The 122,578-nt window shown below is 53.8% G+C and overlaps 2 protein-coding genes across 2 annotated transcripts; one reads left to right on the top strand and one right to left on the bottom strand.

Annotated features, from left to right (window-relative positions):
* The first annotated feature begins 7,115 nt into the window (after positions 1-7,115).
* Positions 7,116-18,007, top strand: Ldlrad2 (low density lipoprotein receptor class A domain containing 2). Its single transcript, XM_074081063.1, is given in 6 exon segments — positions 7,116-7,271; positions 9,119-9,535; positions 13,124-13,255; positions 17,127-17,282; positions 17,407-17,597; positions 17,599-18,007. Coding segments are annotated over 6 exon segments (1,101 nt in total). The 5' UTR covers positions 7,116-7,189; the 3' UTR covers positions 17,722-18,007.
* On the bottom strand, positions 18,001-117,187 carry Hspg2 (heparan sulfate proteoglycan 2). The gene is made up of 99 exons (XM_074079620.1): positions 117,178-117,187; positions 116,334-116,794; positions 83,084-83,219; positions 82,561-82,605; positions 77,220-77,329; positions 77,037-77,095; positions 76,617-76,777; positions 75,519-75,569; positions 74,988-75,116; positions 74,473-74,727; positions 74,272-74,391; positions 71,403-71,534; positions 71,106-71,250; positions 70,861-71,012; positions 70,626-70,775; positions 67,937-68,100; positions 67,274-67,453; positions 66,995-67,191; positions 66,744-66,891; positions 66,420-66,547; positions 66,042-66,128; positions 65,893-65,951; positions 65,640-65,707; positions 64,668-64,829; positions 64,383-64,559; positions 64,018-64,197; positions 63,779-63,897; positions 63,138-63,249; positions 62,907-63,020; positions 62,693-62,820; positions 62,283-62,369; positions 61,756-61,805; positions 61,400-61,494; positions 61,052-61,192; positions 60,499-60,690; positions 55,648-55,740; positions 55,250-55,330; positions 54,820-55,050; positions 52,788-52,901; positions 51,277-51,404; positions 51,067-51,153; positions 49,470-49,528; positions 49,129-49,296; positions 48,886-48,996; positions 46,359-46,459; positions 46,093-46,273; positions 44,730-44,855; positions 44,450-44,602; positions 44,218-44,360; positions 43,829-43,964; positions 43,595-43,749; positions 43,209-43,359; positions 42,368-42,513; positions 42,138-42,273; positions 41,529-41,680; positions 41,276-41,411; positions 41,034-41,185; positions 40,112-40,247; positions 39,770-39,921; positions 39,217-39,355; positions 38,967-39,118; positions 38,301-38,436; positions 38,034-38,185; positions 37,688-37,826; positions 36,940-37,091; positions 36,598-36,745; positions 35,453-35,598; positions 34,939-35,080; positions 34,407-34,558; positions 33,886-34,027; positions 33,624-33,764; positions 33,202-33,336; positions 32,784-32,965; positions 32,162-32,357; positions 31,831-32,010; positions 31,298-31,558; positions 29,944-30,148; positions 29,324-29,421; positions 28,681-28,947; positions 27,221-27,330; positions 26,940-27,087; positions 26,741-26,857; positions 26,041-26,152; positions 25,186-25,330; positions 25,001-25,100; positions 24,762-24,871; positions 24,544-24,652; positions 23,953-24,051; positions 23,366-23,587; positions 22,844-23,088; positions 22,319-22,490; positions 22,107-22,229; positions 21,947-22,003; positions 20,530-20,605; positions 20,354-20,432; positions 20,127-20,197; positions 19,878-19,961; positions 19,260-19,363; positions 18,001-19,134 (listed from the first exon to the last, which is right to left on the bottom strand). The coding sequence occupies exons 1-99, from the start codon at positions 117,185-117,187 to the stop codon at positions 18,962-18,964; spliced, it is 13,653 nt and encodes a 4,550-aa protein (XP_073935721.1). The 3' UTR covers positions 18,001-18,961.
* Positions 117,188-122,578: the final 5,391 nt, after the last annotated feature.

Below are 122,578 nucleotides of genomic sequence, written 5' to 3'. Positions count from 1 at the left end.
ACCTGTAGTCTTAGCTACTTGGTTACTACTGAGTCAGGAGTTTAAAAGTCACCCTGGGAAAAATAGTGAGACCCCATCTATAAAATAAATAAATATAAATATATCCTTTTTTACATGTGTACATATAATCACAAACATACAGGACTAGGAGTGTAGCTCAATGGTAGAGTGCGTGTACATGGTCCTGGGTTCAATCCCCAGAACAATAAAAAAAGGTGTATAAATATACACACACAGAGGATGCAATCCCGTGCTGTTAAGGTCACCATCCTGGTCTTTCACCAAGATTATTGCAAAAGTATCCTAACTGATCTCCCAGCTTTCACTCCTATTTCTTTAAAGACTTTTCTTGGCATGTAAGCCACATGTTTCATTCAAAACCTCCAAAGGAGGGCAAGGGGGAGAAATGACCCAAGCATTGTATGCACATATGAATAATAAAAAAAAATTTAAAAAAAAAAAAAAAAAAACCTCCAAAGTAGCTGGGTGAGGTGTTACATGCCTGTAATCCCAGAATTTGCAGCAGGAAGATCTCCTGCTCAAGTCTAGTTTAGGCTTCATTATGAGACCCTGTCTCAAAAAAAAATGATAAGAGAGTCTACATTCTTTTTTCCACACTAAGTTTTGGAAATCTGGTGTGGTTTTGTACGTACAGCTCATCTCAATTCCAACCAGTCCATTAGCATGGGTTACCCCAATGAACAGCTCAGCGAACCTTTGGCCTCCTCATCTGCTACCCAGTCTGACCTGTGACCTTCTTGCTCTTCCATACCTGCTTTTATCAAGGTTATCAGGCCCAGTGGTCATCTCTATCCCCAGCTCTGTGCAGTTACCAGCAGATACAGCCACTCCAGCCATCTTAAGACATCCTGCTTGCCTGGCTTCCGAGCAGTACCTCTTCTGGTCCTCTTCCTTCTTCAGTGTCTTCCCCGCCCCCTCCTGTACCGACTTTCTAAATGCTGGAGTTTTTCTTGCCTTTGTCCTTTGTATCAGACAATGCAAAAAGAGAGGACTGGGGTGGGGCTCAGTGATGGAGTGATTGCCCAGCATGTGCCACATAAGGAGACCCTGTCTCTGAAAAAGAAAAAAGAAAAAAAGAACCCTTTCAGAGAGAGAAAGAGAGAGAGAGAGAGAGAGAGAGAGAGAGAGAGAGAGAGAGAGAGAGATGTGTTATTGTCACTACATTTTGGCCTACCTTGCACTTTGACTAAAACCTAAATTCTTTCCATGACCTGTTGGGCTGTAGCAGGCAAAAAAAAAAAAAAAAAAAATGAGTATGTCCTAGCTCCTGGAGCCACTGAATATGTTACTTCGGTACAAAAGGGACTTTGGAGGTGAGATCAATATAAGAATATTGAGTTGGGCACTGGTGACTCACACCTGTAACCCTAGCTACTCAGGAGGCAGAGATCAGAAAGATCATGGTTCAAAGGCAGGCCAGGCAAATAGTTCAAGAGACCCTATCTTGAAAAAACTCATCACAAAAAAAAGGGCTGGTGCAGTGGCTCAAGGTGTAGGCCCTGAGTTCAAACCCAGGTAACATAAAAATAAAGTTATTGTTTTGTTTTATTGTTTAGCATGTGCTATTTTAGGAATACCTCTTCCCCTTAATCATTTAATTAACTATCTGCCTGTGCCCTAATGTCTGTTGTTTTGGGATGCACAGCTAGCTAGTATTTTGATCAACAGAATTTTTTTCTTCTTTTTTATTTTGGCAGTACTTGGTTTTGACCTCATGCTTGCTAGGCAGGTGCTCTACTATTTGAGTCAGGCTCCCACCTCTTTTTGCTTCAGTTATTTTTGGATAGGGTCCCTAGTTTTTGCTCTGGCCAGCCTTAGACCTACAATCCTATTGACAACTCCCATGGAGCTAGGATGACAGGTGCATCTACCACACCTGGTTTCTTTGTTGTGATGGAGTCTCCCTACCTTTTTGCCCATGCTGGCCCCCAACTGCAATCCTCTCAAGTAGTTAGAATTACAGGCATAAATCACACCACCACACCTGGCCTCTTTTTTTTTTTCTTTGCGGTACTTTGAACTCAGGGCCTACACCTTGAAGCTCTCCGCCAACCCTTTTTTGTGATGGGTTTTTTCGAGATAGGGTCTCGTGAACTATTTTCCTGGGCTGGCTTTGAACCATGATCCTCCTGATCTCTGCCTCCTGAATAGCTAGGATTACAGGTGTGAGCCACCAGTGCCTGGCTTTTAAAAAAAAGAAAAAGTTCTCATCATGCAGCTCAGACTGGCCTCAAACTCCTGATCCTCCTGTATCTGCCTCCTGAGTGCTGGGGTTACAGGTATACACCACCACTCAACAGAACTTTTTTTTTCTGCACTGGGGCTTGAACTCAGAGTCTCATGCTTGATAGGCAGGGGTTCATACTACTTGAGCCACTCTGCCAGCCCTTTTGTGTAATGAGTTTTTGAGATAGGGTCTCAAGAACTATTGGCCTGGGTCTGGCTATGAACCTGGATCCCCCTGATCTCTGCCTCCTAAGTAGCTAGGATTACAGGTGAGAGCCACTGGCGCCAGGCAGTATCTTGGGTCTTATCTAGGGGCCACAGACGTCCTCTGCATCTGCAATGCAAGGAATGTCACCAGTACCCTTTATGTAGTGGGCTGGTTTTCTGGATCAGACAGTTCTCTGTTCAGGAGGCAAAAATGGTGCTGTGCCTGGTAATGCAGAGTCCTGAGTTTGAGTGGCTGGTCAGCACATCCATGACTGGCGTCACCATTTCACCCTTGAATTCTTATTGTGTGATTCTAACAAGCTCTGCCAACATACGATACTGAGAAACTCTGCTCACTCATTGCCATGGAAAGAGTACTGACTCCGAGTTCAAATCCTGACTCTGCCATTTCGGTACGTTGCTGGGTAAAGGCAGACAAGGTGGGTTCTCAGCAGCCTCCTGGGCTTTGCGTGTGCTTCTCTGTCAGGAGCATTGCTGACCTCCTCCTGCCCAGGCTAGGTTCTCGTTCCACTTCAGATCTCAGCCGGACAACCCCACCTCTGGGAAGCCAGACTGCTCCCACTTCCTGGTTATGTAACATCGCGATGCTTAGCATCTTTGTGTCTCAGTTTCTCATCTGTAAGGTAGGGTTCTTGCCACCTCATTTCACTCTTGTGAGGAATAAATGTGACAAGAAATGCACACAATCCCCACCACAGAGTAAGCATTCAGTAAATCATGATTAATTTATAGTTTTTTTTTATTTGGTGGCACTGGGGTTGGAACTCAGGGCCTCATGCTTGCTAGGCAGGCACTCCACCACTTGAGCCATTCTGTCAGCTCAATATAGTTTTGTTATTAATGTTAATTAATATTTGTTAATTTAGTAATCATATCTATTTAGTATTCCATGGCCTCTCCACTCCAGACAAGGCTGGGTTCCACCCTCTCTGTTTCCATAGCCCTCATTCTTTTTGCTTTCTTTTTTCTTTCTGGTGCTGCTGGGGTGCCTGGCTACCTCCCAGCTGGCCCTTGTTTTTAAAATACCAAGTTGTACTTTTGTTTGGTATGTTTTCTGGGCTCTGATCTGCCTCCAGGCAGAGGTGTGTCCTTCGCCTCTGTGCTCCAACTCCTCGAGGGCCAGGTACGTTAGGACTCAGAGTCCAAGTGGGAGGACACAGCCACTTGGCACTGCGCAGAAGTGGCAGTCCCAGCTCTGTGTCCTAGTTCCTGGGTGTCCTGAACAAGTTCGTACTCTGGCTGGATTGCTGCTTCCTCCTCTCTCTATACAAAGTAGCGACTATACTTCACTACTACTATTATTTTCGCCATGCTGAGGACTGAGTCCACAGCCTTGCGCACGCTCAGCAGGCACTCTGAGTGCCATCACACCTGCCTTACAGCATTGCCGAAGCACCGGTGTCCAAAGCCTTAGGCTTGGACTCAGTCAGTGTCAAGCAATGGTTCCTTACTAGTGACATAAATTATCACGTCTGTCACATGAAAGAATGTGACAGAGATGTGCCATCCTCCGTGTAGATTCAGAGTCTCAGAAAGATGGCCCAGTCTAGCAGTCCTATTGTACAATAATAAGGGCACACGTGACAGAGGCAGGTGTCCTTCCCTACAGTGACCATAAGTGAAGAGACGGAGACCTGGGTCCCCAGGTACAGAGGTTTGTGTTTTGTTTTTGTTTGGTTGTTTTTTTTTTGTTGTTGTTGTTGGTTTTACAGTGTTGGGGATGGAACCCTGGGCTTTACCCATGCCAAGTGAGCCCTCTGCCTCTGTGCACTTTTGTTTTTTAACTTTTATTTTGAGACAAGGTCTTGCTAAGTTGCCCAGGCTGGTTTTGAACTTAGAATCACCTGCCACTCGAGTAGCTGGGATCACTGGCATGCCCCACCTTTGGTTTCCTGATAGAGTGGCCACCGTCCTGGATTTCTAAGCTGAAGTGGCCTGCAGCCTCCCAGTGCTGTAACTGGCGCTCATGTGTCCCTCATTCTTTGACTGCCTCCTACAGGGCGTTTTTCTCCAGAAGCACTGGTACCAGTGGAATTCCTGAGAAGGGTTAACACTGGGAGCAGAAAACCTCTTCTCTTTTCGTGGTCAGTCCCTGAAAACCTCACTCCATCTCAGAGCTTACACGCCACCCATGTGCAGACCACTCCCCAAATGGTATCCCCAGTCTATGACCTCTTCTCTGAACCCCAGACTCAAAATCCATCCTGTGTGTGTCCTCTCCCTCCACTGGGTGTCTAACAGGCATCCCAGTGGGAATGTGTCCAGAACTGAACTCCTCTTCCTGCCCCAGTCCTGCTCCTCCAATGTCTCCCCACCACTTTAACACACCCCCGTCTTCCCAGAGGCCTGGCAGAAAGCCTGGCACCATTCTTGCTCCTCTCTGCCCTTCACACCCATGTCCAAGCCATCAGTAACTTGTTGACTGTACTTCCAAAATATGCATGGAATCTGCCTGGTGTCAGTGACTCATGCCTATAATCCTAGCTACTTAGGAGGCAAAGATCAGGAGGATCAAGGTTCGAAGCCAGCCCTGGTTTCAAGATCCTACCTTGAAAAACTCACCACCAAAAAAAGGACTGGCAGAGTGGCTCAAACAGTAAGAGTGCCTGCCAAGCAAGTGTGAGGCCCTGAGTTCACACCCTGGGGTGCCAAAAAAAAATTATATATATATATGTTTGGAATCTGACTACTACTTACTACCCTGCTCCAGGCTACGATCATCTCCAGCCTTATCCAAACAGACTCCTATCCGGTCCTGCAGCATCTGGCTTTGCCCACTGATTCTCATCTCCTTTGGAGAAAAAGCCAAAGTCCTTATAGTGACCACTAAGGCCTTCAATGATCTGACTCATGTATCATTCTTGCCATAACTCATTCACTACATCCCAGCATTCTGGTGCCAAACATTCTCCTGCCCCAGGGCCTTTGCACTTGTTATCTCCTCTGCCTGGAATGTTCTTCCTCCAAATAACCATCTGGCTGGCTCCCTCTCTTTGCTCATGTCTTTACTCAAAAGACACTCTAAGCAAGCAAGGCTTTCTCTAGCCATCCTATTAAACTTTCAACATTCCTCATACGTCATGTCTGCCGACCTTGCTTTATATTTTTTCCCTCTAGTATTTATCAGTAGTCAACATATCATACATTTTACTCATTTATCCCTTACTGTGAAATTTCTCTAATGCCTGCAATAGAGGTTTAATGATATTTGAAAAGTGAATTTATACTTTTTTTGGGGGGCAGTACTGGGTGGGGTTTGAACACAGGGCCTACACCTTGAGCCACTCCACCACCCCTTTTTTGTGACGGTTTTTTTCAAGATAAGGTCTCTTGAGTCATGCTCCCAGCCTGAAAAATATCAGTTTATATATTAAAGTTCTATGTAAGATACTTTTAGGAAAAAAAAAAACTAACTCTTTCACTAAGAACTGGTATCCAAGCTCTCCAGTAGTTTTGGTTTTTTGGTTTTTGGGGTTTTTTTTGGTGGGACTGGGGTTTAAACTCAGCTTCAAACTCACAAAGCAGGTGCTCTACCTCTGGAGCCACATCTCCAGCCCTCCAGTAGTTTCTGCACAGTGAGAAACACAGAGAGGGAGCATTTGCTCAATGGCACACATTCTCTCGTTCTTCCCTGGCTGCCTGCTCTGTGCCATGAACTGCAATGATACAGGGTTCAGAAGTCACCCAGACCCTCACAGCATGGAATCTTAGTGGGACCACTGGACAATACATATACGAAATAAACAAGCCTGGTGCTGGTGGCTCACGCCTGTAATCCTAGCTACTCAGGAGGCAGAGATCAGGAGGACCATGGTTCAAAGCCAGCTCGGGCAAATAGTTCTTGAGATCCTATCTTGAAAGAACCCTTAACAAAAAAAGGCTGGTAGAGTGGCTCAAGGTGTAGACCCTGAGTTCAAACTCCAGAACCACAAAAAAAAAAAAAAAAAAAGAAAGAAGCAAAATAATTCCAGAGGGGTTGGAGATGTGGCTCAGTGGTAAGAGGTCCTGGGTTTCATTCCCACACCATAAAAAAATTTACTCTAAAGAGCTCTCCAAGATGATAAATTCTGGGAGATGTGACTGAGTGACAGGAAGGACAGGAGGGAAAGCATTCATTCAGATTGACAGGTGGTCAGGGAAGAGGGGCCTGAGGAGGGGACACATGACCTAAGGGCCTGGACAAAGCCTTCCACAGTCAGCTGTGGGAGGAGAGCACTCAGGCAGAGGATCCAGAAGTGCAAAAGCCCTGGCGCGGGAGCACTTGGTTGGTAATTGAGTGGACTCCTGGTCCCCTGTGTCACCACTTGCTGCTTCTCCAGGCCCTCAGAGAGGTTCCTTTGACGTCCCAGGCAGGCCTTCTTTCAGCTCAGTGCCTGAGATGCACATACCTAGGAAGGCAGCAGCGGGAGTCCCTGTCCTAAAAGCCTTGTGGCTAAACCGGATCTGAGCTTCCTGGTCCCTGTAGGGAGGGGGTGAGCACACATCCTCTCTGCCTTCTCCAGCCCTGGCCCCAAATCTCCATGGCAACCCTAGACACAATTCTGTCCCAAAGGAGGACCTGGGAGGGGAGAGACCAGAAGAGTGGTGAGCTTGCCTCCCCTGCTCCTTGGGTCTGCTTCTCTGCTAGCTGGCCAGGCCCCCATACCCAGTCTCCCAAGACCCCAAACTAGAGATTCTGCAGGTCCGCCCTGGTGCTGGGCACAGTGGAGCCTGGATGGCAGCTTGTCTCCTGCAGCTGCCTCTAAGGCTGCTCCTGCTGGGGATGGCTGCCCTGACCACATCTGCCGTGGATACAGGTGAGTATGTTGGCACCCCAAGATGTGTCCCCTCCCCCAGACTGCTTCCCCAATCAGCACTCTCCCTGATGGGCTGGGACCCCTTGCGTGGGGAGGCTGAGAAACCCTGGGCCTAGTTTTACTTGGTACCCCGAAATCCACCTGAAACCTTTCTAGAAAGTGAGAGCTTCAGAGCATCCAGAACCAGGTCACCTGGGTCTAGGGGTGGGCAGGGCAGCCCTCCAGTCTGGAAATGCAAACTGTGTGGGCTTTGGAATCAGACAACCGATGTTCAGACACTCACTCTGCCACTTCCTCTATTTCTACCCCAACATCAGTTTCAACTAAGTCTTCTTCAGTAAAGGAGCTGGGAGGTGGAGCTCAGCTGCAGAGCAAGCTGGCTCAGATTTGCAAGACTGCAAAGTGGGCTCCATCCCCAGCCCTGCAGAGGAAAAGAAAAAACTACAGTAAAAAGAGAATTATAAATAGGCCCTCGACCCCCAGGGATGAGGGATGATGATCATTGAGAACATGAGACAGACTGTGCATGACGCTGTGACAGTGCCTGGCACATTACAGGTGCCCAGTCTACTCTAGGTGCCACCCCCATCCCTGCACCTCCAGGGTAGGCTCTGGCTTTAGTAGACCTGCACAAATATGGAAAAATGCTTCTGCATTCTTGGCCCCAGTGAAGGATTATCCTGACTGGTCCTCAAGTACCCACTGGTGCCCCTGCCTTGCACCAGAAAACTCACCTCCTCCTCTGTCTGTCCTTAACAAAAACCAGAGGTGAGCACTTATGTGCCATCTCACTTCATTCTCACAACAACCCTGGAGCAATGAGGGTATTTTGTGCTGTAAGAAACATACATCCAAGTACATGGGGCTTAAACCATAGAACATTTATTATCTTACCTAAGAAGAGTGGCTGCAGGTGATTCCAGAGATGGTTAATTCAGCAGCTCAACCATATCATGACCTTGACCTTGCAAAATAGCTGCTGCAGCTCCAGACATCACACTGTCAGTCAAAAGCTTTCAGAAGCAGGAAGAAAAGGGGGATCCTCATTACATAGCTCTCCATCTTTTTTTTGATCAGGGTAGAAAATCATTCTCCAAGAACTCTCAGCAGACCTCTCCTTAAGTCTCATTAGCCACAAACAGGTCACATACCAATCCCCAAATCTTTAGCAAGAAGCAGGGAATGGCTGTTAGGTGGGCAAGCACCCAAAGGTGTCCACCCCATCCTTGCATGAAAAGTAGAGGGTCTCTGTCACTTGGCTAACATGCATGAAACGTGGAGCACTGTGGGAAGCCCCGTACGTGGCTGTGTCCACAATCCTGCAGTCCTGGACATGCTCTGAAAAGAAACTTCTTTCTTTTTTTTTTTTGGTGGTCTGGGGTTTGAACTCAGGGCCTCATGGTTGCTTGGGAGGCGCTCCGCCACTTGAGCCTCTCTGCCAGCCCCAGTTTGCTCTTATTTATTAGCAACTAGACTGGGAGGAGGTCATCTCTTTTTTGGGTGTCGGGGACGGAGCCCAGGGCCTGGCTGGTGCCAGACATGGCTTCCCCACAGGGCTCCACCCTGGCCTGCTTATTGCCCTCCCTTCAGTTGCTGGACCTGGGGTCAGTGCTGGCACACCTCTCTGGAGGCTGTGTCACCTGCGGCTTCCCCTTGCAGCGGGCGCATCATTTATTGTGCTTGTTATCTGTCCGTCTAAAAATCTGGAAAATTCTTCAACATCCGAGGGCTTTTGAATTAATTCACTTAATCCCCTTAACAATCCTGAGCTTGTTTAATCACCCCCCTTTTACCGACGAGGAAACTGAGGCTCAGAGCGGGTGACCCGGCGCGTGCTTGTCGTGCAGCCGAGCTGGTGGCCGCGTGCGGCGGGACGTGGCGCGGGGACGCGCTGCTGCTGCGCTCCCACGCCGCCTCGCGCAGCTTCTACTTCGTGACTCCGGACACGGACTGCGGGCTGTGGGCGCGGGCGGCAGCCCCAGGCGACAGGATCCGCTTCCAGTTCCGCTTCTTCCTGGTCTACAGCCTGGAGCCCGCCAACGCCTCCTCCTCCGCGCCGCCCGCCCAGCCCTGCGCCCCCGGCTCCTTCCTGCAGTTCTACGAGGGCCCGCCGGGGGCGCCCCGTCCCCTGGGGGCTCCGCTCTGCGGCCTGACCATCCCCGCCCCGGTCACATCCTCCGGACCCTTCCTAGGCCTGCGCCTGGTCACCAGAGGCCGCCAGCCCCGAGTGGACTTCGTGGGAGAAGTCACTTCTTTCCGGCTGGGTGGGTGTGTGGTCTGAAGGCCAGGATGGGGCCACAATGGGGGCGGGGGCGGGGAAGGGACACCACCGTGGGCACAGGAAAGTGGAGGGCTGCATTCCTAACAGGGAAGGACGATGGCAGGGGTGAGGGGGCGGTGACACAGTAAGGGAGGTTCTAGACCCGAAGAGCCAGTCCTACAGATCTGGGTTCCACGGAAGCGTGTACCAGACTGCTGTCCTCCCAGCCCCGGGCACACCCACCCACGCACACCCCCCCCCCCAGCTCCCATAGGCCTCACACTAGCATTTGCACTCACAGGTCACACCAAAACTCACACACCTTGCACAGTCACACCTCCCACACATACCCACGCATACCCACCCGTCACACTCCTCACACCACAGACACCCACACAGTCCACATCACACACACTTCATGAACCAGCTGCCACCTTGCATGCTTACACACAACTCACACATTCATGTTTACACACTGGCTAGAGGTTTGCAGAACGAGAAGGCCAGAGCTGGGCATGGTGGTGTCTGCCTATAATCCCAAGAAGCAGAGGCAGGAAGATCATGAGTTCCAGGTTAGAGTTGGCACCCACAAAGTTATCAAAACCAAATGCAAACAAAAGGGCATTGTTGGGAGGAGCAGGCATGGTGGGAGTGGTAGAGCACTTTCTAGCATGCTCAAGGTCCTAGGTTCAATTCCAAGTAGGTGGGGGCAGGGGGAACCCAGTGAAGCACGGACAGGGACCTCTTGGACCTGAAACTGACCCGTTTCTTAAGCTTTGCCTTTGGCCCCATGCACCTGGACCTTACAGCAGCTCTGCCTGCAGCACTTTCTCCTCCCATCTGTACGTGGGGACATAGGCAGCTAGTGCCCAAGGCCTCCTGCTCGTGAGGACAGCCGCTTGGCTTTCATGCTGGACTATGTCCTGCATCTCCAACCCAGGTCAAGGCTTGAGCCCCAGCAGGTTCCCTGGGACATTTGGTGACATTCCAAAAGAAGCCATCTACCAGTGGTGAGCAGGTGAGCTCCCAAAGCCCCAAGGATTCCAGAACTACAGGGAACTTGAGTGACATTTTTGGCCAAACATTTAGACTAGAGAATTGCACAGGATGGTGAGCACTCCTTGGCAAGGACATGGGGGCCTTGGAGGCCCAACACAGGCTCCCTGACCTTGACACGCCAGGCCCTGGACAGCTCCTCACCGTGGAGCTGGTCAGAACTGCCCTCTCCTACTGCTGTCTTGTTACTCTCCCTAGCCAAGCCTTGCCTTCCTTCCTCCCCAGAATTGTGCAGGGCCTGAATTGTGGATTTTAGACTCCCTTCCCTGGTAGAGTCTCTGGGCTTTAGGAGAAGCAATTTACAACATGCCACGGGGCCATGACTCAGGTTCTCGGGTCCCCCTTCCCTGTCCTGGAGGCTATAGCTCGCCACCGCTCCTATTATGTTGTTTTTCAAACAGCTCTCGCTAGCTGATCAAAAAACCATGGCCTGCCTCCCTCCCTCTCTGCCTCTCTTCCTTTCTCTTTCTCCCTCCCTTCCTTTCTGTGGCTTTGCCCTCCTGCTCTCAGCTAGGAGGCTAGGAACATTGCAGCTGCTCTGTGTGTAGCAGGATTGACTCTTAATAGAAGGTGGCAGTGGCCTAACCCTACGAGGTCTCTGGCTTCCTGATTGGTTTTGTCATCAGAATGACGAATTGCCCTTTTCATGTCCTCCGGCCACAGTCTCAATTACTCACACCTACAGGCACCCCTGCCTGACTCACTACATTGGCTCACAGTCTGACTTCTCATACTTCACCACGCTACTGTGGATTTTCTCTCTCAAAGACTCCACTCTTCCACCTGTGCACCTTCTTGAGCTCATTCACTTTCATTTGTAAACAAAAGAAACCAAACTCAAGTTTTGGGGAAGCCAAAGGAGAATTCGGGGAGGCTCTAGTAACTGGGATATGAAGATGCTGGTTCAGGTATAGCTGGATCCAGGAGTTCAAGCAATGTCACCTGGGCCCCAGGCCTGTTCTCTTTCTCTGTCTTTGCACTGTGTTGGTCTGTTTGGTTTCCACCTCAGGCAGCTCCTCATTTTATGTTACAGCAAAATGACCCTGAAGCTCCAAGCCCACACAGCGTGACATAGTGAAAAGGCTTCTTCTCCCACAGCTCTAGCAAAGGCGCTCAGTCTGTTAGTCCTATGTGTCATGTGTCCATTCCTGTGGCCGGGAACTTGAATGTTCTGACTGGCCAGGCCTGAGTCCCATGGCCACAGCTGAGCCATGTTGTGGTCAGTCCCATGTGAGCTAGCTTTTGTCCACAGCATGGGATCCTGGGTTAGCCAACCTGTCTGCCAGACCCTGTGCACTGAGTTGTATCATTATCTCATCTGTGTGTACAGTCATTCATTAATGAACTTAGCTGAGCATCTGCTAGGCACCCTGTGCTCCTAGGTTTTGGGGATACAGCAGTAAACAAAAGAGAGGTCCCTGCACTCTCAAAGCCGAACTTCTGATGGGGGAGAGAGGCTATAAACAAAGAATCAGGACTCTATTCTGTGGAGGTGTAAGTGCCGCAGAGAACCCCCCACTCTAAAGGGGATAGGACACTGGGGAAGGTGGCATGCTGTTCGGGGGGTGGGAAGATGGAGAAGGCAACACAGAGTGGAGATCTGAAGGGAATGAGCCATGCAGGCCTCCAGGGAGGAGAATTCAGATGGAGTTGATGGCAGGCGGAAGGGCAAGGAGCAAGGGTTAGTTGGTAGTGCTCAGATTCATGGATGGACACACGCATGCACACACACATGCACACGCACAGACCCACATCAAACCACTGTGTGCTGCCCTGTTTATTTATGAGCATGGACTGCAGACCAGTGGGCTTCCAGCTGATACAAGCTATGTGGCCCTGGGCACCTAACCTTGTGTTTCGGTTTTTTGTTTTGTTTTTTTTTTTGTGGTGGCACTGAGGTTTGAACTCAGGGCTTCACACTTGCTAGGCAGGCACTCTACCACTTGAGCCACTTCACCAGCCCAGCCCTTTTTGGTGATGGGTTTTTTTAAGATAGAGTCTCACAAACCATGTGCCTGGGCTGGCTTCAAACCATCATCCTCCTGATGTCTGCCTCTTGAGTAGCTGGGATTACAGGCATGAGCCTCCAGCGCCTGGCTATAATCATGGTAGATTTTTTTCTATGTCTTTTTTTTTTTTCTTTTTCTTTTTCTTTTTGGCAGCACTGGGGTTTGAACTCAGGGCCTCACACTTGCAAGGCAGGCTTCTTACCTCTTGAGCCACTTGGCCAGCCCATGCTTCAGTCTTTTTATATAAAATAGGGTTAATAACAGTATTTACTTCATAGAGTTGTCATAAAGACTACGCGAACAGGAGGTAAAATGTTTAGAACCATGCCTGGCACAGAAGAACTTGACAGTTTTAGCCATCATGCCACCATCACCCTCACGGCCACTGTCATCAGCATGTTCGCCATCACTGTTGTCATCATCCTCATCATCCATGACCATGGTCATCCACCCCTTTAGGCCATGCTTCTATAGTTAGCAGGATCTGATTGAGGATCCTCACCCCAGGCTTCTCCTTCCCACCCCAGGGCCTTGTGGCACCTACTTCCGCTGTCGGAATGGCAGGTGCATCCCTCTGAACTTGGTGTGTGATCGCTGGGGCATGGACAACTGTGGCGACAGCAGTGACCAGAGCCCCTGGCCACCAGCCAACTGCAGAGGTAAGTGAGAGTTGTGCCCTGGACCCTGCCGAACAGCTAGGAGGAAAGCCAGGCCCCTACTCCCTTCTCCCAGCACAGGGCTCAGGGGAGGAAGCACAGCAGGAGGGGTGCAAGGGGCAGGAGTGGGAGTCACAGTCCACCGAGGCCCAGGGCCTGAGCAGGCGGGACTGGAAGGCTGTTCCTGAGAGCTGGTTCAGGACTGGAGGTGGAGCTCAAGTGGTAGACAGCTCGGGAGCACCTGAGAGATGGTTCAGTGGAGGCAACTCCCTAAGTAGGATCTGGCCCAGGGGCCTAGGACATCAGAAGGAGAAATGCTTTGTTTAACTGGGTCTGGGGGCCTCGGCCCTGGCTGATTGATGTCTGAGGGCCCCAGTACCACCCTCAAGACAAAACAAAAACCACCAATCCAGTCCCACCTTTTACAGATGGAGAAACTGAGGTCTAGAAAAGAGATGACTTGCTCAAGGTCATAAAGTCAGAGTGACACGAGAAGGAATGACCTCTGTGGACATTGGGAACCAGAACAGAACACCCAGGGATAACCTTTCTGGGGATCTGGAGATGTGAGTCAGGGCTGCCATGGATGGTTGCATAGGTTGTTCATTGCAAAAAAGCTGAAGTGAAACCCACTTCCCAGGACCCCACACTTACCTCTCTTTGTCACTTTTCAGGCTTCTTTGTAGGTTTCTGGGTATTTGCCTAAAACTTTGTACTTTGGGCCCTGAGGCCCAGTTCCTGTGTCCCATCTCTTCTATCTGGGCTCAGTCCTCTGCTGTCTTACTTATATCTTATCCCCAGCTAACTCATGTTTGAGTTCCAGACACATTCCTCCTCCTCGCTGCACATGTCCTCGTGAGTATCAGGTGGCATGACTTTAACTTGCCCCTGACTGCACTCCTGGTTCATGGGCCCTGACCTCATGCTGTCCCCACCAGGGCAGCTGCAGTGGCAACTTCATGGTCCACTTACTCCAGCCCCAACCATCCAGTCACCCTTTACACCTTTCTTACTTGTAACCCTGGGCCAGAGCTGATCTTTCTAATACCCATCTCCTACAGCACAGTCTTCCATAGAAGCCCACAGGAGCCTTATTTTTCTTTTCTCCTTAATAAAGTTAATTTTTTTAGAGCAGCTTATTTTTTTGGTGGCACTGGGGTTTGAACTCAGGGACTTGAGCTTGCTAGGCAGGTGCTCTACTTGAGCCACACCCTCAGCCCTTTTTTGCTTTAGTTCTTTCGGAGGTGGAGTCTTATGTTTTTTCTCTGACAGTTCTGGAGTTTGATCCTCCTATTTGTGCTTCCTGTGTAGCTGGGATGGCAGGTGTGCACCTCCATGCCCAGCTATTGCTTGAAATGGGGGGATCTCACTGATTTTTTGCCCGGGCTGGTGTTGGACTGCAAACCTCACCATCTCTGCCTCCCAAGTAGCTGGGATTAGACATAATCCATTGCACCCAGCTCCAGCAGTTTTAGATTTACAGAAAATTGAGAAGGTAGTTCAGACATTTCTCACATCCTGACACTCAGTTTCGTCTATGGTTACTATCTTCATTCACACGAGGCATTTGTTTTGGTTAATGGAACAGTACTGACCCAGTTATTAATTAAAGTCCATCATCTATTCTGAGTTCCCTAGGTTTTTTTTAACCTAATATTCTTCCTGTCTCAGGACCCATGTAACAGTTACTTGTTACTTCTCTTAGGCTCCTCTTGCTCTGCCACTTACTCAGCAGCTCCCTGTTCTGATGACCTTGACGGTTTTGCCCAGTCCTGCTCAGATGCTTTGTAAGGCTGTCCCGTCACTGGAACTTGGTGGGTGTTTTTCTCATGGTCAGACTGGAGTTACGGGTTAGTGGGAGGAAGACCACAGAGGCAAGTTGCTCTTTTTATCACATCAGGTCAGAGTTATACCACAGACATGAGGACCATCGATGATGCTGACCTTGACCCAGCTGAGGTCATGTTTGTCAGATTTCTCCATAGGTACTCTCCGCCTCATTTCTCCGTGCTGTACTCTTTGGGGTCACTAGGTGCAGCCCATGCTTGAGTAGGAAGTTATGCTTCCCTACGTTAGAGTGTTTTAAACATAAATCAGACCATGTCACTCCTGCACTCAAACCCCTCCTCGGCTGTTTCCTCCTCTCGCTTGGCTAAAGCAAGGCCTCCCAGAAGCCCACACCCTTGGCATGACCTGGTTCTTCCCCTCTCACCTGTCTTGCCTCCCTGTGTGAATCCTACCCCTCTGCAAGGCCCTGCCCCTCCACACTGGGCCCTGCTCCTCTCATATGCCCTCAGCCCCTCTGCAATGCCCCCCCTCTACCCCACACCCACCACGCACAACACCTCCCACGCTCCAGCCTTTGCACTAGCTCCTTTGCCACCTGGAAGGCTCTTCTTTAGAGACCTGCGCAGTCATTTGCCTCCTGGAGTGGAAGGGCCTCCTCAGGTGTCTGCTTACCTCTCACTCTTGCAAATGTGGCAACCCCGTGACCAGCAACAGATGAATGCATAAATGAAATGTGGTCTGTTTATAGGACGGAGTATTAGTCACCCTTACAAAGGATGGACATTCTAGCTAGGCACCAGTGGCTCATGCCTGTAATCCTGGCTACTTGGGAGGCTGAGTGATGGAGGATCGAGGTTTGAGGCAAGCCTGGATAAACAGTTTGTGTGGCTCAAGTGGTAGATCTTGCTGGGCACTGGTGGCTCATGCCTGTAATGCTAGCTACTCAGGAGGCAGAGATCAGGAGGATTGTGGTTTGAGGCCAGCCAGGGCAAATAGTTCGAGAGACCCTATCTCAAAAAATTGGACCAGTGGAGTGGCTTAAGGGGAAGGCCCTGAGTTCAAGCCCCATTACTGCAAAAAAAAAAAAAAAAAAAAAAAAAAAAAAGGTACAGCTCCCGCTTTGCAAGCATGAAGCCCTGAGTTCGCATCCCATCCCACTAAAAAAAAAAAATGTTCTGATGCCTGCTGTGGATCAGTCAGTACTAAGTGAAACCAGTCATGCACAAAAGGACAAATACTGCATGACTGCACTGAATTGAGGAACCTAGAGTGGCCAGGCTCATCAAGTCAGAAGCAGAGCTATGGTCGCCAGGGGCTTGGGGCAGTGGCGGGGTGTTTACTGGATGTAAGAGAAGATGAACAGAATTCGAGCTGGATGAGACCGATGGTCGCATGACAGTGGAAGTGGACTTACGCCACTGAACTGTGCGCTTTAAAGTGGCTCAAATGGTGAGGAAAACAATTATGTGTTTTCCTACAATTACAAAAATAGCACCCCAGCCATCATGCCTGCTCCCTTCCCCTGCTTCATTTTTTTCCATGGCACCTGCCCCACTGTACATACAGAATGTGCATTGCGTCTCCCCACACAAACTGCCGGTTGCAAGGACATTTTTGTCTATTTGGCCCAGTTCGTAAAGCCATGTACTGAGTATGGTACATGCTGGAGAAATGAGTCAAATAAGCAGAAGTGCAACCCCTCTGTGCCTCAGTTTCTTTATCTGTGAAACAGGGGTAAGCCTAAGCTTGCAGACTTGTTACAAATGGAAAATACTGTCAGTAAAGGTCCAGCACCCAGCATGGTGCTTGGTGCACAGAAAATGGTCAACATGTGTGTGTCCAACCCCTTTCCTGTGAAGCAGCTCCGTTATAAACCCCAGGATCTGAAGCTAGACTGGTGAACTTATGTCCTCTCCTCACTTCCAGCTGTGTGACTTTGGTGAGAGATTCAACCTCTCTGTGCCTTACTTCCCTTATGTGCAAAATGGAAATACTATAGTGACAAACTCAGAGAGGTCTTGTGTGGACTGAATGAAACACAGAGACTCAGAGAGGAGCTCTGTGTTTCTGATGCTGCCTACTGCAGGTCCCTCTCCACTGCCCAATCAGACGGGGAGCACAGATGACGACACCTCTGAGCCCCTGACTCCCTCCCCAACTCTGGAGACTACTGGCTCTCTCCAGACAGCAGCTCAGAGGAGTCTCCCAGCAGGCTGGGACACTGCCCAACAGAATTTGGAAGGTAGATGGCTCTTAGTGACAACTTGCTCCTACTCTTTCACTGAAATCATACTTGTCCCTGTCCAGGAGATGGGGTCGGGGCAGCAGGCCCAGGATGAGGCTGAGTGGACTCTTTCCTCCTGCAGAGTCTCAGTTCCGGGGGATGGCGCTGGCCTCCTCACTGCTCCTGGCCTCCGCTGGCCTCCTCATGGGCCTCCTTTGGTGCTGCTGCTCCCCCAGTCGGCCGGTCTGGAAACCTTGGGCCATTAGCCTCAGCCTCAAATGTGGTGCAGCCTGTAACATCTGCTATCTGTGTCCTGCCCGGGTTGCCCCTGGTAGGGCTGTGGCCTAGCCAGCCCGCCTCCCAGCACCAAGGAGATATCCCTAAAGAGGTGTGGTTAACAACAGATGGAGTAGGCTCTAAACTTAGTTACCTGGCTGACCTCAGCCAGGTCACTTAGCTCTGAGCTTCATTTCTGTCCCTCTGGGAAATGGGCTGAGTTCTGCATCCCTGGTTGTGGTAAGGGTTATAGGAGGTAGAGGACACATAAAAATCAATCCTGCAGCTGGGGAGGTGGGGGTGGCACCCTGCTGGACCAGGCAAAAGCATGAACACCGTGCCCAGGCAGGTTTTGGGGCCTTGTTTGATCACCAAAGCTGCCTTACTTCACTCCTAGATTTTAGCGACCCTACTTCAGCCCACCCTTAGGTGCCTTTGTCAAAGACACAGGAGGCCCCTGGCGGGGATAGCACCGTTTATTAAGAAAAATCAAGACAAAGACCACAGGAGGATCCTTCTAGGACCCAAGGCCAGGTAGCCCCATACCACAGGCTGGGGCCGCTCACCCAGGATCCTCAGGTTCCCAGATGGGTGGGGCTGTCATCTCCCCTCCTCTCACCCTGTCAGGGGGGGTCTCGGCTTCCCCCACCAAAGCACGGGTCTTCTGGCTCCTTTCCCCCAAGTCCTGGGCCTTCACCTCCAGAGAAGTGGGGGGATGGTGTGGCCTGGCGTGGCGGGGACCCCATTGCTGGGCTCTGCCTTAGCAGCTCTGGGTATTGGTGGGGGCTTCCCTTGTAGCCCTTGAGGGCAGGGCCCTGGGCCATGAGTGGGGGTGGTGGGAATGCAGGCTGGGTGGAAGGGGAGGCTGCCAGGGGCAGGGGGCCCTTGGCTAGGTGAAGGGAGAGGGGCTGGGCCATAGCTGGTGGGGGAAGGGTGAGCTGCCTTTACAGTGGGCACTGGTGACTTCCCAGTATAGGGGGTGGCCAAGGCCACTGTGATGCCCCCTTTTTCAGGTAGCTGGCAAGGCACCAGGTGGTAAGCTGGGGCTGGCTCTCACAGGAATGAGGACTGCCCTTGGCTGCAACAATGGGCAGCCCAGCTGTACTTTGGGGGGTTCCATTGGAGTGGGGGGATGGCAGTACTGAACCCATCCAGCCACTGTGCCTGACTCCAAGTCCACATGGCCTTCTGAGGCCATCTATGCCTATCCCACTGGCTCTGCCCATCAGCCTAGGCTTTGCCCGTGTAGTTGTATGTGTGTGGGAGGCGGCATGCCCACCCTCCAGTCCAGCCCAGGGCGGTAGCAGCAAGCGTGGCATTGCCTCAGTTTCTTACAAAAATTCATAATAATATTAATAATAATATACTTGACGTTGTTGGGCTGGGCGCTGCCCGGGAGTCCGTGTGGGGCAGGCAGGTGTCTATGAGGGGCAGGGGCGTGTGTTGGCCCCTGCCTGGGCCTGGTGCTGCAGGTCCAGGGGTTGTGGAGGTGGGGCGCCAGGCCTGGCTGAGTGCAGCACCAGGTTCTTAATACAGCCTGTGATGCCTGAGGAGAACCTGCCTCCAGTCAATGCAGCCACGTCGGGGGCTCCACCTGTGGATGGGAGCGAGAAGGCATTGGCTCCAGGAGCCCAGGAGGCCAGACCCACCAGGGGGCTCCAGCTCTGTAGGACAATCACTCCTGTCCCGGCCCACATGGAGGCTCAGCTCAGGACTCACCGACATAGACACTGTCCTTGGTGTTGACTGCCACGTTGGGACCTGGGGACTTGCCACTGATCAGCTCTTCACCATCGACCTGGATGGAGCCTCTCCGGCCCTCTCTACAGTGAAACTGGGTCAGGTCCCTCACCCCAAATTCCCACACTCCTCAGAACCTCTTTTGGCATTGATTCCAACAGACAAGTCTCCCCTCTACTGGGTACTTTTTCTTTCCCTACTGGGTAAGAGATCTAGCCCTGCAAACCCAGCCTCCCAGCACTGCCCTATGACCCCTGGGTTTCTTTCATCCCAGGGGTCCCCTATACTACAGTGGAGCTCATTTGTTTTATTTTATTTTGAGACAGGATCTTACTGTGTAGCCTTGGCTGGTCTTGCACTTGAGATCCTCCTGCCTCAGCCTCCCCAGTGCTGGGATTACATGTGTGTTATACCACACTCAGTCCCAGTGGAATTCTGTATGGCTTGGAGTTCTCGGTCCCTGGCAAGCTCTCCCCACACATGAGCTCACATTCCATCTGTCTGTGCTCAATGCCTCCTCCCTGCCCATGGTGGAGTTGTCCTGTCCCCTTGCAGAACTTACAGCCCTTTTCACTAGTGTTGGCTGGGTTCCCTTACCGCAGTGCTATCAATCGATGCCATTCGCCATCATTGATGGGGTCCTCAGAAATAAGGCGGGCCTCCCCGCTGCCCAGCTGGTAGCTACAGGAACACAGGCCCGTGAAGGTGTGAGTGGGGGGCAGGACTGGAGGTGCATGGTGGGGGTGCGGGTAGGGGTGGTGTGTGGCTGAGGTGCTGGGAGAGGTGCTGGCAGTTTCCCATGGGAGAAGCCAGGGAAGCGGGGTGGGGGGAAGGGGCAGGACTCACCTGAAGACCAGGTGGCCATCCTGCAGCCCTAGGCTGATGAAGTCCTTGCTATGACCAGCCTCTGCCACCTCCTGCCAGGGAAACACAGGGTCTCTAGTATCCCCTACTGTACAGCTGAAGCCCCTGAGGGCTGCAGCCTTGGCCTTGCTCTCCCCACTGCCCTGGCCGCCAGGAGGCCAGTCTCCCACCCCAGGAATCCTGAGACCCTGGGCTGGATGCCCACTCACCACACCCTGCCAGAGCAGGAGGCCACTGGCAGTGTTGGTCCGAACCTCCAACTCAATGGTCTCGGGTACTTCAGGCAGGCTATGGGGAGCAGTGGGTGAGGGAACATAAGTCCCAGACTCCTGTCTTCCCCACCCCAGGCTCACAGACTCTTCCAACCAACACCTGCCCATCTTACCTCCTGGCGAAGATGCCACCAGGAAGGGCTAGGAAGCCGTTGTCATGAAAATAGGCTCCATATTGCCCAGGGGCATCTGCGGGAGAGTGGGGGTTGGTGAGTCACCTGCTGCTTGCATCAAGTGTCAGTCCCAAGTCAGTTCCTGACCCCCCTGTTCATTCCACTTTTGGGGGCTCTGAACTGTGGTTCCTGATACTCGTAAGGACACCAACAGAGTTCAGGGGGCTGTGAACTTGAACTTGGTCATCATATCTCTATTTTCACTCACTTTCTCACTGACATTTGGCGGTCCCTTCAATTACAGATCTAGTCAGTGAACCAACCAAAGTAGTAGTAACAGGTCCTAGGGCAGTAATTGCAAATATTTCCAAAAATTGTTTATGTTCATGAATTGTTTGGAAATTGTATTAGCGATTAAGACCACCACTCAATCTTGTTATTTAAATGTTAATAAACAAGGCCATGTATTTAGAATCTAAAAAATATTTTAGTAAGTCTAACTGGTTTCTTCTGAAATCCTGTATGTCTTATGCCTGCCATAACATGACTGTGTCATGTTCTGTCTGGCTTTGTCTCTGCAAGGCCTACAAATCCCTGAGACTGCTCCATCCTGAGCACACTGGGGCAGTTGGTAACCTCAGTCCATGGCAATCAGTGGCTCAGAGCTTGTGGTTTTTTTTGGTGGCACTGGGGTTTGAACTCATGGCTTTTTGCTTGCTAGGCAGGAGCTCTATTGCTTAAGTCATTCCCCCATCCCTGTTCTCTCCATCTTACAGGTGAGAAGATGGGCTTAGGGTAGTTAATGACCAAAAATGTGAAACCAGGACTGCATCCTGGGCTTTCTGCTCCGTCGTCATAGGGGGTGTGGTTACACCATCCCAGCCTACCTGCTCATACACCCCACAGGCCAACACTGGCCACAAAACCAGGGAACACTCTACCGAAGGATTAGGATAACTGCTGACATTTACCAAGCAGCTACTATGTATCTGTGCACAGAACTTAATATCTAGCTACAAACACCACTTCATTTAATTGAACCCTTGTAACAACCCTAGGAGAAGATAGAAGATTCACAAAACCTAACCTTCTGCACCCTCTCTGTATCACACATTTTCTAAATTTTCAATGTAGTAAACAATTTTACTGTTATACACAGACTTTTATCCAAAGTCTTGTGGAAAGATACTATATGAGTAACATTTCAAACATAAGCAAACTGAGGCACAGAGCAGCTAAGTTACTCACCTGACGTCACAAAGCTAGTGATGTGCCCATGTGAAGAATTCACAGGGGCCTGTTTCACTTAGAGGCAGGAATTAAGGATGTAGGTAACTGGAAAAGGAGGCTGAGACACTGAGGTCAAGGCGCAGACAAGGTTACCTGGCTGGCCTGGCTGGCCACAGCGAGTACGTACCATTGCCTCCACTGCCTTCAAGGTGCCAATCAGATTCCCCTGTGCCATGTCTGGAGCCTGTGGGGAAGAGTGGGGGCTGGTTGGTATGTACAAACACCTGGGTAGTATGTCTGGTCCCAAGGCCCCAACAGGGAGGTGGAGAGGAGCCAGAGCCAGGTACCTTGTTGGCAGCGTGGGCCAGAAAAACCAGGGAGACAGAGGCAGCGGGTGCCCTGGCAGGTGCCCCCATGCAGACAGGGCTCTTGGAGCTGGCAGGGATTCTCCTCATGCTCACAGAGATCTCCTGCGTGCCAGGGCAGAGGTGGGTGGGCAGGCAGGAATTGGCAGTGCCACCAACCACCTTGGCCTCCTACCCCAGGCGGGCACTCATACCTTTGAAGCCATCCTTACACAGGCACTGGAACTCATATTCACCTGTGGGCATGCATGTGGCACCATTCCGACAGGGCTGGCGCTCACATGGGGAGCTGTCATAGCACTGCCCAATACCCTGGCTGCCCAGGAAGCTGTAGGTGAGGTCCAGCCGCTTGCCATTCACAGACACCTGTGGGCACAGAGACACTGAGGGACTAATGGGGTGCAGGAGGCTGAGATGCACGTGTGGCAGCCAACAGCAGCATGCAGCGGAGGGTGGCTGGGAACCAAGGCCTAAGTGGTGCTGTGGAACCCTCCGTGAGGGATGTCAAGTGCTGACTGTGTGCCAGGAATGCCCTGCCCTCTGTGTAATCAGTCATCAGTACAACCCTCAAAGCAGGTGCTGTTATCCCCATTTTATGGATGAGGAAAACTAAGGCTCAGAGGGGAAGGGTATGGTCCCAGGGCTCCCAGCGAGTGGCAGGTGGGCTCAGTTTGTACCCTTCCCTTCCCTCCCACTGGTCCTCTGGGGCTGCTCCTCACCTCGCCCACACAGCCGCGGAAGTGGGCGCTGACATTGGTGGCTGGGGACAGCTGTACAGAAGGCTCCACACCGCCCAGGTAGAGCAGGGTGTGCAGGTTGAGGCCCTGGCTCTTGCCTGGTGAGGAGCGCAGCACAGGGCGCCCCCCATCCACCTGCAGGCTGCCATCCTTGTTGAGGCGCTCTGCAGACACGCGGTGCCAGCGGCCCAGGGCCACTGGCTGGGGGCTTCGCAGGACAGCCAGCCCTGGGAAGAACATCAGGCAGGGCTGGGCACTGGAGAAGGTGACCTGGTCCTGCCCTCCCCAGAGACTTGAGCAGAGGGAGAACTTCCCACACAGCCTTTGGGTCCCCATGAGGATTGCATGAATAAGGGTTTGCTTAATGTCACACACACAGAGGACCGTGAAGGGACAGGGATATTGGGTTCTCAGCTTATTCTTTCATGCCTCAACTGGGCATAGAGAGCCAAGGAGGGTACAGAGCTTAGCATTCAGCACCTGCATCTGGCACCCAGTGCTTACCTGAGCCCAACTCATAGCGGAACTCCACATGGCCGCCAGCCATCGCGAGGGACACAAAGTCCTCCACAGGCCCACTCTTCCCCCCACTGAACAGCAAGATCCCATCGGGTGCCAGTGGCTTGAACTCGACATCCAGGCGGAGCTCGTGGTGTGTGTTGGTGAGGGCAGGCAGTGCCAGGTAGGAGCCAGAGCCCGACATGGATGGGGTGGTGACTGTCACACCTATAGCAACCACAGCTCAGCCAAGGTTGGTGGGGCTGGTGGGATCCCAGGTAGGACCCAGCTATTCAGGTTGCCCCTGGGAACTTAGCCCACCTCACTCCCCATCCCAGAGCCCAAAGAGCAGCTGGGCAGCAACTGTTGTGCCCAGGAGCCCTTGGTCCTAGTTCTGCCGGTCAGGCTTCAAGGACCCCTAGGATCCTCTTTGGGGGCCTCACATAAGGGACTCAGTTTGGATAGGAGTGTGGCCAGACGATTTTGAGATTTTCTAGCTCAGGAAAATTTTTATCGCTGGGCCTGCCATGGCATCAGAGAGCCCTGCCCAGCTCTCGCTGAGACCCCGGGATTTGACACCTGACTCTACTCACCTTCTTCACACCTCATTCCAGAGCGGCCCAGGTGGCAGCGGCAGGTGTAGCCTCTACCGTCAGGCCGGTTCACACAGGTGGCGTCAGGCCCACAGGCCTCTGGGGGCACAGAGGCCAGTGAGGAGGACACTGAGGTGACTCAGGCAGGAGAGGGGGACTCTGGTGCCTAAACCTTGCCCATCACTCCTTGGGGGCCTTGACTCTTAGGGCCAGGCCAGCCTGGGAGGACTGCCTAGGAGGCAGTGTGTGTGTGTCCAGAAAAGGCCAGGACTGTGGGGCATGAAGGGGTGACCATGGGTGTGAGGCACACAGCCCACACAGTCCCAGGGCCTTCAGTACTGTTATCCACATCATCCCCAACCCACTCCACAGGCTGCAGCGTGGGGGCGCTGACCTGCGTCTTGAACTTGGGCAATAGAGGAGGGTGATGGGCACCTGGGTAACAGGATGGGATGGTGGTAGGGACCTAGGGAGCGGTGACTGGGCTAGGGAGAGAGCCTGGGGGACTGCTGTGGGAGGAGTCTCAAGCACTCAGGTAAGAGGGTGGGTGGCCGTAAAGAGGCACACAGCTGGCAGAGGTGGGGTACACACCTGGGTGGCAGTGCAGGGCCTGCGAGTGCTCACAGCGGCTCCCAGTGAAGCCAGCTGGACAGATGCACATGTAGCTGCTGCTGTCCGAGTCATGGCACTGGCCCCCATTCTGCAAAGCAGCCCCAGAAGTCATGCTATGGCTAGCTTACCCCTCCCCCCATCCCACAGGGGCCAGCCTTGGCTCAGGGCAGCCAGGCAGTATGTGGGTGTGGGGCCACCTGGCAGGGCCGGTCCCGGCAGGTGGGGCAGTGGGAGATGCCATGTGCTGTGAGGTTGAGGTCATGGAAGACTGTCTCCTCGCCCTGGATTCGCAGCTCCCGGACACAGCCTGGGGGGCGGGCAGGTGGAATGAGTGAGGGCAGGGGTGCAGGGAGCCTGCCTGCCCCAACCCACACCCGGAAGTGCCCTCCCCAGCTCCCAGAAGAGCCTTGGCCCTGGTTGGTGGGGAGGGGCTCACCCACAAAACCGCTGCTCAGCCCTGACTTGGGGATGGCACCATAGTCAGGGTAGCCACCTAGGTACAGCTCCTCATTCAGGTCCAGGCCCTGGAACTTGCCCTGGCAAGGTGGGGAAGTTAGCATTCAGACAGACTGGGCAGGTGTGAGCTGGGGACTGGGAATAGGGGCTGGGGCCAGGTCTCACCTGGGAGGTCCCGTTCACGGGGGCCAGGTTGCCCACAATCAGGGAGCCCTGGGTGAGGCTGCGCAGCAGGGTCACAGTGTGGAACTGGCCCAAGGCCAGTGGTGTGGGGTGGCGGATTGTGGCCATGCCAGAGCCTGCGTCAAACCTACTCCATGGGATACGGAGGGCAGGAGAGCCAGGATGAGGGGTTTGTAGGAAGGGCTTCAGTGGGCGCTCCAGAGAGGGCGACTATTTCCTGTACTTAGGCTCTGGGATGCTCTGTTCTAGTTCCTGTCCCTGCCTTGTCCTCCCCCGTCACCTGGCCCAGCCAGCCCACTCTGACCCCTTTCCCCAGTCTCCTATCCCCACCCTGTTCCTGGGAGTTTCTCCAGAGCAGCCCTTGGGAGTGGGGGGCGGCTCCTTAGCTTCAGGGCCCTGCAGAGCACCCGGCTCCACTGCACCTCAGGGCAGCCCCCTCTGTAATGACCTCACTTCCTGTATTTATAGCTTGTCTCCCCAACTGGAGTAATAGTCCCCAAGGGCAGAACTCAATCTCTGTGTATGCCTGGATCATTGGCTGGCTCATGGTGGCTGTTCAGCAAGTTACTGCTAGACGAGTGAGTGAGTGAATGAACGAATGAGTGAATCCTGGCTTGCAGCAGTCCCACGTCTTCAGTTGCTCCCTCCTCTACCCGATGGGCACATTGTGTCTACACCAGCAAATTTGGTGGTCACTGAGGGTAACAACCACATTTCTTCCCTTCAGAATCACCTCCTCTATATAACTCAGCCAGGCCAGGGAATGCCCCACTAAAGCTCTGTGTCCAGTCTCCCAGCCTGTCCTTCCCCTTGCAGGCAGGGCTTGAAAGGTCTCACCGGAACTCAGGCCTTCCACCCACGAGGCCGAAGGAGATGAAGTCAGGCTGCCTGTTGGCCAGGTTGGTGGGGCTCCCTGGGATCTGCTTCTGTCCATTGTACAGCAGCATCCCTGAGGGGCACAGCTGTGTGAGGGGCCTCTCCTCAAGCCACAGGTTCCCTGTCACCCTGCCTCTGAATTACCCAAGCTCTGAGACTTTCCACTCTGACCCTCCCTTTGGCACACTCATATGGTCAGGAATTGCTCACAATCTCAGGCTCAATGGCCTAAGCAGAAAGGCCTGGCTGACAGTTCTGGGACAGAACCTGAACTTGCTTCATGCACCCTCCGTGGTCTGCCTGAAGGAGGCGAGGGAGGCAGAGACTCACCCGAGTAGAGGAGGAGGCCTGGAGAGTGAGAGTCAGAGACCCGCAAGAGATATGAGAGAGAGAGAGAGAGAGAGAGAGAGAGGAGGAAAGGGTGAGAGATGGCAGAAGGAGGGAGAAGGGGGCAGAGCGGGATAGAAAGATGGGACAGGAGGGCTGGACACATGGCAGAGGGACCATGGGGATGCCAGGATGTCACAGAGGTGGGATGGCAAAGCGAGGAGGTAGGAGAGGGCCCAGTGTGGGAGGTCCACAACCTGAGGGAGGCCAGGTGTTAAATGGCAGGTATGCCACAAGATTTCCCTTCCTAAACCAGCACCCCTCTCCTGCTCACCATCGGCTGAGTCAGGCCGGAAGGTGACCTTGATCTCAAACTTCCTGTAGGCATCCTTGATGGTAGGCAGTGGCAGGAAAGAGTGGGGTGTCTGGGTGAAGTAGGGAATCACCCGCTCTGTTGGCAGACAGCACTGTTAGAGAGGAGGCCCACCGGGGACTGGGAGGGACACTGCCAGCTGAGGGTGGTGTCATCTTACCTGGCACCTGCAGATGGGCAAAGGCTTTGACCTTGCCCTGCCGGTTGGTAGCAGTACATACATAGGTGCCTGCATCCTGGGGCCGGACCGAGGGCAGCATCAACATGTTGTTCTCTAAGCGACTGTTGGGTGGCAGGTCACCATCCAGCTGCAAACATCGGCACTGAGGGCCTGGCCTCGGCCATGCCTCCCACCTCTGTTTCAGGCCCACCTTCCAATGCTGGCATTTTACTCTGTGCCAGGTCCTGGAGGCACATCCACTGGCCCTGCCCACCATTTACCTTGCTCCAGGTGATGTCTGGAGTGGGGTAGCCTGACGCCATGCAGGGGAAGACGGCTGCAGAGCCAGCAGGCACACGGACCTCCGGGGGGGTTGAGATTTGGGGCAAGGCTGAGAGGGGATGAGACACAGGCTATCAGTGTGAGGACAGCCACCATCTGTGTGCCCAGCTTGTGCCCTGGCTTATCTACTCCTCATGCTTCCTCTTAGGGAGGCATCATCATGGTACAGAGGACAGAGTCAGGGCTCGGGGACACATGCATTTCACTGTCACCTAAGACTCCTTTCACTGCACCTGGGCAGAATACTGTGCAGCCTTTTCAGGACCTGAGAATGGGGCATTAAGACAGGATAAAGTGCTGGGCACGGGTGGCTTATACCTGTAATCCTAGCTACTCAGGAGGCAGAGATCAGGAGGATCGTGGTTCAAAGTCATCCAGGGCAAATAATTCCCAAGACTCTACCTTGAAAAAAACCTATCACAAAAAAGGGCTGGTGGAGTGGGCTCAAGGTGTAGGCCCAGAGTTCAAACCCAAGTACTGCAAAAAAAAAAAAAAAAAAAAGACAGGATAGGTGAGTGAGTTTGGGGACAAGTCACAAGGTGTAGGGTAAGAAGGAATTGCCTTAAAAGAAAACAGTTGTTATGTCTGTCTGTCTTTTACCTATAACCCTTTGTCCTTGTTTTACTTTCTATGATGCCTGTTTTTGTTTTTTTGGTGTGGTGCAGGGATTTCAACTCAGGAGCTTGAGCTTGCTTTGCTAGGCAAGTATTCTATTTGAGTCACTCCTTTTTTAGTTTTTTGGATTTTTTTTTTTGGCAGCACTGGGGTTTGAACTCAGGACCTCACACTTGCTAGGCAGGCACTCTAACTGCTTGAGCCACTCTGCCAGCTGCTTGAGCCACTCTGCCAGCCCCTACCCCAGCCCTTTTTGCTTTAGATATTTTTGTTTGGGCTGGCCTGGACCCTGATCCTACTATTATTGCCTCCTGTGTAGCTGGGATCACAAGCATGCACTGTTATGCCTGGCTTATTGGCTGACCTGAGGTCTTGCAAACTTTTTGCCTGGGTTGTCCTTGAACCATGATCCTCTGACCTCCACCTCCCTCTTATCTGGGATAACAATCGTGAGCCACCACACCTGGATTCATGATGGCTGTTTTCTGTTATGTCTGCCATTGGACTGGGCTGCACTTCTCCCCTATCAGAGAAGGCACTCCCTGTGCTGAGGACTACAGATCTTTTTCCCTCCTGACACCCCATGGTCCCACTCTGCAGCCTGCCCCAGGTGAACATTCTCTCTCACCCTCTGCTGCCACCATTTGCTAGAAAACCTGGTTCCTAAATATACAATGCAGAACATCCAAAGGCAGTGAGAAAGAAGAGTGAGGCAGGGGAGGGGGAGATGGCAGTACAAGAATCCCTGTCTGGCTTCCAGTCCCCTCCCCCTAATGGCCTTCACCTTGTACCAGCAGCAGCACATGGGACTGGGTGGTGCCAGCAGCATTGGTGGCCGTGCAGCGGTACTGCCCTGCATCGGCCATCTCCACGTGGGCGATTCTGACAATGCTTCCACTCTGCACAATGCCAGGCCTCATGCGGCCCCCAACTTTGCTCCATGTCACCTGAGGCTTGGGATCCCCTAGCGCCAGACACTCGAACTCGACAGCGTGGCCAACCACCACAGTCTGCACAGATGTGCGGATGTTGATGAGCACGGAGGGCAGAGCTAGGGGAGGATGATGGCAGAGTGTCAGCCTGGCCAGGAGGCTGCAGACTGCCTAGAGCCCTGGGCACTGTCCATCGCCTGACTCTCCTTTTCAGTTTCACTCGCAAACCTCCTTGTGTGTTTTTCTGTTTATTCGTGTACTCATTCAAGTGTTCACCCATTCATTCTTCACTGCTCTGCTGAGCATCCACTCATACACCCATCTCCCTTCTTCTTTCTTGCAGTATTTATCAAGACCCCCTGCTATACTAGGCACACACAGGTAAAATAGAATAACCGTCTTTGCCCTTGTACATTTAGGGCACTTCTGGAGAGCAGATTTGGAGCCCTGCACCCCATTCCCTGCTCTTAGCAGAGTCCTGAAGCCACTTCTTACCTTGGACAACTAGCCGGGCACTGGCCTGGGCCTGTCCCCAAGGACCATGGGCCTGGCAAATGTATGTCCCTTGGCAGCTCTGGTCCAAGTTCTGGATTCTGTAAAGAGGAAAGAATGATGTCAGGGAGAAAAACTTATTGTGAAGGCTTTGTAGTTGTGTGAGAGTTAAAACCACAGATCAGCACACGGCCAGCTTCCAGCAACCTACAGGCAGGCAGGGTGGGGGGTATCACATCCATTTTAACAAAGACCTTCTGTGCTAGAGCTCATTGTCACACTGGCCAAAGTCGCACAGTTACCCAGTTGCGCAGCTTAGCTCTGGGTTCATTTGCTAGTATCTGGCTCCAGAGTTGTTCTTGTTCCTCCTCTCATAACCACAGGAGCACAGGCCACTGTTTCCTGAAGCTGTGAACACCAGGCATAAGCTGAGTGCGTTAGACAATCACATTTCAGTTTTACGCAACCCATCGGAGAGCCAAGAAAACGGAGGCTCAGAGAGGTCAGGTGACTTGTCCACAGAGATGGCTTCAGGTTGGCTCCTTAGACAGGTGATGTAACTCAGTTACACATGAGCCTTGGGCCTGGGTGCCTGAGTCCATTCCTGGCTCACTGCCACTCACCGGAGTACCCCATCCTGTATGCTGTGGCCAGGGGGCAGCTGACCTCCCTCCTTGAGCCAGCGGAGCTGGGTTCCCTGATCACTGGGCACAGCACAGTGGAACTCCACGCTGGCCCCAGTGCTCTTGGTCTCCAGCTGTGGAGTGACGTGCACGGAGGGTACGGATCCTGCCTGGACCGAGGTACCTGGGACAGAGCTGGAAGAGTCTGAGGAGACACAAATGAGGTTATGCAGTTTGGTTTTGTTTTTGAGTCAGGAGGATCTCACTATGTTGCCCAGGCTGGGTTTGAACTCCTGGGCTCAAGTGATCGTCCTGCCTCAGCCTCACAACTCAGTAGCTGGGACTATGTATGTGTGCCACCACGTCTGGATTCTTAAGGTTCTGCATGCAAGTGTGTGTTCATGTCCCTGATGCCCCCTCAGGCATCCAGGAAAACTTCACCCCCACATTCTCTGGTGGCCTCTCTGGCCAGGGAACAAAGGTGTCTCACAGAGGCCTAAGGGTTGCTGGGTTCTGCCTCCTGGCTCTGGGCCCTTAAGTGGGGAGCACAGACCACGACAAGAGTGCAAGGACAGGAAAGACTGTTTTGACTGCAATTGAAAATGAGAGATTCCATGGGCATGGCCATGTGAAGATGCCCATGTGTGCTGGGACAGGTGGGTGGGTGCAGAGGTATGTCACTGTGTACTGAGTGCCCCATAAGCCGTGAGCTTTACAGCTGTGTATCTTTCTAACTCAGCTTGTGTGGAGACATTTTCTCTCCATTTACAGATGAAACTGAGACTCAAGGCTAGATGATGTGGTCAAAGTTGTAGACCTGTTCTGGAGTCCACCTCTTGACCCGTGAGCTACATACTTCACTGCTTCTAGAATTTGGGGTGCAGATGCCCTCATGTGGCTTTGTAGGAGGCCATGGAGATGCTAGGTTCTTCAGAGATTCACTGGAGCCCGGGGCATGCTAGGGTTGGGCTTCACTCACTTATGATTGTCAGTGTCAAGTATTTACCCGACCTGGGATGGACAAGCCCAGAGCTGCTGGGATGACTGGGTTCAGGCACCGTTCTAAGCATCCTTGTCCTCTAGCAGGTGAGGCAGGCTGGGCAATTTATGCAAACAGTGGCTTCCTTTGCTAGTGGAAGGTCAGGCAGGGAAGGAAGTGGCAATGAGAGCTACAGGGCTGGGGACAGTGGTGTCCTCCCAGGCTGCCCCAGGCCTTGGAGGGCACTGCGAGTGGGTAATGGAAGGAGGCCCTAGTACCCCAAGTGCAGGTCCCCAAGTGTTCATGGTGTGGTCATCAAAGGGCCTAAAGGAAAGCTGACCCCCTTTCTGCCCACCCTGGGCCCTGGCTGCTTACCTTCCACAAGCACACGGGCAAAAGCCTCAGCCGAGCCCACTTTGTTGGTGACTTGGCAGCGGTAGGTGCCAGAGTCCTCCGGGCCTGTGGGCTCCAAATATAGCAGCTCATTTCTAGCAGTGGCTCTCACAGGGAGGCTTCCACCACTGCGGCCCCACTGGAAGTTCAGCGGAGGTGTGCCGTGAGCCAGGCACTGCAGCTGCACTGGCTCCCCTACCCGCACTGAGGCACGCTCTGGGACTATGGTGGCATATGGTGGACCTGGGAGAGAGGGCACAGAAGTCAGGTGGGGAGGGTGGGTCAGGATAGTAGCAAGTATTTAGTCCAGGTGACCGGACAAAGGACTAAGGAAGCCCAGAGGACTGGGGACGAAGAGCACAAAGGGCCCAGGAGGGGACGTGGGTGGCAGCAAGCATAAGTTCTGAGATCCTCTGGATGAGGCTTCTGGGGCTCTGCTGGGGAGGAGCCTGGTGGAGGGACACAGACAGCCATGCAACACAAAGGGAAGCCCAAGGACAGGACAGGTGCCGTACTCTCCACGTGCAGGACGACAGTGGCTTCGGCATGCCCGATAGGGCTGCTGGCATTACAGATGTACTGGCCCGAGTCCTGCTGGGCCACCCGGGGGATGATCAGTGTGTTGCCTTCCAGCCGGTGCTGCCAGGGCAGTGGGGAGCGCAGCTTGGACCAGTGGATGGTGGGCGCGGGGCTGCCTGTGGGGTAGAACACTGCACTGTCCCTCCATTGGAACCACTAAATGGGTGCTTCCCAGGCATGACATCATCTTCAGACCTCATGTGTCTACAATTCAGGGCCTTGGGCACCACTGCTCTGCCAGCCCTGTGGGCCCACCCCTGCCTATACCTGTGGCAGAGCAGCGCAGTGTGGCTGTGTGTCCAGCTTCCAAGGTAAGCTCAGCTTCTTCAATCTGAACCTGGGGGGCCCCTGGGGCCACAGTGCCTGTGTCCACGATCACCTCCACCTGCTTCTGTGCTGTGCCCAGGGCATTCTGGGCTAGGCACACATAGGTCCCAGCATCTGATGGTTTCGCTGATGAAATCTAGAAGAAAGCAGGGAGGGGGAAGTCATAGGGGTATGGTGGGGGGCCTTTGACCTGAACCCCTTCCCTTTGTTTTTAGCTCCCCTCATGACATCCCATTAGTCCTTCCATCCCCCTGGTTATCAACCCACCCACCTACCCTTCTACCCATTTTTAATTCCTTTTCCTTTTTGATTTGTTAAGGCAGGGTCTTGCTATGTATCCCAGGCTGGCCTAAATCTTATTGCCTCAGCCTCCTGAGTGCCGGGATTACATACATACACACAGCTTTCTTTCTTTTTCCTCTTTCCTATCTTCCAATCTACTCACCATCACATTCCCCATCCCTTCTTTCCTCTCTCCATCCACTCATCACACCCTCTTCCAGGCTCAAGACAAGTCCTGGCTGGGGCCTCAGACCCAGAGTTGGAGAGGCCCTGACCTCACCTTCAGCACTGTGTGGCTGTCCATGAGCCCATATGTCCGTGGCTCCATCTTGGCAAGAGTTCCAACTCGGGTCCAGCGGGGTGAGGAGCGGGGCTCCCCCGCACTGACGCACTCCAGGGCGATGTCCTTTCCCATTTTCACCCTCACAGGGCCCTCAGGGAGCACAGATAGTGTAGGGGGTCCTGCCCAGAGGAATGACAATCACTGACCCACACACAGGGCTGCCGGTCACGCGCATGTCACAGCCCCCAGCTGAATACCAGCTGGGTGGGCACTTGTCTTCTCACCCTCTGATGTCTTAGAGACAGAGGCTGCCCAAGAGGAAGGCAGTGGCCAAAAGGGATTTAAACCTGGAGGATTTGACTGAGAAGCGGGGCTGGAAACAGGGAAGCAGAGACTTGGGTTGATGCCCACTCACCGTGCACACTAAGGTTCACGACACTCTGGGCCACACCATAAGCATTGGAGGCCACGCAGCGGTAGGCCCCATGGTTACTGGGCCGAGTGCTCACGATGGTGATGATGGAGCCGTTGGGGCTGATATGGACATTGTCTGTGGGGTGGCATTGAGGGAGTGGAGGTCAAGGAGGGTAACCTGGCCTCTCTCCTACCTCTGCACTGCTAGATGGTGAACCCCTAGGACCTGGATATGTGACATTAAGTCACAGTGGCAGAAGGTAGGAGTCCTTGGAGTCTCCTGGTGAGGCTCCCTCACCAGATAGATGAGTTTGTGCCTTACCCAGGGCCTCACATGAATTTGGTGTAATCAGCCTTCCGCCCCAATACTCATACCTGGTGGCCCCCACACCTGCCTCCAGCCTGCACTGCCTGGCAGCTCACCCTCTAGCTCTTGGTTCCGGGTCTTCCACTCAAGGTTGATGGGGGTTGCCCCTTCATGAATAAGGCATTTGAAGCTTGCATCTTGGCCCTGCTGCACGGTGCTGCTGGGTGGATCGATGGAGATAACAGGGCTCCGGAGGCCTGCAGGCCAAGGGAGCAGAGGGCCAGGCTCAGTGGGAATGGGCTGGTTCCACTCAGAGAGGCCCTTCCCGGGTTCCAGCGTCCTCCCCTTCCCCCTGCTCATGGCATCCCCCACACTCACGGTAGGAAGACCCTGCACTGGGTGGGATTGTGACTGTGAATGAGGCCTCCTGTACAGGGCCCGAGCTGCCCACCACGCGGCACACGTACTCGCCAGAGTCAGCAGGGGAGACGTGGTGAAGCCGCAGCTGGGAGCCATGGGTCTGTCGGAGGGAGGAGGGGAAGTCATCAGGTCAGAGTGCTTGAGACAGGGCAAGTCCCCAAGTGAGGCTGTGCTAGTACTTGGCTTTTTGGGGGGTCTCGGGAACTTGGGCTCCAGCTGGTGGGGCTAGAGGGAGCTCCAGTCACAGAATATTAGAAGTCCAACCCGCTTCTTTATAGAAGAGTAAACCAGTGATTTGACAGCAGATCTTGGAGGGAAAAGCACAGGTCTCTTAGCAACAAGCCTAAGGAGCTCTCTCTGATAGGTGACTTGTCCCTGTGTCCTGGAGCAGGCTGGAATTTGCATGAGGCTTGCGAGAAGTTTGAAACTACAGGGGGGACCTTGCCTGTCCTGGGCTTTTCCCCACCTGGGCCCTATACCTGATGCCTGGCGGGCAGGCTGCCTCCACGCTTGTGCCATGTGACCTGGGCGTGGGCCTGTCCTGGCACCACGCAATTCAGATCCAGCGTCTGCCCCTCAGCCACATGGGAGGAGGAGGCCTCAATGTAGACGGGCCGGGCCAGTCCTGGGGCTGTGGGCACAGAGGTGGGGAAGAGGCAAGGCTCCTGAGGTGGTGCTCAAGGCCAGCAGTCCTCTTGGAGGTGAATGACATGGTTGGGCTACATTGACTTAAGGTCTCCCCTCCCTGGGACTGAGATGTGCTAAGACCTAGGGCAGAGCTCTCCTGGTTGAGGAAAGGGCTAGATGACTATCAGGGTCCAGGGATCAGGGACCCAGACTCAGCTGATTGGAGGCTGACCAGTGGTGTCTGGGACAAAACTCAAGTGGGGTTGGTCCTTTGCCACAGAAAACCCCACTCCCAGGCAACAAGAACCTGCCCAGAGAGCAGGGAGCAGCAAGGTCAGGGAGGACCCCAAGATCTGGCCTTGCCTACAATCCCTTGCCACTCACCAGGAATGGGGCCTGGGCTGGAGGCCTCAATTGTGACCAGGACAGAAGCCTCCAGGGTGCCTGAGCTGCCAGTCACTTGGCATGAATACTCGCCGGAGTCAGGCGGGGACACATGGTTCAGCCTCAGCAGGGGGCCGTGGACCTGCAGGGTAGAGAGCGTGTGAGGAGGGAGGGCTGGAAGATGCTCCCACCTGTGGCACCCGTGGCCCCGGTGGCGGGTAGGCACATGCTATCCAGGCCTCTCTCAGGCCTTAGACAACATGGAGTATAGGTTTGTTACATTCCTTCTGAGAGGAGGAAGTCAAGGTCTTAAGGAAACGCTGTTCTCCATTTTGCACCAAGGTGCTGTGTGGTGGTGGTGGCCCTGCCATGCCCGGTGTGCTTACCACTCCAGTGATGTGCTATGACATGACAACCCCCCACTCTCTAGGGCCACCCTCTATTCAGGGTTGGGTTTGGGAGGGACTGCTGGGCTGGGAAAGGAGGATGCATCTGCCTTTTCCAGGCCCTGTACCTGGTGATGGGCGGGGAGGCTGCCCCCACGCTTGTGCCATGTGACCTGGGCATGGGCCTGCCCGGGTACCACACAGTTCAGATCCAGTGTCTGCCCTTCGGCCACTCGAGAAGAAGAGGTCTCAATGCGGATGGGTGGGGCTCCACCTGGGAGTAGGTCACAGCAAGGGTCAGTGGGCTGGGCCCCCCACCCAGTACGTCAGCCCCTCTCCTAGGTGCCCTGATGTGCAGACCAGAGGCCACTGGGGAGCGGCTTCTCTCCCTTCCCATTCAGGCCTGGAGTGCTGGGCCACCTGTGGATGGAGGGTCCTGAGCCCTGGTCCCCGGGGTGCTGGGAGCTGCCTGGGAACATAGGTCACTAACACTTCCCAAATTTCAGTATGGATTTGCTAAGAATCCAGACTGCCCAGGTTCAAATCCTAGGTATGCTATTTATTGGTTGCATAATCGTCAGAAAGCTACTTTCTGGGTCTCAGTTTCCCCATCTGTAAAAGGGAGAGAATAATTATCCTACCTGCAAGGGCTCTGGGAGGATGAAAAGAGTTAACGTGTAACTAGAATAGGGAGCCCCTGGGGAGTTGTTAACTCTGTAATCCGTGCTCTATCATGATGCATGCCACAGCGTGGGGCCCCCAGGGCTGTAATTCCTGCATGTTTTCCTTTTAATTGATCCACTTCAGAAAACCCTAAGTACATAGCCCCATCACAGCAATGACTTTCGTGACATCATGACAGGTTTGATAACATATGTTTGGTCCTAATATACTGCTATGACCAATGAGGAGGTAATATTGAGACACACTGTAACACACCAGAGGTTCATGTCTAGGCTCTAAGGAACTAGAGGAATTGTCTATAGTTAGACAACAGAGGGGAAGCACTTACAGTGACACATGGAGAGGCAAAGTCCCCTGTGCAACATCTCAGAGTAGGGACAGGGAAGCTGGGACTCAAGTCCACAGATACCAGACTCTCAGGCCTGTGAGAGGGACAGGAACTACCCCACAGGGTCTGACCCCTCCACCCTGGGATAGCAAGAGTGGGTGGGAGGCAGGCTAGGATCAAAGGGGTCACTGTCTCCAGGTACCAAAAAACACTTCCTTCTCTTCCTCTTTCAACTTCCCAGCTCCATGCAGGGACCCTCACCAGGTACATGTACAGCACTGGAGCCAGAAGCCTCGATGGTGACCAGGACTGAAGCCTCCAGGGGGCCAGAACTGCCGAGCACGCGGCATACATATTCACCTGAGTCAGCTGGGGACACCCGGTACAACCGTAGCCTTGAGCCGTGGGCCTAAGCATGGGCAGGACACAGAGATAGAAGAGCAGTGTAAGATGCAAACCAGGAGCCCTTGAAGGCTTGGGGCCAGGGTCTAACCTCTGACCCAGGTGGGCACAGCTCCCCTCTGGGGGTCCCAGGCCTCCTTCCTGGGCAGAGCTACCCAGAGCCCCTGGTGGCAGCCCTCACATCTCCTGCCCACCCCATACCTGATGGTGAGTGGGCAGGCTACCCCCACGCTTGTGCCATGTGACCTGGGCATGGGCCTGCCCAGGGACCACGCAGTTCAGATCCAGGGTCTGCCCTTCAGCCACGTGTGAAGATGATGACTCGATTCTGATAGGCACAGCTCCGACAGGGGCTGGGGACACAGGGGCAGGTCACAGTTTGGCCATAGTCAGATTTGGGAATGGAGTTGTGGGATCCTCACCATGGTAAATCCAATGTCCCGGGGATAGTCCTGGTGGACACTTATTAAGCACTGAGAGTATGCCAGGTACTGTTCTGAGTGCCTTAGGAGTACAAAGACATTTGACCTTCACAAATTCATACACTTCGTATGGTGATGAAAACGTCCCTTTCTCTGCACCATGCAAGACAGTGCCACTTAGCACATGAGCTCTTGAGCTCTCGAACACTTGAAAGGTTAGAGATGGAATTTTAAGCCTTACTTAATTTAAATTGCCAGGCATAGCTAGTGGACACCGTATTAGTGAAGGTAGGTGAGGTGGGAATGATCAGTGCCTCCGTTTTATTGACAAGAAGACTGAGCTCAGGAGAGAAGAGTCACTTCTCATTCTCTTACTGGCACAGGCAGGATTTGAACTCAGGCACACTTTGCAGAGCCCTCTCCCTGACTCCCAGAAAGGTCTGAGGGCTCTAACCCAAGGGCTCCTTCGCCCAGAGGACGCCGTAACCTGTGTCCCCATTGCTTTCCTGGAACAAGGTCAGACTCACTGGAGGGGTTGCTGGAGCTGGGAGAGACAGAGACCACGATGGAGGCCTCCTGGGCATCGATGTTGTTATTGGCCCGGCACACGTACTCCCCCGAGTCAGCCACAGACATCTGGTGTAGCCGCAGGCGGGAGCCATGGGTCTGAGGGCAAATGAGGAGGGACAGGGAGTGAGAGAGGTGGGTGGCTGGCTCAGGCCTCCCTTGTCAGGCCTGTGGAGGCTGCCTTCTGTCGGCCAAAGGCCCAGTCTGCTGGGGTGTCCAGGGCATGAGGAGGAGCCTAGGACCGCCCCTGTGTTGCCCATTCTGGGAGGCCAGGGGTTCACCCCACCACCATGCTCTACTCAGTACCTGGTGTCTGGAAGGAAGGCTGCCCCCACGCTTGTACCACGTGATGGTAGCCTGGGTCTGTCCAGCAACCACACAGTTCAGATCCAAGGTTTGTCCTTCCACCACTGTGGGGGATGATGACTCAATCTTGATTGGTGGGGAGACACTGGGCACTGGGGACAGAGGGGGAGGGACAATACAGCCAAAGTTAGACAACAGTGATGGTGTGGGGAACCTTGGTCTCCCCCTGCACCCACTTGTCTTATCCCTTGCCCTCCTCACTCTCACCGTGGGAGGAGCCACTGCCCTGGATGGTGACAATGAGTGAAGTCTCCTGGGAACCGGCACCGTTACTGACATGACACACGTACTCGCCGGAGTCTGCTGGAGTCACCTGAGGGATCCTCAGCCGGGAGCCCACAATCTGGAGGAAGCAGGTGGCAGTGTGTGTGGGGGGGTGGCACCTCCATCTTGGGAGCCTTGCCCCTTAGCTGGTGTTGGGTGCCCCTGGTGGGCTCAGTGCTTTCTTGAGACTTGGTGTGGCACATGGCCTGCCTCTGGGCCCGCTTAGATGGAGCCTCGAGTCTATTCCCACATGCCACCCCCTCCAGACCACTGCTGACCCCCCCCACCCTGCACTGTGTCCCTGCTGTCACACTGTGTCATCATTTAGCATATTTACCATCCTTTAGACCACAAGCTGCCTGAGAAAAGACACCTGTCTTACTTCACTAGGACAGCAGTGCCAGACACAGGATACAGCCTGTGCAGCTTCTCAGGGATAATTAGTAGGTACGTGGACCCAGCTGAGATCAGCAGGATGTATCTGTGTCCTCAGTGCCAGTCCAAGACTATCTAGCAAGGATGCTGTTGCTTGTCGAATGACTGAATGAGGACAGAGCGAGGTACTGAGCATCTCCCTGGACTTCCTGCCAGTGCCAGTGCCCTCCGTACCTGATGCCGGCTCGGTAAGCTGCCTCCACGCTTATACCAGGTGATGGTATGGGGGGCGTGGCTGGCAACCAGGCAGTTGAGGTCCAGGGTGTGCCCATTGGCCAGTGAGGCTGAGGAAGACTCAATACGGACAGGATACACCACACTCTGGGCTGGGGGGTAAGACAGAAGGCAGGGCATGGGTGCTGCTGAAGATGGCGCTGGCCCCTAGCAGCACCCCCAACATTTCCATGATCCCTGAGAGACTCACTGTGTGTGGGACTGAGGCGCTGCTGGATTTTGACGAGGACCGAGGCTTCCTGGGTGCCTGAGCCACTGGCCACACGGCACACATATTCCCCGGAGTCAGCTGGAGTCACCTGGGGCAGCCGCAGCCTTGACCCATGCACCTGGGAGAGGCAGGATGGAGGTGGCAGTTTCAGAGCTGGGTACCGGGGTTCACAGCCAGGCTCCTGCTCCCTCCCTGGTCCTGTCTGGCCCAGCCAGCTCTTCCAGGGAGAAACTCCATTTATAACCCTTCAATCTTCCTGCCCCAGAGTTGGGACAGTACTGAACCTGCCACCTGACCCATGCCAGGCACTGCTGAGACCTGGCACTAGCATTTGCTGACATGCTACAGGATAGATGAAGTAGGCAGTATGAGTCCATTTGACAGACAACATTAAAGATCAGAGAAGTGAAGTGACAGGCCTAAGGTCACACAGCAGGCAAGTGGCAGAGAAGTGCCTGAATTCAAAGTCTATGCTCTGCATTCTGCAGTTATGAGGGTCCTTCAGGCCTCTCCTTCATTCTCCACCTCCTACCTGGTGCTGGGCGGGAAGGCTGCCCCCACGCTTGTGCCATGTGACCTGGGCATGAGCCTGTCCGTAAACAAGGCAGTTCAGATCCAGGGTCTGCCCTTCAGCCACATGAGAGGAAGATGACTCTATCCGGACTGGAGGGGTGACACCAAGTGCTGGCAACAAAGGACAGAGGGTCAGCCTGGACTGAAGGTGGGTGTGAGTGGGGACAGGGGACACTGTTCTCATGGGAAGTGCAGACTGTGGCCTTCTGGTCCTGCCATGGCTGGAGTGGGGAGCTTTCCCGGGGTGATCCAGCCTTGCCTGCTCCCCCCCCCCCCCCGCCACCAATCCTGTGCTACTCACCAGGCACAGAGCCTGCAGGCACAATGGTGACCAGGACAGAAGTCTCCAGAGGCCCGGAGCTGCCCTCCACCCGGCACACATACTCGCCCGAGTCAGCAGGGGACACCTGGTGTAGCCTTAGCAGGGAGCCGTGGGTCTGGCCAGAAGGATAGTGAGGTCAGAGGGAGCTCTCCCAAGACCCAGTGCCTGAACCTGCAACTGGCTGCACTCAGCAATCCGGGGCCTGGCTGTCAGCTTGGGATTGCTTTCCCTGTCCTGCTCAGCAGTAGGAAAGGGGGTCTTGTTCCAAGAGTGGGGGGTGGCATAGAAGGGGCCCTGAGAACCACACTGCGCCAATGTGGGGCACACACTCTAAGGTCTGAAATCAAGGTGCACCTCCAATGGCTACTCAGTCAGTTATAAGTGGACGCATTTTCCCCTTAGGTGCAGGAAATCAACTGTGTAGCCAGCAACTGGCAGGCTCCTAAATTCTACAAAACACAGCATGACAGAGATGTACTATGACACCAGTAACATCTCCTAGCACTGCCTACGAGCCTCAGTTCCGGGTAGTATTACCTTTTATTTTTTGGCAATATTCGGGATTGAACTCAGGGCCTTATGATTGCTAAGCAAGCACTCTTCCACTTGAGCCATACCCCACTACTGTAGATATATTATTTAACTTTATAGGTAGGGACTGCTATTATCATTTTATAGATGCAGAAACTAGGCACAAGTAATTTGCCTGAGGTCACAAGCTACTGAGTGGAAATAGGGATTTCCACCTAGGCTGGTCAGGCCAAAGTCTTGGGTTCTAACCCTGCTCTGTGCACCATCCAGTGGGGTCTAAGGCCTCCCTTTTCTCAGAGGAGCCTTCAGCCCTCCCCACCACCTGGGGATCCCCCATTCTTCTTGGATCCTCCATCTTCCTACCCCATACCTGGTGCCGGGCAGGCAGGCTGCCCCCGCGTTTGTGCCACGTGACCTGGGAATGGGCTTGTCCTGGCACCACACAGTTCAGATCCAGGGTCTGCCCCTCAGCCACATGGGAGGAAGAGGACTCGATGCGGATGGGTTGGGTGCCACCAGGGGCTACAGGATAGAAAGTCACGGTCATCCAGTTCTCTAAAGCCACCCCAACCTCTACTCCTCCATCCAGACCCAGCCTGGTGCCCCACTCACGGTAAACGAAGTTGGCTCCCTGGGTGCTGGTCACTGTGACTGTGATGGAGGCCTCCAGGCCGTTGCTGGCTCTACAGACATATTCTCCTGCGTCCACTGGGGAGGCTTGGAAGATGTACAGGCGGGGGCCTCGGACCTGGGCAGCCATGGGAAGGACATAAGAGAGTCTCCCAGAGTCTGACCCCTAGCTGGGAGCTGGTACCCCCACAACCCTCCACTCACGGCCCCTCCCACATTCCAGGTGCCCCAGTACCTGGTGCCGGGCGGGAAGGCTACCTCCACGTTTGTACCACGTGACCTGTGGGTGGGCCTGTCTTGCCACCACACAATTGAGATCCAGGGTCTGCCCCTCGGCCACTGTGGAGGATGAAGACTCGATTCTGACAGGTGGGATGGGTCCTGGGGCTGTGGGGACAATGAGGAGGGTAGTGGATGCTCCCAGAAGAGGACACCTGAGACTGGCTCAGACTCGAGATCTGACGCCAGACCTGTGTCTTGGGAAGAGGGTGGGAGAGCAGGGCTTTTTGATTTGAAGCCCTCACTCAGCTCAGTAACTGGAGGAGGACCAGGGTGGGGGCGGAGCCTGGTGGCAGGAAGTAAGAAATGAGAGTGAGGTAGTAAGGCCTGGAGAGAGAGTGGAGAGTGGACGAGGAGGCAGAAGCAGAAACCGGGGAGCACCATGACCAATGACAATGTGGTGAGGAGATGGCAGGTCACTTGGACAAGCGATCTGTTTGGACAGGACCCTGTGGCCAGTGCCAGGGTAGCCTCCTAACCTCAGCAGACAGCAGAAGTCATTTGTGCCTTAGCCTGGAAGGCTCTAGGCGTCCTCCAGCTTTCCACGTCACTGGGGGCCACTCACCAGGAATGGAGTCCGAGGGCTCAATAGTGACCAGGACAGAGGTCTCCATGTGCTCTGAGCCAAGGACCACATGGCACACGTACTCGCCCGAGTCGGCAGGGGACACCTGGTGCAGTCGCAGTAGGGAGCCATGGGTCTGTGCACAAACAGGTTGGGGGCAGTTAGCAGAGGGCTGGAAGAATCCCCACCCAATCCCTCCAGCAGACTGGTGGCTCTGGGGGCTGTTGTACCTGGTGCCGGGCAGGGAGGCTGCCCCCACGCTTGCGCCATGTCACCTGGGCCTGTCCGGGCACCACACAATTCAGATCCAGGGTCTGCCCCTCGGCCACATTGGAAGAGGAGGACTCAATGCGGATGGGCTGGGTGCTGCCAGTGGCTGGGCACAAAGGGACTGGTCAGAGGCCTGGGCTTGAGACTCACCTGTAGCCTTGGGCAGAGGGCCATGGGTGCCTTCAAGGGCAACCATGCCCTAGCTGGGGAGAGCTGGTGTGAGGTCTTTCTGGACTATAACACACACCTCTGCCTCCACATGGCCAGCTGAGTGAGCCTCCTTCTGTCCCCACCCCTCACTCAGGACTCCAGGCCGATCTGCCCATTGCGCCCTATTGGTGACAAGATGTAGGAAGCCCGAGCCCTTCCTTGTCAGTTTTCAGCACTTTCTATGGGCCCTGGCTTATCTGACCATATCATCATATAGCAGGTATTTAAATCACACACAAGTGTAGATAATCTACAAATGGTGTAGTCTTTCTTTTAGAGATGAGGAAACTGAGGTCCTAAAAGGTAAAGGAACTATTCTGATCAAGGGCAGAGTTGGGATTTGAACCCTGGTCAGCCTAACTCCCAGCTCAGTGTTCAACCCTATAAATGCTGTTTGCTGACAAATTCTGAAATGGAGCAAGCTGGACCCACATTATCCCAGCCCATGGCTTCCTGAGCCAGCAGTGAAGGGACATAACCTGTCGGGGATGCCCCTCTGTCCTGATGCTACTGAAGAGATCACAGGCATCTTTCCCTGAAATGGGGAGAGCCCAGGGCTCGGCCCTGGCCTGGCTGCACCTGGCTCCTCACCTGGGGTGTGGCTGGGGCTAGAGTGGGAGCTGTGGAGGACAGAGACAATGATGGAAGCCTCCTTGGGACCCGAGTCACTCTCCACTCGACACACATATTCTCCAGAATCAGCTGGGGAGGCCTGGGGGAGCCGCAGCAGGGAGCCGTGGACCTGGGGGCAGGGGCCAAAGTATGTGAAGATGAGGACAGGGCTGTAGTCTGCTCCCTTTGGGCACTGGTGATTCAGTCATCAAACTCCCAGGCTCTGTCTGAGCCACATGTGCTGGGAGCTGGGGGGAAGGGAATCAGTCCTGGCTGTCTGCTGGGAGTGCCCCCATGTGTACAGTCCACCCCCGGACAGAGCCCCTGCCCCCCAGGTCCCTGCCACAGGCTGAGGACCCTCCTACCTGGGCATGGGGAGGCAGGCTTCCCCCTCTCTTGTACCATGTGATCTGGGTGTGGGCCAACCCTGTCACTGCACAGTTGAGATCGAGTGTCTGTCCTTCAGTCACTGATGGCGAGGAGGACTCAATTCGGACTGGCGGTGTGCTGGCACCTGAGGCTGTGGTCACAGGAGTATAAGCAGACCCCAGGGACCTGGGTTCATCCTTCCCACACCCTTGGCCCGGGAGGCCCTGTACCTGACAGGACAACCACTTGGATGCGCGCCTGGGCGGTGCCTGTGGGACTGGTGGCCACGCAGAGGTAGAAGCCAGCGTCAGCAGGTGTGATGGCCGGGATGAGCAGAGTGGCAATGTCTGTGCGCTCCGATCGGGCCTGCCACATGGCAAGAAGGCTCAGCCACCCAACAGGCAGATTGCCAGGACAAATTAGGGTGGGAGGTGGGAGGGTGGGAGGAGAGGGCAAACAGGGAAGGGGCAGGGACAGATCCAGGCCAGTGAGGCCCCAAGAACCACAGAACCAGGCAGTGAAGAGGCAGATTGGGTGACCCCTGAAGTCAGGGCCAGAGAGGAGAGGGAGTGGAGGGCCAGCGGGCAGGTGCTGGGCTCTGCTGAGCCTGGGAGCTCACCTGTGGGGGCAGGCTGCCTCCTTCCTTCCTCCATGTGATGCTGGCACCAGGCACGCCTGCGGCCCTGCAGTACAGCCTGACTGTGCGCCCCTCATGCACCTGTGTCCTCTCAGGGCTCACCTGGACCCTGGGTCCATTGCCCCCTGTAAACAGAGCCCCATGAGATACCTCACTGGGCTAACCGCAGGCTCCAGCCCCTGCCCTAGGCCCCAACCTAGCCTGGTTCTCTCACCATGCACCTGCAGCAAGGCCCTGGCCACGTGCTGTCCAGCACTGCTGTGGGCTCTGCACAGGTACTGGCCCTGATCCGAGGGCTCAACAGCTGGCAGGCGCAGGATGCCCCCGTGGATCTGAGCCTTCTGAGGGAGCTGGCCGCCAGGGCCCCCTGGCGTGGAGACATGAGTTTAGTACCACTGGGTTGGCCCTGTTCTTAGCCCCATATACTATTTCTGCCCCTGCCCTCCAGATCCAGAAGAGCTGGGCCCTGAATGTCACTGCAGTCCTGGTCTCACCTGTCCACTCAAGGGTGGGAGAGGGGTTCCCTGTGGCACTGCAGCGGAACTCAGCCAGTTGCCCAGGCTGCACTGTGAGCTGTGGTGGGTGGATGGAGACCACAGGAGCAGTCAAGGTACCCGAGGCTGGTGAGGGAGGAGAAAGGAGATATAGTCAGGGTAAGGAGCTGTCTGCCCCACGGAAACGGCCTCCTCACCACTCTAGCCTTGCACGGTCATCTGTCCATGCAGGAGCCAGAGGGAGCTTTTAAATCATCATGGGACCTCGCTACTTCTCTCCTTAACACTGCACATGCTCCCTATTGCTTTTTTTCTTTTTTTTTGAAGGCAGCAGAGAAAGGAGGTTTATGACACGGCTCGGGACATGCGTGGGAAGAGGCAGAGTGAGCACTCAGCCCGTCTTCAGCCATCTTTGAGATATAGACATGAGCTACAGGTTTAAGTAGACAAAGAACTGGGGGCAGGGGACAAAGGTGTGCACAGTTAAACAGTCCAGTCACAGGTGTGCTCTGGTTGACCATTATATTACTTTCTTTCTTTCTTTTTGTGGTACTGGGGATTGAACTCAGGGCCTCATGCATGTGAGGCAAACACTAAACCACTGAGCTCCAGCCCTCCCTATTGCTTTCTAATAAAATGCAAACTCTCTGCTCTGACCACTGACATACCAGGTGCTCACTTTTGCTTGTACCTTTAAGTTCTCACCTACCCTGTCTCCTGCAGCTCCAGCCAGGTTGGCCTTGTTGCCCCTCAAACACATCAATATACTTTCCTCAGGGCCTTTGCACAAGCAGCCTCTTCTGCTGAGAATGTATGCACCTTTCTGACTGGCTCAACCCCATCTTCTCCTTCAGGTCCCAGCTTGGATTCATTCCTCAGAGAAGCCCTTCCTGACCAGCCCATCCACAGGACCTGTGTTTGTTCCTCTCACTTTTTTTTTTTTTGCGGTACTGGGGTTTGAACTCGGGGGCTCACACTTGCTAGGCAGGTGCTCTACCACTTGAGTCAGGCCTCCAACCCTGGTCTAGAACTTCTGATCTTTCAGCCTCAACTTCCCAGTTGCTGGGATTATAGGTATGACCCTCCCCCGTACTTCCTGCTTTTTCCTCCCTCTGGCTCTTCCCACCCCAGCACACATCACCATGTGCAAGTATCTTGTTTGCTCATTTGTTCCTTTGCTATGGTCTCCTCAACTAGGACATATACTTCAGGAGGGTTGAGACCCTGTTTGTCCTACGTCCCTGCTTCTTCAGAGCTCGGACTAGGACTTGGCACATGTGGTGCTCAGAACTGACCTGTTGCCTTACAAGTGGTGCACAGACGTGGTGGGCAGAGGAGGGTCAGGTGTAGCAGTGAGGCATACCTTGCACATGCAGTGTGGCTGTGCCCTGGTCCATGGCGAACATATTGGAGCCGGTGCACACGTAGGTGCCTGCATCACTCAGCTGCACATTGCGAATGGTCAGGATGCCGTTGAAGTCCATGGCTCTGGAGGGCAGCTTCCCATTGTGTAGGCGAGTCCACACCAGAGTGTAAGCTGGGGACTGCGGGGCAAGGGGATGAGCTGAGGAGCTGCGTGGGTGTAGAGACCCGGGAGACGGACTCCCCTAACCCTCCCTGCACGCCCACCTTGCTCTTGGCCGTGCAGATGAAGGTGACGTCAGCTCCGGGGCGTACACTCTGGCTCCGCTGTTCCTCCACTGTCACTGTGATGGGCTTGCTGGGGGCCTCTGTGGGATGGGAAGCCCCCCTTGAGTCGGGCTGACCAGGTCCCTGTCCTTTGGCCAGTTTCTTTCTCAGTCACTAACTGTGGACACCTCTTCTCTTCCTGGTGCAGCTTAGATATGTGCCATTGTACCCTGGGTGCCTCCCACACCCATCCTGGCTGGAACGCAACACCCGTGTCCTTCCTGCTGGTGCCAGTCAGCACATGCCATGCCTGGTATGGCTGGAGAACAGCACCCCATGCACCCCACTCATAAGCCCACTGGCTCCAGTTCATGACCACAGGCCACAAATGAGCTCTTAACACTTCACACTTCACTGCAACTGGGTTCTCTGTCTGGTTCAAGTTTCTATCCTCCCAAACAAGTATTTGACACCTCCTCCCATCTCCCCCCAACTTCCCGCCCACCCTCCCACTTTCACAGCTCAGGGCTGTGTTTCATTGAGGAAACAGAAGCTACCAGCTGGGCATGTTTATATCCTCCCCCAGAGCTATCCGGCTTCCTCCTTTCTGGACCTGAAGTATGGGACCTTGCTCCTGCCCACCCCACTTCTGAGAGCCGATAGCCTCCAGAGGACTTTACTTTCTCTCCCTCAGAATCATTCTGAGGATCAATCTGCTCCACAGACCAATGTGTTCTGGAATTTTCTATTTCTGAAAACACCCCATGACCCTCTGCTCTTCCACCTACTGGCCCCATTGCTTAGTCTATCTCAAACCAAGACTCTTTTGAGACAGGGACTTACTAGGTAGCCCAGGCTGGCCTTGAACTTGTGATCCTCCTGCCTCAGCCTCCTTAGTGCTAGGATTACAAGCATGTACCACCACACTCAGCTCACTGCTAAGACTTTGTAGTTTTCTATAATCGCTGCCTTCCCACCCATTTTTGCCTCACTGCAATCTGGTTTCCACCTCCCACCCCTCAGTGACAATCAATCTTGTCAAAGACTGACTTCCAAAGTCATCTCTGTCTGTATCATAATTCCCGTGGCAGCTGGGGTTGACCTGCTCTCCCAGAAGCCCTTTTCCTTCTCACTTCCTGGATGCCCCCTCTCCCTGGCTTCCTCCCATCTCTCTGGGGAGAGGTTTTTTTTTTTTTTTTTTTTTTTTTTGTCTTTTCTTTTTTTTTTTTGGTGCTGGGATCGAACCCAGGGCCTCACGCATGCTAGGCAAGCGCTGTACCACCGAGCTACATCCCAGCCCCCTCCCATCTCTCTGGCTGCTCCCTCCAGCTTTTCCTGCCCTTCCTCTTCAACTTGACACATGTTTTACTTAGAGCTCCCTGGAGCTCTGTCCTGGGTTCTGTCCTGCAGTTACACTACCCCTAAGCAGTTTTATATTGCATGGTAGCTTTAAACACCATTTTTATACCAGAAGCTCCCCAATCCATTCTCTGGGGTGCATAACAAACCTTCTTTGGGATTCTCCCCAAACACCTCCAGCTTGTTGAAACCAAACCTGTGATTCTCTCTGACCTGTTAGCAGTATGGGCTGCTGGCTCCCCTCCATGTCCCTTCACCTATTCACAACAATGCCCCCTGCCTAACTTTTACCATCTGCTGGTTTCTTTGTACAAGGCATTTCTTGGGCCACTGGAGCCCATTGTGCATGCCCATAGGGTGAGACAGAAGTTCAGGGAAACTTCTTCAGGCTCCTGGGACAGGCCTCAGTCAATGATGACAAGGAGCCGGCACACACAGACCCCAGCTCCCTGCATGCAAGGTAGGGTGACTCTGAGGCTCCCAGTTTCCTTGGCCACACTAAGCAAAATCTGCTCACAGTGGTAATTTGCTGGACAATGCCCCTTTCTTAAATATACTGTCTTCCCTGGCTCACTTTCCCTCCTGGAACTTTCTCTTGGGGGGGGGGAGGGATTTGAACTCAGGACCTCCAACCACTTGAGCCCCACCTCCAGCCCTTTTTGCTTTCAGTCTTTTAGATAGGGTCATATGCTTTTCCCTGGGCCAGCCTTGGGCCCCAGTCTTCCTACCTCTGCCTCCTGAGTAGTGGGGATTACACTGGCTTGTGTTGAAATGGGGTCTCATTAACTTTTTGCCCAAGCTGTTCTTGAATTTGATCCTCCTGATCTCTATCTTGTGGGTAGCTGAGATAACATGTTAGCCACCATACCCACCCTCCACTCCCTGAGTTTCTTGCACACAAATCCTGTCTTAGACTCTGCTCTAGGGAGTCCAGATGAAGACATCTTCCAACTGAAGACTTCCTCATGTCAGTAAATAGCACTCTAGAACGCAGACCCCTGCCAGCCACCTTTTCTCTCACCTTCACTGACCATAATCGAGTCTTGCCAATTCTGCTTCCAGCAACCATCGTCCTCCCCCACAGCAGAAGAATGGGCCCTTGACCTGGAGCTATAGGGCAGTAGAGCCTTGGCCAGGCCATGGTGGGGACAGAGGAGCAGGGACTCACCGGTGACCAGCAGCTCTGCCCGGCTGGTGCTCGTATGGTGGTGGTTCCGGCAGGTGCAGATGTAGACACCAGCATCAGAGGGCTGGACACTGGGGAAGTGGAGCTCGGAGCCTGGTGGGCAGGGGAGGGTGGCTTGTCACTGCTAATGCTCCTTCTCTAGGCTCACATAGGGACAGGACCTGAGTAGGGCAGGGACAGGTCCACGCCTCTCCTCTTACTGGGTGACCATGGGGCCATGGGTACCTTGATGTCGCTGCTGGGTGCTGCTGGGCACGGGCCGTCCATCCTCTCGGGACCAGTAGAAGTAGTGCGGTGGGCTCCCACTGACCTGGCACCGCAGGGAGTGGGGGCCACCTTGGGGTACTACGCTCCGAGCAGGATGGACCTGCACCACCAGAGGGGCTTGATCTGCTGGGGTCGGGGGAGGAGAGGCCACTCAGGTGGGAGAGCCCCAGCAAACTGCAGTGCCTCAGTTATCTCTGTTCTCCAAAAGATGGGGAGCCCCACCCTCAGCCCTGTATCCCCAAACTCCCTAGGCTCCCCACCTCACCCATTTCCTTTATCCTGGGTCATGGCCCACTTACCCTGAGGCAGGCACCGGCCTCCTTGCACATTGGGGTTACCCACGTAACCTGGGGCGCACCTGTCAGGAAGAACAAGGACCAGCTCTGTCAAGCCACAGGAAGGCAGTTCCTTAACAGTAAACTTGGGGAACCAGAAGTTTGGCCAGCCGCCCACTGTAAGGTGAGGAGGCTCAGGTTCTGGAAGGGCTTTGGGGACCAAAAAGGCCCCAACACAAGGCCTCAGTAAGTTGAGAAAGAGGAGTGTACAGGAGCACTAGCAGGCTGGTTAATGAGGGAGGTATAAGGTTTGTTAGGGAGCTACTGTGTGCCAGGCACCATCCCAGGTGCTGGAAACACAACAGTGAACATGGCCAAGTCCCTGACCTTGTAGAAATCACTAGCTGGGAACCAGTATGGAAGCTCTAGGTACAACGAGAGTGAAGGAAGCTATTCAAGGCTGTGAAAACAGAGCTCTGAGATCATGGAGAGGACGGAGAGGATGGGACTTCTGAACCGTTGTAGCCCCTCCAAGTAGTCCTTGCAGAGAAGCCATCATGGTTTATAAATATATATTCGCAAGATTATCTCTTCCCTGGATTGTCTGCTGTTACAGGAGGCAGACTCCAGAAGGGCTGAGACAGAATCTGTTTTGTTCACCAATTTATCCTCAATGCCTTAGCACACAGCATGGCACATAGTAGATGTGTAATAAAAATGTAAGCCGGGCATGGTGGCAGCACTTGAGAGGCTGAGGCAGGGGGATAGAGGTTCCAGGCCAGCCTGGGCTACATAGCAAGACTGTGTCTCAAAAGATGCAAAGCATGCCACATTTGGTGGCTCAAGCCTGTAATCCTAGCTTCTTGGTAGACAGATCACCAGTTGCAGGCTAGTCCAGGCAAAAAAATTCATGAGACCCCATCTCAACAAATAGTTGAGTCTGGTGGTACATGCCTGTCATCCAGCTATGCAGAAATAGGAGGATCTCTACCCAGGCCAACTTAGGCAAAAATGTAAGACCCTATTAGGAAAATAACTAAAGCAAAAAGGGCTGGAGGCATGGCTCAAGTGGGAAAGTAACTAGCAAGCAGGAAGCCCTGAGTTCCAACCCCAGTACTGAAAGAAAAAAAAAAAAAGCAGGAGTTAACCAGGAAGTGGGCGGTGGGGGTTGGGGGGTAAAAAAATATTCCATGAAGTGCAACAGCACATGAAAGAGCTGAACATCGAGAATTCAAAAGTTCAGGGTTGGAGGTGTGGCTCAAGTGGTAGAGCCTGCCTAGTAAGGGCAAGACCCCAAGTTCAAACCCCAGTATGGCCAAAAAGAAAGGAAAATGTGGAACAGAATCGCCTAGTAAGGGCAAGGCCCTGAGTTCAAACCCCAGTATGGCCAAAAAGAAAAGAAAATGTGGAACAGAACTGAGAACGTTTTGTCCAACTAGGGTGGAGCACTGGGTGTCAGAAATGGGATGAGATATGCTGGCCGTAGCCAGTGTGAGTCTGGAGTTTGGGACAGGGAGGGGCATGGTCCTAGTAGACACTTTTGAGCACCAACACCCAGGGCTCTCACCTAGGAGTCAGTCCACCATTTGCCCAGCTCCCTTCCCCTCCCCTCTGTACTTACTGCTCACAGTACTGGCCAGCATAGCCGGGTTCACAGGCTGTGCAGCGGTACCCACTGGCTCCCAAGCTCTCACAAGTGCGGGAGAACCTGAGGGGTGAGGCAAAGGTGAGGCCACTGGAAGTCCACTCCCCACCCTGCTCCAAAATCCAAGGCAGTGCCCTCCACCCCCCACCAGGAATTCGTCCTTGGGCCTTGAGCAAGGACACCTACATGTTTTCTGGGTTGGTCAACGGGCAAGCACAGGGCTGGCAGTCCTCAGGTGTCCCGGCAGTGGCATCGCCATAGTAGCCAGGTGCACACAGTTCACAGAACTCACCAGCAGTATTGTGCTGGCATTGCTGCAGGGCACAAGAGTGTCAGATAAGAGTCACCAGGAAAGATTTACTAAATGCCTTTCAATTTGGCAATCCCTTGATCTAGAAATTCAGTCCATTAACTTTTTTTTTTGTGTGTGGTTCTGGGGTTTGAACACAGGCCTCATGCTTCCTAGGCATAGGAACCTCCAGCCCTTTTTGCTTTAGGTTTTTTTCAGATAGCGTCCTGCATTTTTGCCAGGGGCTGGCCTCAGACAGTGATCCTCCTACCTGTGCCTCCCATGTAGCTGGGGTGACAGGTGTGAGCTACCATGCTTGGGTTATTGACTGAGATGTGGGTCTTGCTAATTTTTTTGCCACGGCTGGCCTCCAATCATGAGTAGTTGGGATTACAGGTAGGAGCCACTATGCCTGGCATTTGTGAACTTGTAGAAACAATCATGGAAGGTTACAGAGGCTTAGTTAAAAGGATATTCATCTTAGTGGTGTTGAAATAAAACTGAACATCCATAAATAAGGGAACACGATAAATTAATAGTAACACACCCAACTAGCTCTCAAAAAGGATGATGATGATTTTGTTTCTTATACTTTTCTATCCAAAAACTTGTAACATCAAAGGCTACTTGGAGACAGAGCTTGGAAAATACATGCTTTGTTAGCAAAATGTGTCTGGGTCATAATTCTGCACTAACACAGTACACTTAGCTTGTGGCTCTGCCAACCACCTGTGTTCTGGCCATCTGTGTTGCAGTGCTATACACACCGCTCTGGAAAGTCCTGGTACACACAGCATGTAAGGACAGGGAAAAATGATAGTGATCAGTTAAGAAAACAAAGTCAATGACTAACCACGAGGATCCTGTGTTTATTTGTAAAATGAAAAGTGTATGAAAAAGCACAAACATTTACACAAGGCCCTAGGTTTGATGAAGGAGGAGGAACATAAATATTTGTCCAGAAGAGCAGAAGAGTTCCTCACTCTGAGGTTGACAGCGAACCCTACAGTGGTAGGATGATGGAGGATTTTAACTTTCCTTTCGGCTTATCCCTATGGTCTGAGGGGCACAGCCCAGTGGTAGAACACTATCACTAGCATGCATGAGGACCTGGGTTCAATCCCAGCAACACACACATACACACAATTACCCCCCAAAAAAAGCAATAAAAAAATCTGTTTTCCAACTCTCCATAGACAGCATGTGCCACTTTGGTGACAAGAAATTGTAAGAGCCAAACAAAGCTTTCTTTACAAAGAAGGATAATGTCATTCCATAGCTCTGGTCTCCCCTAAGTAACCCGATCTGCTGTCCCAGGTGCTGTACCCCGTAACCTTGCCTCTGAACTTAGGCCTGCCTTACCACGTATCCCCTCACCACCCCATACTTGGCCCTGCTTGCAACTCACCGAGCAGGCCCCGGTCTCCGGGTGGCACAGGTCTGAGTGACCATTGCATTCACATAGCTCACAGTGGCCGAGGTAGAGCCCGCTCCCAGTGCGCGTGTAGCCAGGGGCGCAGTCCTGGGGGATAGAGGAGGGTTGGTTTCCTTCCCAACAGCGTCCCACCCAGGCCGGCAGACCCAGGCCTCTTCTCCTTCCTGCTCCCTTCCGTGTCTACACTGCTCCCTCTGGCTTTGGAGACGACATCCTGGGCCCAGCCTTCACCCTGTATCCCTTTTCAATAGCTCTCCGCCCCTATTTTCATCTTTGCTCTCTTGCCACTCCAGAGAGGGGGTGGTTCTGCCCCATCCTGCCTGGTACCCCCAGCCAGCCCAAACACAGTGAAACAGTTTATTTATATATATATTTTTTCGGTGAGACTTGAGTTTGAACTCAGGGCTTTGCAATCGCAAAGCAGGTGCTCTACAGCCTGAGTTACACCTCTAATCCATTTTGCTTTAGTTATTTTGGAGATGAGGCCTCATGAACTATTTGCCCTGGCTGGCCTCCAACTGCAATCCTCCTGATCTCAGTCTCCCAAGTAGCTAGGATTACAGGCGGGAGCCACTAGCACCCAGCTCAGTAGTTTATCCTTAACAGGGATCCTTTCCCCATCCAGGGCTTTGTTCCTAGAGGTTCTTCTGGTAGGGAAGGTGTTTATTGAAAAACTTCACAGCCAAATGGAAAAGTTGACTGAGGAGACCTAGGTGGGGAAGGAGCCCTTGTAGACCCTCATATCTGTGCTCACTCAACAGTGAAAGAGGCTGTGCACGGCCCCAAGGGTGTTTTTCCCACACTGAAGACAAGCGATCACAGGTCACAAATGACTGTCCATTGATCCTTCTGTGAAACCTCCTGGGCCTCCCCACACTTCAAAGGGAAGCTTATGAAGCTCTTCTGCTCTGCTGCAGAAATGTACACGTGACTGTGTTTCTCTCGGAATCCCTCCTGCCAAATGTGGCAAACTCGGTAACTTCAAAGAACACCAAGTTCTACATTTGAATTTGAAAATGGTTGTGGTGACAGAAAGGTGCACAGGTGTGAAACTGCAGAGATGTGCATTTCCCACAGCAGAAGCCTGAAGTGGGGGGGCCTTGCTGTGCCTATGCTTGACCCCTCTGAAACCCACCTGGCATTTTAGCCCTACCCTCTACAGTGGTTCCTCCTTCTTGATCAGTATTTATTCATCAAACTGGGTGATGAATTCATCACCACAATCAGGGTGAACTCCTCCCCTCCTAAAGCTCACAGCTCCAGCCAAACTCTACAAAAGCTCTTAGGTGCTGTCAGAGTGGCCTGGCCACCCTCTGTTCCACCCGGCTGCCTCCCTCCACACAGGCTCTGCACTTCCATCTCTTTTCCTGCCCCATCTCACTGACGCCTAGCAGATGAATTTTCCTGGGCTAAGCTCTGATTGTGGGACTCCCTTAGCAGGGAGGTCTTCCCTACCCTAGGCCTTTTCTAGACCCACTGGACTCCAGGCCTTGCTGGCTTTCCAGGGGTGATCCCATTGCAGGCGAGTCTCCACACATTCCTCCTTCTGAGCTGATCTTCCCTCCTGCCTGCAGCGCTACCTGCTCCTGTTCTTCACCTTGGCAGAGTTCTCCTGCTCAGCTCTGGGCTGGAGTCGGCTGTGTTTGTGTGGGTCTCCCTGTCTCCAGCGGGCACCCCAAGGACACAGGCTGGGTCCTGGCCTCTGAAGACAGAGGCCCAGGCTTGATGCAGTATGGCCCAGTGGCGAGGACACACTGGGCTTTGGAGTTCATCAGACTTGGGTCCAAATTAGTTTGGGCTGCGTCTTTGGGTGAGCCGCTCCTTGCTACTTGCCTCCCTTTTATCGGGGAAAGAAGATAACTACAGGTGTCTCAGGGCTTCTGAGAGGATAACTGTGATGAGTAACAGGAGTACAGGGGTCATCCAGCTCTGACAGCAATCACGGGCCATGACAATGCCTTCGGGTTAGCTTGCTGCTACTTGCGGTCACATGTCACACACTCACCTGGCAGGACAAACCAACATAGCCTGGGGGGCAGCGGCATTCCTCCACCTCGAATGCCTGGGGTCCATGGGAGGGCCCTGGCTGGGCAACTTCCAGGCTGACAGCACTGATGCTGGCTGCCCTTGGCACTGAGGAGAATGTGGCCCGGACCAGGAACTCATCCAGGTCAGCCAGCGCCATAAGCAGGTGCTCTCGGGTGGCCGGCTGCCCGTCGGGCCGGTGCCAGAATTCCTATGTGGGGGAATGGCAAGAATGGTTGGGGCACTGTACTCTGTATGCAGCTCCTGCAGCCTCCAACTCCTCCGCCTTCTAGCACTGACCAAGGGCTGCGAGAGGAGGACAGGGTGGGAGAGGTAGGGGGAGTAGCATGAAAGCCAGGCTCCGGGTCAGGGTAGAGGGTGGGCAGGGTCAGACACGCATGGGCCCTCACCTCTCGGAAGATGATCTCATAGTTCTTCCTCTCACGGCCCTGTGGTGCTGGCTGGGATGCCACCAGCATGATATTGTTGCCCTGGAGAGAAACCAGTGGGATTGGGAGGGGAGTTGAGGAGTTCTTAGGGGGCAGGGGGTCTCCACCGGTCTTAGGCTTTCTGAACCACTCAGCTTCCCATCTCTCTTCTCTCCCAAGCTCGTGTCTCCATAGGAGTCAGGCGCCTGGTCACTGCCCCCTACACCCAGCTGCAGGGCCTCAGACTGGGTAGTGTCCATCCAAACAGCAAGAGGCCTGTGTCAGGTTGGCTGTGTGCTGGACTTAAGGGATAGACCCAGTAAAACAGCATTACTTCCATCTTCCCTTCTGCCTGCCTGCCACAGAGTCCAAGTGCTCACCGTGATCTGAACCTCAGGGTCCAAGAGCGGGCTACCCTGTGGCCCCGTCATGTAGGACAGGGTGTAGCGAAGCTTCCCACCATAAGCTGCCACCTGCAGAAAGGGAAGTGTGTGGTCACAGGCTGCCTCTGCCCTCCTCTGGAGGCAGTGGGTTGCGGGGGGAAGGGAGGGGGCATACAGGTGAGGGGTGGAGCCTTTCAAGGCCTTTCAGCACCTGTGTCACACCCTCTCCCCCAAGAAGCCAGTGCTTGGCTTGTGGTTGCCTGGGAAACAGTTCCTATCTCAGTCCCTTCCCAGCCTCACACATGGTGGCAACCTAAGTGGCCTCTTTTTTGGTTTTATGGGGTGCACTGTTTCTCATTGCCTGATCAAACTCCAGGTCCCTTTTCACACACAGGAATTTCTCATCAAGCAGATAAAGGTGATGACAGTGGTCACCAGGCTGGGAAGGTTCAAATGTTCTCAGCCCCAAGAAGGGCTGTTGTGGCCTCAGAGGCCTTGCCCCCTGGGCAGGTGGTTTGTATCTGTCCAGAATCCATTCCCTCTTCAAACAATGCCCTGTTCTTCTTTAAATCATGCCTTCTTCTCTCCATGCAGGTCACATGTTTTCAGGGGCCTGCCCCTTTTCCTCCCCAGTGGACAGCAGTCTGTACAGCTCCAAATCAGGGTATAAGATGGGGTAGGACTGGACACAGTGTTGCCATCCCATCAGGATGAACCAGTGAACCTGGCACTCATTTTTCTACTGGGACAGAGAAATTCCCTTCTCTAGTCAAATGAGAAGCTGGAGAATGACCCACTGAGATAAAGCCTTAATGAGCCTCTGGATCTCGCCATGCCTGACACCAGATGTCCTTAAACTCTGAGGCTGCATGAACCAATAGCTTTGTTGCAGACAAGCCAGCTGGACTTGGATTTCGGTTGGCACAACCAGAAGTGTCCTTATGCTTGCTGCAGGGTGCTGTTATGCAGGTTGCCAAGGCCCCAGCTCTGTCCACTGGACGTTCCTTTCTCTCCTTGGCCACCAAGGCAGTCAGCTCAATACCACAACATCAGGCCTACCCCACTGGTCCATGGCTATGTTCGTCCAGCTGGTGAGGATTTCTCAACACCTGCAGACTGCTTGCTGGGTCTTAGGCTACGAAGACCGCAGGGCTGTTTTCCAGTAGCTCAGGGAATGGTAAGAAGTCAGGGACAAAACTAAATAACAACTCAAACAAGTGGTTTCCTGTTTGCTCGGGATGCCAGCAAGTTCAAAGCTATGTCCAGGGGCAGCTTTCTAGGAAGTTACAGTGATTAATGGGGGAACTCCACAGTCTGAAAGACCTGGGCTCAGATTCCAGCTGTACCAGCTGTATATCCTTGGATAAGTCACTTAACCTCTCTGAGCCCTACTTTCCTTACATGGAAATAGAAGAGTAAAAACAGCACTTTGCAGAACATCATGAGGATTACGTAACTCAGGATACGTGCAATAATGCACTCAGCAGTGTCTCGAACACACGTCAACGCCTGACAGCTCTTCACGCTTCCCACCCCACCCTTGGCTCCTGTCTTGCCTGCCTCTGAATGCTGTCTTAACTGTATTATGTATACTCTGAAGATCTCACTCTATTGTTCAGGAAACACCATGGAAGCAGTATCAATAGGAATAGCAATGTCAGTGATATTAATTACAATGCCTAGGATAAGGTTGATCTGATAAGAGAGAGCTCTGGAAGGCAAGGGCCTCTTCGGGCTGTGCGTAAGTGCGTAACACAGCACAGCACTCAGCAAGTACTTAATGAATACTTCTTGGGGGAATGAATACACTACCAAGCACAGGGAAAGGAAGGATCATGCCTCTGACAGTTCAAGATTCTCTGCTCCCCCAAACCTCCCAACTGCTTGTTACCTTGTCCCCCAGGAAGGCTCGGGGCAGCTGCCAATAATAGAGGTTTCCAGGAAGCAGAGAGAAGCTCTTGTAGGAGAGAGAGAACTAGGACAGAAGGGCAGATGGTGAGAGTTGAGGGCAGAGGCATCCTGACAGGGGACACAGACACTGCAAGGAGATCCAGAGGGCTCAAAGTCATAGAAAACCACCCCCCATCCCAGCTGGGATCCTGCTGTGCCCTTTGGGCAACTTATTTCCCCCTCTGGATGGGGCACTCCAAATGTCTTCTCCAGGTGTTGTCTGGTCACTGTCTCCCTATGTCTGGTGTGTTCTTCTTGTGGACCCCAAGATTTACGTGGCACACCAGTAACCATCAAAAAATTTAATGGCTCTTTAAGTGTATTAAAAAAATGTATAACTAAGTAGCCAGGCATGGTGACACATGCCTGAAATCCCAGCACTCAGGAGGCTAGGAGAATCCTGAGGTCCAGGTCAGTCTGGACTATATAATGAGACCCTATCAAAAAAATTGAAAAAGAAAGACAAACTGTAATTGAGTTGGTACCTAATTGATTTAAAGGGACTTTTTTTTTTTGGTGGTGGTATTTGGGTTTGAACTCAGGGCTTCGTGCTTATAAAGCAAGTACTCTACTGCTTGAGCCACACCTCCAGCCCTTAAAGGGACATTTGAACTCAATAATTATCCTTGCAGTGCCAGAAATAATGAAACTGGTTCAGAAATGACAAGTCTAGAAAATGTGGTGGGTGGGGATCCCTTGGTGGGCACCTTGGAACATACCTGAGAGTTTGATGGGGAAGACAGAGAAGGAAAGGAGGAGGAAGAGGAGGAGGAGGAGGAGGGATCTGCTTGTAGAGTGGCTGCAGGTTGGGCGTGGGGAGGCAACCTGCGGGGAGGGGGCTGAGGGTGGGCAGCAAAGCTGGCGAGGAGCTGCCAGATCTCAGCATCCATCCGCATTTGGGCCTCATCCACCTGGGGGACCAGAAGAGGAAGGATAGAGAAAAGGAGCAGAGAGGGAAAGAAGGATGCCCATGAGGCTCTGCCCTGCCCCAGGCTGTGCCAAGTCTAGCTACTCCCATGTGTCACCCATGCACCGGTACTGATACCCACACTCTATCCTGTACTCTCTGCCCTTTTGCTCCTAGGAGCTAGGCACACGTGTCCTGGGGTGGGCAGGTGACCGTGGCTGGGACAGCTGGGGAGAAGACCTGCAGAGGGTGCCCAGCAGAAAGGTCAGACAGCTCTGGCAGCCAAGGCCAGCAGTGCTGGAAGCCGCCCAAGGGCCATGTGGGTGGTGGGAAGTGGGGAGCTGCTCCTTGGGCCTGACTCTCCATGTGCCCATGGCACCAGCCCAAGCCATTCATGGCTCTGGAGTGCTGTGGAATACTGGAGTGGACAGGGCATCAGACTGGGTCTGGACCAACACGGGGGAAAAATGGCCAAGGAGGGCCAAGGTCTTGTCAAGGCTTGTTCCCTGGGGCCCAGGCACAGCCTGCCCTGGCCGGGCACTGGGTTACCTGTGATGACCTCTTTGCCTGGCCCCTGCCTTCTGAGGGTCCCAGGATCCTCCCAGCAGTCACAGCTGCCCGCCATTGCTCCTCTGAGAGGGACGTGCGGTTCTGATGGGGTAGAGGCCACAGCAGCTCAGCCATCAGGGCCCAGAGCTGAAGCCACAGGCATGGGTCTGTTCCCATGGCCACAGTGGCAGAAAGGCCACACACTGACTAGGGAGAAAAAGGTATACTCCCTTCTTGGGGCTGGCACACAGAGTGATTCCAGGCTGCTGAAGGGGGTGGTAATCTGTACACATATAGGGCTAATGACAGTTGCTTGGGGGAAACTGAGGGGCCACATACAATCATGAGGACCAGCACTGTTAGTTTCCCAGCCACCTTAGCCACCGTCCTGACCTTAGAAGGCTGGTATCAGGACCAGACCACATTGCTGGTGAGCAGTGCATGCCCCTCCTGGCCCTCATGCTGGTGGCATACAGGGCCAGGCACACGTGCCCACACAGGCACCACATATGGCCTGAGCTCATGCAGACCAGCCTTGTCCCAGGTATAGGCATTTCCCACACAGGGCACATCCCCTTCACACGGCTCAGCAAGGGCCTACCTGATGAGCCTGGCGCATCCGTGCAAAGTGCGTCTCCCTCTGGGGTGCGGGAAGTACCAGGAGAGGAGACAGAGAAAGGTCTGAGAGCCCAGCAAGGGCAGCACAGAGGCCAGGAAAGAAGGAAATGAGCAGGAAGAAGGGACCAGAAGGCAGCTGGCTGTGAGAGGGTTGGGCACCTGGCTCCGTTCAAGGATCAGCCTCAGAGCTCCCTCTCCACAGTGTTCCAGAGGTACAGCTGCTCCAGCTCTGGCTTTAGCTAGGAAGGAAGCTAAACCCCACTTCCTGTGGGTGCCACCAGGAGGCTGGGACCACTTGAGGAACACATGTGGGCAATCTGCCCTAGAGTCTACCCCTAAGGCCCTGCCACCTTGCCTACAGTCCGTGTTTCAGAGTAGAAAAGAGAGTCCCAGCACCAACTAGTGGGGTATTTTAAGGACGGCTTCTGAGTTGGGTGTGAATCCTGCCATTGCCACCTACTAGCTGTGGGACTTTAGGTAAGGTTCCTAACCTCTCTCACCTTGATTTCCTTTATTATATAACAGGACAGTGGTGGCATCTGGACCATAGAGTCACAGTTTATGCACAAGTGCTTGGAACAATGACAAGCACATAGTAATTGCTCAGTAACTGGGACCTACGATAAGAATCACCATGCCTAGCACCCATCCCAGGGCCTGCAGCAGAGAGTGAGCTTGGAGAGAGGAGATGACTGAAATGAAAACTGCCTCGCTGTGCTTGCATCTTGAGGACTGGCCCAAGACCTGCTTATGGACAGCGGAGTGAAGATTGTGGTCACTAGCTGACACTCAGGAAGGATTTGTGGTCCCCACGTGGGTCCCACCTTGTCTCCCTGGTATGGCTCCGGCAGCTGCCAGTAGAAGGACTCGTGGCCAAGGTTGGCGAAGTTGCTGAAGGAGAGCTGGACGCCATCAGGCAGGGGTTCCACAGTGAAGCCTCCAGTCAGGCGGCTGTTACGCTGTGGGTTCACCAGGGCAAACCCTTGAAAGTCCCCAGGAGCAAAGTGGGTGGAGATCTGGCAGCAGGAGGAGGACAAGGTGTCAGTTTAGGTGCTGGGGTAGACACCTTGGTGGGGGATGGGACATGCGGAGGTGTCAGGACAGGAATGGAGGCTTGCTGAGATCTGGCTGGGAGAGAAATAATGGGTGAGTAGGACAGACATGGGGTGGAGGATGGCAAGGTGCTGGGTTCAGTGCAGTTATGAACAATAATGGGAGACTGGGGAGGGTCTCAGGACAGGGCTCAGTGCTAAGATGGGCAATGATGGGCCTGGACATCGTTATGGGCAACTGGGAACCCACTGGGGCCAAGTTCTAGACCTACAGAGAGAGGTGGGCAGCAGGCCCCCCCAAGGGCCAGGGCAGTCTAGCTCTTACCAGGTGGCGTGTGTAGGAGGAGCTGGCACACTGCTGGGTGACACCCATGCAGAAGCAGGGCAGGCAGCCTTCAGGGTTGCTAGCACTCAGATGGAAGTGGTGGGGCCGGCAGTGGCTGCAGGTGAGGCCTTCTACCTGGGCCTGAGGTGGATGGATGGAAAAATGTGTGCAGGGAACTTGGGGATCTCTTGCACCCCAGCAGCCTTTGAGACCAGCTGTCCTAGCCACTCTGGCAACTCTGGGAAACCCAGCCTCCACCCCAAGTTCAGGCCCTAGCCCCCAGCAGGTACTCCAGACACCTGCAGTGGGCAGAGTCAAGCCTCAAGGATCTCAGGGTTTTGGACTGACCTTGCACTGGCACTGGCCAGTGGCATCACATTGGCTGCCGATACTGCCCTGGGGGTCACAGTCACAGCCTGTCACGTCTGGCACCTGGCCATCTCCTGACATGGAGGGAAGTCACTGTTGGCATCCTCAAACCCTCCACCAAGCACCCGATTCCCACTGCTGTCTAAGCAGCACTGAGAGGATGCAGCTGTTAATTCTGAGGATATAGGTAGAACCTCTTCGTAGCCCACATGACAGATGGAGAAGTGGAGGCTCAGAAAGGTAAAGTCACCTGTCCCAGGTCACAGGTGAACAAAGAATCTGTCTTAGCTCTACCCGAACCCCAGTTGCCCTCCCAAGCCCTAAACCCTACTCACTCTGACAGGGCTGGCCCTGGCTGGGGTTGCCATAGTAACCTGGGGCACACCTGCAGAGAGAGAAAGCAGAATGCTGGGGAGCCTGCAGTGAGCCAAAGCCAGTGGGGAGGCCTGTGTTAGACTTGATGACCCCATAGCGCTGGATGAAACTAGCCTGCCCAGCTCACCCATTTTGCAGATGGGGAGACAGACAAGAGAAGAGCAGAGGCCCCAGACCACAGTCAGAGAGTTGGTTCCATCAGGCCTTGACCCTGGAACCTTCGGTAACAGCGAAAGGTCTTATGGAAGACACTAGCCAGGGTGAGCAGGGGGCTGGGCTGGAAGCAGACTGCAGGCCAAGAAGTCTTAGGGGTTTGAATGCCAGGATGGAGGCTCAGGCTCCTAAGGATGGGAGCTGACAGCTTCGAAGGCCCATGCAAGAAAGGGTGGAAAGCCACTGGTTCCTCCTGGATGGGAGGGCAACGCGCCTGGGGACACCTGGGACAGTCCCTCCTGCATGCCTCACACTCCTCCGCCACCTGCCTCACCTCTCACAGTGACGCCCACTGTGTCCTGGGGAGCAGGAGTCACAGGTGGGATGACCGTCTGTATCCAGAAAGCAAGTGTGGGTGGCCCTGAGAGGGTGGAAGCAAGCAGTTAGTCAGTAGGGCAGTGCTCCTCCACCTCCCAACTCTCCCTCAGACCAGGGGAAGAGAGAGGAGAGGATGAGACGGGTGCAGAGTCCCACGTGCGTCACCTCCATCCTCACGCAAGGCTAATGTGGATATACTTCCCTCTTGCATAGATGAGAAAGCTGAGGCTCTCAAAATGAGGTGCACTTACAACAAGTGACACACTGGCAAACCAGGTTTAACCATGGCCTCTCAGTAGGGCCTGGGATGAGAGGAGTGTGCGAGGGGTGGTGAATATTTAGGGGAAAGGCAGGGACTGGACGCACTGGCCAGAAGAGGGGATTCCATGGCACGGACACGGCTGGCAGTCATATGGCGTCCCACGCTGGGCATCCCCGTAGTATCCAGGCTGGCACTGATCACACTGCGGGCCCTCTGTGTGGTGCTGGCATCCCTGGAGGGACAGAGTGTGGGAAAGCTGAGCCCCAGGAGGCCACGGGTCCCTGGGTGGAGAGGAAGGATCCCTGGGGTGGGGCTCACCTGGCAGGCACCAGTCTCAGGCTCACAGACTTCCGAGTGGCCATGGCAGCTGCAGCGTTCACAGGTGCCCAGGTAGAGGCCACTAGGCATGCGTGTGTAGCCTGTGTCACAGTCCTGGGGGTGGAAAGATAGCAGGGGGCACTAGGCTAGGGGGGCTTGGGAGAAGGGGAGAGCCAAAAGAGGAAGGTCCAGAGAGCACCACTGCTGGGCAAGCTGGTGGCAAGGGCTTACCTGGCAGGATGGGCCCCGGTATCCAGGTGGGCAGGTGCACTGCTCCACTTCCAGTGCAGGGTCCTGACCAGTGCTATCAGGTACAGCCATATCCATGCTGATGCCGGAGACCCTGGGTAGGGCGAGGTGCACTGTGAATGAGCGCTTGCACTGTACCAGACTGCCTGGAGTCCTAACGCCACCCACCACTGGTCCTCCTGTCAGCACCGGCACCAGGCCAATGGGGCTTGTCTAGGCCCCCAACTGGGGCCTTCATGCCCCAGCACTGGCATGAGCTGTGCCTTATTCCTGTGACTTTTCCAAAGGGCTATCTTTTCTTGCTTAGACAGGTTATACCCCCAACTCCCCTGGGGAGCAATGACAGGCTCATGCTGGATATGGAAGTCCCCCTGCCTCCAAGTAAGAGGACTCTGCAGGGCCATTTACTCTCTAGAGCTTTCTGTGGGCTGAGGCTGAGGCCATGTCCCTGCCTGGCCCCTCCCTCTTCTGAGTCCCTCCCCCTGATTTCCTTCTTAGGAGCCTAACCTGAGACCACACAGCCTATAAATAGCAGAGCTGGTGGTCTGGCTGCATGCACTATACCACTGAGCCTACAGCCCCAGCCCAAGCCTCCTCTCTGCTCTTGCCCTAGCCGCAGGCACCTGCTCTCGGCGGGGTTCTGGGTGTAGGATGCTTGAATCAGAAGGGTGTCGATGCCCGCCAGTGCCATCAACAGGTGCTCCCGTGTGGCTGGCTGCCCATCAGGCCGCTGCCATGCTTGCTGCCAAGGAAAGGACACGTGTGCTGAACTCCTGCCGTCCTGGGTGCTGACGCCCGAGAGAGAGTAGTAGGGTCCATCCTCGCCTGCACTCCAGGAAGGGCTTCTGGGCAGGGGGCTCACCTCCCGGAAGGGTATGGTGAAGGCAGCAGGCTGGCCGGGACTGGGCTCCCGAGAGGTGTGGTGCTCCAGGATGATGCCATTGCCCTGCAGCATCACCAGCGGCTGCCCATGCAGGGGTGCAGAGCCAGGCCGGGGCCGCTGAGTCACTGTGAAGTGCAGCTCTCCCCCGTAGGAGGTCACCTGGGACATGGGGTGGACAGGGGCTCAGTGGGGCCCTGCAGCTGAGCCATGCTGCTGCTCCAACCTCCTCTTCCACACAAAGTATCTCACTCTTCTTCCAAGGCCCAGGACACCCCTGCTCCTAAGCCTTTGCCTGTGTGGTTCCTGCTACTCACAGCTCCCTTTCCCTTACTACCCTTGCCCACCTTGTCCCCCCGGAAGCGTGACGGGAGGCTCCAGAAGTAGGGTCCAGATAAGAGGGTGTGGAAGGAGGAGAAAACCAGCTCTCCAGGTGTGGGGGATGAGATGCCCTCGCTGGTAGCGTGGGTGCCGGCAGCATTGGTCAGGCTGAACTGGGTGGGCTCCTCTGAGGCCCCAAGCACCTGAGTGCAGAAAAGGCCAGGTTGGGCCATGGTCAGGGACCAGCCCTTGGTTCATCCAGCCCTGGGCACAGCCGTCCCACTTGCCTGCCACCCCCCTCCTGTGGGTACCTGGGCACGGCTCCAGGAGGAGCTGGTGCACTGGCGGCTGACACCCATGCAGAAGCACTTAAGGCAACCGTCGGGGTTCTGCGAGCTCAGGTGGAATGAGCCATCAGCACACTCGTTGCACAAGCGCCCCACCACATTGTTCTGCAGGCACAGAGCTGGCAGCTGCAGGATAGCCCACAGGAGGGGCTGCCTGGAGCTTCCAGTTGAATCCTCCCACAGTTTAGATGGGACTCAGAGCCCAGGAGTGCCACAGAAAGAGCACAGGTATGAGGCATTACCACCATCTGATCAATAACTCCTAGCTAATGGGAGCTTATGCAACTATTTTTCCCTTTTCTCTTAGACTACCAGGGGGCTCACAAATAAGCTTAGGTTTGAAATAAAGCAACTTGGTTAAAAAAATGACTTCTATAATTTAGGGAGTGTTTCATGCACTGGGCTAGGTTCTCTGTAGTCAACATCTCACTTCACACCGCTAAATACCTCGAGAGGTAGAAACAGCTATCTCTTCCCTCCTTTCCCCCACTCTCATGAGGAAATTGAGGCTCAGGGATGTGAAATGACTTGTGCAAGGTCACTCAGCTTGCTCAGGCACTCTGGGATTGAAGATTAGCAGGCCATACTCCAAAATCTGTCCAGTCCTTTTCTCCACCGCACTCAGTTCTCCCACTGTTACTGTGAGGGACATGCTCCCTCTGAGTCTGTTTCCTCACCCATGAATCGAGGATGCTCAGACCTACACCACTGGTCACTGAGGCCTGGTAAAGTGTGATGAAGGTGAAGGCCTGGTGCCAATGTGACCACTGCACAAAGCACGGCTGTGACTGGAACTCAGCACCTGACTCCCTAACCAATGCTCCTGCCCAAGGACACGGCCCACAGGCCAATGCCCTTCAAGAAGGAGGGGCCTCCTTAATCCCTGGGTGGTGCCAGGACCCAAGGCTCCTGGGGTGGGGGTCAGGGCACTCGTACCTTACAGCGGCAGGCCTCTCCTGCAGTCTCCACACTGCCTCGCTCATCACAGCGCACAATCTCCTGGTCTGGCGCACAAGGCAAGTGTTGACAGGGCAGGGGAATTGGAACAAATATAGTTAGGCAGACAGACCAACAGAGTAGACAGCTCCCCAGGGATCTTGGGATTTGGGCTGGGCTCTAGGACAGGGGGTTGGGAGGGAGAGAGGAGCCAGCAAGGTACTGGGGGCGGGAAATAGACTGTGATACTCACTGCTGGGCCTGCACTTCCCGCCCGGCTGGATGGGGTTGCCTTCGTACCCGGGGGCACAGCTGGAGGACAGAGAGCCCCATCAGCAGCCATTCTGTGCCCAACCACCCAGAACAGCCCGCTGCCCCCAGGCCCTGCTGACAGTCCATCACCTCTCACAGCGTCGGCCTGTGTAGCCGGGGGCACATGCATCACACGTGGCTTGGCCATCCGTGTCCAGGAAGCAAGAGTCTGAGAATCTGGGGGTATCAAGTGGACAGGGCTGGGGGCCAGGCCTCACATGCCCACCCACCCTGGGAAATGAATGCTGTCCATCTGGACACATATGCTAGGAGGCACGTCTCCCTGCTTACTCATTCTCAATCTATAGCAACCATAGGAGGGCAGATGACCCCATTCTATGGAAAGGGAAACCGAGGCCCGGAGAAGTCAAAGAGAATGGGACAATTTAGTAACCAGATTAGGATGGGAATCCAGGCCAATCCCTACCCCAAACCTGTTGTGCTGCCCCACTCCGAGCGGGGTCTGACCTGCGGGAGGCATCAATGTACGGGCACGGGCAGGGCCGGCAGGCAGTGGCGGTGGCCTTTGTGGCGTCCCCAAAGAAGCCAGCCTTACACTTGTTGCACTGTGGTCCTTCCGTGTTGTGCTGGCAATTCTAGGAGGGGGAGGGCAGGGAGTGACTCAGGTCCTACAGAGCAGAACTGGGTCAGATGGGCTTAACATCCAGAGATCCCAATGGCTTGTCTGGCAGCTATGGCAGTCATTCTAGAGGCTTGTGCTAAGCTTACGAATACAGAGGGTCTCCTACCCTGCCCCTATCCAGTATCCAAGTGCCACTTGGCACTACTTACCAGGCAGTGGCCATACACAGGGTCACAGGAGCTGGCATGGCCATTGCAGTTGCAGCCAGAGCAAGTGCCCAGGTAGGGCCCACCAGGGACTCGGGTAAAGTGGGCATCACAGCTCTCGCAGGACAAGCCAGAATACCCAATGGGGCACCTGCAGGACAGGACCGAGAGTGGCTGCAGGAACCGCAGAGCCCTGCTGTTTCTCCTGTACCCTGGCCAGAGTTCCTGGGTTCCCCACCCTGACGGGTCCCCACCTGCACTCCTCCACAGTGTAGGCGCGGCCATGGCTGGTGGCATGGGTGACGGTGGTGTCCATGGTGATGTCGCTCAGTCCCACGCTGGCCATCTTGGTGTTATACACGGTCTGGATGAGCACCGCCTCCAGGCTCGTCAGCACCTGCAGCATCTCTGCCCGCTGCACTGGCCGGCCGGACTCATGCACCCAGTGCTCCTGGGGTGGACAGCAGATATCACATCAGTGCCTCCCAGGCCTGCACCCCACTACTGGCCCTCAGGGCTCAGGCACCACTGACCTCCGAAAGCTGGACCTGGCGCTGGTTCACAGCCCCAGGCTGGGTGGCCGTATGGCCTCGGGATAGTAGGCGATATCCAGCACCCACAAGGATCACGTCCGGCCGCTGCACTGGCTCCAGCATGCCACGCGCCAGCTCATAGCGCACCTTGTAGCGCAGGGAGCCACCATAGGAGTCCACCTGGCCGAAACAGAGTGTTCAGGGCAGGGCAGCACTGTGGGCACCCTGATGCCACTGTGCCCTCCAGGAGCAGCTGTGTTCAGTCCTCCAACTCCTCCCTCATTCTTCCTCCCTGGTGCTTACTGTGTACCTGGTGTTTAGCTGGGCATGAAAGGCTGAAAGAGCCTTTGGGCTGCTCAGTCCACGGGAGGGGGTAACTAACGCTGTGCACAGGGAGACCAGGGCGGGGGCACTCAACCCATCTCAGTGTGGGGGTGGTCAGGGAGGGCTCCCTGGAGGAGGGGATACCAGCCCCTTCCAAAAGCTGAGTAAAAGCAGCAGGCAGAGATCCTGCCTTGCAAGAACAAGCCACTGCCGCCAGGGCACGACCATATCTTTCCCCAGGGCTGCAGCTCTGCCCCCAGCTTCAGAGTGCACAGAGGGGTCCTAAGCATGGGATGAGGCTTAGTCCTCTCTCAGCCCAGGCAGCAGTCAGCCTCTCACCTTGTTGCCCAGAAACTGCTTGGGCAGAGCCCAGAAAGAGTCGTGGATGAGGAAGCGGCGTGACAGGTCGACCAGCTGGAACTCCTGCAGAGTTGTGTCGATCTGCAGCTGGGTGGAGGAGAGGGGTGGCATGCCAGGCTGTGCAGGCATCGTCACGTTCACACCTACGGGGGCAGAAGGAGGGGTGAGGATAGGAAGCACACGCCTGCCTGAAAACACCTGCCTTGGACAGCAGGAACCAGAAAGGGGGAAAGTTCTGGGGAATTCTGATTCAGAGAAAATTGCGATCTTTCTCCTGAAATTAAGGTACAAAAGTTTTTTTCTCTTCCCAGTCTTTTTCTATTTTGGAGCATGCTCTGGGGAATGCCAACACTGTAGTGTGATGGTTGTAAGTCCTCCTGGGGATCAGAGGGTCAAAGAAAGGTCAGAAGATTCTTTGCAGCAGGACTTCTCAGAGCCTTTTGCTTGTTAAGAGCTCCACGGACTGTCAGTCCAGGTTAAGAGGGATGGGGGCGTGTAGACAGCTACACAGGACTAACGACCAGGAGCTCAAGTCCTGGTTCTATCATGCTCCAGATGCCTGGGCAGAGAAACCTCAGTTTCCCAATCGGTAAAATAAAGTTATTACAAAGATAAAACACTTGAATTGATTTAAAATGCTTAAAACAGAAGGAAGCACCAAAAAAAAAAAAAAAAAAAAAAAGCCAGCTCTAATTGCTGCTTTGTTCTAACAGGTTGTCTGATCCAGCCCTCTCCCATGCGTACATGCACACATGCACACAGAATCAATTTCGTTGACAGTCTCTCCTGGTCCCTAGGGCAGTGCCATCCAATGGAACTTTCTGTGATAATGGAAACACTTGGTACCTGTGCTCTACCATAAGGTACCCACTCACCACCACTGGCAACTGGGCACCTGGAAGGTGGCTGGTGCACTGGAGGCACAGTGAGTTGCTTTATTCCTTTTTTGTTTGTTTCAAGACAAGTTCTCGCTATGTAGCCCAGGCTGGCACAGAACACAGATTCTTCTGTCTCAGTCTTCTGAGTGCTGGGATTACAGACATGCACTGCTATGCCAAGCTCACTTTATTGAAATTTAAATAGCCACACATGGCAAGTGACTCCTTATTGGATTACACAGCTCATTTCCTACTAAGGTATCCTTCCCATCTCTAGATAGTTTCAACTCTAGGAAAGTTCTTCCTTATACTGATCCCATAACTGTCTGCTGAGAGCATCTCCCCTTGACCCTGAACATGACCCCCTTGAAACCATGGAGGAGCCCAGCCCCTCATCTACAGGATAACCAGGCATAGCCTTGGAATCCAGGTTACAGTCTCCCAGCCTGCCTTCCTCCTCTCTTCAGGGATGCTTCTAGGCTCCTACCATCCTAGTACCCACCCCCACACAAATACACATGCAGGCCACCTGCTTGCCCTGGAATCCTTGCCACCCTAACCATCCGGTCTCCAGCCAGATAGCCTGGGGCTCCCACTCCTCCTGGAAACGGCATGGGAAACCCACAACCTCCCAGAGCCTTGGGCTTTCGGGGCTCTCATTGGACTAAACAGTCTGACCATGCAGGAATTATTGGCCGCTCAACAACTGTGTGTCAACTGCATGCTCAACAGATGGTGGTCATCAGGATTCTAAATATACCAGAGGACAATTCTGAGAGGTAACTAAGTTTTCTACGCCCCAGTGAAATGGCATAACAGACAAGATTCATCTGAACAAGGAGCAGACCTCTTGACGCTCAGCTAATCTGTGAAGAAGGGAAGAAGTGAAGCTCAGAAAGATGAGGGGCCACTTGATGTCAGGTGACAAACCTGCTTGATGTCCAAGTGCATCCTCTTAGCTGTCCTCCATTCTGCCTCCCAGAGGCAGAGAAGATGGAGCCCTGACCACCTTTACATTTGGAGAAAGAGGCACAGAGAACCAAAAGACTTGCCTAACATCACATAGGCAGTAAGTCGAGTGGCTTACTGACTGAGAAGATGCCAAAGCCTGGGTTTATATTCTGGGGACTCTGGCCCCTTGATGTCTCAGAATGACGATAACGAGGACGAAGATGGCATTAGTAAACACTAGGTGCCTACCATGGACCAGACACTATTCTGAGTGGCTCACACACATTAAGATTAATGATATTAATTAGGCATTAGATCCTTACAAAAATCTAGGAGGCAGTTCGTATTGCATCTCTATTTTAATTTTTTTTGGAGATAGGGTCTTACTATGTAGCCCAGGCAGCCCTTGAACCTGTGATCCTCCTGCCTCAGTCTTCTAAGTAACTGGAACTACAGGCACAAACCATAGCCTTGGCTTGCCCCATTTCATAGGTGAGCAAACTGAGCCCCATGATAGTAAGTTGGCCAAGGACACACAGGCAGGAAGGGACAGTCAGAATCTGACCCAGGAACCTGGCTCCACAGCCTGTGCTCTTCATGACCCAAAGCAGGAAAGCACCAAGTGTGGATTTGGCTTGTTCTAAAAGATTTTCTTCCCTTCAGAAATGCTCTTCCAACAGGGCCCCAACAGGGTTTCTTCTGCAGCCCTATTTCCCTCTCCACCCAATTCCCATCTGTCCAGAGCATGCTGTCTTCCCACACCTGTCCTTTCTCTGAGTTTCCTGGGTTCTGGTGTCCACCTCCCACCTCCCACAGCTCCTGCCCACCCGCCTACACACCCTTAAAGTCCTCGGGCTGGTCAAATTGCAGCCGGATCTGGTCCCAGAAGCGGTGGCTGCTCTGGCACACACTGGTCACCCCAAAGCAGAAGCAGGGCAGGCAGGAGGCGCTGTGCTCCAGGTAGAAGTGCCCATCGGGGCAGGGACCTGCTGGGTGGCAGGAAGGGGCTGTAGTCGGCCACTGACAGATGGCTCTGCTCCACCCATGCCTGGTGCTCACAGCCCACTAGCCTACCTCGCTGTGGGACAAGCTCCAGCACGCCATCGGGAATGCCAAACACCATGCCACGCGCGTTCATGGCCTCACACGTGTAGGCACCCTGGTCTGCCTCCTTCACGTCACGGATGGTCAGAGTGCCGCGCCCACCTTCACTGGTCATTGTCACTCTGGTGGGCCCAAGACAGTGGTGGGTCAGGCCTGAGTCTGGGGCCAAGCCTCTGTCACATTCTCACCACCTCCCACCTGGGCCTGGATCACACCTGGGATGAGAGGGGATATGGCCCCAGTTGAGTCTCCAGTTGATGATGGGGATAGGGACGCCGATGGCCACACAGGTGAAGGTAACCGTCTGGCCTCGGGAAACCTGGATGGACTCCTGGGGTGGGGTCACCACCTGGGGAGGCACTGGGGAGACCAAAGCAGGAGTGAGGGGTTTGAGGGGCAAAGTGGGAGTAAGAAGGACTCCAAGGAGTCAGGCAGGGAAAGAATAGAGGCCAGGATGGGAGAGAAGCAAAAAGGGCCCCACCCAGTGCCACCCGCATTTGCCCCCAGCTCACTGCAACCAAACTCGTCGCTGCGATCAGGACAGTCGCTCTCCTCATCACAGTGGAAGCTGGCAGGGATGCACTTGTTGGTGGAGACGCATCGAAACTGCGTGGGCCCGCACACTTCCTCAGGGTGCTTTGCAGCTGGAGGACAAAGTCAGGTAGAGTAGGGTACCAGGGCACTGCCAGCAGGACCACCTGCAGCAGTCCACCTGCTGTCCACCTTCCCCAGGTGTCCCCAGAGTCACTCACACATCTCACCCACATAATCCTCAGCTGCCATCACCAGGACCAGCCATTGTTGCCACCACACTGTGCACAACCTTACATTCAGAGTGACACGGTCACTGGTTTGCCATCAAACAGCTCCTCACATTACCTGCCCCCATCCACCTGCATTCCCCGAAATGGAGTCCCACCTGGCATGTCACAGCCACAACTGCAGCATCACTCAGGTTGCTGTGGCTCAGATGTTATTCATCCCCCAAAGGTTGGGAGCTTGGTCCCAGTGTAGTGATATGGTGGGACCTTTAAGAGGTAGGGCCTATTGGGAGGTCCTTGGGTCACTGGGGGTGGGCCCTCAGGAGGGATGTGAGGCTCCAGTCTCTCTTAGATTTTCCGTTTCCAGATATAAGAGCTGGGGGCATGGCTCAAATGATAGAGGACTTGCCTAGAATGAGGCTCTGAGGTCAAGTCTCAGTACTGCAATTTTTTAAAAAAAGAAATAAATGAGATAAGATGTGATCTCTTCCTCCCATATTGCTCCAGCCATTGCCATCTTGCCATGAAGTGAAAAGCCAAATGCAGCCCTTACTAGAGCCTATATGATGCTATTTGGACTTCCAGCTGCACAAACTGTGAGGTCCTTTCTTTATAAAGTTAGCCTGCCTCAGCTATTTCATTATAGCAATGAACAACAGACTAAAACATTGCCCTCACACACGCAGTCACAGAAGTACCATCTTGGATGGATAAGACCCCTGCCGAAGGCATAGCCAAAGGTGCTGGTAGGGTTAGACATTGGCAACTTGTACTCTTCTCTCTACTGGACAGGAACCTACCTGTCTGGCAAGGAACCTACCAAAGCCCAGCCCTCCTGCAGGGCTCCATGCTTTGTATCTCCACTGACTGCTCCAGGGGTGGTGCCTGGCCTGAGAAAGTCACCCTCGACTGGCCAGAGGCCTGGGGTTGGCCTAGCACCAGGCCTGGGTCCCTGCCAGGCATCTCTACCAGCTGGTGACCAAATTTCTTCCTCAGGGAGACCAAGCTTGAAAGATCAGATAGAGACTCAGAAGCGGAAATCACACCCACAGAGGCACACCGAGAGGACCCAGGAGGCTACATCTACTGGCTTCTCTTCCTAACACTGAGGAGCCCCACAGCCATGCAGCTTCATGTCCACTGTGTCCTACACTCTGTCAACAGGACTTGGCCTTCCCTGGCTCTCTGCGAAGGGCTTTGCAGCTAAGCCCTCTACTACTTTCTCTCTCCCAGGGGGCTGGTGTTGTCACGCAAGCTGAGAGCCACAGGAAGGATACCATCTAATCCTGGAGTCTGTGGCACAGTGCTGCTTCTCTCCCCAGGGACCGGTGTGGGGCAGGGAAGTGTGGGGCAAGGAGGAACTGGACCAGCCTATAGTGGGAATGTCATGCAACCCATTTCCACAGAGGAATGGTTGAAGATTACCCCCAGTCTCAAATGGACAAACCCAGGCTTTATCATTCACCTCACAGGACAGGACACACAAGACAAGATGCTACTTGATGTGGTCTCTGACTCTCCAGCTTCCTTCACCTTTTAACTATCATGATGTCCGAAATGGCCAAAGCCTTGACAAGAGAGGTAGGCAAGCAATGGACAGACGGATGGTTGGATAGATGCACAGCAGGGAAGAAGAATGCTGGCCAAGTGGGTGGTGAATAGAGAGCTTCAAAGGTGGACGGACAGATGATGGAACAGACAGGAAGAAGGATACCGAACAGATGGGTAGACAACTAGATGAGAACTGAGAGAGGGATATTGGATAAATGGATGGATGGTTGGATGGTTGATTAGATAGAATGACAGACGGATAAAGAGCTGAGTAGATTAAGGAACAAATAATGCAGAACCAACTTTAGATGAAAACCCTCCATGCCCGTGCTGCGCTGTGAACATGACCAGCAGCATCTATGTATTGGAAACGATCCCAATGCAACAGCGCTGAGAAGCGGGACATTTAGGAGGTGGTCGGGTCCTGAGGGCTCTGCCTCAACTGTGGATTAGTACTTAGGAGTGGGCTCTTGACAAAAACAATGCTTGGCCCTTCCCTCATTCTGTCTAGCCAACGTGATGCCTTCTACTGTGTTATGACACAGATTGGAGGCCCTCATAAGACACAGTTGGTCCCTTCATCTTGGACTTCCCAGCCTCCAGAACCACAAGACAAATTTCTCCCAGCCAAGTACTAACCAGGCCCAATCCTCCAAACAATCTTCAATAGTTTTTAAACCACACAAGCTCAGGTGTTTTGTTACAGCAGCACAAAAGTGACTAGGACAACCCCTAGGGTCAGACTCTAACTCACACACACATCCAGGACCTGTCATCATGGGGCCAAACATCTCAAACTCAAGCCCTTTCAGCCATTCATCTGACCTCCATACAAGCACAGTGACAAAGAAAAGACAGTGTCTACAAAAATGTAGCAGAGAGACACAGACCAAAGCTGTCCAGTCAACTGCTGCTACAAAGGTGGCTTGGAGCCAGGGCCCCTGCAGTTCAGGTCAGAGTTGCACCTCGACATTTGTCTCATGGCCCCCAACTCAGCCAGTGAGGGGCTGAGTGAGGGGACGAGCAGCCTGGCAGGACATGGGTGGAAGTGGAACCTGGGGACACTCACGGCAGTTGGCCTCATCTGTGCGGTCCTCGCAGTCAAAGTCACCATCACAACGCCACAGCTTGAGGGCACAGTGCCCATTTCCACAGGGGAACTCATTGGGCTCGCAGGGCTGGGGGGGCCCTGTGTGGAACAGGCAGGGTTCACAGTGGCCCTCCACTGACCAGTGCCAGTCCTCAGCCCCCCACAATGCATGGTGCTCACCGCAGTCCAGCTCATCACTACCATCTCTGCAGTCCTCCTGCCCGTCACAGAGGTAGTCTTTGGGGATGCAGTGGCCGCTGTGGCATGCAACCTCCTGGTGGCCACAAGGCAAGGGCCTGTCTGGACCGGGGAGCAGAGACTGGGGTCCAGGCGTGTCTGGAGGTGGCTGTTTTGTAGTTGGCTCTGGCCAAACTGGTGAAGGTGTCATCTCCACCACAGAGGGTAGCAAGGAGCTGAACTCAGGGACTTCATCCTCTGTGGACAGGGTTCCCTAATGTTTACCAGAGTCTCACCCTTCACCCTGCACTCTGCAGTCCTCCCTATAGTCCTCAAGTTCACCCCCTGCTGTACTGGTCCCCTGCCCTATCTCTGCTGTCCCCCTACTCCCACCCAAGCCCTCCTCAGAGCCCTCTGCCTGCCCCAAACCCTCACAGCTCAATTGACCCTGAGACCCAGGTGCAGCCGCCCCCCACCCCACACACCCACAGCCATTGTGCCCCCAACAGCACCCTCACCGCAATTGAGCTCATCAGACATGTCCCTGCAGTCAGGCCGCCGGTCACAGCGATACTCCAACGCCACACACTCATTGTGGCTATGGCAGGCAAACTCAGCCTCCGTGCAGACTCTTGGGACCTGGGGCACTGTGGAGGTTGGAAGGAGTCAGAGGCAGCAGGGACTAGGTGGATAGGAGGTGTGACAGGTAGTACAAGGGACTATGTGGCCGTAAGGGACAGGTGGCCTGTGTTGGGCCACAGTGGCAGACACAGCAAGCACAAGGAGCACTTGGCAGACACACAGGGCATGAAACATGTGGCAATGGCTTCATCCGCCCCTTTGAGAGGACCACGCACAGGTGACATGCCACACACATGCAGCCACCATTCCACACATGTGCAGGCCACAACCAGGCCCAGTGAGGACAAAGGAGGGGGACAATGCAGCCTGCAGGCTGTGCCCAGCCAGCCGGCCTTTGTCCTTCTTTTCCTTTATCCATTACGTTCTCTGAGAACCCCACTGGACCTCAGCTGAGCTCACACTCTCACCTGGTGTCACTATGGCCCCCACAGCAGCCAGGGGTGGCGGGGGGGTCTGTGCTGGAAAGGAAGGCATGGTTAGCAACCATCCCAACAGCAACCTGGGAGCTGAGGGTGAGCCAAGCCCACCCCACCTTCCCTATTCAGAACTCAATGAAAAGGGAACAGAGGGCTGAGCCCCAGCAATCTTTTAGACCTGGTGCCAACAGAGCACATTTGATCTTTGGGTACATTAATTGAGTTTTTAAGTGCAGAACAAGACAGGTGATGGTTCACTATTTTTTTCCTGCTTGGACTAAACCACGGCACAGATGGAATTTGTTTTGTTATGGGTTATACTGGGTCAGAGGCATATGAGTAATATGATGGAGCCTTCCAGAGAGGGAGCTAAGATGGAGACAGAGCTGCTCACAGCCTGTGAGCAATGAACTGAAAAACTGAGAAAAGAAAAAACTCAGCTATCAAAACAGGGGCCACAGGGTATGGTGACAAGAAACCTGGCTGGCCCTGTGTATGAAGGTCAGACTTCTACATCTGGCAATTGTGTGACTTTGGGCTGGTTTCCTGTTTTCTCTGAGCCTCAGTTTCTCTTTCTTTTCTCATCTCATCACAGGTTCTGGAAGATGGGTGTACACTCTGGCTTTCACACATGTGAATATAACTGCTTCAGATCCCTCATTCCAAAAGCAGGAGGAATCCTATCTACGTCACGGGGATTTTCAGGGAGCTCAAACAGGCTGGATTTAAGGGCCTTAGCAGAGAACCCTGTCATACACTCAGGGCTCAGGAAACGGCTGTTGGTGTCTACTGAATGCAAAAGTCTTCTGAACTTGAAAAGTCCTATGTGAAGAAAGGAATCATTGCCTATTCCAATGTACAGAGGTCATGTGAAGAGAGAAGAAATTGGGTCTAATGAGCAGCTGTTAGAGGAAACTATCTGGCTCTACTCAAGCCAAGACTACATAAAGATGGTAAGGGACTCCCCAGCCCCAGTGGGGTACAATCCCAAGCTAGCAGACCCCATGGTGGAGATACTGAAAGGGGCCTCACCCTTTTCAGTGTCTGAGAAACAAGAGAAGGTGACCCCAGGTCTCAGGACGGGCTCACCTGTGCCCAGGCGTCGGAACTGGAATCCCCGGGGAGAGGTAATGTAAGAGCCAATGGAGCCTTCAGAGACGACCGTGTGCAGCACCTCCTGGATTTGAGCCCCATCTGCATTCCCTTCTGAGCCCACATCCAGCTCCACAAAGACCCAGCCGTCCAGTTCCCTATGGATGGGAAAGAGGCCTGTGTTCTTAGCTGCTCCTCTGGGTCCCTGCCCGAATGCTCGGGCTCTGTTCCCAGATAGCTTCTGCCCAGAGCAGGGCCATTTAAAGGCCAGATTATCTCGCCTCCAACTCCCAAATCATCCCATGTCTTCCCTGCCTACCCTCTTGGCACCCAGGCTCCTTTCCATCCTTGTTAGGTCCCCTCACCCACACCCCTGGTGGCTCCCAGCCCCTCCGCACCCCCCAGGGGACTTCTCACTTGATGAACACCACGCTGACAACCTGGTCTCCAGGAATCTTCAAGTATTCTGACTCCAGCTAGGAGGGTGAGGGGGTGGACACAGCACCATTAGCTTCTAGACATCGTCCTGCACCCTCCAATCCTGCCCTGCCATACTCAGGGAGGCCCCCACAACCACCACCTCAGCCTCCTCTAGCATACCTTGTCCACCACAGCCTCTGACACCTCTCGAAACTCCTTGGAGCCTGCATCTTCTAGCTGGGGACTGTACTCGATGGAGCGAGTGAAATTTACCAGGGCCCGGAAATACACTGAGGAAAAGAGGAAGGGGCTGAGCCTGGCAGGTGGTGGCCTCGGGCAGTTGGACTGATGTGTGGGAATGGGGCGATGACCCCTGAAGGCCTCCCATGCACAATGACTCCTGTGTGCCCACTATAGGGCCCAGCACTACCCGTAGGAAGACAGGCCACAGTGGTCTGGCCAGACTTCCCACTGTTTAAAGCTGAGGCCCCAACTTGAGTGAGGGTCTTTAAGTAACAGGGAAAAATGCCTCATCCAGAAACCAAGTGATGGGACCAAAGATGAGACCCCCTAGTGCTGAGAGGAAGGCTGGTCAGAAAGGGACTACTACCAGAGGAGGCTGTCTGTGCCATGTGTGACCAGGACCAGAACATGCTTCCCTGACCAATTCCTATTCATGTCAGGACTTGGCTCTGCCATCACATCTTCCGAGAAGCCTGCCTGAGCCACCCTGGCTGGCCCTAGACACCTCCTCTGGGCCCCCACTGCACCACTGCTTCCCCAGCAGAGCAGGTTCTACCCCAAGTCACATAGAACCTGCCAGTTACACTTGGATCACAGAGTAACACAGTGACAGAGTTCTGTGTCAGCACATCTCAGGCACTGGCCCACCTGCATTTCTTTTTCCTTAAATGGGAGGTCAGTTGCATTTACCACCCTGGATTGCAGAGTAAATAACCCCGGGTTTCCATGTCTGCTACCTATGCATAGATGCTGTAACCCTGAGCAGCCACCTAAGAATCAGATGTCGCTGGAGTCAGCTTTCTCTCTTGCCACCAGCCCAGAAGCTCCAGGAGGAGGAGCTTGGATCTCAGTCCTCCCATGGCCTGTCACACAGCAGGTACCACATAAATGATGGCCAAATAAATTCATGTTATTCTGCTGTGAGTATATACATATTGCTTCTTAAGCACCTAATAGATACAAGATACTTTCTAGTCATTAAGTTTCATTTTTGCTATAGTTTGGACCTTGAATGTCTCCCAAAAGCCCATGTGTTGAATGAGGCTTTGCCCCCAGCCTATGGGGCTACTGGGAGGTAGTGGAACTTTTAGGAGCTGACGCCTAGTGGGAAGAGGTTAAGTCGTTGGGGCGGGGAGGTCTTTGGGGAGACTATTGGGAGCCTGGGTCCTTCTCTCTTGTTGCTTCCCATTCTCAATGAGGTGAACAGGCCTCCTCTGCCATGTGCTCCACCATGGTGTGACATACCATCAAAGGCCCAGAGCAACAGGACTGAAACCTCTGGAACCATAAGCAAAATAAATCCTTCTTCCCTGTAAATTGATTATCTCAGGTACTTTGTCACAGTGATGGAAAGTACAATGCTCATGAGTTCACACATGTTAAAAACATGAATTAAACATTCATTTGCATGAGTGTTACATATGCCTGTATGCACACGTACACAGAGTCTGGTACCTAGGAGATGCTGGAGAAATAACAGTCAGCTCAAACCATCTCCCTATGGTACACAGAGACAGGTGTGGGTACAGACACAGACACACATCCACATATTCCTAGTCATTTCTTGAGCCCCTATTATGTAGAAGGTATTTTTATGCATTAAATCTCATAATGTTCATGCATTAAAGTGTACATTATAAATACCAAGTTAATATGAGTTAAGAAGGAGTCTAAAACATGTACAACGTGCTTAGAATCCAGCCGGGCACAGAGGAGTGCAACCTGCCAGCGCTGTCACTGTGTGGAGGCAAGTTGCGGTGGTTAACAGCCCGACCTCTGGAACAGACCCGCCAGGGACAGCCTGTAACCTTGAGCTAGTACTTCACCTCTGAGCCCTAATGTTCTCATCGGTAACCTGACAGTACGAGTAGTGCCCACTCCTGAGAGCTGTTGTAAGAATGAAATAGTTTTGTAAACAAAGTGTTTACAATAGTGCCCGGATCATAAGGGGGCAGTTATTAACTCTGGCCCAGGAGAAACCCCAGGAACGGCTCAGCTGTTATTCCTTCCCATTTGAGAATGGCACTCATTCCCTTAGCTAGTCTACATCGAAGGCCTACTGCATGCCATGTGGTGGTCTAGGGACAGGGGGTACAGCAATGACCTCCACAAGTGAAAATTTCTATCCCCAAGGGGATCATTTTCTAGTGGGGGAAGAAAGGAAACAATGTACAGGGATGGACAGACTACAGGGAACAAACAAGGAAGATTAGGGGAGAGGGGCTGCTGGGGAGGGGTGGGTGGTATTTTCCATGGGGGGGTCAGGAAAAGCCTCTCCTTGAAGAAAAAGGATGAGCCGTGGGAAGTGTCTAAGAGAAGAGCATTCCAGGCAGAGAAGCAGCAAGTGCAAAGGTCCTGAGACTGAAGTGGGCCCATAGAGGTGACAGCTGGCCAGTGTGTAGGTGACAGAGCAGGAAGTGCCTTTCACTTTACACTCTGTCTGTCAGGCCCAGAGGTGCACAGGCCCTGAGTCAGGTGCTCTCCCTCTACGGTTCAGGCTCAGAGGGCCCTGGGTGAGCCACGATGGGTGCAGGAACAGACTCCTACTCCAAGAGAGGGTGCTTGTGTCACTTGTTCTGAACCTCAGCAACTGGCCAGGGATGGGCTCTTGGGTACTGGCTGGGTGGGGCTTTGTGGGCTGAGTGTGGGGCTGTGAGTGCTGCCACAGAGGCCCCTTGTGAGCAAGCACAGAGGCCCATTGAGAGCCCCCCACCCCAGCCCCTGGCCTCAGCCCACAGCCCAGCGCAGGCGAGGAAGCCGGGCCTCTGCCCAGGAATGTGCCCGCTCCCGGGGAAGGGGCCAGAGATCCACAAAGCCCTTTTCTACTAGGGCCTGGGAAGGGCCAGGACCCTCCAGCCTGACTCGACCCTCTCTCCTAGAACAGGGGCAGGCCAGGGCAAGCACTCTGGGTCATCAGCCTGAGCTGTGGTCATGTGCTGGTACCCAATGGCTGGGGCAGGAGAAGAGGCTGGAACAGCCCAACCTGAGGGGCTGGAGCAGCTGGAAGGCATGAGGCTGCTTGGAGGAGGGTCCTCTGGGTTCCTTTCCTGGCAGGCCATCCTGCTCCTGGCCTCCTTTTGAGTCTCTCTGGAGTGCTCACTTAAGGCTAGAGGCAGGCAGGAGGAAGGCCCACAGCACCGGAGGTGGGAGACACACCATCCCCCTCCTGGTCCTAAGCAGCTTCTGCACCAATTCCCAGTGTCCACCACTGCTCAACAGAGTTCCCCTGTCGTGCTAGAGCTGTGTCTCCAGCCCTGAGTCCCTCTGGGTCCCTCACAATGGGAACATGATCGGCCTGTCCTGAGGAGAAGACAGGCTGCCTCCAGACTCTAAGACCTTGTTCCCCAAGGGGTGCTGCCCCCTATCCTAGCCCTACCAGTGCCCCAGGAGAAAAGAGAGCCCATTATAGTTAGACCTGTGAGCTAAGACAGGGCAGGGACAAGGGCTTGCCTGGCCCCACCTCAGTAAGGAAGTGCCTCTGAGCCTCCTGTGTGATTCATGGCCAAGGTCAGTTGGGAAGAGAACAGGGAGAAAGGGGAGCAAAGGGCCAGCAGGGAGGGACGGCTAGGAGGGAGGCCTGGGCCTGACTACTGACTGAGGGGAGGCACCTTGTCTGGCTCAAAACCATCATGGCAGTCACAGGTGGACAGCCCAGGGGTGCCTCTGAGTCTGCAGAGTGGTGACAGAGAGGGAGGTGAGGAGGGGCAGCGAGAGGAGAGTAGAGGAGAGGAGAAGAGGGGAGAGGAGAGGAGGGGAAGGGAAGGGAGAAGAGGAGAGAGGAGGGGAGGAGAAAGGAGGGGAGGGGAGGGAAAGGGAGGAAAGGGGAGAGGGATAAAAGAAGAGGAGAGAGGAGGGGAGGAAGGGAAGGGAAAGGAGAGGAGAGAGGAGAGAGAAGAAAGACAAAAATGCCAAGACCGAAGCAGAGGGGAGACAGGGCAAGACAGACAGAGGCTGAGTTGGTAAGCCAAAGAGAGGGAGAGAAGGACAGAATGAGAAAGGGAGAAAGGGCTAGGACAGACAGATATGGAGTAGGAGAGTCCATGGCAAAGGAGGAGAGAACTAGGGACAAGAGTGGGAGAAACAAGAAGAGACAGGTCAGCAGATAGAAAGAAACTGGTGGGATGGGGTGCAGAGCCTGGGGCAGACAGGAAGAGGGCTGCACAGGAAGGTCCAGGGAGGGGCTGGGCAGAGCCAGGGGAGCCTCAGCCCTGCCTGAGTGAAGAGGAGGAGGATCCATCTCAGAGGCGGTATTTAGGGTCTGGGTTGATCCAGGGCCCAGACAAGGGGCACAACCTAGGCATGGCCCTCTCACAGTTATGATAGCCATCCTTGCCAGAGCATCCTTGCCCCTGGGCATCAGAGAGACATACTGCTCTTCTGGGCTGAGACCAAGCCCAGAAGAGCAGCTGGGAAGCTGTGCCAGGGTTTGGACCAGAGGGCCTAAACCCCACCTCCTCCCACAGATGAGCCCTGCTCACCAGGAGAAGCCTGGCTGGTGGCTGTTTCTCATTTGCCATTCCTCTCCAACCTCTGGCCTCTCCTGCCCTGTAGCCCCTTCTCAGGAGGAAGGTGGCTAGCAAGGATTACTCAGTGGGCAGAGCTGCCACACGGCAGCCCCACAGAAAAGACACAGATGCTGCTGAATGGACAGGGTAGACCAGACTAGGACCTCAGCAGGAGGCAGTTCCCAGGGACACATCAGCAGAGACCACTCTGGCATGTGGCATGTGTCCACAGGGTCCACTTGCTACTCGCATTCCAGAGCCCCACCTAGTTGCCAGGGATCCCATACTCTTGTACAGATCTACTCATGGGAAAATCTCAGGGAGAGGCCTAGGCCAGGTGCTTCAAGGTCATAGTCAGGACCAGGCTGCCCAGGGACCAAGCCTACTGCCTGCACTGCCTCCATTGGGATGCCACCCTCTGACGTTTGGATGGCCCAACGCTGACTGAAGGGAAATGAGCTCAACCCTGGACAGCTCTGAACACAGCCACTGGCAGGCTTTTCAAATCCCATCAGAACTGGGCTTTTCATGCCTACTGCCCTGAGCCTTGTGCTGTGACACAGGTAAATACAGAATCCAGCCATCCCTAACTATAGGGACTTCTCAACGAGTCCACACAACTGTCACTCAGTAGCTAGGGGAAATATCCCCACTTCTTGCAATGTACCCATAGGGAAGGTCCAAGGAGCCCAGGAGAATGGGGCCTCTGTGGCCCAAACACCTGCTTCCCTGGGGGGCAGGATGCAGACCCACAGATGCCCTCAGCAACTTACCCATCTGGAAGTCCCCGCTGCCCAGGTCCCCACTGCCCAGGCCATCTGCAAACAAAAGAGACCTATTTGTTGTGCACCCATTGAGTGTCAGGCATTGTTGTGGACCCCTGGCACACAGTGGGGAAGAGTCACACAAACACACCTCTAGGGAAGACTGGCCTGTAAAAGTGGATTGGAAGCCTCCATCAGAGAGGGTGTGAACCAAGGCCCCAAACTCCAGGGACTCAATGATCTGTCTGATAGCTAGGTCAGCCTGGCCTTTAAGTGAGGATGAGGAAGAGATGGGGTAGATGGATGGGCAGTCACATTCTCTTTCTAGTCCCGATGGTCCCGGGTTATAGAGAAGAGCAGTGACTAGCCCAGGATCACTATAGAGACAGCAAGTGGAGGAGCTGGGGTCATGGCAACTAGGCCTCAGGACACACATTGCCCACCTCCTACCACCCAGGATGACCTTCATGAGGCCTTCTGCAGAACCAGTGAGAAGACCCCCATCCCTTCCCCACATGGGACCCTTGCTCACCTCCAGATGCATCATCAGCCAGCAAGTCCTCGTCATCAGAAAGGTATGAGTAGCTCCAGCCAGCCCGGCCCACTGTGACGGTCTCTGTGTCCTCAGGCAGAGACAGGCCATCGTAGGCTCTCAGCCCATGGATCACCTGTGGGAAACAAGACCAGTTGAGTATCATTCTCCAGCTCCCACCAAGCCCCAGGGCCCTCCTCTCACTTCAGGGGGGACCCAGAGCTCTACCCCAGGTTCCCCATAGGTTAAGTATGGTTAGTTGTGGCTGAGACAGCCAGGCTGTGACTGACCACTGTTTTTGACCCCACTTCTCCAAATCTCATTAAGCCCTGGAGGCTTCAGAGCCCAACCATGCAAATTCCTAAGGAGCCTCAAATAAGGAGACAATGAAATGAAAATCACTTTACTAAACGATGTTCTAGGGTATCCAGGACATGAGGAGTGAGTGGACAGGGAACACTCAAGGTAAGAGGTAACCTGGACCAGCAAAGATGAGCAGGTGGAAGGTGGCCAGTGTCAGCATGGAAGGGACATTGGCAGGAACTGAGGGGAGCTGATCCAGGCCACTGTCTCCAACAGCTCCTCCTCCAGGTCATGCTGGCCTCCTCCTGCCTGTCCTGGCCTCCAATCCTCAGCCCAAGGGAGTGCATTCCTCCCTTTTGGGGAATGAGCCCTGGCCACAGCAGCCACACTGACAGGCGCATCTGCCTTGCAGCAGATGGAGCCCTGCAGCTGGGCTGAATGGGGACAGGACAAGAACAGTGTCAACTCCACGTGATCTCAGGCTAACACTGAGGCCAGCACAAGCTTGGCTCAGGATTCCTGTCCTCCGGGAGGCCTGTGGGAGCCTTGCACATAGACCAGAGTAGAAGGCCCCAGCAGCCACAGCCTAGGTTTCCCTCCACTGTGGGTATGGGCAAGGGATGGATGCCTCTTTCCCCTTAGGTGATATCAAGATGTTTCAAAAGGATGTCTCCAAGTAGCTCAAAGGGAGGCTGAGCCCACAGGCCCAGGCATGCAGATTCACTGGCCCTAGAACATAGTCCAGATGTCCTGGCACAAGACCCTCAGGCTTTGCCCTGCCTTGGTCTCACCTGGACCTATGGTGGCAACTCACATGTGAAAACCAAATCCACCAGCTGGACAAGGCAGTGAGGCACAAGCAGGAAGAAAAAGTGAAGAGTCAGTCAGCCCTCCCCCCCCAGCTCCCGTCCATTACAGTCCACATTCCCCACACCTGCCACTGCCTTCCTTCCTCAACCATCTCCACTCATCCTCCTCATCTGCCCTTAGACATCAGTCCCTCTAACTGCCCAATAAGCAAAAAGGCCCAGGTGATAGGTGTGCATGGCTGCCTAGATGAGCCTCAGACTCTGTGCGGAATGAGAAGAGTCAGACATGAAAAACCACACACTACATAAGTCCACTTCCAGGAGGCTGGGGTGAGGGAAAGATCAATAGTTGCCTGGTCCCAGGAAGAGGTGCAAGGCAAGCTTTGGGGTGATGGTCCTCAGTCTAGCCATTTTGTTCGCATTACCACCAGCACACCTGAAGTGGATGTTACTGTGTGTCATCTGTGCCTCCCTAAGGAGAACAGAAAAGCAAGTCTCCTGAGGGGGTTTGTCCTGACTCCCTATCCTTCATGCCCCCTCCCCCCTAGGCTGGGGCCCTGAGGGCTCACACTGTGACTGTCTGTGCCTCTACCGGATGGACACCCCTTGAGGGCAGTGATCCTCTCAAATCTCTACCTTCTCAGCCCACACTTAAGCAATACTTGAATGAATGACAAGTGTCATCGCCTATTAATCCAGCTGCTTCCAAAAGATGTCTGGCTTTGGAGGTGCCCCACCCCCACGTGGTCCATACGCACCCCTTCTCTAGGCTGTGCGCTCCTAGGGTAGAGGCTGGGCACCATTTAGTCACTTTGTGTTTCCAGGGCTACCACACCTGGGGTAAGGCAAGCACTACCCACACCCAACCGACCATGGCCTACTGCACAGCACAAGGACAGCATTGCCTCCTGATTCTTCTCTCTCCATCACACAAGCATGTCCCTGTCCTGAGTGGTGACCTCAGGACTTCTGGCCCATGTCCGTGGGTTGGCCTTCAGGAGTGTGGCTTTAGAACCTGCAAGGCTGGTGAAGATACTGATTCCTGGGCCCCTTCTCAGATCTCCTGAGTCAAGTTTGAGACCCAGGTCAGATGATAACAGCTATGGATTCCCAGGGGAGTCTGACAGCCACAGAATAAGAACAAGACCAAGGGTTCTGCCTCCTTCCCTAGCTAGGAGTGGAGGACAATGTTTCCACTGGCTGGAGAGTAGGTCATGAGCAGGCCCTGACTCACTCAAGGAGAGTATGATGCTAGGGCTGGTGCAGGGGCACTGACTTTGAGCAGAGGAGATTTGAGAGGGACATGCTTGAGTCCTCCCCAGGTAAAAGGAATCACTTTGTGTCACTGCCACACATACCCACACCCCATCTCATGCAAGCAAGGCTGTGGAGGCCAAGCCCAGGACACAGAGACTCCTGGCCCCCAAGATTTTGCTGTCTGGAAAGGAAACGCCTGGTGGTGAACAAGGTCCAGAGCTTTTCCCAGAGAGGGAGGAGAGAGTTCCTTGAGTCTGGACAGGAAATAGCAGACTGAGACTCACCAGGGAAAACATACCAGGCACAAACATCTACAGTGAGAGGAGGAGAATGCGGTGCACATCGGGGCCTGGACCCCTGGGGATCTCCTGCTATGGACCCTTCCAGCTGCCAGGCTGCCCTTGCTTGCAGCCCCCTCCCAGGGTCCTGGGATGCAGGCTCAGCAAGAGGCAAGTCAGCCAGAGTGGAGACTTTGCTTATAAAAAAGCTGTTCATCAAAAGGTCCCAGCAGCTGCATTTCACATCTGCAGGAGGAGACAGAGCCAGACGGGAAGAGGCTCCCGGAAGGCGCAGATATTTGACCATAGAAGGGAACTGGAGCACGAGCTGGGAAGATTCAGGATCTACTCAGGAATCATGGGAGTGAGTGCTCACTGAGCACTTACTGTGCACCAGGCACTCCTAAATTAGGTCATAGATGTTAAACCATAGAAAGGGGAAATGGAGCAGAGCAAGTCAGGTCACTGGCTTAGAGCTACACCTGGTGGAGCTGGGATGCAAACCCTGGTAGTCTGGTTCCTGTGCCTTCACGACTGTGCTGCACAGCTTTTGCCACCACAGAGGACACTGGGACTCAGTCCCCCAAAGCCCCTCAGAGCTGGCCTAGCAGCTGTGAATGGACCCCTTTCACAGAGGAGGGAACTGAAGGAGGTCACATGCCCAGGCTACGGTGGGGCTGTCCCTCACCTCCACGCACATAGGAAAGGAGGCAGAATTGGGCTGTATATCCAGGTTGGCCATGAGGCTGAAGGAGAGGGCACCACCAGGAAGCCCAGGACTTGCTGGACCTTCCTGTCTCCAACCTGACCAGCTCCCAAGATAGCCCCAGGGGATGCCCAAGCTGGCAGCAGTCTGGGCCCATGCAGCATGTGCCTCAAATCCAAAGAAAGGCCATTGTCGACAATGGTGGCTCCCAAGGTCAAAGCAGAAATAGAACCCAGGCTTCCTGCCCTCCAGCCTATCTCTGGCGGTAAGCGAATCCGGCTTCCTCCCAGCGGAACCCAGCACTCAAGCAGGCATTGGAGCGGATGGTGGCCCCCCAGAGAAGAGGGGGTTGAAGAGGGGGTCAGAGAGGAAGGAGCCAAGCACAGTGAAGGGGATTTTCCACCCATGCAGGTTCCTGGGGGGAAGGGGTAGCTGACTCATGCAGCACAAGGTCAGACTCTGTTCCAACATGCTGGGAACAATTGCTTGGGGCAGGGAGGTGGGTAGGTGGCCCCAATGACAGGCATCCCCTGAATCCAGATAGGAGGCCACACAGGCAGGATACCAGACAGGGAGGCACCCACTTGGGGGCTGGGAGTGTCCAGGTCCTCCCGGTGAGGACAAGGGTACACAGGAATGTAGCTCCAGATCCAAGTCTTCCAGAGGCCCAAGAGGACAAGGGACAGAGGCTAGACCCTCCTCTCTGGCCTGGGTGAGGAGGCAGAGGGGCCAAGGCTGAGTAAGATAGCTCAGGGTGGTGGAGAGACAGGCTGAGCCACTAGAAGCACAGAGCTGGGAAAGTAGAAAAGGTATGGAGGGCAGGAGGCACAGGTAGACACAGGATATAGGATTTGAGACTTCCAAAGGTGTTTTTAAGTGTGGGCCTTTTAAAGGTTATATGCAAGGGCTAGGCATGGTGGTTCACACCTGTAATCCCAGCTATGCAAGAGATAGGGGTAAAAAGCCAGCCCAGGGCAAAACCATAAGAATTTATCTGAAAAATATCTAAAGGCAAAGGGGCTGGAGGTGTGGTTCAAATAGTAGAGTGCATGCCTAGCAAGCATGAGGTTCTAAGTTCAAGCCCTAGTGCCACCAAAACAAATAAAAAAGACAAGAAAAAAAAAAAAAAGAAAAAGGTTACGTGTGTGGATAAGAGTTTCTAGGATGGCTAAAATCAAAGCTGGTGGTAGACAGGACCATGGTGTGGAGATGACAAGAACCAAATTCTACCAAGGGCTTTCTCCAAGCCATGCCTTGTCCCACGGATCATGTCACCCATCTCAATTCATCCTCCCACAACACAGGCCAAGCCCCACGCTGAGGGACACTGTCCCCCACCTGTAAGAAGGGAGAACCAAAGAGCTCTGAAAACCAACAGGGCTTTTTTGGTTTTTGTTTTGAGATGTTTACAGCAAGTTCATTTGGCACCAAGACCCGGCCTGAACCACCACAACCCAATTCATAGATCATTTACAGCCTGGCCCACAGGGTGAAGAACCAGTGCTTTCTGCAGCAGCAGACATGGGCTTCATCACAGAGCATTCCCCAGTTGCCCCTGAGGATGTCCCGTCAGCACTGGCACGTACTCTATGTCACGTTTCACAGGCTTGAAAACTGCTGGATTCCAAAACACAACCAGCCCCCCAGAGTTTCAACAAGGGGACTGTGAGCTTGTGTTCTTGCTTCCATTTTGTGGATGAGGAAACTGAGACCATAGAGGGTTGGCTGTGTAAACGGGATCAGGTAGGTGATGCCTCATACACAGTTAAGTGCTCAATGGGTGTTAAAATTAGCACTATGCATGGGGTGCCAGGTAGAGGTGAGGGAAGGGTGTGAGCTCACATCTGGGATGAGTGGAGGGTTTTGGTTCTGCCTCCCAGACTTGCAACAGAGTTTGGCCCCAAGGCTCTGGCCCTCTGCTCACTCTGAGGCTGATTCTGGGACCATCCCTCTTCCCCCATCCCCCAGGCCCTAAGCTTTTCCAGAGCCATTCTTCACATACCTTGGACAGTCAGCCCACACCCTCCTTCCTCAAGGCCCAGGCCTGGGGCTGCACCCCCCCCCAGCTCTGCAGCTGGGCAGGAAGGTCTGAGTACCACAAGTCCCTAGGGTGGCTGCAGCCGCCCAGGGCAAGACTCCAGGCATCTGGGACTAGAGTGAGCTCACCTCATCAAAATCCAGGGGACCTTGGGGGCAGGGGCAACCATGAGCGCTTTCCTGTCCACCTGCCTTCTTCCTGCAGAATCCACAGACCATGGCCTCCAAACCTCTAGGAAGGAGCAAGACCCCAGACAGGTCTCTGCCCCCTCTGCTAGGATGCCAGCTCCAGGTAGCCCCAAAACAAGTGCCTTCCCAATTGTGCTCCAGCCCAGGGTTCAGCCCAGGCCCCAGCCCCAGCCCCAGGATGGAGGTTCCCTGCCCCAGTCCCAGGCTGCCCAGTGTCCCGTCCATGGGCAGCAGACGGCAAAGGGGAAGGAATCTGTCAGAGCAGCACTTTGCTGTGCAAACCGCCAGGGGCGGGTGAGCCTGACACAAAGGCCAAAAGGCCTTTAATCCCCTGGCAGTCTGAAAGGGGCGCCGGGCCGGAAAGGTGGCTGAGGCCTTCTGTGGCATGCCTGTGTGCCCATGCCACTCGGGAAGACTGCCAGCTTCTCACACTTGGGTCTCCAAGGCGGTAGGACCTTTGCCAGCCAGTCAGCCAGGAAGAAGGTCGATCCCCAAAGTAAGGAGTGGGGCTTGGCACTCAAGTGCCGCTGTGTGCCAGTTGCTGAGCTAAAGTCTTTACGAGGTTTCTGATGCTCAAATCCATACCAGGTTCCTGAGTCAGATAGTGGTGGCAGTCCATCCCTTCTTACAGATAAGGAAACTAGGCTCAGAAAAGTCAAGTCACCAGCCCAAGGTCACACAGCTAAGGAGATGGGAATTAGGTTTGAAAGCGGGTTTCTGGGCTTATACTCTGCATCTGCCCTGTAAGGTTCAATTCTGGTTCATAAGGTTCAATACCAGCTCAGCAGCATGGCTGCCAGCATGCCCCTGCTTCTGACCTCTGACACTTGATCTCCAAGGCCTGGGACCTAGAAGGCTGCACTTCAGACAGGGCCCAGAAGGAGCACTCAGGAGGACCAGGGCCTTCAGTAGAGGCCAGAGGGAGCAGGAAGTTGGGGTCAGAATTTTCTAGTCCCAGCTTTCCCCTAAATGGCCCCGTGGGAATGGCCCTCCTGGCTCGCTTCCCTTTTAGCAAACTTTATTTATTTATTTATTTATTTTGGTGGTAATGGGCAATTTGAACTCCGGGCCTCATGCTTGCTAGGTAGGTGCTCTTACCGCTTGAGCCCCTCCTCTAGCTCTTTTTTGTAATTTTGTTTTATTTTGTTCCCCCCCACCACCCTGATAGGGTTTCAGGAACTACCTGCCTGGGGCTGGCTCCGAACCCCCTGATCTCTGCTTCCTGAGTAGCTAGGGTTACAGATATGAGCCACCGGTGCCCAGTGCCTTATAGCAAACTTTAGAGGGCCCTTACTGTACGCACATGGTGTCCACACTGGCCATCTCAGTCACTGTGTGACATGGACACCAAAAAGGTAGTGACTTTTATCTGTTTTGACACCCTGTTTCATCACACAACAGAAAACATACAGTAGGTACCCAGCACTTGACAGGAATGAACTTGCCCAACAACCCCGAGGCAGGAATTGGCCCATCTGACAGAAGAAGAAAGCCAAATTCAGAAAGTGAGAACTTGTCCAAGATCGCACAGCCACCAATGGCCAATATGATCTCTGGGCCTCAGTTTCAACATCAACAAAATCAATGCCACACAAGACCCCTGCTTGAGTCAGGGATCAGATGCAGTCCCCTCTTCATCCCAAATGAAGGAAGAGACAGTCACAGGTCCCTGAAATCCATTCCACACCCCTGCCTTTGCACAACCATCTCTCATGGGAATAAAAGGCCCTGTGTGGCTTCCTTCCCTGGGCTGACTTCTTTCAGAATCATGACCAGGGAATTCTGAAGCTGTTCAGCCTTGTCCTAGGTGGCCCTGAGGTGGTCTCTGCCTCAGAGGGTCCCTCAAGCATAGCTGGGGTGAGCACTCAAATTGGTCTGCTACTGACTGGGCAGAGTATCAGTGAGAACATGGATCTCAGAGCTGGCAAAGTGACTCAAGTGGTAGAGCGCCTGCCTAGCAAGCTTGAGGTCCTGAGTTCAAGCCCCACTGCTGGAAGGAAGGAAGGAAGGAAAGAAAGAAAAGAAAGAGAACATGGATCTTAAGTCTCAGAAGATTTGGGCTAATGGCAGGGACAGCAGTCCCTGTGGTCAGACACCCCGATTCCAGGCTGCCTTAGCCACTTTCTAGCTGGGTGGCTTTGGACTCTTCATCTGTTAAGAAAAGATAATCAAGTCAGAAGTGGTGGTATATGCCTGTAATCCCAGCACTTGAGAGGCTGAGGCAGGAGGATCACAAGTTCAAAGTTACATAGTGAAACCCTGTCTCAAAAAATCCAGGGTGGGGGAGATCATCATCCACTACTGCCCCATAAGGTTCAATTCTGATCACTTTGGCCTCTACTTATTGAGTACCTGCTGTATGCTGGGCCCGGGGGTGAAGCAGTAGAGGGAACTCTGTGCTCCTGGGGGCCCAAAGGCCACTGACCCACCTGATGCCAACACAGTGTGAGATGGGTTCTGAAGAGGAAGGACAGGGCAGGGAGAGCCCAGGGAGGGCCCCTTACTCAGGGAGAGAAGAGGGAGGCTCCTCAGAGGTGACAACTCAGATGGTCTTGAAGGTTTTTGCCAGAGGGAGGTGGAGAGGGGACAAGGTATGTAACAGGCAGAGAGAAAGGAGCACACTGGGGCTCAGTGACAGGGCCCGTGCCATGTGGAGGGACACAGGAAGTGGTGCGGAGGGACACATATGAGGTGGCAGGGAGGCAGGGGCAGCAGCCACGTGGCTTTTCCACTTCAAAGTGCTGGGCCTCAGCTGTCCTGCTGACCCGGTCCAGGATGCAAAGGTCAAACTGAGTCTCCCTAGCACCCCCAGATCTCTGTACTCTCCTCTGGCCCCACAGACATCCCAAGAATGGGCCACCCCTGGTGGCTGAAGGAGCATGCAGAAAGCTACCAGGTGTGGCCACATCAGTGGAGGTGACCCAACAGGAGTAGCTTCCAGGCTGGGCTGTCCAGCAGGAAGGTCCCTGGGGCTAAACATTATCTGCCAACCCCACAGGTGCCAACAGCACCTGCAGTGATCATGTGCAGCCTCCTGTCTGCATTCCTGCAGGATTCTCACCAGGTTCTCTGGCTCCTGGTGGACCTGCTGCCAAGGCTCACTGGTGTGTCTGGGAGACTTTGAGGTCACTCCAGCCTGCAGATTTCATGGAGGCCTCTAGTATGGCGGGGGGCGGGGGTGCGGACACACCACAAGTTTTGTTGAAATGAGACACCACTATCCACAATGGCCACTTCCCAAACCTAATAGGTTGGGCCATCATGCTGCTACAGATTCTTCAAAACCCTGACTATGGTCACATGGGTTCTATGTGATCTGTCTACACACTCTTTGGTCTCTCTCCCTCTCTCTCTCTCTCTCTCTCTCTCTCCCCACCCCCTCCTTCCCTGTGTTCTCCCTACCCCCAGCCTTCTGGCCATATTCGTCCTCAAACACACCAAGACCCTTGCTACCTTAGGGCCTTAGCACAAGCTGTGCCCCCCTGGGGATATTCCATGAGTCCCTCCCTCCTCTTCCTCCAGTTTCTGCTCAAATGTCACCTTCCAAAGACCCATTGAGACCCCATCCCAGGCCTGGAATCCATTATGGCTCTCTCACTCCTCTTGCTTTTATTGCCGTCACCGCCTGACATTCATTCTGTGTTTATGTGTTTACGATTATGGTCTCTCTTATGAGAACAGAAGTCCTAGAGAGGACGGGACTTTGCCCATTTGGCTATGCCCGGCACATGGTAGGTTTTCACTGGCATCTGCTAGAGTAATGAGTGGATGGGGTTTACAAACACAGACTGCGCCTTGCCCACCGCCACACAGGCTCAAGACCCAGGACTCTGAACCCAAGACCAGGCTACAAACCTGTCCTGCCTGACCCTTCCTTCCTTTGCGGTGGGGGGGCCTCAGGGGTGAGCAGGGTCAGAACTCCAGCCCCAGGGCCTTGTGCAAGACAGCCAAGCTGACTGGGACTCTACTCAGCACTGATGCTCCGGTGGCCATCGGCAACAGGAAAAAACAGGCTGACTCAGCAATCTGACAGCTGTGACGTGTGGCCCAGGAGGCCAACCCCCCCCCCACCCCCGACTCCACCCCAGGGCTCTCCTCAGCCACTTCCTGGAGGGGAGAAAGGGACCGTAGGGCTGAGTCCAGGCTGCCACCAGCCTGTGACAGCAGAGCTGAACAGGGACAAGGCCCTTCTTGTGGACGTGCCTGTCCCCTTTCCTCAGGATGAATGTCCATTCTAGGGCACAGTCGCTCTGGGACAGGAATAGGTATGGGGACAGATCCTACAAACACACCTGGGAAAGGCTGGTTAAACAAAGCTGAGCTGGTCCCCTAAGTCCCAGATATCTCCTCCACCATGCGGAGGGAAGAAAGTAGCTATATGCTGGTTCCCAAACTTGCTTTCCTCCATACAAAGCTCATAGGACTAGGGTTCCACAGAACACACTTTGGGAACGGCCACCACAGCTGTACCATCTTTCCCTCAGCTAGACTTAAGCAGAGCTTTAAGATGTGAGATATGGTAGTACCTGCCCATCATACTCAAGGAGCTTTGAAAAGAGCATCCAGTCAGGTACAGTGGCTCACATCTATAAACCCAGCCACTCCAGAGGTAAATATCAGGAGGATGGTGGTTTGAGGACAGCCAAGGCAAAAAGTTAGCAAGATCTCATCTCAAAAAGCTGAGCCCAGTGGTGCACACCTATAATCCCAGTTACTTGGGAAGTCATAGGTAGAAGGATCATGGACTGAGGCCAGCAGAGGGCAAAAACTTGAGACCTTACCAGAAAATTAACTAAAGCAAAAAGAAGTTTGGGACATGGCTTAAGTGGTAGAGTGCCTGGCTAGCAAGCTTGAGGCCCTGAGTTCAACCCAGAAAAGAAAAACAAAAGGGTGTCTGGGGATTTGTGAGGAGAGAGTAGCCACATAGGATAGAGGAAAAGTAGGCCAGGAGGCAGGCTAGTTGGTGGGAGAACATGTTCTCTCCTCAGGAAAGAGGAGCTGAGCACCTGGTCACTCCAGGTCAGATGGTCTGCACCCCAGGGAAAAGGAGCTGAGCTCAGCTACATACAGAATGCAGAGTATGGGACCAGCCTGGTGGAGGCGAGGAGGGACACGCAGGGCTGGGGTGGTGCTCTGCCAGGTGGCTGATCCCTTCCCCTCCCTGGGGAAGTGGGCCTGGTCACAGATGTACATCACAGGTGTCCAGTTTGTCTCAGCAGCCTCGAGGCTACGCTGGAGAGGGGGTGAAGAGAAGAGGGGGACATGCAGAGTTTGGATTCCATGCCCAGAACACTCCCTTCAATGGAAATGAATTCACCTTCTCCATTTTACACTCTGACTTTCTACTTAATACAACCGGTTCAGCCTCTGTCTGGCTGTGAGGACCCAGCAAGTCATTTCACCTCTCTGTGCCTGTTTGCTCACCTGTAAAATGGGCTTGCTGACTCCTAATCTGGCCATCCCTCCATACCAGGGTTCTGTGTCGTGGGTTCAGCCAACCACAGACTGAAATATCACTGAAAATGTCTGGGAAAAAAATGTGTCTGAGCTGAGATGGAGGCACACATCTGTGACCCCTGCACTTCGGAGGCGGAAGCAGGAAGATCACAAGTTCGAGGCTTGACTGAGATACATAGTAAGGCCCTGTCTCACAAAATGAAAAAGCAAACAAAAAAAAAATGGTGCCTGTATTGAGCATTTCCCTTGTTATTCCGCCAACAATACAGAGTAACAACCATTCACATTGTATTAGGTATTGTAAGTTACCTAGAGAAGGTAGGAGGCAGGATTTGTGTCATTCTGTGCAATTACTACCCTATTTTATTCAAGGGGCTCATGATCTTCAGAGTTTGGGATCCATGAAATCCATCTCCCACTGATGCTGAGGGGCAACTTTGAAAATATCTACCTTGTAGAGTTGTGAGGATTAAAAAAAAGAAGAAAATAATATAGATAGAACCAGCGCATGGTGACAGCTCTGTGTTTGCTATGGTTGTTATTGTCTCAGTCACTGGAAAAAGGGTCTCGCTGCTTAGTAAGTCTGAAAGCAATAAGCTCAAAGGTTCCTCCTGCCATTGACATTCTTGCACATAGCAATTCCGACATATTAGGATTTTAAAATTCTAGGGTGTGACTCCCACGAGCAAAAAAGAGCCTGGCTAAAAGGAAGTGAGATGAAGCCCTTGAAACCAGACTACATGGGCCTGCCAGCAAGGTCACTATCATCACCACCACCATCACCCATTTATACCTCACCTCTCACCCTGCTCTAAAAAAACCTCAGACAGTTTCCAAGGTGCAGGTCCAACAGCGAGAGAAAATTAAATGAATGGGAGAAACACTCAGGAAGGGCAGACACGCAAGCCTGCAGAGAGAACACTGGACAGACAGCAGGTGCAAATCCCAGATGTCTGGGGAAAGAACAACTCATTAAGATCTGAGCTTTCCAGCAGCCAATGGGAACAATGAAACCTGACCTGATCCCAGATTCCAAGTCCTGTGAGGTAAAAACAAACCCGTTGCTTAGAAGAAGCACAAACATTCCTGATGTGGAGAGCAGAGGCAAGGTTTGTCAGGCCTCCTTCTTTGCCTTGTTAGTGGGGCTGGCATTCCTTGAGTCCACTGACAGTGACCTCTGAGGCTGAGGGCCAGGAACAGAGACCATAGTGATCAAAGACCCAGAGAGGCTGCCTGGGAGCCCAGGGAGCACCGCCCACCTCACCCAGCACCCTTCATCTGGGCAGGATTACCCATCACTCATAAGCCCCAACACAGCAGTGCTTAAAATAGCCAGGGCGGGAGATGGTGCCCAGAAGCCCCAGGTGGGGGCCCTGGCGAGGCCTCTCACAGGAGGGCCCAGTGGGCCAAGGCACACATCCCTGGTGCACAAAGGGGCACCTTAGCCCGGGCACACAGCCTTCCTGGGACTCCCCCCTTGGGCCTGGGCTGCACGTTGCTCACGCAGCCCCAGGCTGCCACCCCACCCTCCCACAAAGCAGGCCTTCCTGCAGAGCCAAATGGAAAAGTCTTCACAGAGACACAGAGCGCCACCCATACCATATAGGGAAGCGCCCCAGATCACTTCACTCCCCACCTCTAGGCTCAGCCTCCTTTAGGATCTACTATGGCTCCCCTCAGCCACTGGCCAAGACAATGGGGGCTATTCTGGGCTGGATGGACTATTTAAAGTTCTGGCCAGGCCTTGTCCCTGGGGAACAAGAGGCCTTGCCCTCCACAAGACCTTCCTGAAATTCTTGCTGCCCAGACATCAGTGGCTGCAACCCTATAGTCTAAATCTCTCCTGGCTGACCCTGAGGCTCTGAAAGATCAGACATTAGACCTGCTCCTCCAGGAAGCCCACGCTGCTCAGTAGCAACCTGTGCCACACAGACCCTCAGAAGAGCTGGGTCCTGGCCCCCGCATAGCACGGATCTTCTCTGGGGCTCAGGGTCCTCACTTGCAGCGGGTGGAGAACAATCCCAGTGTGTGCAGAGCACTCCAGAGGCTTGTGGCTAACACGAAGTCGTGGCTCCCTGGCCACTATGTGGGAGTAAGCAGGGCTGGGAATCTTATCCATTCTGTCTCTACTCTTTTTCTAGCACCTGACACATAGTAGGTGCCAAATATTTACTGGCTGGATAAGTATGTGTAGAATGTGTCTGGAACCCCCATAGAACCACCCAGAGTGCCGAGTGCACAGGTGGCTAACACTCCAATGGTAAGACTGCCTGCTCTTGTGAGCACATGGAAAGTGTCAAAGTCTTATGCTACATACTTTATGGTGGTCTCCTCATTTAACTGGCTCAGCAATCCCAAGAGATTGGCACTTTTAGTATTATATTTTATAAACAAGAAATTGGTAGATCCATTCCAAACGGTTCAGGATCTTACTTGAACGTACTCAGTGGCCAAGCTGGGAATCAAACCCAGGACTCTAAAGCTTCTCTCATCCAGTATAAACCATACCTTGAGACAGGCATTCATGTCTGTAATTCCAGCTAACCTGGAGGCAGAGATCAGAAGGGAAGTGCCAGTTTGGGAAACAGTTACTGATAGCCCATCTCAACAAATAAACCAAGATGGGCACTGGTGGCTCACACCTGTAATCCTAGCTACTTGGGAGGCTGACAGCAGGAGAACTGCAGTTCAAAGCCAGTTGGGTAAATAGTTCACAAGACTCCTTCTCCAAAATAACCAGAGCAAAATGGACTGGAAGTATGGCTCAAGCAGTAGAGCAAAAAATGTCTGGGGCATCACTCACAAGGTAGAGAGCTTGCCTAGTAAGCACAAGGCCATGAGTTCAAACCCCCAGTACCACCAAAATACCTTGAAGAAAGTAGCAAGAAGAGCACTGGTCTGGGAGCCGGGAGCCTGTAATTAGCCACAAAATGTCTGTGTGACTTTCAGCAAGTCACTTGGCCTCTCTGAATCTGTTTTCTCCTCTAGGAAAATAGGAAATTCATTCCCATTTCTTCAGATCTTCAGTAGGATCAAAGGAACTAAAGAATGTGACCATGTCCCCCACCTCCCACTCCTCCAAGAGCCTGGGAGCAGCGCTGGAGAGTGGGAAGCTGCATTGGGAGGAGGAGGGTGCCCAGGGCAGGCCCTAGGACAAAGTACAGCAGCTGCTCACAACAGCTGGTGAGGTTCTGGGCCCGGCCCAAGCAGGGGGAGAAGGGCAGGCTGGGAAGTCATCTATGGCCCTTCTCTGTCACCCTTTGCTGCTGACAGCTGCTGGGGCCTCAGGGCCAAGGCCCCCCCCACAGCACGCAGGGGCTGGGGCTGGGGAGCTGGTTGGCTGGGGTCATCTCAGTCCATATGCTGCTTAAGTCCCAGGGGGCCTGTTCCTCCGATCCCACTGATCAGGACACAGGCCTCGCTGCCCCGCCCACCCCAGCCCTTTACCCAGTTCCTTGGGAAGCCTAGCGAGAAGGCGAGGCCTGGAGCAAAGGTCTGTAGGCTAAGCAAGCTGGCACTGGAGTGGATAGGGGACCCCGGTGGGCTCCTGGGACAGCCCTGATGGCATCCCTGCCCACCCTCCCATCCCCACTTGATGGACCTTCAGGGAGCCTTCTAGAGGCAGTGAACTGTGAACTTCGCCCCCTCTGAACCCAGCCAGCTCTAGCCCACACTCTTCTCTTCTGAACTCTCACACACCCATAATTACCATTGACCATATTTTCCAAGGCAAAACTCAAGAAAATGTTGAACAAAGGATTTTTTACTTCAGGCATTGGAGGCTGCCTGGGAGATACAGTATTGACACCGAAGGATTCATATTTCTGTCACATGTTAATACTTTTTGGGAGGAAGACTAGGATACTCACTATATCTTAATAATAAATCAGTTATCCTAGGAAATACCATGGATGGTCACATACCATTCCACACCACTTGGAAATGACTGGACATCATCCTAGCAGCTTCTTAGCTGTGTGGCCCTGGGCAAATCACTTCTCTGAGCCTCTGTTTTCTCAATTGTAAAGTAGGAATAAGCACAGCCACCTTACAAAGCTGCTGTGAAGACTCCACAGCACAACCAAAGTGCTTAGGGTCTGGACTTAGTAGGCATCTCTTCCCTTTCCTCCCTCCACCCCACCAAGAACTGCCAGAAAGAACAATTCCTGCTCTGCCCCCTCAAGGGCCCCATAAGACTCCAGAGGGACATGCCTGCACAAGGATCCACACATTCCTGGATACTGGGCTACCAGGGCTGGAATGGATCATCTAATCCAATTCCCTCACTCATTGGAAGGGGAAATGGAGGCCCAGAGTGGGGAAAGTAAGGATGTCAAGGGGGACCAGCCAGGGTTGAAGGGCCTGGGTTCCAATCTGGAATCTGACACTTCTGGCAGCTGCTGGCCTTTACACTTGAGCCTTGTTTTTGTGCCTCCCACCCCCATGGCGGTGGGTAGGGACAAGCTATGTTGTGTACATTGTGAGGACCAATGGCTCTAGAGAGGAAGAAAACCCTCCCAGTGAGGATGGGGGAGGCTAACCCACCCAGACCTCCTGGCTGCTGTAGACTGTCACCTTCCACAGTCACTCCTTCCCAGGGGACAGAGACTCCCGAAGGCCAGAGTAACAGGCTATGCAGGTGAGGACTCTGAGAACATGGCAGGAGCCAGGTCTTTGTTGGGGGTTGACCAGGGCCGGAGACCCCATTTTCAACCTCTGGGACCTGCAGTGGGTCCTCTAGTGTGTCCTTGGGCCCAAGACAGATAGGTCAGGCCTAGGAAGTAGCAGAAGGGCTGGCAAGTGAGGGGTGTGTGTCCTTGGCAGAGAGAACTCCACATCCCAGGGACTCGGGTTACCAGAAATGGTAAATCTCCCTGCTGCCCGTCACCTCTGACCAGGAATGTCTGTTGCCTGAGGGAACATCTTGTCCACCTGCCCTAGACAGCCTAGGAACACTGCCCCAGCCTTGGAGCCTCGGGTTGGCTTCTGGGTCTCCCAGCTAAGGTTGAGCCTCACTCCTGGGCAATGAGTCCTACTGTAGCTGACCAATCCCAGGAGAGGAGGAGAAAGCTGGAAGGGATGCCCCCAAAAGACTGACAGTCACCCTTAAATCTGATTTATCCAGCCCTGTCATATCTGGGTTCTGAGCCCTCAGTCAGGGAGAAGGCTCTGATCTTGTTAACCCAACATGGGGAAATACAGAGTGAAGTCTGGGATCAGGCTAACCAGGTCAGCAACCTGGCTCTGCCACTAGCCAGGTGGGTGGCACTAGACAAGTCACTGCGGCACCTCTCAACCCTCGTCTGATAGAGGTGACAAGAGCCCCTGGTGGGGGACCCTATGAAACTCTTGGCATGGAGCTCTGTCACTAAACACAAGGCCAGGTACATAGGCAGGCCCCAGAGAACAGTGGGACTGGGTATAGGGCAGCATTAGGAAGAGGGGGACAACCAGAAGCTGTGATGGGAGTGGGTGCCATGGGCCACAAGTTTCAGCCCTCAAGGGGCTGGCCCGCTAGCTGCAGCCAGATGGGCCGTAAACTAACACTCCAACATGTACGTGTATGTCAAATGGCGAGAGTCAAAGACAAACTCAGCAGGCTGAGGGGACAGGGAGTGGCTGGGTGGAGGCTCGCTGCACAGGCCATCAAGGAATGAAGGGACAGGGAGTGAGTCAGGTATGTGTAAGGAAGAACACTTGGTCAAGGGAACAGCAGCATAACAGCCCTGAGGCAGGAAGAGTCTCAGAGTGTCCTGGAACAGCCAGGAGGTCAGTTATCTAAGGGTCACAAATGCCCTGAGAGCTCAGTACCATCCTCCCTCTTCCCGGATGAGGAAGGAAAGGCTCAGAGGTGACTGCCCAAGGTCAAGTCACCTCTGCCCAAGGGCCAAGTGTGCAGGGACCACTGCCCTCAGGGCTCCCGAGGGAAGGGACAGAATGGGGAAAGAGCACACAAGTCAGAGTCCTGATTCTTCTTCCTCAGCCAGCCCAGGCTGGGCCTCAAGGTCCTTCCTCCCTGCTTATGGTCCAATGATGCCTGGTCCATCTGCTCTGGCCCATGAGGAAGGAGAGCCAAAAGAAGGGGCAAGTGACTATGGTGCTGGGTGGTGACCTTGAGCTTTTCTGGCATCTTAGCTCCTCCCCAGCAGGTGTCCAGGTGCAGACCCTACCCACCTAAACCACACAGGACGGCCGCCTGCCTGGCCCCCAAGAGTTTGTGCCTTACCTATGCCTGCCTGGACGTTGTCCCCACTCAGCACCCAGCCACAACCAAGGCATCTGGACTGGACTGTTCCCCCAGGTGGCAGGCATGTTCCTCAGCCCCAGGACCCCACTCAAGACCAGCTCCTCATACTCCTGAGCCAGCGGAGGCCCACGAGCTACCTTTATTACCAGGGTGCCAGAGCAGGCCGGCCCTCATGGGCACCAAGCCAGCCTGAGGCCCAGCCAAGTGCAAACAGCGTGCTTGGCACCCAGACCCAAGGCGTGTTGTAGCGGGCAGGCTGCCCGCTACCCTGCTACCCCGTCACAACAAGCCATCATCTCTACCCTGCCGAGGGGCCCCGGCAGCCGGCACCTCTGCGGGGAGCTGGGGACTGGGATGCAGAGGAGGTCCCCCTCCCCCACACTGGGCACAGGGAGTGGGAATCTCAGAGCCTGGATATGGAGTGTCCCGATGCCAGCAGCTGGACAGGGAGACAAAGTAGAGCCAGGGTGAGGGAGCCAGTGGGAAATTCAGGGGGCTGGACGGAGCCAAGTCACAGATTTTACAACACTAAGGCAAGGGATGACATAGGTAAGGGGTAATTCAGGGACTTCACTCCAGCTGCTGTGAAGAAAGCAGGAATGGCCTGAACAGTGAGCGGGCAAGCCGTGGTGGCTCCAAGTGATACAGTAATAATGACCCTGGCAGCTCCTAGCAGAGGGTACACAGCCCTTTCCTGTCCACACCAGTGCTGACCGGCAGGGCCTTCTGCAGGGGTGAGAAGGTCCTGCATCTGCACTGTCCACAGGGGCCAGAGCCACTTGTGCCTACTGAGGGCTTGCCATGAAGCCAGTGTGACCGAGAAACCCAAGTTTTACTTTAAAATCTTTAACTTTATTTCATTAAACTTCTTTTTTTTTGGCAGTACTGGGACTTGAACTCAGGACTTCATACTTGTCAGATAGGTGCTCTACCATTTAAGCCATGCCCTGAAGCCCCAAATCTTCTAAACAGCCAAACGTGACTAGCAGCTCCCACACCGGGCAGTGCCAATGGTACCATCACCAATCCCCGAGTGAAGTCTTTCTCCTGAGTGGAGAAAGACCCAGGCTGCCTTTCTCCATTTACCAAGGAGACCAAGGCTTGCCCCAGGCCACACAGCCAGCCTAAGGGGAAGCCGCACAGGCACATGGAGGGGGCCTGGCCCCTGGCTGCACTCCCCCCAGTGTTATTGTCAGCACTGGAAGAGATTAGTGGAAATCCTACATGTACAGGCGATAAGGCTGCCTCATTAATCAAGACTTCAAGTCTCTGCTTTTGGCCTGAATTCTGTCAGCTACACCGGTTATCACACACAGACCAGGCGTTCTGACGGGCCATTTATAAGGAGCTTTGATTTTCTGACATGAAGAAAGGGCAGAATCATGACGGAATATCCCAGCTGGCTGAGGAGCACGTCTTTGCCAACACTGAGACTCTTCATGGCAAGAACGCTGGGCTAGGTGTTCTCTTCGCCATCACCCCACACCCCACTAGGGTCCCAGAACTGGATGACACCCTCTCTTGGAACACTGGGCCCGCTTATCTGCCTCGAGGCCTCATGCATGCTGTGCCCTCCTTGTGGAATGAGTTGCTGCGCCTCTCACTCAGCTGGCCCTCATTGACCAAGGCCCAGCTAGGTTACCACCATGGCTCTGAGACCCAAGGCACCTTTCTCTTTCTTACTTCATTTCTACCTCAGAGCACTGGCGATTCAGTCCTAATGATCGCCACTTGAGTCACTCTCCTGGAACCAAATCTTGAGGACAAACATCAGGTTGGGTTTCCATTGTTGTTGCTGTTGGGTATTTTTTTAATTGTAGTACTGGGAAGTCAACTCAGGGTTCATGCAAGCTAGGTGAGCGCTCTACCACTGAGCTATATCCCAGCCTCCCAGACCCCAGGTTGGTGTGTGCGTATGTGTGTGTGTATTTCCCAAATATTTACTAAATTGGACTAATTATAACATTGGCTTACAAGTTCAAGAATCCAATGTCCATGGCTCTTCCCCGATTTCCCATGACCCATTCCCTACTCCGATCTCAATTTGTGCATCTGTAAATGGGGACAGTAAGAGAACCCACCTTCTTGGGAGGTTATTGGTATTTTCTACAGTTGTTTAATAAACACCACAAGTCAAATACTGAACAAATATTAAGCTACCTTCTCAACAACCTCATGAGATAGGTGTTATTATTGTTATCATTATATCATCTTCGTTTTATAGAAGATGAAAGAATTAGATAAAAGAGCAGGTCAGTTAAGTGTTCCATGTGTGGCACAAGCTAAGTGCTAAACGTATTGTAGTCAGTTTGTGTGGGTTTTCTGTATAATGAGGGGTCTACAGAGCTGGGAAGATTCAGGACACTTCCCCAGGGCTTGGCCCTCAGTGATGCTCCTCAAAGATCTGCTGCCACTTGGACCCTCGCCCAGAACCAGAACGAAGCCCGGGGCTGGCCCTCTCTGACCCCTTCCCTGCTGGGCACCTTCTCCTTCTCGTGGCAGGGTGCTGGCTGCACCACAGGCCACATCAGCAGGGAGCCCCTTTCCTGCCCTGTCTCTGGAGGACAGGAAGTATGGGGTGACTCTGGGGACACAACCTCTGTCCAGTCCCAGAGGCAGCTGACACCCTGACTCTCCAGTCCTACCAGGGTTTTTGTTTTCCCCTCCTTCAAAGCCCAGCCAAGACCCAGGCAGGAGGGGAAGAGTGTGAACTCTGCTGTCCCTGTGCCGTCAGACATCTTTTGGGCCGTGGTTTCCAGAAGTGTCAGATGAGGACAACAGTAATCCCTACATCACCAGGGTGGCTGTCTTTTTCTTTTGGTGGTCCTGGGGACTGAACTCAGCTCCCGGCACCCTACACCACTTGAGCAAGGCCCCAGGTCCTTTTGCTTTTAGTTTGTTTTACAAATAGGGTCTTATGCTTTTGCCTGGACAGCCTGGAACCAACATTCTCCTACCTCTATCTCCTGCATAGGTGGGATTACAGGCATAAGGTAGTTTGGTTTTTTGGGGCGTTTTTTTTTTTTGGTACTGGAGTTTGAACTCAGGGCCTACACCTCGAGTCACTCCACCAGCCCTTTTTTGTGATAGGTGTTTTCGAGATAGGGTCTCAAGAACTATTTGCCCAGGCTGGCCTTGAACTGCGATCCTCCTGATCTCCTCAGTCAATAGGATTACAGGCGTGAGCCACCGGCGCCCGGCCAGCAGTCTTCAAAATGAAACGAGACTGTGCTTGAATCTGCACTTCTCTACTTTAATTTGCACACTACTCACCTAGGATCTTGTTAACATACGATTTGGATTTAGTGGGACTGGGCAGGCCTGAGATTCTGCACTGGCGCATGGTCATCCTCAGAGGCATAGTGACATAAAGGCCACACGAGGCACACAGTAGACTCTCCATAAAAGCTAGCTATGCCTTTCCTTATTGTAGTTTCACCAGAAGAAACCTTTCTAAGATAACAGAACTGTCTATGAGCTCAGAAGACTAGAAAGAGGCAGAAGCTGGATTCAAGGTCAACTTGGCCCATTCATCCGTCCCATGCTCACACCACCCCAGCCCCACCCACCTGGAGCAGCAGGCACAAGTGTGGAGCTGGGGACATAGGGCCCTGCCCCCCAACTCGGCTCCTTGCTAGGCCAGCCAAAAAGAAGCCCTGGGACATTGCCTCCACCCTCCAGTAGTGGCTCCAAGCGCCTGTCCGCCAGCACCTTATAAAGCAGCCTAGGCTGCTCTTCTCCCAAGTGCACTGAATTTTATATGGAGAGACCAGCCTGGCCTCTCCACACAGCCTCCAGCCTCGCAGGCAGGCCTGCCGACCACTTCACACATTCCTTCTGCAGCAACATTACCTAATTTAACCATCCCCTGCTCTCCAAGGCTCTCAAAATAGCAGTGGCCAGGATGGGAAAATGCCCTAATGCCATCAGAATAAACAGTCCTCCCTCCTTCCCCACTGATGGCCTGTACCAGCCCCAGGACCCAGCCTGAGAGGAGCCAGACTGGGAGGAACCCAGGCTGGGAGGGCTGAGGGGGGGCCTGGGGTGACTAGGAGACCCCTCCCTCCCATCCCAGGGCTCTTCTCCATGTGCCCTTTACACACATATCCCTGGGTGTCCCTATTTCCCCCTCCTTCCCCAACCCCTCCAGCTCATTCCCGGGGGCCACTGTTGCCCTGGTTACCCAAGACTAGGATTCAACTTTCACTTTCTCCAGAGAGCAAAGTCTGTAACAGTAATGGAATAATTGCTGTCATCCCCCTACCCTGTATTAATTATGGGTTAAATTCTTCCCCAACCTTGGCTTGCTTGCACCTGCAGACCAGGGATAGCATTCCCTTCTCTGAGATAAGGAAGCAGGTGCTCAGGAAGGTGAAATGACTTGCCCAAGGTCACACAACCCAGACCAGCAGAGCTGCAGTCAGAAGCCAAGGCCTGCAGCCTCAAAAGCCCTACCCATCACACTCCCTTCCACTTGGGGCCTCTTAGCAGGAGTGAGCCTGGCAGTGTCAGGGGCTTCGTGCTGGAAGGGACTTGCCTGGCACTCGTGAATCACAAGGGCCTAGGATTACCTCAGAGTTACATTTCACCTTGAGTCTGTGTGTCTTAAGTCAGTCCCCAGACCTCCAGAAACACAAGCTGCTGTGACACTGAGCCACTGTCCCCAGCCCAGGTGTCCCAGAGCAAGGCTGCCACATGAAAGCAGGGAACACCCAAGCCACTGACATACCGTAGGAGCAACCTGTGGTTAAAAGCTGGGAGGGCTCTCTACTGGCCGGAGTAATCATTAACCAGGGCAGGAGCAGGGTGGGGAGACAGCAGGAGCCCCAGGCCAGCAGCAGCTCTCCACAGCCAGCACCTCTCTACCTGGGCCATCCCAGGCCACTCTGCAGCCACGCAGCTGGGCTGGTGAGGCCTGGGGCACTGGACCACTTGGCCAACTCAGGCTGTCCAGGAAGGCTCCTGGCGCCACTGGCACAGGTAGGTCTGTTTAGCCTTCCTGCCTTGCTCTCCTCTCTCACCTTTGTGAAGATCTTACAGAGAGGAGTTAGGCCAGGAGAACAGTCCTGAGTCTTGAGGCCTTTCTAAGAAGAGAACTGCAAACCAAAACCAAGGTCCCTGGGTTTCCCTAGGACAATGTACCAGAGGCAGTATTGAAGGGGAACAAGAAAATCACAAAGGTATAGTGGCTGTTATTTATGAAATGCCTATTCTGGCTGTCGGCAATTTATATGATCTCTAATCTTCACCAAAACATGGCAGAGTAGGTGTTACCATTCCTGACAGATGAGGCTCAGAGAGGTTAACCCATAGCCCCAAAGTCACACAGCACTAAGTGTTCGAGCTAGGATATGACTCAGGGCTGGTCCTGCCTCCCATGACACTGTCCCAAAGTGCCACCTGCAGGATTAAGTGGAGCAGAATGAGGGGACCAGGCTAAGAGCCATGCAGAGGGGCCTCTGGGCTCTTCTCTGGGCTGTGTGATGCCCTTTGCTACCCAGAGTCGTGGTTTTCCAAAACTAAAAGTGTCCTGGGCTCCGACACTCAGTGGTGAGAAAGCTGGGGAGGAGCAAAAGAGGGGTGTGCTGTTAGAGAGGGTACTCCCAAGCACAGGTGGTTCCAGCCAGAGCAAGAGGTACACCTCCAGGAGCCTGCAGGGATAGAGAGGGGCGGGGCACCTGAAGACAGTGGGCGGCGCCTCCTGAACCGCAGCCCTCCCACCTAGAGAATTCCCTTGGACTGCTCAGGTGAAACCGAGGTGAGGCCCGGGCAGGCTGCACGCTTTGATCTTATCAAACATTCCTGCCCCAGCTTCCCTGTCCCTTCTCCCCCAACCGCCAGGGAGGTGGGACACCTGCCACTTAACCCTTTCCTCCCATTTCCTCACTCAATTCCAGGTTGAGCTGACCTCAGCCTCTCCCATCCCCCCAGCAGAAAGAGAAAGAAGAGAGGAGGGAAGGTGGGAAGAAGGTGGGAGCTGCAGGCCTCCTGCCTCAGTGCCACTGAACCAAGCTGAGCTCTGGGGCCACTACCAGTCCTTCAAAATGGGCTCAGTATATAAATAGCCCCCACTATTCTTCACCTCCTGAGCTCATCTGAGACTCTGCTCCCCTCCACTGCCAAGCCCAGGCCCCCTCCTCCCAGCAGCTCATTGCCAGGAAGAGTCCGGCAGCAACTAGAGGAACAACAGGGAACTGAGATCCAGTCCCAGGACCCAGAAACCTCTCCAGATCTTGGAGCCTGAGTCTCCTGGGAATGCAGCCTCCTCCTTCTCTGCATCCCTCCCCATCGGGCTGGGCGCTCCTTCAGCTCACATGGGGCCTAGCGCAGAGCTGGCCCTCCATGAATGTTTGCAGAATGAATGAATGAATGAATGAATGAATGGTTCCCTTTTGCACCCGGGAAAGATTAAGCTCTGAGAAGCTAATGACTAGTGGCTTCCAGTCCCGTGCTTGCCCGCCAAAGAGGCGCTGACCTTGCCTGTGGCTGTTCACTCAGCACCAAGGACCCATGGGGCATAGAGGTGAGCCTACATGGACAGATCGCTGTAGGAGTGATACATGGAGGACAGACAGGCTTCTAGGAGGGCTCAGTCCCTCACCTGTTTCAGGGCTGGCTTGCAGGCTGGCACCATCCTGGAAGGAGGATATGGCACTGGTAACAGGGTGGGCTCCTCAAGGGGGCTACCCCAGGCCCCCAAGAATAAACCACCACCGATTCCTGGGGGAAGCTCAAAGTCCCTTTCCTCCATTGTGGCTGGTGGCAGAGAGTGAGAGCCCATTTTGTGAGCAGGAAAATCGAGGCCCAGGGAAGATGGCTGGGAGTTGGGTGGTGACTGAGCAGAGGCCAGGCCTGGACCTCCTCACCTCCTGGTCTGGCCAGGTACAGGATGGGGAGCTGGAGTGCATGTCAACTCGGCTATCTTGGGACTTCCTCTCATTCTTTCCCTAGCTTTAACGACTCCAGCAGCAGACGAGGGCCTTCCTGCTCTTGCACACCCCACAACAATGTGACTATGTGAATTCGGGGACAGGGGGAGAAGCCCTGCCCAACGATGCTTCCTTCTCTGCCAGCACATCCTCCCTCATCATAAGCCTGCCTCCTCCATGAAGCCCATCCAGATCACTCTGGCCAAGCCCACCTCATCCTTCACTGAGAACCATGCTGTACTTAGTGCTGGTGAGTCCCACCTCCCCAGAAAGGTCTGCGTCTTCTACAGGACAGGGACCTTCAACTCCTTCTAGGAAGAATGAATGCTGGCCTCAACACCCATCTTTCCCCGCACCCGACTATGGAAGTTTGGCCAGGTGGCTGCTCTGAGCTGTTTCTCCTGTGGGAAATGGGGTTCAATTCCAACTACATGGGAGAGTTGACAATGCAGATAAAACAATTAGCACAACACCAGCTCCACGAAGCCCTCGTGGATTGTCCTCTCTGGACTCACTGGGGGAAAGAATGACAATGCTGAATAAACGAACGGGCGGATGGGTAGCTGGATGGATTCTTGGGTCTCCCATCGCACAGGGCTGTTCTAATAACAGTTTGGGACATGCACATAGACTCTCCTCCAAGCCGAGCCGTGTGCTTTCATGTCTTGTGTATCACCCAAGCCATGACTACTAAGTGCGGCCCAGGCTGGCTTTGAGCAGACCTGAGTGGTGCAAAGACTTACGAGCTCCTGACAGAACGAAATTTGCAGACCCAACAGGGAGCTGAGACCTGCCTGAGAAGCATCCAGGTTTGGGGGTGGTGGGGGCTCATTCCCAGGGAGAGCCAAATCCTTCTCCCTGGGGAACATTATCACTATGTTGAGATGGAAGCCTAGGAACAACAGGTACCCAAGACTGCCCATGTGGCAGATAGGTAGCTTACTGGGACCCACTGCCAAGGCCAGTAAAGATCCACCTCCTCCACGCTGCCTTCCCAGATTGCTCTCTCTCTAGACCTACCAGGCTGGACCTGCTGGAGAAAGAATAACTTTGGACTTGAACAACCTGGGCTCTGCTCCTGGGTGCAACACGTACTAGAGGGAAGATGGTACGCCATTCTCTCACTCAATTTCCCCCGTGCAAAACAGAGACTATAATGCCAACCTCCAAAAACTGGCGGGAGGGTTACACGAGACGATGGCCAGAAGGAACAGCCTTGGGCCAGGCTGGCTCAAGAGGGCAGCAGTTTTAATCAGAAGGTGTGGGCACCACTCAGCAGACCCTACTCAGCAAAGACTTACGAGCTCCTGACAGAACAAAATCTGCAGACCCAACAGGGAGCAAATGGGGTCCCTGGGGCGGAGACCCTCTCAGTCCCCAGGACAGAGAAGGGAACTCTAGGCCTCTGTTCCTCTGGCCCCAGGGTCAAAGAAGACAAAAGGCAGGAGAGAGAGAAGAGCGGTGAAAGTCACAGAGGCCACTGGGGCCAGGACTGATGAGGCCAGAACCTCAGTCCATCCAGTCCAGCAAGGGATCCAAGAAGAGGCATGATCCCAGCTCCCAACTATTTGAAAACTGGAACCGCCAAGCAGGGAGAGGGATGAGTCAGCGTGGAGGGGAGTGAGGGTGAGAGCTGGCTCCTTGGGGGAGCGCCACAGGCAGGCAGGGAAGGGAGAGGTGGGGGCAGGGACCTGGAGGTGGGCTGGGAAGGGGCCAGAGGCAGCTGGGAATTCCCAGCCCCACCCCAGGAGAAGCATCTGTGGGGTCACCCAAGGCCACCTCCGAAGTCCTCCAGCCCCTCCTGGCTGTCTCCCCTTCCCCACCAACTGGGACTGGAGGGAAAGATGCCAAGGGTTAGAAAATGAGCCACCTGGATGTGACCCAGGCTGGTGGGCAGGGGCGTGTTCCTACACAATCTCTGTAGCCCAAAGTGCAGGGTGGGGTGGGGTGGGGTGAGACCGCCTGGGTCTTGTCTATCCCTCTTTCCCTGTTTCTCTGAGAGCCAGCAGGGATCAAATTCTGAGCTGTGCAGTGCACCACCCCTGACAAAAAAGGACAGGCTACAGGCTTGCCCAAGTCTCCGTAATCCCTAAGCAAGGTTCCCCCTCCTGCAGTATGGACATGAGGGAGACTGGTGCTGGGACAGATCCCAGGACACCCCCTCAAATGCTCCCTTTGAGATGCACAAGCATCCTTTCTGCACCTATGGGAGCCACTTGGCCACCCCTCCTGTTGCTCAGAGCCCACAACTGCACACATCTGGGAAGGAGATGATGCGTCCACAGGCTCCAGCCTTTCCCAGGCCACACCCTTGGGTGTGCCCCCTCCTTCTCCCACTCCAGGAAGGAGCAATCAGGGTAGAAGGGTGGACTCTGTCCTGCAGCTGCGGCCTCGGTGGGGGAAGGAGGACAGTGACAGATCAGACACAGTTATATCCAGGGCTCTAAGCCTGCAGAAGAGAGGCAGAGGGAGTGGGGCTGTTTACAAGACCGTTCCATTCATTCAACAAGCCCAGAGCAGGGCCCCGGTCCATAGCAAAGCTGTATCATGCCTGGCACTGGGAACCCTATGTCAAGTACCTGCTGGCCTTGCCCTCAGCAGGAAGGGACTACAGAACACCTGCCATATTCCAGGGGTACCACCTGATTGTCTCATGACCACCAAGAAACAGGCCTTGTGACACCTCCTTTACAATGGATCTAAGGCTCAGAAAGGTAAAGCTACTTGCTCAAGATCACACAGCTAGTCAGGAATTCAAGGGAGGTTCCTCTGAATCCCCCTTTACCCTCCACCACAGCACCCAGGAGAAGGGGCTCCAGGCCCAATGAGGGCAAGGGAAAGATGGTAGACTGGGCATTCTGGTTGGTCCCACATCCTCTGGGCTGTAGCAGTGCATGGCCGCTGAAAAGGCAGCTCCCCTGAGTCCAGGGCCAGAGCAAGCTTCTTCCCAACCCTCCATTAACTTACTCAGCAGACCAGTGTTCTGCTCTCTGCCTCAGGCTAGGTGAATGACTATGAATAAAAGCAAAGTCCCGTCTTCAAGGAGCTTCCCATTGAATGAACAAATATGTAAGCCAGGGGCTCCTCTGTAGGGCTCTAAGGAATTGGAACCTGTCCAATGGGGACACCCTGCCAATGCCCACCACGTAACCCCTAGTTAACACAGAGGCCCCCGCCTGAGGTGGCTGGAGAAGGCCAGGGACCCACTGCCCTGGCATGTGAGTCAGTCCCTCCCACTCTGCCCCACGCTGCCCCTCCACCACCTGCCACTCTCCATCTTCTTCCCGTGCTGTGCCCCCCTGTCTCCCCCGGGGAATTGTCCCACCAGTCTGTGGCAACTCAAGTTTTCTGGATGCTCCAGCCTGAAATTGTGGATACCTCTCAGGCTCCTCTCCTGTTGTCCCACCCCACTCCCAATCCGCTAGCCAGTTCTGTCGGCCTTGCCTTCAAAATCCACACAGGATTTTAATACTTTTTCCCACCCTACCGCCTGGTATAAACTCCAGTTGTCGCTGGCCTGGATTATGGAGTTGTTGCCTTGGCCCTTGACCCTCCACTCAGCAAGCAGAGCAGTCCTGTTAAAGGCCCTTCCAGTATGTCTCACCTCTCTTGAAGTGAATCCCAGGTCTTTCCCACAGCCCAGGCTGAGCAGAAACCCCTGCTAACCTCTGCTTGCATCTCACCACACTCTCCCTCACCTGAGCTGTCCAGCCACACCAGCTTTTTGCTGTTCCACAAACAGGTTCACACTGGCTGTTCCCTCTGCCAGGAATGCCCTTCCCTGGGTATCTGCAGGGCGCCCACCCTCACTTCCTTTAGTTCTCCTTCTGTCTGTTCAAATGTTATCAGGACTTTTCCTGACACCTCAGCCCCACCCCACCCCTCCATCCTCTTCCCTGCTGTATTTTCTTTTCTGAGCAATTATTGCTACTGGCATATTTTACTTATTGTCTGTCTTCCTGTGCTGGCGATAGCACAAATTACACGAGGAGAGGGAAGTTGATTTTTTTGTTCTCTGCTGTAACCTCAACTTCTAGAATAGGGTCAGGTTCATCAAAGATGTTCTGTAAGTATGTGTCAAATGAATTTTAAGTGTAACACACACCTTCCAGGGACTTTAGTTTACAGAATATCTAACTGCATGTATCATTGGTTCATTCATTCATTCATTCATTCAACGCACATTGGGAGCTTTTGTGTGCCAGATGTCCCTAATATCCATAGCAAGAGGGCCCTCCTCCATGATCCAGGGAAAGGGCTCTAGTAAGGAGCTAGGAGCTGGTCCTAAGGACATCTTGGGTGCCACAGATGCCTCCAGGATGCTATGAGGTCCCACAGCCCTGGCCCAGGCAGGTATCATGGGAAGGCGGGGAGCAGGATTCTGGTGGCAGCTGAGACTTGAAGGCCCACATTCCCAGGCCTCAAAGAGCCACCTTGTTCTCAGGGCTTTCATGACAGAACCCCCAGCCTAGCCACCCCCGGCAGCCACAAGCCACTCCCCTCTCAAGGCCGCTATTGACACAGCAGACGCCACCAGGCTGGGTAGTGAGGCTGGCGGCTCCCCATGGAGCGAGTTCCACACATACTTCTGAGTTGCAGTCAGCCAGCTCTGGGCGCTGGGCGGTTGGCCCCAGCCGGGCCCTAAGAGCATGAGGGGGTGGCAGGGACACAGAGGCCAAGGTCTGTGCTGGGGCAGCATTCCAGCAGGACTCAGACCCTCAGTTCAGCTCCCTGCTCCTGCAGGAGCAGGAGTGAGAGGGGCAGAACCAGTGGGCTCAGCAGACCCTTAGGACACTACTGGGAAGCTGGGTTCCAATCCTCCCCCCTTTCCTACAGCCTGACCCTCACAGCTGGGTCTGGACTGGGAAGAGGGCATCGGGCCAGGGCTAGAAGCCTGGCCCTCACTTCCCAAGTTCTGAGGGTCCAGAACCCACAGGTCTAGCCTCCAAGTTGCCTCTGATTCATCACCCAGATCTTTCCACATCCTCAGCAGTCCTCCCCCCCCACACAGCCTCTCACCCCCAGGTCAGGCAGCCTGAGGCCTCTGCAGACCCACCCTCCACCTCAAACCCCCAGGGAGCAACTTGAGAGGCAGCAAGAGCTTGCCTCAGGGGGACCAGGCCACATTTACCAGACAGCAGTGGGCAAGAGCAGAGACTCCTCACATCCTCCACACCCAGCCTACTGAGGCCTGAAAGCCCTGGATTCATCCCAGGGAATACATGATGAGGAAATGAATTAACAAACCTGCAAAAGGCCATCCCAGAGTCCAGTTCAGGCATCTTTAGGAGGCCCGTGGACACCGAGGCTGCTTGCCTGAGCTAACCCCTATGCTGCCTGGGGCCAGAGTTCTTATGCTATCACCTGCCGGCTGTGGGCAGAGGGAGGCAGACGTAGCTAGAGCGGGTCAGGAGAGCTTCAGGTGCCCAAATCCCTGGGCAAATTCCTGAACCCTTCTTCACCTCTACTTTCTCTGCTGAGAGATGGGGGTGGGGGAAAACCCCACTTAGAAACTACAGCTACAAACAGGTCTACTGAGTGCAGGAGGCGAAGCTCAAGTGGTAGTGCACCTGCCTAGCAAGCACAAAGCCCTAAGTTCAAACCCAAGTACTGCATTAAAAAATAAAATGAAATGATTTAAATATATATATATATACACATATATGTGTGTATATATGTATATTTACTGAGCACTTACTACCTGTTAGGTGCTAAAGATGCAACAGTGAACAAAGATGGATAAGATCCTGCTTGCCTGGAGCTTAAACTCAGCAGAGTACAGGTAAACAAATGGACAAATAAATACGAGTCTAATAGTAACTAGAAAAATATATAGTAGTAGGGCTGGGGGTGTAGTTCAGTGGTACAGCACGGATTAGGGTCTTGCCAGCACCACACACACACACACACACACACAAAAAGAATGGGGGACCTGCAGAAAAGGAAGCAGGAAGCAGAGGCTCGTGGATTCGAGGACAAGTGTTTCAGACACAAGGAACAGCAAGCACAAAGGCCCTGAGGTGGGAGTGTGTTTGGCACGGTCAAGAAACAAAGACTGGCGTAGTTGTGGAGTGCAGGAGAGGGCAGCCAGGGGAGGGGGGGAAGGGGGATGGGGGGGTAGGTTTCTTTCCCAGGGCCTTGTGGGCTGTATGAAGTCAGGGGCTTGGAATGGATGCTCAGCGCTATGGGAGGATGGTGAGCTGGGAGTGCTGTGAGGGTTCACTAAGAAATACAGCACCCCCAGACAGTGGTACTGGTAAATGTGAACCACCTGTCCAGGCACCCCAAGAGCTGCCTCCCCACCACTGTGCTCACACATCCTACGAGCCCTAAACCTGGTCACCTTCTGCCACCTTTTTTTAAAACTGTCTCCCAGGTAGGGCCTCAGGCCCACAGATCCTGACTTGTCTGTGCTCAGCCTAAGAACAGGCCCAGGCCAAGCCAGGTGGGGCCAGGACAACTCCTCAGATGTTGGGAGCTCAGCCTAAGAGATGAGGGCGCAGTGACACCTCCGCTCCTTGCCTCACTCTGTGATAGACCTACAGCCCTCCCTCCCTCCTGAATCCCTGGGGCATTTTAAACCACCCCATCCCATCTCTGCAGCAGGGTCTGGAGCAAGGCAGGCGGAGGCTGCATGGGGGAACAGGGCAGCCAGCTATGTAGAGGGAAAGGCTGAGGTCCTGCCAGGAAGGGGAGGCTCCCCTTGCAAGGAAATCTAGCTGAGGCAGGAAGCAGGTATCTCAGAAACTTCCCTCCTCAGCCTGGAAAGCACCGTCATCCCCTCCATGGCCCCCTCAAGACTTCTGCCCCCTCCAGGGCTGGCCCTAGGAAAGGAAGGGCCAAAGCCCCAGCAGAAAGAAAAGGGTCAGCAGGCCAGGACAGGCCCTGAGTCACCCAGGCCCAGCCCCCTTCCCCAGCAAATCTCCCCACCCCTCAGCACCAAAATTACTCCCACACATAATCACAGACCACTGTTCCTGCCGTCCTGCCTCCTGCCCCTAGTGAGGCTTGGGCTCTCTAACTCCCAGTTTACCCTATGTCCTACCCTCCCCCACTAGCTCCTGCCTCATGGAAGTGAACTGAAGGGCAGAAGAAATCAAGGGCAGTAGACAAGGAGGAGTCCAAGGCCTGCTGGGACATCTGGCTAGGAACCCCACCTCATTTAAGACTCAGCAAATTTTCTATCCCCATTTCACAGATGTGAAAGCTCAGGCTCAGAGAGGATCTTGCTGCAGATGATACAGCTAGAAAATGGCAGAGCTGGGATTCAAAGTTGGGTCTGTAAGACTCCCAAGGTCAAGTTCTTTCCAGTCCCCCACCATCAGCCTGGGTGGGACAGTGGTTACTGCAAAGGCCACTAGCCTGTGAATCCCAGGAAGGAAAAACAGAAGGGCTAGTCCTGGCTCACTCATACAACTCCATCCCCAACCACATGCCGGTGCACACAGTAGGTGCTTGGCAGATATTTGCCCAATGAATGAACCCCTGGACTCCTGGTAACTGTCATGGAATGTCGCTCAATGAAAATCTGTTGAATGAACAAATGAATGAGATGATCAGCGGGAACAGGGGGAATTTCTGTGGAATTCCTCAGGCCCACAGAAAACAGCTCCACTCACCACTACTGCCATTGTGCCCCTGCACAGAGAAGCCCCTCATCAGGGGGCAGAGCTGGGGGAAGTCCAGGAAAGACTGCTGGGCTAGGAAGACATCTCAGGTCTAGGTCAGTGCCTTGGATAAGTAAAAGTGAGTGTTAGGAGCTGCAGGTTCAGGTAGACTGGGCAGCAAGTGCAGGATCCTGCTAGATGTGATGGGGTGAGAGGCCAGACAGAAGATCAAGAGGTGCTGGGTAGGTGAGGCAGGCATGGTGAGGGGTCAGTTCTGGAGAGGGGGCAGCGGGGTTGGGGGAGTGTTAACAAGTGACTCAGGAGGGCAGAGGTGAGAGAGAGCCAGCAAGGCAAGGACAGAGAATCAGTCACTGGGTAAATACTGGCTGGGTTGGAAAAGTCACTCTTGGCTCTGAGAACAGGGGGGCAGGGATGAGGACTGCCTAGAAGCACGTTGGGGAGAGGGTGGGAGGCTCTGTGGCTCACCCAGATGTGCCCCACCCTCCCCTGCCACCAGCTGCCTGCCCACCGACCCCACCCAGCCCTCTTCCAGGTCACTCAGGTCCTCAGGGCCTGTCCTGCCAAATGCCTTCTAGGCCCTGGGATTCCTGACCCAGGATTCTCTTCTTCCTGCTATGGGCCCATCAGAGCTCAGAGCTCAAAGCAGGGGGCTGGGCCACAGAGGCAGGCTGTCCCCAGACCTGGGAAGAGGAAGGCTAGGCAGTTTCAGGTCCATCTACAGGGTGCTCACCACCAACAGGCCCTGTAATGGGGACTCATTCCATTCAAGCCACCAACCAGCCTGGAGCTTCACATTTTGACTGCTCCTAACCCACGTGGAGTTCCAGAGAGGTTAACTAGCTCACTCCAGGCCACAGACACTCAGCGGTGGGCAGGGGTTGATTCAACTCCTGGGTTGTATGACTCCAGGGTCCGGTATTCCACAGCAGCCTCAGTTTTGTTCAAGTTTTTACTTGTACTTCCCCGATTACAAACTCCCCAAAGGGATGGCCAGCGTGGTAAAAAGTTCCAGCAAGGACTGACAGGGTCCCCCATTACCACTGAGTGCCCCTTCTGCCAAGTTGGCGCGGAATGGGGTACCATCGCCCTGCCAAGTTCTCACCCTGCTGGAAGTTTCTCTGTCTGGTCCCCAGGAATGGCAGGCCAGGCCATGCCCAGGGCGACTCTAGAGAGCCTCAGCAACGTGGCCGGGTGACCCACGCAACTCCACGAGGGTCGGCCCCGCTCAGGCCCCACGCAGGATCCCCGGGCGTCCCCTGGGGCAGCCCCCATGCCTCATTGTGGCGCTGGCCTGTGCCAGCCTGGGGTCCTCGGCGGGCGCTGCCGTTCCCGGCCAGAGTCCCAGCGCGCAGCTTCCAGCAGCCCTGCCAAGTTGGCGGGCGTCCCCGGCCCCCCGCCCCGCACACTCACCGCGAGCAGCCGTCCGTGCAGCAGCAGCGCCAGCAGCAGCGCTCCCGCCGTCCACCGCCCCATGGCCCGGCCTCGCTCGGCGCCGCCTGCAGCCGCCCGCTCGCTGTCCTGTGGAGTCCTCGGGACAGCGCGGCCCGCTCCCCGCGCCCCCGCCCCTCCCGCGTCCGCCCCGCCTCCGGGCCGCCCGCCCCGCCCCCGCGGCCCTCGGTCCCCGACGCCAGGCCCCGCCCCCGCGGCGCTAGGCCCCGCCCCCCAGACCTCGGGCTGGGCTCGCCCAAGCGGGCGGTGCTGCCGACTGGGCCTTTGTTTGGGCCCCCAGCCCCCTCCGCGCCCGCCGCGGCCTGGAGTGCGGATGGAACCGCTTCGGGTCCTCTGCGCGAGCAGGATCTCGCGCACCCACGCGGTCCTCCCATTTCCACTCTGACACCACTCTGCACACTCCCCACCCCACACGCGGGCAGCTTTCAAGGACCCCGCAGGATCTGGGTCCCATGCTCACACGCACGCTGCTTTCACACCTGTGCCACGGGCTCACACCAACTGTAACTCCCAAGGACACTTTCACACTTAGCTTTCTTTATATAATTAGTTGCGTGTTCTATTGTGTTCCTGTTTCAACTTTGTTTCTCAGTCAATACAATTTCTTAGGTTCGATGAAAATCAAGTTTGTTTTTGTGGTGCTAGGGATCCAACCCAAAGGACTCAAGTGAGTTGCATCCCCAGCCCTCACTCTCATCCCTTACCCAGGAGCACTTTCGCACGCAGTTACACGTGCACACTTGCAAACTTCCAATCCTTCACGACCTTCACACACAGTCAGCTTCACAGTTTTACATGGACTCACGTATGGGCATCCCAACAAGCCACAAAGTATATAGGACATGTTTTCACACACAGATTCTTCACACACTCATATTTCACATGAAGGCTTCATCCTTTCTCACACGCTTACCAGCCTGTATATTTTACATTTTCCACTTGAGTCACTCATAAACCAGATTTGATTCACAGTAAGTTACAACCCTGGAGCCAGAGATGCACCAGCAACCTCCCTCCCACCCCAACTCCCCCACATCTACCCCACCTCCCCCACCCTGCCCCAGGCGCAGACAGACTCTGCCAAAGTATCACAGATGCTCCAGCAGTAAATCACAGCCAGTGATCCACCTCTGACACAGTCCACAGGCTGCCACACCAGGCTGGGGGCCTCTCTGCTGCCTGCACTCAGGTCCCCTCTTCTGCCTGAAAATTTCCAGGCAGCCCAGGCCAATGGGTAGAGAGAAAACCTTTGTGTGATTTTGTGTGTGTGTGTGTGTGTGTGTGTGTTTAAGGGAAACCTTTTGAGTAATGATGAAGGGAGGAGAATAAAAACCCAAGTTTCCATTGTTTCCTGTGAGTTGCTAAGTTCCAGAGACTCCTGTTGGGGTTGGCAGGCAGGAGTGAGGTGGGCTGTGGACAGAAGGAAATGCCCAGCTCATTGGGCAGCACCACACCTGGCTCCGGAAGTCATGTTCCTTGTGATAGGGATTGAGCAAACACTGACATCCTGACCCTCATCCCCACAGATGCCCCATCACCAAAGATCAGGTTCTCCTCACCAACTCAAGCTGTGAGGAGCAGAAATTATGTCCAGAGTGGTTCAGCCAACTCCTTGGCCCCAACCCAGACTTCAGGCACAAGCCCGAATAAGGTCTGTTTCTGCTCCAGGCAGAGAGATGGGGCGGACAGAGAAGGCCTGGCCAATCTTGGCCATTGTGGTCCCTAATCTGTTGGAAGGGATGAAGTAGCACATAGTCTCTGTCCTCATGTTGTTCTCAGTCTGATGGACAGTCATGCCTCCACCCTCTGACTGTGCAACCCTGAACAAATCATTCAACCTCTACACCTCAGTGTCCTCCTGTAAAAAATGAGGACACTGCTGGCTTCCACAGTGCTGTTATGAACGTTAATATGAATTAAATTTGGGGGACTTGGTCACAGCTCAAGTGGTAGAGTGCTTAAGGCCCTGAGTTCATCCTTGAGTACTGAAAAAAAAAAAAATTAAAGAAGTTTCAGGCACATGATAAGCACTAAATGGGCCCTAGCCATTTTCTTGCTGCTATTTCTTTCTTTCTTTTTTGGATTTTATGAGACAGGTTCTTACTATATAGCCCAGGCTGGCTTTAAACTCATGATCCTCCTGCCTCAGCCTCCTGAGTGCTAGAATTACAGGCGTGCACCACCACACTCAGCTTCTTATTAGCACTTCTAGGTGCATGGCCAATCTGATGAGAGAAAAACAAGTCCAGGAAGCTCCAATCCCGATAACCAGGCAGCCTCTGCCCCCTGTGTGTTGCTCTCTGTCTGATAGTGAGCTCCCACCCCAGGATCTCCAGCCTGATAGGGGTGTATATCCAGCATCCAGGCACTGCTCAGGAACTCCCTGTCTGATGAGGAAGGCTTCAAAACTCTGACTTCAGAGTTGGCAGGTGGCCAGCCTGGTGGCAGGATTTTTCCAAGGCCTTGCCTGTGTGTGGAGGGTCAGCATCCATGACAAATCCCATTTCGTGAGCTGCCTCTGTGTCTGTTCCCTACCTCGGGCCCTTTAAGTCCCAGAGACTTGGCTTCTTACACGACTTGCTCATGAGCACAGGGGAGAGAGGAACAAGCAACCCTTTGTAGATGTTTGGTCAAGACTAACCCAGGGCTCTCAGTCTTGCTTCCTAAAAGAGCTTGAGGAAAGAGATGGGGAAAGCTGGCTGGGGCCTGGAAGGAGCCTGGCTGACACAGAGAGCAGGAAAAAGTGGCTTGTCATACAGAGAAGCCCCACCCACCTGGGGACTGGTGATCCACCTATTTATTTCTATTTCCTCTCCTTCCCATTAAGGGACTTGACTGGCTCAGTTGTATTTTGCAGTCCTCAGTATCTTTGTTAAATGCTCTCAAGTTGCCCGTCTGTCTCCTCATGGCTTAAAAGAGGAGCAGAGCAGAGCCCTATGGGTTTTTCTGAGCCTCAAAGTCACCCATAATTGCATTGCACATGCTCATGGTTCAGGTGCTTCTCACAGTCTTTGGGACAGAAACCACTCAAGTTTCTCACGAGGTTCCTTGGGTAAGGAGGGACCACAAGAGTTTGGAGAGGCAGGAAGAGCCAAATAACCTGGCTTCTGAGAAACAAGAGGGAGGGGTGGTTAGAACCACCAGTCAGAGTTTATAACTCACCTGTGACTCCAAAATTAACAGGACCAAGCTTCTTCTGGCTTCCATTCTCATTTCAAATGTTTTCTCTGCCTCAGAACTTCTCACTTATCATACTAACATTCTTTTGTTCATTTATTCATTCATTCATTCAGGACCGCAGTGGATAGTTGAACAGATTGTTCGCTGAACAAGGGTGTGTTACCAAGTGGGGTAAACAGGGCCTGGAAGCAGAATCTGTTGATAATATGAGCAGGGGCACTGTATGGGCCGCTATAGCCCTACATTTTTTCAATAACGAAGTTACATGGTTCCTATGCACAAGGGTTTCCATATCTGTGTGGGAAAACATGCTGATGGAATAAGGATCCATCCTCAGTTTTGGTGTGGAACCAGAAATTAAGGTGAAAGGGAGCTGAGATGGAGAGATAGGGCTGGAGAAGAGGAGGGAGGGTGTCCTAGGAAGGCAGTGAAGGTTCCCATGAGCAGGACGGAGCCACAGGCCTGGTGAGGTCTGGTCCTGCCAGCTCTCCAGGGTCCCTTCCCCAACATGGCCTTTCACATTGCTTCCTTCTCCCCCCCGCCAGCCCCCACCGTGCTTTTCCCACCTGACATGCACCATCCTACTCCTTTCCTTTAGGATTCAGCTCAAACATGGTGTCCCCAGAGAAACCTTCAATGGCCTCACATTCTTGTTTACTGGGCTTTCCCGCAACCCCTTCCCCCCATTCACATTGTTTTCTGAACTGGGATTTGAACTTGGGGCCTTATATTTGCTAGGCAGGTGCTCTACCACTGAGTCATGCCCCAGCCATTTTTACATTCATTATTTTTCAAATAGGGTCTCCTATTTATACCTGGTCCAGAAAAACCACAATCCTCCTATCCACACTTCTCACTGGGATCAGAGATGGGTACCACCACACCTAGCTTTATTGGTGAGATGAGGTATCCCTAACTTTTAGCCCAGGCTGGCCTCAAACCACCATCCTCCCAATCTCTGCCTCCCAAGTAGATAGGATTACAGGCATGAGCCACCTCACTCACCTCTTTGTGTTTTTGGAAGGCAGCTATGCTCACCACTATACCACCAATGCCGCACAGCCCAGCGCTTTGTGTTTTTGAAGATGACTTACTATTAGGAGGCCTCATGAAGGCAGAGAGTTTGCCCTTTTTAAAAAAAATTTTTATTTTTTTTATTTATTTGCAGTACTGGGGCTTGAACTTACTCCACCATCCCTATTTTTGTGAAGGGTTTTTTTGAGATAGGGTTTATGAACTATTTGCCCTGGCTGGCTTCAAACCATGACCCTCCTGATTTCTGTCTCTTGAGTAGCTAGGATTATAGGAATGAGCCACTGGTGCCCGGCCAGAAAGTTTGCCCATTTGTTCCTGTTTTGCTTTCAATTATATTCCCTGTAAAAATCCCAAGGCCCGGCACAGAATTGGCACATTGATCATTTTTACTTGGTTTAAAAAAAAAGTTGCTTCAAGTCTGACATGAGCCATCACTGTTCTTCTGGTTTGTTCTTGAGGCAAATTTACTGGTGGGCCAACACCAGATCTCATTTAATCGTTGCCACAGTTCTAGATAGTGGACAAGCATATATATATTTATTTATTTATTTATTTATTTATTTATTTATTACTTCTTCCAGATGACGAGACTAAGGCCCAGAGGGTAGAGTAGTTTTGCTGAGGTCAAACGCTCAGTGAGAGGTGGATCCAGGATTCAGGTTCACATCTGTCTGATTCCAGAACCCACATTCTCAACCTCACGTGATGCTCCCTCCCACCCCCCACAGCTTTCAGCAATGCCCAAGCAGAGGTGCCACCTCCCAGCTCAGGCAGGAGTGTGAAAATGGCCTTGAACTTGGCACCTCTGTTCCTCCTGATGTCTTCTCACCAACAGTTGCTTTCTGGCTGAGCTTCCCATTGAGTCCCAAGCCCTGGTCAGTGTCCCCACACTGTACCCCGTGGCTCTCCTGTCTTCTGAGATACAACTTGGAAAAGGAGTCCTCTGGGCAGGGAAGGTTGGGAACTCTGCACTCTTTCCCACGTGTTGACCGTCCCATGGGACACCACACAGGAAGGCATCTGAGCAGACCCCATTTGTTTTCTCAGAAAAACCTTTGAAACATCTCTCAGGACTCATGTTTCTCATGACATGCTTTGCAAGTGCTGCCCCAGAGCCCCTACGCCCACGCCCTTCCAGCCAGATGGGAATACTTGTGGCCCCCGCCCACCCCTTCACATTCCTGCCCATGAGCCCCGGCTTCAGCTAAGACCACCTCTGGATGAGGGCTTGGGATTGGAGCTCTACAAATGAAGACATTTCTCGGTGTACATCTAGGCATTTTATCTCACTGTAGACATATCAGTGAATCTGTAGGATTTCCTGTCTCACTTTTCTCACCTAACGTTTTCATAAACGCAGTTCTATGTGTCAATAAAGACCAGGGCCACTTAAGAATGGCTCTGTGGCTGGGTGCCAGTACCCAGACTGTTTACCAGTCTGAGATAAGGAGTCTGCCCCAGAGTGTAAATCAACCGTGTCACTGGTTAGCCCAGCTGACATTTTTCTCCTAGCAATCCTAGCTCCATATTGGAAGCACCACATAGATTTATGCTCTAGTGTGAGCTCTTTATTGCAGTTGGTAACTGTTAGCAATTTGTGGACCAGTGACTTTGGGTAGCACTAACATTGCTTTAGCACGTGGTACTTCTAACAATATTTGGTATTATGTCATATCAACATCCCAACCCTCATTAACCCTCTCCTGTTCTTAGATATTTGGGCTGTCTCCAGGTCTTTGTGGGAACAGTTCTGTGTAGATCTGTGTGTTTACTTTTGTAGCTCCCTCTGTTTTTAAGGACCACAAATCTGCGGCCAGGAAGGTGGAGAGTCCTCTGCCGGGACTCAAGTGGCAGAGAGGTCTCCTCCTACAAGCCTCTTGACCCCTGGCCCCTTTTTCCTTCCTCAGCCTGCACTGCCCTTCCTACTGGACAGATTTTCCGTCTCTTTCATGATTTTCTTTACGAGCTATGAGCTTTCTGCACTGTTCCCA

The sequence above is a fragment of the Castor canadensis genome, chromosome 7 (assembly GCF_047511655.1).
Source record: "Castor canadensis chromosome 7, mCasCan1.hap1v2, whole genome shotgun sequence".
In the NCBI taxonomy this organism is placed as follows: Eukaryota; Metazoa; Chordata; class Mammalia; order Rodentia; family Castoridae; genus Castor; species Castor canadensis.
This window is presented reverse-complemented; position numbering and strand designations above follow the sequence as displayed.

Bases quoted from the DNA above. Each gene is read 5' to 3' on its own strand.
- Hspg2 (XM_074079620.1), bottom strand. The intron at 77,096-77,219 runs GTATGCTAGAGG...TCACCCTCCTAG, and splicing joins CAGAGGCTGTGGTGGACAAG to CTGGAGTCAGAATACTTGAA. The intron at 22,004-22,106 runs GTACCTGGCTCT...TCTTCCCCACAG, and splicing joins TGGCCCACGCTGCCAACAAG to GCTCCAGACATGGCACAGGG.